The sequence below is a fragment of the Strix aluco genome, chromosome 26 (assembly GCF_031877795.1).
Source record: "Strix aluco isolate bStrAlu1 chromosome 26, bStrAlu1.hap1, whole genome shotgun sequence".
Taxonomy (NCBI): Eukaryota; Metazoa; Chordata; class Aves; order Strigiformes; family Strigidae; genus Strix; species Strix aluco.
This window is the reverse complement of record NC_133956.1, coordinates 4554246-4689323: the sequence shown is the minus strand read 5'-3', so window position 1 is coordinate 4689323 and position 135078 is coordinate 4554246. Positions and strand designations below refer to the sequence as shown.

At 55.1% G+C, this 135078-nt stretch overlaps 8 protein-coding genes across 22 annotated transcripts in view; 4 read left to right on the top strand and 4 right to left on the bottom strand.

The window, feature by feature from the left end:
- The window catches only part of AHDC1 (AT-hook DNA binding motif containing 1), a 51111-nt gene extending 48154 nt beyond the window's left edge, over window positions 1–2957 (top strand). For all 5 annotated transcript variants that reach the window (XM_074850741.1, XM_074850738.1, XM_074850742.1 and 2 more), the window contains 2 exons: window positions 1–317; window positions 1549–2957. The exon at window positions 1–317 is cut by the window's left edge and continues 334 nt beyond it. The gene's annotated coding sequence lies outside the window, so the exon portion shown is untranslated. The remainder of the gene's footprint in view (window positions 318–1548) is intronic.
- An 11227-nt stretch (window positions 2958–14184) lies between these two features.
- WASF2 (WASP family member 2) lies at window positions 14185–47506 on the top strand. Of its 2 annotated transcripts, none has more exons than XM_074850646.1 (9): window positions 14185–14317; window positions 31043–31196; window positions 35091–35225; window positions 35751–35904; window positions 37015–37132; window positions 38246–38376; window positions 39929–40084; window positions 41863–42383; window positions 42872–47506. In XM_074850646.1, exons 2-9 carry the CDS (start codon window positions 31067–31069, stop codon window positions 43027–43029), a joined length of 1503 nt encoding a protein of 500 aa, XP_074706747.1. In that variant the 5' UTR covers window positions 14185–14317; window positions 31043–31066; the 3' UTR covers window positions 43030–47506. The 2 variants fall into 2 exon arrangements, with proteins under 2 accessions (XP_074706747.1, XP_074706748.1); XM_074850647.1 differs by lacking the exon at window positions 14185–14317 and adding an exon at window positions 29191–30737.
- Window positions 47507–53404: 5898 nt separating this feature from the next.
- Window positions 53405–55042, bottom strand: GPR3 (G protein-coupled receptor 3). Its single transcript, XM_074850783.1, has one exon. The coding sequence runs from the start codon at window positions 54922–54924 to the stop codon at window positions 53938–53940; it is 987 nt and encodes a 328-aa protein (XP_074706884.1). The 5' UTR covers window positions 54925–55042; the 3' UTR covers window positions 53405–53937.
- Window positions 55043–58490: 3448 nt separating this feature from the next.
- Window positions 58491–64467, top strand: CD164L2 (CD164 molecule like 2). Of its 2 annotated transcripts, none has more exons than XM_074850884.1 (6): window positions 58491–58721; window positions 60355–60459; window positions 61165–61242; window positions 61422–61487; window positions 62200–62365; window positions 63954–64467. In XM_074850884.1, exons 1-6 carry the CDS (start codon window positions 58637–58639, stop codon window positions 63958–63960), a joined length of 507 nt encoding a protein of 168 aa, XP_074706985.1. In that variant the 5' UTR covers window positions 58491–58636; the 3' UTR covers window positions 63961–64467. The 2 variants fall into 2 exon arrangements, with proteins under 2 accessions (XP_074706985.1, XP_074706984.1); XM_074850883.1 differs by having other exon boundaries at window positions 61419–61487.
- Window positions 64468–66099: 1632 nt separating this feature from the next.
- MAP3K6 (mitogen-activated protein kinase kinase kinase 6) lies at window positions 66100–76088 on the top strand. The gene is made up of 28 exons (XM_074850837.1): window positions 66100–66534; window positions 67713–67852; window positions 68540–68563; window positions 68981–69168; window positions 69286–69454; window positions 69597–69703; window positions 69843–70013; window positions 70318–70430; window positions 70577–70736; window positions 70880–71030; window positions 71235–71342; window positions 71414–71463; window positions 71582–71677; window positions 71965–72049; window positions 72131–72264; window positions 72337–72464; window positions 72554–72690; window positions 72880–72985; window positions 73162–73319; window positions 73436–73616; window positions 73699–73861; window positions 74108–74264; window positions 74337–74522; window positions 74608–74713; window positions 74916–75150; window positions 75242–75497; window positions 75621–75697; window positions 75820–76088. Exons 1-28 carry the CDS (start codon window positions 66231–66233, stop codon window positions 76070–76072), a joined length of 4143 nt encoding a protein of 1380 aa, XP_074706938.1. The 5' UTR covers window positions 66100–66230; the 3' UTR covers window positions 76073–76088.
- SYTL1 (synaptotagmin like 1) lies at window positions 76085–82093 on the bottom strand. 3 transcript variants are annotated; one of them, XM_074850838.1, is made up of 16 exons: window positions 81967–82093; window positions 81161–81414; window positions 79873–80169; window positions 79379–79524; window positions 79196–79304; window positions 78827–78860; window positions 78422–78521; window positions 78123–78217; window positions 77772–77894; window positions 77516–77682; window positions 77339–77441; window positions 77070–77231; window positions 76914–76992; window positions 76740–76839; window positions 76445–76650; window positions 76085–76352 (listed from the first exon to the last, which is right to left on the bottom strand). In XM_074850838.1, the coding sequence occupies exons 3-16, from the start codon at window positions 80118–80120 to the stop codon at window positions 76213–76215; spliced, it is 1812 nt and encodes a 603-aa protein (XP_074706939.1). In that variant the 5' UTR covers window positions 80121–80169; window positions 81161–81414; window positions 81967–82093; the 3' UTR covers window positions 76085–76212. The 3 variants fall into 3 exon arrangements, with proteins under 3 accessions (XP_074706939.1, XP_074706941.1, XP_074706940.1); XM_074850840.1 differs by having other exon boundaries at window positions 81161–81228; XM_074850839.1 differs by lacking the exon at window positions 81967–82093 and having other exon boundaries at window positions 81161–81528.
- A 5244-nt stretch (window positions 82094–87337) lies between these two features.
- Window positions 87338–96432, bottom strand: TMEM222 (transmembrane protein 222). Of its 6 annotated transcripts, XM_074850881.1 has the most exons (6): window positions 95963–96109; window positions 93484–93568; window positions 92696–92727; window positions 91937–92033; window positions 91640–91770; window positions 87338–90639 (listed from the first exon to the last, which is right to left on the bottom strand). In XM_074850881.1, the coding sequence occupies exons 1-6, from the start codon at window positions 96073–96075 to the stop codon at window positions 90552–90554; spliced, it is 546 nt and encodes a 181-aa protein (XP_074706982.1). In that variant the 5' UTR covers window positions 96076–96109; the 3' UTR covers window positions 87338–90551. The 6 variants fall into 6 exon arrangements, 5 of the variants coding, with proteins under 5 accessions (XP_074706982.1, XP_074706981.1, XP_074706980.1 ...); XR_012626448.1 differs by lacking the exons at window positions 92696–92727; window positions 95963–96109 and having other exon boundaries at window positions 87338–90163; window positions 90299–90639; window positions 93484–94666; XM_074850880.1 differs by lacking the exon at window positions 92696–92727 and having other exon boundaries at window positions 93484–93674; window positions 95963–96432.
- Window positions 96433–101273: 4841 nt separating this feature from the next.
- Window positions 101274–128679, bottom strand: WDTC1 (WD and tetratricopeptide repeats 1). 2 transcript variants are annotated; one of them, XM_074850876.1, is made up of 16 exons: window positions 128476–128678; window positions 121020–121167; window positions 118825–118908; window positions 117910–117956; window positions 116600–116711; window positions 115977–116164; window positions 115112–115294; window positions 114708–114802; window positions 113536–113651; window positions 112349–112424; window positions 110499–110595; window positions 109137–109310; window positions 105684–105919; window positions 105146–105314; window positions 104531–104723; window positions 101274–104389 (listed from the first exon to the last, which is right to left on the bottom strand). In XM_074850876.1, the coding sequence occupies exons 2-16, from the start codon at window positions 121125–121127 to the stop codon at window positions 104192–104194; spliced, it is 2076 nt and encodes a 691-aa protein (XP_074706977.1). In that variant the 5' UTR covers window positions 121128–121167; window positions 128476–128678; the 3' UTR covers window positions 101274–104191. The 2 variants fall into 2 exon arrangements, with proteins under 2 accessions (XP_074706977.1, XP_074706978.1); XM_074850877.1 differs by lacking the exons at window positions 101274–104389; window positions 104531–104723 and adding an exon at window positions 104740–105012 and having other exon boundaries at window positions 128476–128679.
- Between the last annotated feature and the right edge of the window lie 6399 nt (window positions 128680–135078).

The following is a 135078-nucleotide window of genomic DNA, read 5'->3' as shown; positions in this document are numbered from 1 at the left end:
AGACGGACGCCGGCCCCCGCCGAGCCCAGGGGCAGGGGCGCAGGCAGGGAGGGCAGGCAGGCTGGGCAGGAGGCGGCCGCGGGGCCTGGGGGTCAGCGGCTGGGTGCCCCCTGCCCGCAGCCTGGCCGGGGGGCGAGGGCAGCCCCCTCGGCCGCCCCCAAGGGGGGGTCTATTTGGGGATTTTTTTTTTTTTTTTTTCTTTTCCCTCCCCGTCCGCTCACTTGCCGGGGGTGTTTTTCTTGCCGGATGGATGCTGAGGGGTGTTTGGGAGAGCTGACCCCCACCAGGCTCTGGCTCGGAGACGCCACCGTCACCCGGTAAGTGCCACCCAAGCCCCCTCGCTGCCCGATGCCCGTCCCCTGGGAGGGTGCTGTGGGGCTGGGGAGGGTGCAGCAGGGGTACACTGGGTGCTCCATGCTTTCTGGTGGGGTTTCTAACTCAAATGCAGCCAGTGAGGTTCACCCACTGGGTGCCCGCACCCACTTTTGGGCTGCAATCACTTGCCCCGGGTGTTGCCCCACGGCCAAGCAATAAACTGGGGACCCCGTCTGCCCCAGGGTCTGTGGGTGGCTGGAGCCTGGGGTGCGGGGTGCCAGAGCCCAGGGTGGGGGGGTGCTGGGTGCTGGACCTCAAGTGTGCCAGAGCTGGGGGAGTGTGGGGTGCCCCAGACCCCTGGGTATGTGGGTGCCAAACTCTTGGGTGCATGGGTGCCGGATGGGTGGGCAGGACCCCAAACCTCTGGGTGCATGGTTGCCAGACCCCTGGGTGTGTGGGTGCTAGATGGGGGGTGAGCAGGACCCCAAATCCCTGGATATGTGGGTGCTGGATGGGGGGTGAGCAGGACCCCAAACTCCAGGGTACGTGGGTGCGAGATGGGGGGTGAGCAGGACCCTGGACCTGTGGGTATGTGGGTGCCAGATGGGGGCTGAGCAGGATCCCAAACCCCTGGGTATGTGGGTGGTAGATGGGGGGTGAGCAGGATCCCGGACCTGTGGGTATGTGGGTGCCAGACCCCTGGGTATGTGGGTGCCAAATGGGTGGGCAGGACCCCAAACTCCTGGGTACATGGTTGCCAGATCCCCGGGTGCATGTGTGCTGAATGGGGGGTGAGCAGGGCCCCAAATCTCTGGGTATGTGGGTGCCAGATGGGGGGTGACCAGGACCCCAAAACTCCTGGGTACATGGGTGCCAGACCCCTGGGTACGTGGGTGCAAGATGGGGGGTGAGCAGGACCCCAGACCCCTGGGTATGTGGGTGCCAGACCCCGGGGTGCGTGGGTGCCAAATAGGGGGTGAGCAGGACCCCAAATCCCTGAGTATGTGGGTGCTGGATGGAGGGTGAGCAGGACCCCGGACGCTGGGGCGCAGCTCTGTCCCCCCACCACGGGAGCTGGGGCAGGGAGGGCTCCCTGCCACCTGGTTGCCACAAGCCACACCGAGTGGGTGCCCCGGCGCGGTGCTGAGCCCCAACCTGACTCCCGGCACCCCCAGCCGGGGCGAGGGGCCGCGGCGGGGGGACACTCACCCCTCTCTCGCCTCTCCCCCCCAGCCTGCCCGCCAGCCACAGCACCCTCGGCCCCGCGCCCCCCACCCGTCCCGGAGCAGAGAGGAGAGGAGGGGGCCGCCGCCGGCGGGGTACCCCGGCCCCGTCACCCCCCGCTTCGCCCGCCGGCCCCCGCCTCGGCCGTGGCGCCGGCGCCGCGTTCTCTCTCCTCCCGGCCAGAAGCAGAGGGACTCTTTAATTTTTATTTTTTATTTTATTAATTTTCATTTTCTGCACAAAACCAGCAATTGTAAATACTTTTGAAGAAAAGAAGTAAAAAAAAAAAAAAATGTTTAAGGAAAAAAAAAATTTTAAAAAGCTGAAAATTCACAAAAAAAAAAAAAAAGAAAAGAAAAGAGAGCCACGCACCGGAGGGAGAATCAAAAAGTGATGGAGAACAGAGACCTAAAGCGACCGAGAGGTGAATATGCAGGAGAGGAGAGCAAAAACCCACCAGTATGCACTGAGAAAAATTTATTTACAGATCGATCGACAAAAAAAAAAGAAAAGAAAAAAAAAAGTAACAATAACCTATTTATTGTATATAATGTTTTATTATAAATCGTGTCTTGTATATTGCATTCTGTACATCTGCTGTGGTTTTGTGGTGTGCAACTTCCGCATGGGTTCCTTGGGTTTCCGTTGCCTTTTTTTAATGACGATGACGATGATTTGAGTTTTATTTTTATTATTATTAAGAAGAACGAGGCGGGTTTTTTTTGGCAGTACACACCCAAAGATCCAAATTTGTATAAAAAAAGGAGTTTAAAAAAAAAAAAATTAAAAAAAAGAAAAAAAAAAACAACAAAAACAAAAAAGGAAGATAAATCAATCACACACCCTCTTGGTGGGGAGGGGGAAACGGGCGGGGGCCGGGGCGCGGGCTGGGGCAAAGGGGGGGCCACCGGCTTTCCCGTGGCCCCCCGGTGTGGCGGCGGTGATGAGCTCAGGGTGTGGGTGCGTGCGTGGGTGCCAGGGGGGGGCTTTGGGCTCCTCTCCTTCCCCCCCAGTCCCCTGTGTGTCCCCCCCTCCCAGGGTTTGGCAACTTCTGTACAGCTTTGTGGATTGTGCAAAAAAAAAAAAAAAAAAAAGCCAACAAAAAAAAAAGAAGAAAAAAACACCCTGAAACGAAAAAAAAAAAAAAGGCAAATTGCAAAAAAAAAAAAAAAAGGGAAAATAACCCCCCACCTGGACAAAATAGCCCCCCCCTTCCCCACCCCTCCTGTGCTGCCCCTCCCCAGCTGACCTGCACAGTGCTTGTGCTGCCCTGGCCGGAGCGGCCCCCCCCGGCGACCCCCCCCGCGCCCGGCCCCCCCGGCCCCCCCGCTCTTCCCCTCGACTGGTCTTTTTGTGTTATTTAGGAAGGAATTTTTAATAGGCACTTTTTTTATATTAAAAAGAAACCTATATATTGAGCGATGCCCGCTGCTTTCTTGCTTCTCTTTGGGGGTGGCACGGCCTGGCTGTGCCGGGGAGGGGGGCAGGGGCTGGAGGGAGGCTGACACCCCCCCCTGGATTTGGGGGGGCTGCCAGGATCCGGCCTATGGTGGGAATTGCAGTGAGAAAGCGGAATTTTGGTGCAGATGGGGGTGCGGTGTGGCACGGGGGGGGTCCCGCTGCTGCTCCCCCCGGGATGCGGTGCCAGCGGGGGTCCCGGGGGACATTGCCAGGGTGGCCGGTGGCACGAGTTATTGCTGGGGGGGGGGGGGGGTTCTTCGTGGGGTAGGATGGGTGCCCACCCCTCCCTGGCACCCATGGCGGGGGGGGGGGGCTGCAGGCAGCTTCACGGTGATGGATGGGGAAAGCGCCAACACTGTAAAGGAGCAAAAGGGGAAAAAATACCCCCCCCCCCAACAAAAAAAAATCAAAATAAAAAAATCCACCAACTTCCAGGACTGGGAAGATGAAGGCTGCAGCATCCTCCGGGCGAGGAGAGGGGGGGTTGTCGGGGACACACACACACACACCAGCTACCTGTGGGTGGGAGAGGTTAGTGATCCCGGCGGGGTCAGGGCTGCTGCAGCGAAGTGCTTGTGCAGCGCGGGGGGGGCCGGGGGGGGGAGGCAGGAGGTTGCTATGGAGAAGAGCACACGGTGCATACTGATGGCTGGGGGGGGGGAGCGGGGGGAGCGGGGCTGCCAGCGCCGCAGCCTGGGAAGATGTCGGTGTTGTGCGGGGAGAGCTGGAGGGGGGGGGGATGTTAGGGGACCCGCTTCTTGCTGGGCTGGGGGGACCAGCAAAGGGCCCCCCACGGTATGTGGCTGGCGCCAAGGGAGCTCGGTTCAATGCAGCCCCCCCCAAAGCCCTGTCACAGAGTGCGAGAGGGTCACCCTGAGCACCCAACCGGGCTCATGGGACACCCCCCCCCGCACTCCGGGGGTGCTGCCAGTGCCTGTGCCCCAGGTGAAGGCGGTTGGGCATTGGGAGGGGGCTGTATTTCCATCCCTCCCCACCCCAGGGCCCTGCAAGTGCCCCTGAGCGCTGCAGGGGGGGGCTCAGGTGGGGGGCTCTGGGTGCTGGTGGGTCACGGACCCTCCCCAAATCAGAGGGGGGGGAGTTTGGCAGTGGGGCCGCGTGTGTGTGTGCGTGGGGTGTCCCTGCTGGGGACGAGATGGGTCCCTCAGCGCAATCACAGCTCTGCAGAGGCTAAATGAGGGGAGGGGCATTGCCCCGGGTGCCCCCCCACATCAGGCAGGGCCCTCAGGGCAAGCTGGGGGCGATGCTGCAGGTGGAGGTGATGGAACGGGCTGGGGGGCGGCTCGCCTGGCATACAGGACCCTGCAGGGACCCACTCTGGGGTCCTGGGGGTGCCTGGGGAGCAGCCCCACTCCCCGCTGGTGCTGAGTGGTTTGGGGGGGGGCACTTGCCCCCCTAACGCCCCACACCGGTGCTTCCCCCAGTGACCTCCGCCTGCTCCCCATGGGCTGGTCCCTGCTGGGCACCCAGTGGCCTCATCCAGGCTGGGCTGGTGTAGGAACCCCACAGCCAGTGGGTGCCCCCCCTGCCCTGGCACCCCCCCCCACTGCTGACACCTGCACCCCAGGGTGGCCACAGCACTGGGAGGCTGCTGGTGGGGAGAGGACGGAGCTTGGAGCACCCCTTCCCACAGTCCTCGCACGCAGAGTGGCATGGGTGGGGGGAAAGGGGACCCTGCGGGGGGGCCACCCCGATGCTGCGCTCTCACCCTTGGTGGGCACCAAACATCCCCGGCCGTGACATCGCTCCGTGGGGAAACTGAGGCACAGCAGCAGGGTGGGGGAGTACGGCCTTCCCTGCACCCATCCTGCAGATTCTGGACCCCCCCGGGGGGTCTTTTGGGGGGTGCGTGACCATTCCCACCTTGGCTTTAACGCGATGCTTCCCACGAGCATCGAATTTGCTCTTTTCCCCCTGTTTTTCCTCTCTTTCATTTCAGGTCACAAAAAACAGCATCGAAGAAGGACAAAATCCACTGAGGCCTGATTAACGCCCGGGCAAGGCGGGTGCAAACAAACACGAGACCACCGACGGCGGCACCGGGGCGAGCCAGGAGGTAAATCCCCCCGGGAGGTAAATCCCACTGGGAGGCATCGCCTGGCACGGCCGCAGCCTCGCCGGGCATGGCCGGCTGCTTGGAGCACAGCTTGATTTTATTTATTTTATTTTTTATTTTTTTTTTTAAGACTCAATTAAATCTATCAAGCAGCGTGTGCCATTTCTGAGGCTGAAAAGCCTCGTGATTGGGCTGATTGCTGGGGGTTTATCAGCACAGCCCAGCATCGCCGCTGCGCCCGGCTCTCGCCTGGGTTTTGCCAGCAGAGGCTGCTTGGGGAGGGGTTGGGAAAGGAGAATAGACTTCAAAATTTGGTGCGGAAACGGTTGTTTTGCTACTTCTTTTGTGTGGCATGTGCTTATCGAAGGTTTCTGGGAGCTGCTTGTGGGGACACCCAGGGCATGGCTGCGGTGCCACGCAGCACCCAGGGTGATGTGGGGTGAACCGGGAGAGGAAAGCCAGGTCCCTGGTTGTACCTGCCCGGCCACGCCACCTCCTCGGGATGGAAATGATTATTTTAATTAAGCAGCTCTGCTGGGAGGAGGTTTCTGGCCTCTCGTCCTGCTAACGATGCCGGAGCAGGCAACGGTGCTCGGAACCCTGGGGATGCTGCAGCACAGTGGGACGAGGGATGCGCCATGTCCCGGGCGCTGGCAGAGGGGTGACCCCGGAGCCGCTGCGCCGTGGCGAGCCAGAGCTTTGCCCGCAGGTGCCATGGGGAGTGTGGCTGTAAGGAGGCTCGTTGCGCTGCTGCCAGGATCCGGCATGTGCCGGGGGGAAGGCAGCTTTGCCGCCATTTCGACTTTTTTCATCCCCTTGGAAACAAGGCAGGAATTTGCCCTCCTCCCCCTGCCCATGGCATGGGGATGGATCCAGTGGGGGGAGCGAGGTTGGGGAAATGCCCTGTTCTGGAGGGGAAAACAGGGGCGGAGGAGGGTGTGCACGGATGCACACATGTTGCACACCCAGTCCCGGCTGCACCATCACCCCGGCACGGGGAAGCACACGGGATGCCCGTGCCGAGCTCACCCCAGCGCCGGCACCCGGAGCGGGGCGAGGGCCGCGTCGCCCACCCCAGCGCTGGGGTTTGGCCCCAGGGGGGGCAGCGGTGGGACCCTGCCTTTGCCCCGCAGGACTGGGGCCAGCAGAGCCGCCTGGAGCTGCCCGGGAGGTTTGGACACCCCCTTCTCCTTCAAATTAATGGCTGTGCCGTGAAGAAAATTGAAGCCATTATTCTTAGCTCGCATCCTTTATACCCACCAACTTCAACCACTTGACATGCTAATCACAAGCTAACGAGGAAGGGAGGCGATTTCCCACGTCAGACCTGCAATCCAGTGCATCTGGCAGTTGGGGTGGGGGAGCATCTCGTGCTGGGGGGCTGCCGCCACCCCTGCCCCAACACCAGCACCCCTGCCCCAACACCGGCACCTCTGCTGCTGCACCGGCCCTTCCCACCAGCAGCAAACAGTCCCTTTAGCCCCGTGGAAGCCCCCCATGGCTGGTGTCACCCTTGTCCCCCACTCTGGGACAGCCAGGGAGGGGTCATGGGGCGATGGCGATGCCCCCCAGGACTGACCCGCCGCAGGCAGCCCGTGCCGTGCCGCGTCCCCGCCGTAGGAACAGCCTCTGTGCCGGCAGCGGGGGCGGCGCGGAGCCCAGCTGGAGGACCAGACCACCCCTGCTTTTCCCAGAGGAAGGGCCAGGCCCTTGGAAGATATTTCCACCACCCCCCCCTCCCCTCTGTGTCCCCCCCCCCCATCCTCCTTCCGCTCCGCCAGCAGCAGCTCAGGCTCCCCATGCGCTCCCCACTCCAGCTGAGCCCTGGCGCACTCGTTGCACCCGCCGCAGGGCTGCGTCTGCCCGTCCCCAGCTACCCCGGGCTGGATCCGGCCCAGCCATCGGCCGGGCAGAAAGCTCTGGAGTCCATTAACATTCCCCCGAGCGATCTAATCCCCCTCTCTGCCCTGGCTCTGGCTTTTACTTGGTTTTAATCAAGCCCAGCCTGGCGCCTTTTAAATAACCGGGGCGGATGGCACCCAGCTCCCTGCATGGCACATGGGTGCTGCCGTCCCCGGTGCGGGTGCTGGCGTGGAGGGGGAGGCAGGGGCAGCCAGGGGCAGAGTGTTTGCAGAGGTCTCCACTCTCCAGTAATTTTAAAAGGCGTTTTGGAGCCGGAGGAGCTGAGATCAGCAGAGCGGGGGCCAGGAAAGCGAGGGAATAAAAGCAAAGGCTATTGCAGGGGTTGTTATTAATATTTGCTGGCTGATGATGGCGGGGGGGAGCCGGCACCAGGGGGTGGGCTGCGTGCCACCCTGTGGGGAAAGAGCAGGCTGGGCTCCCCATGAAGGGAGGGGGATTTGGCCTGGGTCCCTTCCTGGCACCCAGTGATTGGGGGTGTGTGTGTGTGCAGGATCCACGCCAGCACCCCTGGGTCCTGCGTGGCCATCGGTGGGGCCTCGGTTGGGGTGAGAGGCGATGTTCTCTTCACTGACGCTCCTAAACCAAAGTGTTGGGGTACAGCTGGGGCGTGTCAGGGGGGCCCCACACCCCCCTGAGGTGGGGGCACCCAGTAGATCCCCTCTAAACCCACTGGGGACCAGAAGGGTGCAAGGAGAGGGCACCCACGGGGCTCAGTCTCTGGGAGCTTCACCCTGTCCCAGCTGCAAAGGGAACAGGAACCTGGAAGGAGCAACGTCCCCAGGGGGGTCCTGGATGAAACCCCCCTGAGGAGGGTGGAGCTGGGCCCCCCCCAGCTGGGAGCTCTGCGGGGTCATGGTGGCCTTGCCCAGCCATGTCCTGTGGGAAGGAGCCGGCAGCGATGCCAGTTCCCCCAGGCTGGCAGTGGGGTTGGGTGGGGGGTCTGGGGGTGCTGGAGGGGGAAGCCAAGGGGCAGCACACAGGGTTTTGGGGGGCAAAGCGTGAGCCAAAGCGTTTGTTTTTCTGGGGGCCCCGGCGGTGTGAGTTATCAGCGGCGGCAGAAGCGCGGTGCTTCCCGGCCGGGTGTGCATGCCGGCTCCTCGGGGAGGGATTAAGGGGATTATATTATTATTTGTTATCACTGAGGGGGGAGAAAAAAAGAAGAAACCTCCATTGCTGGGAACTCTGCCTAATCGGAGCAGAGATTAGCTCCCTGCCTCTGCCTGGCCGGGCTGGGACGGCTCCTGTGGGCACCGGGGCTGTGGCTGCCCCTGCCCAGGATGGGGGTCCACGGGGGGCTGTCCTGTGCCCATCCCGCTGGCAGCAGGAGCCCAGTGGGGTGACATGGGACTGCCAGGTCCCCAAGGAGCCACCTCGCCTGCGAGCCACATGTGGGACCAGATTTTGGAGGCGACAGTGACTGCCCAAAGCAGCTGGCAGAGGAAATGGCGGCTCCTCTTCCAGCCTCCCCCAGGGGACCACGGGGACTGTCACCCTCGCCAGGTGCGGTGGCACCCCAGCGCTGGCGTCACTGGCCCCGTGGTTCAGTGCAGGGCAAGCTGGAAGTGATGCTCTGCCCCGGGGATGGCAAGAGCTGTCTCAAAGGCTGCTGGCAAGGGCAAACTCATGGCCGTGGCCGTGATTTTTCATCTCCCCCAGCCACAGTGGGGGGGTCTTGGCAGGTTTGGGGGGAGCAGGAGCTCAGCTGGCAGCACAGGCAGGGGGTTTGTGTCTGCCCTGGCATCAGGACAAGGGTGAGTGTTCCCAGTGACACCCCAGCATAGAGGATGAGGACAAACTTGGCTGTGGTCACCGCCTCTTGCACCCCCCCTGAGCCACAGGGTGAGAAATGGAGCCCTGGGGGGAGCCAAAACCGATGCCCAGGCAGCCCTGTGGCTCCCACCGGGCGAATCTCTCCCTGCTGCGGCACTAGGACATGTCAGTCGCCCTTTCTCCCCCTTCTCTGCTGCCTTCATCCTCCTCCTGCAGCCACTGCGTGGTGGGTGGTGGGTGATGCCACTGCCAGCTCAGCCCTGCCTGGCTCCGACTCAGGGGGGGCCACTCCGGCCAGGGCTGTTGGGGAAGATGGGTGGCTCGGTGGGGTGACGTGCCATGGGGCAATGTGCCATGGGGTGACATGTCGTGGGACAAAGACCTGTGGGACATCCCAGGGGGTGCAGGGGGTGGAGGCTGGGCTGGGCCGGGGTGTTTTGGGGCATGCTGGCATGTGAGGGTGCAGGGGAGACCCTGGAAGTCAGTGTGGGCTCTGCCAGCCCCGCGCCTGCCCCCCGTAAGGCTGGCAGGGGAGCAGGAGGATGAGGAGGGTCCAGCTGAGCCAGGTACCCATGAACAGCAAAGTTTTGGGGTTCCCGCCTCGCAGCGGGGTCGTGTGCCCCATCCTATCCACTCGGGTGCCTGTCAGGGCTGCGCTGCACGGCGCAGCTGCCGGTGCCCATGGGCACTGTGGGTCCTGTGCCGCTCCCTGCCCGTCCCAAGCCCCCCAGGGCTGTGAGTACCCAGTGGGCTCCAGTGGGCTGGGGCTGGGGATGCCCCGGGACACCCGACACAGAGGGGCCACCTCTGCCCTGCTCCTGGCCGGCTCCACGGATGCCAGGGCCCACCACAGGGCAGAGCAGATGGAGCCGGAGCAGCCATCTCAGGAGATCAGGCTATTTTTTTCACCCTTTTTAAGCCCCTGGCTCTGTCTGCTGGGCCAGGAGTCCCCCAAGGACAGCCTCACTCATTACACTGCAGCTTACAAGTGCACATCTCGAATTTTTCTTTCAAAACCCCCAGTTTCCAGCAAGCGGAGGCCGAGCCAGGTTCAAACGTGGGGTGCAGGCACAGGGCAGCCCCTCTTCAATTTTGCCTTGCCTGTAGCAAGGCTGAAGCCACCACCACCACCGCAGAAAGCCCGTCATTAGAGCTGCTTCCGCACACCCTTTCCGCTGATGGACCACGCTATTTTCTTTAGTCTTTTATTTACACTTTATTGCTCTTGTTTTTGCACCGGCAAGCGCTGCTGGAGTGCACAGAAATCCTTCAGATCTCGGCTGGCAGCAGAGCTCTGCCTAATCATAGTCATTATCTGGAAGCAGGTAATGGGCATCTTTCCCATGTTAATTTGAAAACAGAATCGGTGAGAGCAGGACACTGGGGACAGAGCATGCTCCCGGCAGCTGCCGCTGCCTTTGGATGATTTTTGGGTGCTGGTGGCTTCGGTGGGTGCTGGTCGCTGGGCAGGGGGTGGGTTTCGGATGGGGGCACACACAAGCCTGGGCACAACAGCTTGTGTTGAGCCTCGTGGCTCAATAAATCAGCCGGGAAGGGGCTGCTGGCTGGCATCCCGCATGGCCAGAGCCTGTCCTTGCTGCCGCAGCAATAAAATCCCCCGGCCTTGTTTTTTTGGCGGCGAGGAGGATGGCAGCTCTCCCTCCTTCCCGCGCCGCCGTCAGAACTTGCCCCCGGCTCGGCCCAGCATGGCTGGGTCCTTCGTTAACAAGAACTCGTCCCTTTTATCCCCATCGGCGGGAGGGGACGGGGATGGAGGTGAGAGGCGAGGATTTCTCCCCGGGGCCGGGAGGGGAAGGCTGGGTGGCGTTGGAGTTTCGTTTGCTGAGATACCATTAACGAGTGAGCAAAGGTTGCGGAGTCTCCATGGAGACAAGACAGCAAGCGAGACGGAGCGGGTGTGCAGCTGAGGTTAGAGCTGATTAGTAAATGTCAACGGCGCAGCAACTGCCCGCCGCCACGCTGGCTCGGGGACCCGGCGGGCAGCGGGCACCACGGGCACCCCACGCGCCCCGGGCACCCTGTGTGCACTTGTGACCCAGGCACCCTGCGCACCCCATCCATCCCGTGTGCCCCTCTGCATCCCGGGTATCCCGGGCATCCCATGCGACCTGGGTACCCCATGTGGCCCGGACACCCCCAGTGTCCTGTGCAGCCTGGGTACCCCACGCATCCCACGCAACCCGGGCACCCCATGTGTCCTCTGTGTCCCGGGCACCCTGTGCACCCCGTCCATCCTGTGTGCCCCATTGCATTCCACGTGCCCCATGCGCCCTGGGTACCCTGTGCACCCCGAGCATCCCACATGCCCCACGCATCCCACACACCCCAGGCACCCCATGTGTCCTCTGCATCCCCAGCACCCCATGTGCCCCACTCACCCCACATGCCCCACTGCATCTTGTGTGCACCATGCATCCCACGCACCTCGGGCATCCCCTGCACCCTGGGCATCCCACATGCCCCACGCATCCCCGGGGCACATCCAGGTGCCCCATGCACCCTGTGCATCCCATGCACCCCATGCACACAGGCTCCCCAGCTCACAGCTGCGGCCCAGATTGATGCCCAAGCAGCATGGTCCATGGGAATCAGGGGTGCAGGAGAAACCTGGAGCACCCCGTTGGGTGCACATTTCCAGAGCTTCCTCACAGCTCCGGTGCTTACAGCCCTGGCTCCTTTCCCGCAGGGAGCAGGGATGCAGCCGGAGCCACTCTGCCCTTGTGCCACATTACCACACGCTGTGGCAGCTCCTCAGCCATTTTGTGAGACACAGGGGAAGTGGGACGGCAGGGCTGGGACAGGGGCACCCAGTTAGCCAGGGAAGGGGCACCCAAGGCTCGCCGGCTCAGGGTGGGTGATTCCAGAGAGCCGCTTGGCTGCCTTCCCTGGGCGAGGACATGGCCACGGCCTTGCGCGAGGCTGGGGCAGCACACGGGCTGCGATAAGCTGCTATCTCCTCCCTCCCGTGGAGGATGTCTGCTCCTCCATCCTTGGGTCACGCAGAAGAAGGATGAAGCTGGACCTGCTGGATCCCAGCTTGTTTTCAGCAGAAGCAAAGCCCGAGCTGAGGGAAGCGGGGCTGGGATGAAGCCAGAGGTGACAGCAATTTGTGCCAGGGTCTGTCTGGGGTTATCAGGGGCTTGGATGTGGCTGGAGCCCAGCCAGGAGGCAGGAGCAGCTCAGCTGCCCTTCCCTGTCCCCAGGAGCATCATTTACCTCCAGCAAAACGCAGGGAGGCACCTGGCAGGCGAGAGCATCCCTCTTGCAGAGAAACAAGTGTCAGGGGGTACCGCAGGGAGGGGGGGGGGGTTGGATCCTGCAATTTAGCAGGTATTATTTGGCAGCTATAAACAGAGCCTCTCACACAGCCGGGGAGAGATAAAGGTTGCAGTGCAGATACAGATTAGGTGGTTCCCTTGAGGCTGTGACACCTTGAGATAGAAGCAGATCTTCTTCAAGGGAACGGCTCGCTGGCAGCCTGGAAAACCTGGAGCCAAACGGCCTCCAGCAGCACCTCAGCCCTTGCCTCGCACCCTGCTGTGGCAAGACGGGGGCCAGTGGGTGCTGGGGGCACCGGGAGGTGCTGAGCATCACACCCAAGGCAGCCGTGCACGGTGGGGAGTGACGCAAAACGGGCAAGAAATGGCTGTTTGCAACATGTGCGTGTGCCCGTCTTGTCCAGGAGGAGCCAAACGAGATGGCGGCTGGGAGACCCCAGGAGCGGGCAAAGGCTGTGCCACGGGGGAGGATTTGTGGACAGAACGGGCAAGCACGGCCCGCACCGGAGCAACCCCCGGGCTGCTCCAGCCGGGGCTGCTGGCTCTGCCCGTTGCCGATGCCCGTGGCCGGGGTGCCCTCCCCGGCTGCCGTCGCAGCTCTCGCCAGCACCGACATGGATTTGTTTGCTTCCTGGTGGGAGTGCTGGTGATTTATTCCCTGCGGTTTGTTTTAAAGCACCAGCACTCTGAGCACCGAAGAGATAGATAGCTGCGCCCAGTGCCCTTCGTCCTGCCCCCGCCCGCTCCCTCTTCCCCCTTCTGTAGGTATAAACCAACCCGGCGCTTAATGTTGATAATCAGGCAAGAGAGGAAAGATTTAATATCCAGGTGCGCAGGCAGCAATGCGGCATGCCGCGTGCTGGTAATTTTTGATCAAGTCTTTGCTCCCGCAGTTTCTGAGGGGGCCGTTAGCATTGCCCCCGCTCTGCCAAGGACCGGGCTGAGCCGGAGGAGGCTGCCGAGGTCACTGGAGCTCAAGGCCGGGCAGGGATTGGGGTTTTTCCAAGCCCCGGTGTGCTCAGCCATGCTGCCCATCCCGGTGTGACCCCCGCCTGCCGCAACCACGCGCGATGTCCTTGTGGGACCGGGATGCATGGCCGTGTCCACTCAGCAGGACCCATCCTATGTCCCCCCCACACACCCCCTGCCAGCCCCGTTCGTTAAACCAGGCTCATTTAAGCCCTGACTCTGCTCCCCGCCTCATCAGCCCATGGGGAAAAACCCAGGCGGGAGCCAAAATCAGTGTCACTCGGCTGCTTCCAGCGGCCATCGCCCTTGCATGGCCAGCGAGGAGGGCAGCTGGTTGTCCCCGTGTCCCCCAGCTTCGCGTACCCCCGATTTGGGGACCCCCCACCCTGGTTTGGGGACTGGAGGCGGATGGGGGGCTGGAGGCGGATGGGGACCCTCTGGGTTTGAGGCAGGACAGGCAGCTGCCAGGCTGCGGTCCCGCTCGCCAGCCAGCACTGTCCCTGTCACCTGCACCCCCCTGCCTCAACGCCACCCCCCCCACCCCAAAACCCCCATCCCTCCAGCCCTTCCTCCTCCTGCCCCCCCCCGTCCCCTAACCCCCACCCCACACTCCTGCCCCACACGTTACTCCACAGTTCCTAGTCCGGACCCCACAGCCTTGTGTCCCCCCCCGGCTCTGCCCTCTGTCCCCCCCGCCCCGCCCTGGAGTGACACCCCCGCTCCCCCAGGTGGAACTTTCCTCGCAGGGCGTCAGACCATAGAGGCGAGAGGCAACACCAAAGGGCGAGTTCTGCGGAGGGGGGAGCGGAAGGGACAGAGACCCCTTCCCTCCAAAGCCACCCGGAAGAATATCGAGATTTGGCCCTCACAGACTCATTTTCGTATTTTTAAAATGTCGTGACTGTGCGTGGTGTCGCAGTTCAACCCCTTTCCCCCGGAATCTGTCCCAAAACCTTCTGGCACTCCCCCCATCTACCTCCCCTAATAGTACGTTCCTCTCTGTTTACTCTCTTTGCGCGGCCGGCTTGGGTGGGGTTCTTTCGCTGCTCCAGTTTCGTACGCAAGTGGCGTAGGGCGGCCTTGATAGACAGCCAGATGCAGCCACTAGCGTGGCAGTGTCTTTGACAGGCTAGCCAATGGCGCAGCGGACCGGCGGCCGGGAGGAGGCGGGGCGAGGCTCAGTCAGGGCAGGGAGGGGGAGCTGTGGAATGGCGGACGGCCGGGCTGGCCCGCCCTGGTGGTAACGAGCTGAGGGGGCCGGAGGGGACAGTCGCGGAGAGGGGTGAGTACGAGAGGGGCGAGCGGTGGTTCCTCGGGCCTCCCAGGCCGCCTCTTCCTGGGGGAGAGAGGCGGAGGCGCTGGGGTGGGCCGCTAGGCCCTTGCCAAATAGTGAGCTGTGGGGCCGAGCTGGGCACTGTTTCCTGCCACATAGTGAGTACCCGGTGGTGTGGGCCCTGGTGCCCGTGGGCTGGGAGGTTTGAGGCGGGCCTGGCCTCGGCCTGGGGACGGGGAGGAGGAAATGGCTTCATCCCCGGGCTGACATTTGCCCAGCCCCTCCCAGGGGCCATGGCTCAGTGCAGGGCGTGTGCCCTGGCCGGAGGAGCTGGGGTGTAGGGCGAGGGCTGGCCTGCCCGGGGGGGGTGGACAGAGCCCTGTGTTGGGTTAGGGAAATGCCGGTCTGCTGGGCAACTCCGAGGCCTCGCCGGTGTCTGCTGTCCTGGGGCTGTTACAGGGGTCTGACTTAGAGGGGAATGGTTTGGGGAAGCTGGGGAGAAGGCGGGGTGCTGCAGGGTCCCCTCTGAGGGAGAGGCAGTGGTGCTGTGCAGGAAGAGGGGAGGGGTCCCTCCCTTTCCAGGCTGGTTGTGGTCTTTGCTGTCTGGGTTTGACATCAGTGCTTGTGAAAACGTGTGCGTGTCCGTGTACAAAGTCTGTCTGGGTGTGAGCTGGCCGCCCTTGGTGCAAGTTCTGGCGATTGCACTCATGGAGTGTTGCTGTGAAAGCAACTTCTCCTTTGTGGCTGTTTTCCTGCCCCACAAGTGGGTGCATCCCTCAGTATGTCTGGGTGCACTTTAAGGATGTGTGTAAGCCCCTTGACTGTTAACTATGGGCACACAAAATATAAAACTACTTGGGGTGAGACTGTCTGGGTGCTGTAGTGTGCTTTGGAAAGTGTTTTCCCCAATATTAAATCCCTAGGCGCTCTCTGAAAGGAAGCTGCGAAGGGTGTAATGGGATATGGTTGTGTAGTTTGGTCAAACGCACTGACCTGCTGGTGACCTCAGACCATATTTCTTCCAGAGAAGTAGTAAATTGTTAGGGAATATCCTTGAGGTTGTGCCTTACCAGCATTTCGGTTTGTGTTGGGTTTACTTCTTTGGGATACAAATAGCCTGTGTCCCTTGGAGAAAGGTAAGAGATTGCAGCTCCTCTGTGTTAGCTGTTATTTGACCTCAAGGACCTTTCTGTGGTAGGATTTTTTTTTTTTTCTTGCCAGAAGTTTCACATTTGGCGTTACTCTTCTACTTTCATTAGTAGCAACAACAGAATTGGGCATCTCTACGTAGTTCAGACCACTGGTGGGACTGCATGATGTGTTAATGCCCGGAGTAGGCCTGTTTGATAAAGACACTAGAAAACACTGAAAGGCTAAGTATTTTAGCACTGTAGGTGTTGGTAGACATGAAATTATATTAAAAATGGTAAAAACCCTTTTATTAAGTACACCTGCTGCAGGCAGGGTCATGGAGCCTTCTGTAACCCTCATGCTTGTGTGTCCTTCCCAAAGACTTGTGAGATGGAAAAGTTGAAAGTAAAATATGTGAGAAGCTGGCAGGGTGTGTGTGCATGTGCTTCCCTGTGACAAAGCTGATGGATGCAAAATGTTACTTTATGGGAAGTACTAAAGTCTGTATGCTTGGTCACATGAAGAAGGAATAGTTATGTTTTCCACCCGTTTTAAACATCTGCAGAATCAGTTGCTACTAAATACTGCAGGAATTTAAAATGCTGCGTTGCGACACTTTTCATTCTGATTTGCCCCTTACTGACCTTGAGTAGGTTTTTGTCATAGAAACCGATACAGAGTTTAATCCAAAACTTAGTTAAAAACAAACCAAAGCTAACATCTACCCACTGAAAACACAGACAGCATGTTGATAGAGTGACTTTGAAAATCCACTTGCATTCACAGCCAAGGACGAGCTTTATCCAGGAAGTGGGGTGGAGTATGCCAGGCACTCCAGTTCTGTGTATTTTTGCCTTTTTTTTTTTAAGGTTTGTGCTTGAAAACATGAAGTTTGAGTGAGAGAGCTTGACCCAAGCTTTAAATACCCACCTAATGCTGATCTTTGGTCAAGCTACAGTTGTCAGTATTGTCCCCGGGTGGGTTGGTGATGGTGGGGATCCAGAATTTCTGCCTTCCAAAGCATCCATTGCTGCTCGTTCTGTTTGGGGTGAGGAGCAGGTTTACCAGCTCCCTGTGTAGCCCAGCTGAGAGAAGGTGAAGCTTTGCTCTACTTTATGGGTTGTAAGAGGATAAACTTCCAGGGCTGAACTGAACGTAAACTTTTCTCTAAACTGCGTATTTTCACTGCTTTTAAAAAGAAATGTGATATTTTTTTATCTGTCTGGTAACAAGTTCAAAAAGTAAATGCCCCACATCCCATTTTTTTTAGTTTAAAAAAACCACCTTCTGATGGCTCATGCCTGTCAGACTCCTTCCTCCTCACAGCTGTGAAGATAAAGCCTTTCCAAAGTGTCTGCTGCTGCTCAGGTTTTCCCAAGCGCTGCACGGTGATGTTAGCAAGACCCCTGCTTCATTTCGCCATTCCCACACCCCCATCCCGCAAAAAATCAGCAGTGCAGCAGTGTGATGCCACTGCCTGATCTCAGGCTGCGGGCTCACCCCTTTTTTCTCGCTTTAGCTTCTGTCTGGTTTACGTTCCTAACAAATCTTTCCAGCCCTGGTTTTACAAAACTATGCTGGGGGGGTGTGTAGGAGGACGCAGGCTAAGGTTGCAGGAAACAAAGAAGGAAATACGGTGTGTTTCTGGCTCCTTTATTTTGTACAAGTCCTGTTTGAAATGTGCTGTGAAGTGAGTGGCTTACTGAAGAAGGGTAGAGGCTGGAACTGCAGCCCTCATGGCTTTAGAGATATCACTGCTGGGGTTTGAAGTAATGAGTTAATAGTCAAGTTCTTTTAAGCAGAGTATAAAACTGGTTTCCCTGTGAATGATGTGACACACCAAACAGAAATGGTGTATTTTTAAGTTACAGCTCAGAAGGTATTTGTGAGCAGTGATTCATTAAAAAGAATACAACTTTTATGATAACTACCAACCCAGTTTCTCAGCATGCTTTGAATATATCTCATTCTTCAGGGCTGGTCTAGGAAAAGTTGATTTCATTCACAAAGCTTAGATAATCACATAGTGTGGGTGGAGGGGTTAAAACTTCAGTGATTGCCTCATATGCGTACAGTTACAGCAGCAAATCCATCTCCTGGTTTTCTGTATTTTTGTGGTGGTAGAAGAACAAAGAAGGTTGTTAGGATTAATGTTTCCACAAAATCAGGTTAGTTTTCTTTGACAGACTGTAATAAGGAAGATTTCAACAAGTGTTAAGACTCAGCTTTAATCCTTCTAGATAGTTTCTCTCTGTGGGCTTTCTAGACTCAGATGTTTAATAACTTTAAATGTAAGGTTTCTGTTTTGTCTCTGCTAGGTTTGGTTGATAATACTTAGCCCTTGGTCATTCAGCTGAGCAAAATAAGTTGCTGCGTGTGCCCTACGAGTCACAAACCAGGAAAAGGATTGAATAGCAATTGTGTTTACGTGCGGTGTGTATAAAGTTCCCGCCGTCCCCGTACAGAATGGGACACCAGCACCTGGCAAGAACACGCACTGCCAAAAAAACTCCTTCTGAAGGTTAAAATAGCCAGAAAAGGCCACTGTCTGAAGGCTCAGCGCTGGGTGTGCTCCTTTATATAGTCTCTAAAGTAATGCTGTGCGAAACGCACAGGAGGCAGACCAAAAGTGACGCTTTTACTGGGTGGAAATCTAGGAAAGCAAAATGCAACTATTTTCCCAGCCTATCTTATGGTGTGTTACTGCTTTCAGCAGCACTCTTGCTTCTAAGGGGATCTTTAGTAAGAAACTGTGTATTTGAGTATTTATTCTCACTGTGCAAGGATAAATATTTGTGAGATCGGGCCCTTAGTTACCACAGATTAACATTTATTTAAATATTTTAGGTATTTATAAACACTGGATTGAAAAAAAGGCATGTGGAAATGGCTTCTGGGTAATAAGCAAATGACTGCTCAGAACAGAACCTCCCTGGTGACATTTACTTCCTTTGTATTTTTGCAACTCTGTGTAATAAAAAGACTGTGTGTTTTCTTTTTTGAGGAGGGGAGGCTACCCGTGCTGCCAATCAGGCCTCGCTGCAAAGGGTGTGCTTGCTAACAGCAGCTTCTACACAAGGTTATCAGATTCAGACCTGATTCTGATTTACATAAGATTTGGTTTTTCCATCTGAAGGTCTGCAGGATATTTTATTTTTTCCTGCCTGGGAGGCAGTAGGGGGGAGGTCCCCTCCCAGAAGAACCAAAACGTGAACTTCCACGTTATTCTGTTGAGCGTGCAGCGCAGCACCAGTGCAAAGCGTGAATCACATTCTCCATCCCGAGCTCGCCTTCACTGCAGTGATGGGCCTGGGAAATAGTTCCTCTGGATCCTACCCTAATTCTTGAAATCACGGTAAAGCTCTCTGGTATTATGTTGCTATGGGAGAAGTGGTGGAGCACAGATATATCTTGAGTATGCATCTGCCAGGGGCTTTGAAGAAAATTTAAAGGACCGGGGATCTCAGTTGGGCTCCCACAAATGGGGTCAGTGGCGACCTGCTCTGTTCCTTCGACACCTTCTGTGTCGTCTCCTCTTACAGAGCAGTATCCCAGACCTGTTTTGGGGAGAAGAGGTGGTTTAAAGGATGATGTGATGCCAAGAGAGGAAGAAGGGAGATGCCTATGAAGCAGAAGCAGTTAGCATTTATTCTCGAGGGCTTAAAATTGTGCACGGGGGGCAGTTGTTGTGCCACCGCTTTAGAGGAGCTGCTCTGAGATCACTAATGACCTGTTGTCTTGGAGGTTTTGATTCTCCTGCGTAACTGTTGGAAGTGGTGCGCCGTCGAGAACGGGATGGACAACACGCAAAGAGCTGTCTGCTAAAAAGAATTTGTTCTTACTGCTGCCGTAAATCAAAGCTAAGCCATGAGTTTATTATTTTGTTTTTTGCTGAAAGTGCTCAATAAGAATTGAGAGCTTCTCTTGTGTTGTCTGATGCAGCCAGATAACCTTCTCTCGGAAGGTGCTTGTTTAATATGAATGGTGATGCATTTATTTGAACAACTCCTTTATGAAGCAAAGACATACATAGATTTGAGATTAAAATCTCCTGATTTAAAAATGAAAGGCATAAAAGGAAGCATCTTTTCACCTAGCGTCTGATAAATGTGGGACTTGCTGCCCCGGGATTTCATGGATGCCGACTGTTTAGATGAGTTCAGAAACCGATGACACCAGTTTATGGAAGAGAAATCCATAAAGGACAATTAAATTATAGCGTTTGTTTCGCCGTGGTCCTAAGGTGCGGTGGGTTACTGCAACGTGGAAAAGGACAGCAGGGAGAAATGTTGCTCTGTGCTTGCCTTGTTCTCGTGCTCTTTTCTTTATGCACCTGATATCTGGCCACGGATGGATGGAGGATGCTGGTTTGTCTGGAGACTGCATGACCTAGCATGGCTATTCTTAAGTCCTGTGGCTTAGGGTTTCTTTCTCTTGTTTGTTCGCTGACGTTTCTGATGATGTTACAGAGCAACCTGCCTCTTCCGAGCCTCCATTTCTCTCTGCTCATAAAACTGGGCTAATGACTCTGACCTTTTGTTTGTAAAGTAAAAGGAAAAGGATCAACAAAATACTGGAGCTTATTTACTATCATTACTGAAATGATGAGCAATGCCACTTTGTGGTACTTCAAAGAGGCTTCGCTTTTAAGATGCTGGAAATCCCTAGAGAGAGAAAATGTTTCAGATGGAAAAGGAGGAGGGGGAATATTCCTCCCATTCTCATCTCGTAAGTGTACTCTCCTGCAAGGCATGGAGGTAATATGTCCAGCCATCTCCCCTCCCAGCTGGGCTATTTAAAAGCACTGCTGAAAATCTTTGGGTTTTTTTCCGTAATAGCCAAGCGTGCTGGTGTCACTGATCGCATAGGAGCGAGTTCTGCATAAATTGTTCACATGCTGTGGAGTTTTGCGAAGTACTTTGTTGACCTATTGTATTACCGCTAATAAGATTGAATGTGGTTTTAATTTCTCATTTCCTCTTTCACTGGATGCCCTTTTCCTACTTCTTAAGAGTCTTACTTCAAGTCTCTGTATAGCAAAAGTCTTTTTCTGTTGCTCAAAGAATGAACGATGCTTTGCTTTCAGGCAGCTCCGCACTGGAGGGCTTTAAGTGGCATTCAGAGAAGGCTATCAGCCACAATATCTGATGTATTGGTGTAGCTGCGGTTCATGCATGGAGTGCAAAAAATGGGATTTAATTGGGAGGGAGGGGGAATAGCAGCCCTAGCTGAATGGATGGGTGAAAGTTCCCCGACCACCCCTTAGCCCAGCAAATAGTTGGTTGAGCGCTTGCCAGAGCGGAAGCGAGTTCCCTTTCAGGCACCCTGCTTTTGTGCACGGTAAGAAAAAGCACACACTCTTATGGTTTTGGCCTTGCAGCTGCAAAAAAAAAAAAAAAAAAGGCACGAGAGAACCGTGCACACACCCAGATCCTGTTCTTTCAATACCAACAGCTGCTGAGCCGGTCCTTTGCTGGAGGAAGGCATATAGCTATAAACACAGCTTGTGTAAAACCTTTACCTTCTGTCTAGGGCAGCATGAAATAACTGTCCACTTCCCTTTTGGAGGCTAAATTAAAAACTCGTGTAATTAACTTATACAAAATAGCCTTTTGGTTGCTATTGAGAATTCAATATTGTATCAAGGAGGTTACATCTAGGGTCTGGCTTCACATGAGAGGTTTCCATAAAGCAGCTTATTATAGACCTTGTGGTGAGCTTTGATAGAAAGACTTGCATCTTTAGCATCCCTAATACGGTCTAATCTCTCTTTTCCCGAAAAGATTGGTTCAGTAAAGTGATGGTTTCAAACTGAAATAGTTTTGGATGGTCCAGAGCCTGGAGTTTGCACTGTAGATTACATAAGGTGAGATCACTGCTGGGCTCAGAATGTACAAAATGGAAACAACTACAGCTTAAAAAGAATATTTTTCTGACTGTCCCAAGGAGATTACACAGGCATCTGTCACCACGTCCAAGCTGAAATTTGACCCTGCTCTGTCAGACCAGGGGGGGCTGATTGAAACAGTGGGGCCTTGCTGAAGTCTGCCTGGAAGGTTGTTTGGTCCCGCTGGCTGCATGGATGGAGAAAGTGAGTCCAAGGATTGTCATGCTGTTGAGCAAAACCAGAAGACTGCTACTCGCAGCTTCCTGCAGCTCTGCCTGCAAATCCCAAATGGCAGCCCGGGATCATGCGCCGTGCCCGTACGTTGCACAGATGGCTTGTGCACGCACAAAAAACCAGATTTGGTGATTCTGTGGGGTCGACTCGCTGGGTGCCTCTACGGAAGAGCTGGGTAATCCCAGACGTGGGGCAGGCCCCTTCCTCCCAGCCCTGGTTCCTCTTCCCAGCCTTGGACAGGACAAACTTTAGGTGTGGGGGAGGTGAACTGCCTGGAAAACCCCACTTACGTGGTGGCTTTTGGTACTGGGGGGGTGGGGGCCTGCCTGTTCTCCTGAGTTTGTACCCATCCCGCTTGACTCCAGAGAGCCAAAAAGCATATTTTGGGTCTTAAAGTGGCATCATGTGTAATTTTTTTTCTCCCTCCGCAATAGAAAACCCATGTGTTATTTTGACTTTATTAAGACGCTGTTCATAAACCATTTTAATTTAGATGCTCAAGGCTGTTCTGTTGTTTTTTTGTGACAGAAATCCCAGCAGATATAACACTTCTGGAAAATATAAAGGAGTCACTGTCTTTTTTTTTTTTTTCCTTGTGTCAAAGGTTAACTTAAAATATTAATGCTGCAAAGATTCATTTAAGATATTAAAACTGTTCAGGCAAGAATACATGTACATATTGTAATTACTTCCTTTTTCTTACAATTAAAGTAATTGGATTATATTTAATGAGCTATTTACATTTAATAATTAAGAAAAGACTTATCTTTCCAGTATTCCCCAAGTGCAGCAGAAGGGTGGGGGCACTCAGAGCTGTGATATAATTATCTAGGCGTGAGTTGAAACTGAAAGAGCAGTTGAGCTGTATAGAAAACACTTGGAACTGGTTTGTTCCTACTCTTTCATTAATCAAAATAGTTTAGTGTGTGTTAAAGAAGGGGAGGCTGAGCTTAGCTGCAAATGAGACAGAGTTTATCTGCTGAAAAGGAAGGTTAAAGTATGTTCAGACTTCAGGAATAAGTCATTTAGAAAAAAAACCACACCCTCTCTTTCCGTATTAATTACCGAGCGCTGCCCTAGAATGAAAATGTGCTGATGTATTGTGAGAGTTGTGCTTTGCACCGAGCGCTTTGTTAGTGCTAACAGGCACAAGCCTTCCCTCTTGCTGGAGGAGGCTGGTGTGAAGGAGAGGAAGAAAACATGCTATCCTCATTAGCAGTAATTCAGCCTGGGAATGAGCGATTCAGCGGCGTTTGCTTTAGCAGCCGCGCACCATTTGCAGAAGTTGGCCTGTGGTTCTGCGCAGGCATCCCCGGCGCGAGGCTCGGGTCCCTGCAGTCCCTCCCAGTGAGGCTGCTGGGAACGATGCTGCTCGTGTTGACACCTAAATTGCATCTCTTCTAGTCAAGACTTTTTGAAGTGAATTCAGTGCTGTTACAGACTTTGAGGCTTGGAAAATGAAATCTTGTGATTTTTTTTTTCCAGAGCTCATTTTGCCTGGATTGGGACAGAAGCAAATGGATGACGTTGCCAACAAAAGCTCCTCAACCTTCACCTTTAAGGACTGGCTTTTGGGGCAGGGTGGCAATCCCGTTTTAGTAGACATCTCTCTCCTGGGTTGCTGTGACTGCTAACCCCGGTGGTTCTTACTGCTCGGGGGACCCATCTCCTGGGACCGGTTCTTTGAACAGTCTCACTGACTTTGGGCGGTGGTTTGGGCTCAGACCAGGTGTTGTTGGAGACCACCTGCCGATGGACTGAAACCTACCCACTGATCCAGCCTCTCCCCACATACTCCTAAAATATTTGAGAACCTATAGTGGGTTTTCTGTACCCGAGTACGCCAAAGCTACCTGTTGATTGAAGCTCGTGATACTACTCGGTATCATCCCTGACCTTGTATCCTTGCCAAAATTAATCGTCGGTCTAACAGAAAGCATTCTGTTCCCTTTGCTGCTCCTGTTTCCTAGGAAGCAACAAAGCCAGAGCTCTTCTGGCGCTGAAGGAGCCCTGCCTCTCTCCTGATGTATATCCTCACGGCAAAGACCTTGAAACCTTTCTGTTTCAGAGCTTTAATTCCTGTTGAATCAATAGTTCTGTATTCTGAGAATCAAATCCCTGTGACAACTCTCTTTAATTGAGCTAAACTGCATTTCTCTTGTCACATCTCTTCTAAAGTTTTATTTAAATGCATTTGTTCTGCCTGTATCCTAGTCAGGCATTGATAGGAACACCAGGTGACCCTCTTTGTTTAACTTGTTTTTCAGCTAAATGAATGGAAACATTAATTAGGGCAATGGTGGGTTTTTTTAGGAATAAAAAAAAAAGTCTAGGTCAAACTGCTGGCTGTATTTGTACTCGCAACAGAAGCTAAGAGGATCTCTATGTTCCCCGTTAGTGACACCCCCATCCTTCCACCCCCAGCTTGATTTCTGCCAGCAGCTTCAAGCGAGTCCCTCTCCAGGAGAGCAGGCTGGCATTTATTCTAGCAAGATCATCTTCAGTAAAGCTGATAACAAAAGTTTAAAAGGAAGAGCCAAATTTTCAGTCACACCTGTGCAATCCCCTTGAGGGCAGTAAATGATGATGATAATGCACGAGCCAGACAAAAAACGCAGAAAATGGCTTTCTGAGCCTCTTTTGCATTTTTCAGAGCCAGCAGACTGGAGGGAGGCGGGAGGGGGGGGGGGGGGGGAATGGGAGGGAAAAAAAAAAAAAGGAGGAAAAAAAAAAAAGAGTATTTTTACTCCGGGAACTGAGCGGGCTGGATGTTTGTTGTCTCAAGGACTCCACAGTGCACTGTACAATGCTTCGTTATTCTGCGAGATCAGGGCTGACGCTTCCTAGTGTCAGAACATCGCTGTGGAAATGTGCAGCGCTGCTCTTGCCCCACGCTAGTGCCGAAACACCTCTTTCGTAATGCCGGCAGATCGTATCTGCGAAGTTCTCGAGTTGGTGATTGAAGTGGATTATTAATATACAGAGGGGTTGTGTGTGGTTTTTTTTGCGCTCGGCTAACTGTGTTCTCCTGAAGGCCCCGTGTTTTCGGTAGATCCTGCTTCAGGAAAGCTTTTTGTGCGATGGTGGGTGAAAACGCAGCCTGCGCTTTCCATCTTAGCGGCTGGTAAGAGATGGTGGGCAACGTTTTCCCCGGAGCCCGGGGGGTTTTACCCGTGTGTCTCCCCCGTGGCTTTTGGGGAGAATAGACCACTGTGAAAGGAAGCAGCCCTGCAGCTGCCCTTCACTGCTGACTCCTGCTCAGCTGCTGGCAGGCTGGGCTCTTAATGACAGATGAGCCTGTGACGCGTTTTTGGGAATGAATACTTGTTACAGCTGGCGGGATGGAGTAGTTTGTGGCATCACATGGCAGTTTGCTCTATAATTTCACTCCCTATTGCTCGGATGCAGCACTGATTGCTAGGTCTCTCTCCGAGTGTGGAACTGTAGCATTTCTGATTGCTGCATCCCACTTCTCTGTGGCTGCATTGTGAGCTTGGATATAGCCCTGAGCACTCAGCAGAGCCTTCTGCTGAATTTTTTTTATTTTTTTTTTTTCAGTTCTCCGTGTGTGTGTGGCTGCTGCTTCCCTTTCTGCTAGTCTTTTGGGGTTACATAAAAGCCAGTCTCTTTCTGGCCATTACAGCTACATGGGGGAGTAGTTACTGCTGAGAGAAGCTTGAAATTTGAAGCAGAGTTGTCACAGACATTAGAAAGAACAGTCAGTCTGCGTTGGCAAGCTACTGAGTTAAGTCTCATTTCATACTGATGGGAATTTCAGATCTGATTATCTCCTTTCTCCCTCATTCCCAAACCTGCTGGTGTGTCTAATCCCCCGATGGGTACTCCTAAAGGCTGCTCTCCAAGGCGCTTAGCTGAAGGCTTGGTCTCCTCGTCTCTGCTGCTTGTTTGTGTCCAGGCAGAGGATTTTGTAAGCCCTGCTGAGGGCAGGGTGATTGGTCACCCTGACGTACTTGAAAATCAAGCCTAATTTCCCTTCCTTTCCCCAAAAATGTGCTCTGTCCTCCTTAGGTGCTTTGTGCTACACCAGACACTATGACAGATGATATCACTGCTGGGGTCCAGATTTATTTGCAGATGGTCCCTGATCTAAGAGGTTGTGTGTCACATTGAGTGGGGAATTACCCAGGTGACTCCCAGTAATGCTATGCTAGCTGGTCAAATACCAGTGAGAAGAACCTTGCCAGATCTCTCCCTCCAACTCGCCTGTTATTTACAGCTCTTTGTGTGCATTGCATACACACATCTCACCTTGTAGTTCTGCCTGCCTTCTCCTCTGCACCGCGGTGTTGACTGTGCTATCTGCCTGCTGTACAAAAAAAAAAAAAAAGGCTGGTTCCTCTCTTGCTGTGCAGTGCTGTTTTCTGCTCTGCTCCAAACTGCTTGTTAAGGAGTATTTGCTCCGAGTTGCTGTTTTCAGTTGACAGAACTCGCATTGGAAAGCAAATACTCAATCCTAAAATGTCCCTGTATTGCTTCTCAATACTTGTAATCAAAGTCTGTCTCCTTTATTGTTCGTAACAATTGTCCAATTTTACTGTGCCAGCCCTATTTATTAAAAATAGTCAATAAGACGCAGCTTTGTGCGAAGGGTTTATAGACTGGCAGTTCTTGTTTGAAACAAACCAATTGTACTTGATTCTAATCCAGCACTGGGATTCCTGAGTGATCTGCTACAGCAGAGCTCATGGGGAGAGCAGTCGATGACTTGCTGATAAGAAATCTTAGAGCAGCACACTTATCTTGAGTTTACCTCGTGCTTTGCTCAAAGTGCTGGATTCGGAAAGGCAAAAATTGCAAGTTGCATTTTATGTTTTCCCCCCTCTTTATGGTCCTGTGTTGCGCCACGCTTGTTCCCCAGCACCCCAAGAGTATTTACAGAAATAGTTGCCAAAGTCAGAATCTGTTGAAAAACTGGTGAGCAAGGCATTCAAGGTGAGAGCTTGTTGTTGAGGGCGCGGGGTGTTGGATCGGCAGCCACGTGAAGAAGCACTACGCATGGATTCTGCTTTTTTGGAGAAATATGAGGTGTCTGAGACCACCGTGTGTGCAGCGCGCAAGCACAGGAAAGGAAGGGTGATGCCGAGCAAAAGCCCAGTGAATCCTGGAAAAGAGGTGCCAGTTGTGGCTGGAAGATTGATAGGAATGTAGGAGCGGTGAACTCAGCTTCCAGGGCTTTTGTCGTGCTCAGCAAACTTTTTCTGGGCCGGCGTGGGGCTGCGGAGCGGGCCAGGGCTTGGCAACGCATGCGTAAGCATTTTGGGAGAGGGGAAATTATGAGGAATTCTGGCAATGCCCGGCTGGAGGTGGGGCAGCGTACAGCTGCGGGGAGGCAAGGGGAAAAGAGCTACGGGGCGAAGCTGGGCTTTTCGGATGGTTTGGCTTTTAGTCACTGCCGTCATAACAAGGCTTGGAACCTCCTTTGATTCAAGCCGTGACTTGGAGACTTCAGAGAAAATGCTTGCCGTGAGCAGGTAGGAAGGTTCTGATTCAAGTGGGAGAGAAAAATCATTTGTTACTGTAACAAAAGCCCTTACTTCTTGTTTTTAAGAAGGTGTGAAGCACGGCGGTTGGGAGGATGAGTATTTTGAACGTCAATTGATGCAGCAGCGCTTGTGGATTTGGCATTCACTTCGGCCCATTTCCTTACCCCAACCAGCGTTATTCCACAACCAGCAAAGATCATTTAACTTCTTTCCTCACATAGCTAGCGCTGTGTTTCAATTTGCTGCCTTTCTTTGTTTTCCATATTCATTAGAAATCTGTTGCAGACAGTTTTCTGTTTCTTGAAGGCAGTTTCCTTTTCCTTTTAACATACACGATCTCTCCCGTTACCGTGGGATCAGGACAGGTCCTCTGTGCCCATGACGTGCCATTCTTGCAGCTTCTTAAAAAAGGTGTATGCACCCCAGACTCTACTACTGAAACAAATCTAATCTTCAACATTAATAAGCAAGTGGAAACGCTTATCTTTGCTTGAAAGATAAGGATTTTTGGCCTCACAATTCATTTAGCTTACTTCTGAATGGTAGGATTTAGTTATAATATATGGTCTGCGGTAGTTACGTGACAGTGACTAATGCCTGATGACCAGTCTGGCTAGCTGGGGTGGAAAACTGCTGTGCTGTTATGCCCTGACCACTGAAAGTAAAGCGGTTCTGGATGGCCCTTGCTTGGTAGCATGCTGTCAATCGGTTTCTTAATGACTCTCTTAATAGAAGAAAAGCAAGGGCCTCCTGGAAAGCTTTTTTTAGGGCTGTCGCTTCCTTGTTTCGTTTACTGTGTCTCTTCCCTGGCCCCAGCCGTGTGCCTTGTGCTGTCTCCAGTGTTTTGCTTCCTCCTTCTCTGCTCTCATACCTTGTCCCTTCTCCGCACTTGATTTTCTGCCCCACCTGGCTGCCGCTTTCGAAATACACCACTTATTTTCCAATCCAGACTATTAATCTTTGTCCCACCCACTCATGAGGCATGAAGGTTTTACAGGAGCCCATTAGCTGTTATCTCTATACCTACCCTCCAAAGGCTCACAGGGAAAAATGAGGTCTAACAGTGAAGTGCCTTCTTGTGGGTCGTGGCCTGCTCTTTTTGCTAACGTTGGCACCAGGCTCTGGTTGTAGGTCCCAGATTTCCTATCTGCCTGCCTCCACCCTACAAAAACATCTGAAACCTTGAAGCTCCTTGTCCTTCCGCTCAGAGGAGAGGAAATTTTGCTTTAAAATGCCTCTTATCCCAGAGGCTGCTGGGAGAGCCGAAGGGTGGTTGTCCACAGCCCATCCTGTCCTCTCTGCCTCGCTCATCTCCGGTGCTCCACGGGGTTAATCTCTTCTGTTAGTTGGACTGCTGCTTGCTGGATCCTGACTGGTTTTAGGAGCAGCAGCGGGGCAGCAGAGCCGTCCCTGTCGCCTTGGGAAGAAGCGGCGCTGCCGTACTCTTTGCGAGGAGGGCTGTCGTAGCGATCACGAGGGCGAAACTCTTGATTCTGCAGTGGAGTGTGGCAGGCTGTGCTGGGAGGGTGGGGGTGGCTGGCAGGATGAGCCAGGCTATAAAGGGAGTGTTTTTCTTAGCCCTTATCTCTGCTGTCTTGCACCGGTGCAAATTCATAATGTACATGTGCTGTACCATTGTTATTTAAAAAAAAAAAAGAAAAGCGACTTTCACCACTAGTACTTTATTTTCAAAACATGCTTTGAAGGCAAACACTTTCGGGGGAGCTGTATGTAGACCACATATTCTGAGCCTTTGTTTATTGGTGGGTATTTGGGGCGCTACCCCATTTTCTGCCCTGTTCTCCCCATACTTGCAGAGATTAGCGTTACCTGCATCTATCTGACCAGGCTACCTATCATCTTTGGGGGTTTTTTGTCTCTTTTTATACATGCATGCTCACATCTCTTCCCCCCCTTACAGGCTTATTTTTCCTCTTGCTGTTTTCCTTCTGTCTGTCCTGCACCTTGGAAGGTTTCCAGCCGGGCTTGGTGGATGGGCTGTCCACTCTGGCTCTGCAGATCCCACCGCCTGTGCTCCCTGGCCGAGCCCTGGGGAAGCACGAAGGGGGAGAAGCTGGATGCAGACAGCCTGCAAATGCTGCCTTGTTTATGAGAGCTGCTTGTTGGTGCAGACTGCAGTCTGGGGGGAGCTGGGAAAGTTTGTCTGGCATAAAGCGCTAAAGCTGACAAAAGATTGTAGGGCTTGGGCTGTAATCGATAAAACACGGGGTATTTAGAAGCGAAGGTCAGAGTCCTTCCTTAGTTCGCCCTGTTCTTTAAATATCCCAGTAGTTACTGATGGCTGCTGCAGTGCTTGGACACAGTGAAGAACAACACGGACTTTCAGTCCTCGGAGAGTCTCTGCTTTGATATTTTTGGATGCAGATCTCGCTCCTCTCTTCTATAAGGTGTACGGTTTTTGGGGACCCTTTTCTTGCGCAGGGACATGCAGGCGAAATCTCTCGTGGAGAGGCATTACAAAATGGCAACCTACATCTGCTTGTCTGGGAGATATCCGTGTGCCCGGTATGCTGCGGCTCTTGAACTCCTCTGCCTTAATGGGTCAAATTTAGCAATTCAAAATCTGGCTTGTGAGGTAATTAGGAGGGATAATGCCCACTTCTTCCTCTTAACACCCTGATAGAAAAGCATCCAGGAAGGACTCCTGGACCTCAAAGATAAGCTGCCAGCTGCCACAGAGACTATCAAAGGGTGGCTCAAAGTCAAGAGCAAACAGCTGATTTTTTATGGTTCTTGGGTTTTTGCTGTTGGTGACAGGAAGCCATGTTCCCCAAGCTGTTAGCTTCCTGTTTTATTTTTACACCCAGCCCGAGCAGATCAGCATGCCTATCACATGGGAGCTGGCTGCTTCTCTTGGGTTGTTCCTCAGCTGACCTAGAAAAGTGATTCTTTCCCCTTCTAAATTAATCAAGAAGTTGGGATGTATTTGCTTTCACTTAGTCTTAAAGATTTCAGGCGTGTATCATGCTCCTTGTTCTGAGCTGTTTACCCAAGTTTCTTCCTTTCTCTTGGAGGCGGACGGTCTTGAGAGGGGAGACACTGGTTGTTTCAACATTTTGGCCTGTTGGCAAAGGAGAGTTTTGTTAGTTCAAGGCACTGACCTGCACATAAAAGCGTTTTCTGTCCAAAGCATAACTTCCGGACACTTATTTTTTTCTTCTTTTTTTTATTTTATTATTTTTTTTAAAGAACTGGAAGTTTGTCCTGACTGTTGTACAATCAATCTTGACTTCTTTCTGAGCGCACTCTAGTCCTGCATCCTGATTAGAGCTCCCTCAACGTTTAACTGCTGTAGCATGAAAACAATGGTCCAGTGTAAACCTCGGCCCCGGGGGATTTCCCAAGGGAAGAGGGGTGCAGCCTGCAGGATAAGGAACAGTCACCAGAAAGTTTCCTGGTCAGCTGCAAGCGCTTCCTGTTGTTTCAGGAGAGCCCTGTCTGAGGGAGGCACCACGCATGCTTTGGTGTGCTGGAAGAAGCTGGGTTGTCTTTTTTTTTTTTTTTTAAAAACATCTCCCGTCTTCATCCTCTCGGTTTAAGCAAACCTATTGATTGCAAGTTTCAGATATTTCTGAAGAAGAGCTTGTAAGACTCGCCAAAGACGCTGTGCGTGAGCGCGGGAGGAAGGAGACTGCTCGGTGGCAGCGGATGGGTAGGAAGGGAACAACGGCTGCGGTGATGCCAGCAGCACCTTGCGTGTGGGCGAAGATGTGTAGTTTTCCATCTCTGCCTCTGTACCTGAGCTGGTGGGGCTTTGCTGTCACTGCAAGTCATAGAACAGCAGGATCTTTATTTCTGATGAACCAGTTTTATAAGGGTGGGGAGGGGGGGAAAGAAGGCTTATAAATAAAGCCATTTGAGAGCAGGAAAAACGAACACCATGGCTCTGGTGTGCCTGGAATTTGCGGTTGAGTAATCCTTTCCTGTTTCTTTTTTGGGTTGTTTTTCATCTTTCAGAACAGTGCCTGAAGCAGGTCCACCATGCCGTTAGTAACGAGGAACATTGAGCCAAGGCACCTGTGCCGTCAGACGTTGCCTAGCGTTCGAAGCGAGCTGGAATGCATGACCAACATCACCCTGGCAAATGTCATTCGACAGCTGGGCAGCCTGAGTGAGTACCATGGCGAGCCTGTGCGTTGCCCTCAGGAGTCGCTAGTGCTCTTTATTTAGCTCCCTTTCTACTCTCGTGTTCCTATTTCTCCCCCATCTGCCTTCCCTGGGTAATGCTAAAATGTTTTCCTAAAGAAATCTGATGCTAATTTCATATCCCTGGTCCCACTGCCTTCCTATCTAAGAGAAAATGGGGGGTGTGGGGTGTGTATGTGTGCGTGCGTGTGTGAGAGGCTGCAGCGAAACTGCAGATGGAAGGATGGAGCACAACTCAGGCTTGTAAAATGGGAGGCTCTCCCAGCAGCCAGGATCTTGTGTCAGAGAATGTGCCTGTAATTGCACGCGCTACTAAATGGAGCTTGACTGTGTTGAATCTACAGTGTGTCAGTAGTCTTATTTTTAATGAAAGATAATTAAAGCGCGCACGCAGGAGCTGCCTGTTTGCCCCTGCTGTTTGTTGCGTTGCAAGACCCAAAGTCCCCAGTCTGAGCCAAGCGTTGCCTCCGGAGTATTGGGGGTTTGGGGCCGCTCGTGCAAATGGCAGCACGAGCCGTAGCGATGCCTAGCTCAGCTCTCCGGTGGGCTCACCAATAGCCTTGTAAAGGCTGGAGGGAAAACGTGGGCCTACATGCGCTAGGAGAAACAAAGTTAATTGTGGTCTCTCCAGGATGATTCTTCCCTCTGCTGAAATGCTCTGGATTCTGATTAGCCACCTCTGCCCTTGAAGCAAGACTCTGGTAATCGAATTCGTATATTGTTTAGCTTCTCTCTGGTGTCTGCGGGCGCTTCTGCTTGCTCTGCAAAGCAAGCCCCTCGTCTTCGGCCATAGCGTGAATGTGGCAGGGAAAGTTTGGGTGCAGCCTCTTTGCAGCAGTGAAAACCATGGCTGTCGCTAAAATCTGGGCCTGTGTTTGCTGCCAGGCGATATCACATTCTGTTGGGTTGTAGAAATGTCACTGCACAGGCAAGACCAGTCTCTCTGCTCGCGTTCAACTGGCCCTTGTTCATTTGTTAGGTCTTGTAGCCAAGATGGTTGTGGAGTGTGAGTAAAATCCATCTCGTGCATGTGAAATGATGAGGAAGAAGGCAGGAAAGCTGTGCAGATCCCAGCCGCGGAGAAAGCTAATCCCAGTCCAACGGCACGCAGTGGGTTAGTGTGACAGAGCCGTGGCGAGAGCCTTCAGGTTTAGACCTTCTTTGCGTAGCTCCGAGATTCAAAGCTTCTCTGCTTCTGCCTCGTCAGAGAAGGTGAAGTGCTGGAAGCCAAATTGCAGCCCGGTTTCTTGGTCGGGAAGGCACCCTGGGAGCCTCGCTCGGCGATGTGGGGAGGGAGGTGCGTGCTGCTGGACCAATCGCAGATACCTCGAGGAGAGCGCTGGAGGGAGAACTCGGGAGAGGTGGCTCTTGCTGACACTCGCGTGCTTGTCTGTAGGAGGGGAGCAAGGCAGGTGGGGAGGAAATGCTGAGCACTGTCTCTTATCCGCTTCCCTAGGGTCAGCAGTATTTTAAATGAAGCAATATTTAGACTAACTGCTACAGAACGCTCGCACCCAAATGACCAAACTCCTGCCCCCTCGCTCCTTTTCTCTTCTGAAAAATAAATCTGCTCCTTCCTCGTACATTGAATATTACAGGAACGTAAAGCAGGTTCAGTAGGCTGTGACAGCCCTGTCAAGTGAATAATCAGCCATGCCTAGTGCACCACAGTCTCTTTACAAAGATGCAAACATAAATCTTGTCAAACTTTCATATTCCAGTGAGTTTACCCTTCGTTACTATCACAGCTGGTAGCACTTTGTATAAGTCGACTGTGCGTTTGTGTGATTTTATAGAATCCACAAGCTAAAGATGGAAAGACCTATTAAATCATGCCGTCTGTCTTCCTGCCAGTGCATGACAAAGATAATTCTGATCGTAAGCTGCACTTTTGCAGTCAAAATAACTAAACCAAAAAATTAATCTCTGCCTTACCCCATCTAAGAGTGTACATGAAACACGGAACGATATGCGAGATGCTGGATGATAACTCTGTACAGGCAGGGGAATACGGACTATCCCTTCTCTCCCTCCAGGGTCAAACCTGGGATATATAATGCTGTTTATGTATTGTTTTATGCTTGAAACATCCTACTCAGCATTGCGAACCAAAGACTTTCTTTTTTTCCCTATGCTTGTTACAGTTCCTTGTGAAATTCAGAAACGATTTTCTGTTCCCATTAAAGTAGAAACCAAATTACAACTTTCCTTTTTTGAACTGTTGCTGGGAGATAAACGTTCAGGCTCTTTGGTCAAATAGGAGAGCTGGTCTTGTGCTGATGTTGAACATGGAGAGTGCTTTGTGAAACCTGGCTATAGCCAGAGCTACCTGGCCCTTAGGTTTCCAGAAATAAAATCCCTCTCATGAGTTTGGGGAAAGCTCTTTGGGCTTGTTAATGGAGCGTGTGTGGAGTCTGTAGCGTCTAGGGGAGTGGAAGGAGGAGGTCAGTTGAAGTTAACTTCCAGCATTTGCTTTCTGCAAACACTTCAAGCTGGCATTGCCACCAAAAGGGGTGGAGGAGGTTGATTTTTAACCTGGCTGGTTCCTCGTGCTTAGCAGTGTGAGGAGAACTGCACAGGAGTACGACAAGTAGCTGATATGTCACTTTAGATAGCTAAAAGTATTTGTGCAGCTGGGCTTTGGGGGATGTCCTCGCGTTGCCTTGTGGAAGGGGTGCTTGTCTTTCTGATGTGACTCATTGCAGACAACCAGATTTTCCAAAAATTGCAGTTAAAGTTAGGCTTCCAACTGGTTATCCTTTCCTGAATGTCGGAGAGGATCTTTAGGAGTAACAGATTCCAGAACAAACTGTTGACCATATGATGATGCACTTCAAAACCAGACTGCTTATTGGGAGCAGCCTTGTACTCAACAGCCGTGGCTGGAAATGTTTCCCATCAGTGGGAACTCCATGGGCCTGTGTCTGCTGTCAGTGCCAAGTCTGTTCTGATCAGTGTTGTCCTCAGCGTGGTTAGGGCTCCCTGGCTTGGGTTATGCCTGAGAGCAGAACAAAAAGACAGTACTCATTGTAAGTTCTTGGTTTTCTTCCAGTTCTCCCATCTCTGTCTACCTGTGGTCATTTCTTGTTGCATGCGTAGATTTTTAAACTCTTAAGGACAGGGGACATCTTTTTGTTACGCTTGTAAGTGGTGCAGTGAGCTCCTGATCCAAGCCCCTAGGCGCTCTCGCAGTCCAAACGATGGATGGTGTTTGTCATAGCAGCCCACTGGGCAATCCAAGCTGTTACAGAGAGAATATCCCTGTTTGAGAAGTTCCCCTTTGGTTTTGATTTAGAATAAACGTGAATGCATCAGTTTTTCAGACACTGCCACCTGAAGGAACAAAAGGGTCAGTGCTTTCGTCTGTGGTTACGGCTCAGGCTTTAGGATCAAGGACTGGGTCTGCTCTCTAGTTCCAGAGTACTTTGAGCTTGTAAATATGTGCCAGTTACCCTGGAGGCAGGCCTGCTGGAGACTGGGAGCCTTTGAGATTCTCCAGAGCAATAAAAATCTAACTGTACTTGCTTGTCTAATAAACAGAACAGCAGAGAATCTTAAAGGACCTACAGACCCATCCAGATTGAGACCCGTATAGTGCTGTCAGCCCTCTTTATTTTGTTACTTTAATAATGACTTGAAAGTATGTCTCGATTGTTTCTTTATTGCTTGAAGATTCCTTGAAAATGTCAGGTTTTGGTGGAACAGAGCGTTTTCTTCCTCGATGTTAAACTCAACCCTGGCAAACTTGAAAAGAATCATGGTTCGTTCTTTCTTTCTCCTTTCTTCAAGAAAAAAGCTGGGAGACTGAATAGGGTCTGATGTGGTTCACGAGGGTAATGTGGATGCTTTCATATTCCAGGTAAATTTGCAGAAGACATATTTGGAGAGTTGTTTACTCAAGCCAACACCTTTGCCTCTCGGGTGAGCATTCTAGTCGAAAGAGTTGACCGCTTGCAAGTCAAAGTCACTCAGCTGGATCCCAAAGAGGAAGAAGGTAATGGAGTGGAGCACAGTCCTTGCAGACCAAGCGTGGTAAAGATTCTCATTGCGTCAGCATGGTTGGTTCACGGCCATAAAACGAGCACGATGCTGCGATGGGTGTTGGAACGTCTTCTCTGGGACTAAGAGGGACTGTTTCTTCCCCTCCTGAAAAAACACCGTGCTGCTCATGTGGGTAGCCTTTCTGGCAGAGTCTAGATTTGCTTGTTAGCAAGTCTCCATGTGGAAACTCGCTTTTTGACAGTCCGATAGCGGTGCTTTTCTTGAGTCTTGGTCACGGGGGTTCAAAACCGCATTGGCAACTCTCAAGAGAGCCGTGTCTGTACAGCAGTGGATCTTGGCACGGTGTGATCGGAGATTTGCTGGGTTTCCCAAGAGATCTGTGGGAAAAGGAACCTGACCTTAAGAAGTGCTAAGCATGCCAAGAACTCCAACTGAAATCAGATGTTCACTACTTGATCTTCAGTGTCATTGGCCTGGGTCAAGCTGTTCTTCACTTGCTCTCTCCTCTTTCTTATAGTCTCCCTGCAAGGCATTAACACCAGGAAGGCCTTCAAAAGCTCCACTACTCAGGACCAGAAGCTCTTTGACAGAGATTCCCTCCCCGTGCCTGTCCTTGAAACCTATAGGACCTGCAATACTCCTCCACCTCTCAACATTCTCTCACCTTACAGGTACGGCTACAATACTTTCTTGGCCCCGTGCTCTCTTGCAGAGGAGTACTTCATCCTCCCAACCCACCAAGGAGGTCATTTCCCATCCCGTGCTGTATTGAAGTAGCCATTTCCAATGGGAAATTGAGTTGCTAAACTGAGATCCACCAGGAAATCTCCATCCTCTGGATTACATGAAACTTTGCTTTTGGGGCTGTACAAATGAGCGTAGCTAGAAAATTATATATTTGGTTACCTGCTGTCACTTTTGTGACTGCCTTGGGGCAAGGCTTGGCTGGCACTGCATAAACATGCTAGGTGTTGTGCAGATGATGCATTTTTCTTGTGCTTCTCTGTAGCCCTGTGGCTCCTTTCCAGAAAGCCGCAGTGCAAACTGCAGAGCATATATCTGTAAATGGCTCTCACCCAGGTGGGTGCAGCAGACTCCTGTAGATCTGGAGATGTTTTCTGTGGCCTTCTGTGCCTGGTCTGAGACATCTGATGTGACCTACGTTGTCTGTGTAACCAGTTCTCCTGAGCAGTCCTGCTCCGATTTCATCTTGTAGGTGGTAGAGTAAAGGGGGTCAGAATACAGAGACTTAGCCCACATCCATAAATATCTTTTGAACAGGTAAAAAGTAATTACAGATAGCTGGAGGCAGCTGCCTTCTGCCAGACGCGGCTGCACTGCAAAGTAGGAGGAGAGTGTGTGTGTGTGTGTGTGTGCTCGCTCATGAGTTTCAAGGACGCTGCTGGTCTGATTTAGGGTTCCTGAGCTGGAGAAGGTTTTTTTCACACCAAAAATACAACACAAACAAGTGGGAGTTGAAGTGAGAGACCTGCTGCTGTCTTGGTGATTGTTCAGAGCAGTTTGAGCTCTTCAGGTGCTGAGTAATGGAGAGTTTGTGTAAAGGCAAAAGCGATGGCAAGTGGGAGAGCCAGGACAAGGGAAGGTGTGGGTCCGTTGCCTGTTCTGAAATGGGGGACAGAGGAGAGAGCAGCGTGTTTGACCTTCTCGCTGCAGACTTTTAAACTGTCATCTGGGGTTGTGCCTTGTGTTTTCTTTGGGCTTCAAACAAGTGTGTGACTTGGTCCTTGTGTGTTTTTTTCCCCCCCCCCTCCCTGTTCTAGGGATGATGGCAAAGAGGCACTTAAATTCTACACAGATCCTTCATATTTCTTTGACCTTTGGAAAGAGAAAATGCTTCAAGACACCAAGGATATTATGAAAGAGAAGCGGAAACATAGGGTGAGGAAATGGGAGATCTCTGCCAGCAGAGGCATGTCAGGGAAGAATAGGAGGTGGGAAGTGTTAATAAATCTTGGACTCCAAAGTTGCTCTCCGAAATTCAGGTTTGCTCTCTTAAATTCTTTAGGGATCAATTCAGTGAAGTCTTTATCTGGTTTACTCTCTTCCTTCTTAATTAAAAAAAGAAAACAAGGATACCCTTAATCTGTTTTTCCAAATGCCATCATCTTTGTATGGTTATAATGGGTTAATTTGTGGTCCTCAAACATCAAAAGTTGTGTTGGAGTTTTTTCTGCGCTTCTGGTGCTGGAGAGGGGTCTGTTCAGTGTTGAAGTGGTGTAAATCCCACTGCCCCAACACCTCGGTGTGGTGAGTGCTGTAATGAATTCTACCGTGGAAGAATACGGAAAGGAGAAAATGACCCTTCAGGAGTGCAAAACCAGGCCCTAATGTTAAATTAGGGTCAAGCGGGAGGCTTAACAAAACCATTTAAGCTGACAATGCCAGGTAGAGTTCCTGGTTTGGTTGCCTGGGGATTTGGACCCATGTTTACCAACACTGAAACTTGCACCATAAATGATTCACTCTGTGCGTACTTTATTTAGTTTTTAAGCAACTGAAGTATTAAATATCAAAACAGATCATGATTTCTTTTCAGTCAAAATAACAAAGGAGAGATTTAGGGTATATTAGAATAGAGTGAGGCTAGCTAAAGCCCAGTTCTTTGTGGGCGAGTATCCATATTGCACCCCAAAGCACTTAACACCAGCAAGGTGAGATTTGGCAGTCCTGATACAGAGGCCAAGAATTGAATTGATGTGGGAAACTGAGCTTTCACTCCGCCCCCAAGGTGGTCATGCCAGGGAGCAGCGATGGCATCGTGTCTGGGCTACACTGGGGAAATCTGATGTTGCCTGTCTCTTTATGCTATCTGCTCCAGCTTCTTTGTATGGGAGATCTTTGGAGCTTGCAGCAATCAGGAAAGTAAATTAAAAATCCTGGCCCTCTTTGAGAATGTATCTTCCTGAAACTGCTACAGGTCTGTCCTATCCCTCCTTATTCCCAGTGAGTTCAAAGCAAAATAAGGCTTCTGTTTGATTCCTCCTCCCTTAGAAAGAGAAAAAGGAGAATCCGAACCGAGGAAATGTGAATCCGCGGAAAATCAAAACCCGGAAAGAAGAGTGGGAGAAGCTGAAAATGGGACAAGAATTTGTTGAGTCAAAGGACAAACACGGTCCTGCTGGGTAAGCAAGTCTGGGGCTCTCTGTTCAGCTCCCTGGCGAGGGGGAGCGGGCGGGCGTTGTTGATTGTAATGCAGTTCACCCTGCTCTGCAGCTTCTCCAGATCCGCGGCACAGTGCGGATCGATACTGCCACTAATCAGATTCTCCAAAGTAAATCCATCTGCTGATTTAAAATTTGCTAAATAAATCAGGGAGCTACACGGTTTGAACAAGGTGGCAGGAACAGCTTCAGTAGCAAGTCTGCTCTCGGCTGCCTGTCTTGTGGGCACAGAAGTGTTGAGAGCTTTGGCTCCCTACCCCATCGCGGTGCCCTTCCCCTCACACCTAGCCTCTGGGCCTTACGCTGAGGAGCGGGGTGGCATCGCGGTGCTATTGTGCGATTGCTTTGTTACATTTCACAAATGGCTCTTCACACCCTAAAGTTGAAGCGGGGGCTGTCCCCATCCAAGTATTTCAAGCTACAGATCTCTCTTTAGCGCTTCTGGCTTGGGAATTCATTTAACTTTTGACACCAGCGAGGCTGGAAGCAGACCGAATTCCCCACAATGCACTTCTTGCTTGCTCGCTCCTTGCAGCTTCCTTTCATATAAGAAAAATCTCTCTTTAAATCACACTCTCCAGCTAAAAATAAAACTTGCTTTTAGTTTAATAGGAGAGCAGGTTTGGTTTCTAGCAGAGGAATTGAGCAGCACAACAGCACCATTTTCTTGCTCCTCTCTTTTCTTGTGTAAGCATGTTCATGCATTTGAATTTCCTTGAAGTCCAGAGCCCCCAAGAATGGGGTGGTTCCACCACCCCACAGTGAGATGAGCTCATGGAAAGTTGAGAGTGATCTCTTCCTTCAGTACTATTTCAGCTCTGGATGCTTGCTTTTAATGGCATCGCTGTTTCTTGGGTGATTCTTGATATTTTATTCTCAAGCTTATTTTTTTGGCATCTTTAAGCACCTCTTTTTTTTTTTTTTTTTCTTTTTTGTCACTGATGATAGCCAATGTAACTGGGAGTCTTTCAAGGCCAAACTGGTCAAAATACACTCTTATAAATGTGGCTTTCTATAATCAAATGTTAAGAAACCTATTTTTTATTTTGGTGTTTTCTTCTTCATTAAAACATATACCCATGCTGTTCTGGTGTGCGGTAGCAATAAACAAACATGGGAGCATCTGGGCAAATTCTAGCCAAAGAATTATGCAGAGCAAATTAATACAGCTGTACGTGATTCTTCATCCAGGATGCTTTGAGAAATGGAGACCTTTTTCTTTTTTTCTTTTTTTAAAAAAAAAATGTTGCTTTAAGGTTTAGTTCTGTGTGTCCTGTTGTGGTGGTTGATAAGGTCCCACCTAAAGGCAGGTCCCACTGTGCTGGGAAAAGCCATTCCTGCTAGAAAACCTCATTTCTAAATCTTGCAGGTTGATCTATTGGTGGTTGAACTGCTGCACAGTTGTTTGTTGTAACCCTTCCAGGAGGCAAAGCTCTCGTGAGTGAGGGGAAAAATGAGCTTTAGACATTGCCTTGAACTCTTTAAATAAATTGCTTGTCTTGCTTTCACTCAGGTACCCCTCTAACATGGTGTATCAGAATGGCAGCATCGGTTCAAACGAAAGCATGGACGTGAACTGCTACCCGCCACCGCCGCAGACTGACTCTATTGTGCCACCACCTCCTTCATTCCCAGATGACAGCCTGCCTCCACCCCCGGTGGAATTTAGGTAAGCCTACGGGATCCCTTCTGTCACCAAGGAGTAGTAGGTGGTGTAAAAGGATGACATGAGACAGGCTGAGATAGTTCAGCATAACTTCCTGACGGGTGTTGTATGGGAACCAGAATGCTCCTGTCTGGAGGGGAAGTGCAACTGCAGGCAGGGACAGAGGCACAGGCAGCGCAGCTCTCCGTAAATCCCAGCCACCGTCGTTGTTCCCCTCCGGAAGGGGAGAAGGGGCTTGGGCGAGAACTAGAGCAGGCTTGTCTCACCTTCTAGAGGAGTGGGGTCCCAGTTAATGGTCTGGCTCCACTGCATGGGTTTTCCAGTGCAGTTTTTCCAGAGCATGTAGACTTACGTTCCTGGTGGAGCTGTGCAGTGAACGGCTTCTTTCACCTCTGTTTTTTGTTACCCTTTTCCCTGTGATCTCTGACAAATGCACAACGTGAGTGCTGAAGATGCAGATGTAGTTAAATTTAAAGGACTTGAGCACACCAGCTGACTTCTTCCCCAAGACTTCAGCACAAGTTCAGGGCAGCTGCTTTGTACTGGATGAAATGGTGACTTCCAGTCACCTCTAGAGATGAGAACTATGGTCTAGCAGTGGCTCAAGACACGAAGGGGGAAACAAGAGACTAGCTCTTTTTTTTTTTTTTTTGTTGAAGGCAGTAAAACAGATTCAAGAGTAACAGGAGGAAGTATGTCTGATACAGGACTGCGTTAGCTTGTCTCCCATCTTATCCAAAGACAGCAATGCTGCAGAAAAGGCTCTTCTGATGTGTCAAAGAAACCAAGCACTCCACTCTGCAGCATGTTCCTCTAGGGCAGAGCGGAAACGAGCTTTCAGATGGAGCTTACACTGCCTTATGCAGCTGCTCAGATCTCTGCCTAGCCACAGAGATCTCCCCTCTCTGCTTTTGTTTGGTGGTTGTTTTTTAAAGAACCCTGGGAGCCAAGTTTGATCTCCAGTAGTCTGTCTTGGATCAGCACTGTGCACTGTTAAAAATTGTGATGTTTTTGTGGCAAATGTGCCTTATATTTCTGTCTTACTGTGGAAGGAGATGTCAGTTTAGGGCTTCCTTTACACGTACGTAGGATATTAACGGTATCTTATGGGCAGTAGTGTTTTCTGGTATAAACACAGCTTCCATAAATGGGAGATTTGGTCGCTCCTAGATTGGTGTTTTCCTTAAGAGCGTGTTGGGTTTCCACGTCTTCCTCTTCACTCCCCACGGCGAGCTGAGACATGGCTGCTGCGCTCCAGCTCTGCGCCGTGGAATCCGGTGAAGAGATCTGCTCCTAGCAGGTGCTCAGAACATATGCTTTCCTGGCGCACCCACCAGTCCTTGTGCGATTTATCACGGTAGACATCCCTGCTTGGCATGTCATGAGTCTGACCTCAGCGTGGAGGGGTAGTGGCTTGTGTTGCTGCAGGAGCTCTTAAGCCAGGAGGCTGCTCTGAGCTCAGACGTGCCTGGCCTCTGGTGGAGAGGTGAGATGGCTCATGTTCTTGTCAGCCTGGGAGATGGGACAGATGATAGCATTTCTGCCAGTCCCCAGAAGCTTTCCTTTGTTCTGGTGGGGTAGGCCAAAAGAAACACTGCGAGGGAACTAGAACCGAGGAGTCGGTCTCATGGAAACACCAGTTAAAGCTGGAACTTAGATGTTTGTCTGGACTGCAACACACACATGATTTGCATTAACGTTGAGATTGTACAGTCTGCTCTGGCCTCACAGCTTTACTTCTTTCTCTCTCTCTCTCTCTCTCTCTCCTTCTGTTGCAACAGCTACCCTGTAGACAACCAAAGAGGTTCTGGTTCTGGAGGGACCAAACGATCCAGCCTGGTTAGCCCGAGTCACCCGCCACCAGCTCCTCCGATCGGCTCCCCCTCAGCAGCCAGGCCGGGCTTTGCTCCCCCTCCGGCACCTCCTCCGCCACCCCCGCTGATGGGAGGCACCCCCCCTCCACCACCTCCCATGGGCTTCCCTTCCCCGGGAACCCCCCCACCGCCCTCGCCCCCTTCTTTCCCTCCTCACCCCGAGTTTGCTGCCCCACCGCCACCCCCGCCGCCTCCAGCAGTCGAATATGCCAGCGTGCTCCCACCTCCGCTGCCGCAGCCAGGCGGTGGGAGTGCTCCACCTCCCCCTCCGCCACCACCGCCTCCGGGCCCACCGCCGCTGTCTTCCAGTGGCCTGGATGGTCCCCCACCCCCTCCTCCACCCTCAGACACCTCCGCCTCCAAGCCCAAGTCATCCTTGCCTGCCGTTAGCGATGCCAGGAGTGATCTGCTTTCAGCTATTCGTCAAGGTAAGGTTTTGTTTCAATACCAACTTTGCCTCTGGAAAAAACCCGCGGTATCCAAGCGAGAGCACGTGGGAGCCGTCTCATGAGCAGTGGTGTGACTGCCTCGCTGCTTGAGACCTGTCCCTTGTGGTCCCTCCTTGTCTGCACACCCTGATGACAACTTCACGTGGTTTTATGGCTCCGCCTGCACCTTTGGAGAGACACGGCAGTGCTGGAATTGCCGTGGTCCAGGTTTTGCGAGTGGATTGAACAGCAGTGGTGTGTTAACCCCTCGGAGGAGCACGGAAACGATTCGCTTCCCATTCCACCTGCCCACCCAGCCTGTCTTGGCTGTCATTCACCATCAGTGTTATCCCACAGCGTGTCCAATACTCGCTGGCAGAGGACAGGCTGCCTTGTTCAGAGGATTGTGTCAAAGGGATGGCTGCTCGGGAGATTTCAGTGTGACCAAAGCCTTTGCATGATCCCCTCCGTTGCCTTCTTCCCAACAGGCTTCCAGCTCCGCAAGGTGGAGGAGCAGCGGGAACAGGAGAAGCGGGACGTTGTGGGCAATGATGTGGCAACGATCCTGTCACGCCGCATCGCTGTGGAGTACAGCGACTCTGAGGACGACTCTTCGGAGTTCGATGAGGACGAATGGTCGGATTAACCACCGTCCCATCTCCTTCTTCCCCTTCTCTCCTGGGTTAACATCTTAAAGAATCGTGTGGCCAAACCTTCCACCACTTCCTTTTTCATCCCGTAACCAAAGATGTGCCAAGGGTTTTCAGACAACCAGCAGCATATCTCCCCTCTCCCTACCCCTCCGGCTTTGGCAGGACTTTGTGCTCTGCCTTTCCAAAAGGTCTCCTCACGGACGCTGAGGATGTGGTGTTGGGATTTAGCTGGAGGGGCTGTAACGGTTGCTTATTTAAAAGAGAGCTAAACCTCCAGATTCTTGATGCCACCAGGCAGAGCACATATAAACCCTCCATCCTGAGGGATTTTTAAAGTAAAGATGGATGATCCTGTTGTGGCCGCGTGGCCTTTCAGATGAAGGACATTTTCAGCTAGTTTTCTCATTGCAAAAGCAGACGGTTGATCTGATGGCTCTTCCTTTCCAGTGAATACTGGTAGTGCTGCAAGAAAATGGGCTTTAAATGTCAGTTCTCTGCTGCATCCCACTGTCAAATAATCAGTTTTTGGCAACAGTGCACAATTCTTTCCCCTCTGACCCCCTAGTGTTATTTCCAGACTACCCTGCATGGGATGCGCTTCCTGGCTCTAGGGCTGTGGAGTGCATTGGGTGCAATGTGAGGAGGGACTTATTTTATGTTAAAAGCTGCCTTTACCTTCCTCAGATCTCCTGGACTGCTTTGCCAAGTCTGCTAAAGGAGACTTGCACAAAGGGGTGCAAAGCCAGGGTAGAACGGTTGCTCGCTCTCCTGCTTCTGGGAGAGCAGAGCCACTGCCCCACTGAGACACATCTGTGTGGTCAGCCCTGAGCAGTGGCGAAACTCTGCTTTGCTGATTTCTCCAATTCATGCTGAGAGTGTGTTTAAAAAAGAAACAAAACAAAAAAAAAAAAGTGCCTAGAGCAGGGAGATGGTGTGGGGAGGGGTTCTCTGAACATCAGGCACTTCGATCTTTGGCCTGTTCGGGGCAATGCTGCAGTCAGTTTGAAGAGGTGCTTTTTCTAGCAGGGTGACCGTACTTTTTTGCACAGGGACTTGAGTAGCAAAAAATGCTGGTATTACCTTTGCTTCCTCCTCCCCTCCACCTGTGGAGGGGAGTCTGTGTGCCTAAACATCTTGTGTGTGAACTGAGTTGCCCATCAGTTACATCAGACCTAACCTATGTTGTTTCTATGATTTTGTTGTTATAATTCATTAGTTAATTTTAAGAAAACGTTTCTTCTCCTCACTAACCTATGAAATCCCAGGCTGCTCGCTATGGATACAGTACTGGCAGGGGGAGAAAATGGTGAACTTGAACTAGATGACCTAGGTTTTATTGCTTTTTTTTTTTTTATATTACCTTACATAGAACATAAGCATATCTTGGAAATCTAGAAACAAACACCCCCAGTGCTACAGATGTGCTTTCGGTATTTTAATTGGGACATGGCTCTCTGTCAGGGTCACGCAGGAAAGCAATTCCAAAGCCTTTTGGAGACTGTGGGTCCAGCTGTTGCAGGGTGGGACCAGCTGCATGTCCCATTAAGACCAACTCTCCAACCTCTTTGCCTTTCTATTGTAAAGTATTTTGCCAGCCTGTGCCTGTTCTTTCTTCTCTGGCTTGCCTCGTTTAATGATGTTGCTGATACCTGGAACGCCAGGCCCAGCCCGAGGCTGCCAGGTTGCTGAAAATCCTTCTCGGGGTTTGATTGATGGCTTCAGTTTGTGCTATTGAGTTCTTACTGATTTCTTGTGTGTGTGTGTGCGTGTGCATTTTTGATCTCGGACAGAGCAGATGATGGCCTGGAGGATGGGCTTTTCAGGGGTGCGGATCAAGCTGAGATCCAGTGCGACCCTGAGAGATTTCCTGGACCGCTGCACCATCAGATTTTTGTCTGCAAATCAGCTGCTAGGCAGGATGCAAAGGGCGTAGACGGTGAGGCATCCCGATGGGCTGGGAACGTCTGAGCCGTGCTTCTTCCAGGTTCTGGAAGAGGGAACAAACCCCTCGAGTGCCAGTGAGCCATCGTGCAGTGGAGGGACTTGGAAATGCAAACTGATTATTGCTGCAAGCTGGGTAAGGGGGGCTAGAGGAGAATCGCTGCCTCTTGTTTTTCTGCTCTTTCTGTAAGCATCCTCCTCTGGCTTCTCTCGGAGACAGGTTCCTGGGGACAACAGACCTTTAAGCTAACCCGGGTTGACAGCATTATCACACAGGGAAGCGAGGAGCTCGCAAATGCCAAACCTGGGTTAATTTTAAATTGCCTTAACTAGACTTGGCCCCTGTTGGGAAAGGGGAGCGAGTATTCCTGTCGTGTAAAATACAGAAAAGTGCCATATTCCCCGTGCCCCAGCTGGATGGGCTGTCAGGCAGGGCCGTGCCTCGGGGTGTTAGGGACACGGTTGCCCCACCGCTGCCTGTTGCACAAGGATGCTGTGTGGGCGATCTGGCATGGCCACGGGTGGAGTCGACTCCTCCGACTGCCTCGCCTGCTTGCAAGGCCCTCCTGGCAGCGGGAGGGACGCTGCTTTGTCCGTGCAAGCCTGCTGTAACCACCCTCTGCTTTCAAACTCGCATCCCGAGGTAAGAAAACTGCTGGATCCTAAACAGAAGGGTTGTGGACAGGTAGGGAAGGCTGGTTGTTTTCTTTTTAAATCTCCTTTGATTGCAAAAAGGAGTGGTATGCGCCTGGCGTGGAGATCCCTGAGAAACAACTGGTGTAAAGCGACCGTCTTAAGAGTATCGTTGCAAAATCGCAGAGCACTGGGCCACCAAGTAAGCTTAATATTTCTTAAACCAGTAGGGGAAGAGGAGAGGTGCCAAAAACAACCTTTGCAAGACAGAGCAGCTGTGCTGTAACTGCAGGGCTGCTGCCCCATGTAGACCGAGGGCCTGTGCTGGACTCCCCTGCCATCTTTGTCGTTTTTGTCTTAACTTACTCCTTCCTCCCCTTTTTCCACACGAGGCTGGGTTGAACAGCACGGCGGGCGAACCTCAAGCATTTCAGAAAGCCAAAAGCGAGAGCTGGCAGCTGGGGTCCTACCCGGGAGGAGCCCCCGTCTTTCCATTCCAGCCCGACTCGTGTCCGTATGGAGACGCAGAGCCGGAGCAGCCATTTCACCCGGCCTGGGAAGCCGTTTGCTCGGGGCGTGCAAGTTTGGGCAGGCCGCCGCTGCCTTCCCCTTCCCGGCGCCGCGCTCCTGGTTAAACATTCTCCCGGTGTCCTCGCCCGCAGTGCTTGGCTGCTGCTCCCGGCAGCCTCTCCCCCGCCACCCCCCTTCCCGCGCTCGCAGGGAAAGCCTCGTCCCGGCTCCCCGGGCTCAGCCTGGAGCCTCAGCCGCAGTCGGTGACCTTCACTGCTTTCTCCTCTCCTTATCAGGCCCAAAGCACCAGACCAGATCCAGGGAAAGGGGTTCCTGGAGGTCCCACATGGCATAGAAACTGTGCGGAGTGTCGATTCAGGGAAAGGATATATTATTTTTACTTTTTTTTTTTTGGTTTTCAGTCCATGAACTTATTTAACGTGCCTCTTTTGAAAGTACCTGCCCTTGACGGGCTTCGGCGGGGAGCGGGCTGGCAGGGCCTCGCGCGGGGCAGATACAGCTGCCCTGGGTCAGGTTTCATTGCTGTTGGATTTCGGGGGGTGCTTTCTTCTCTTCCTTTTTAAACAAAGCCTTGAAGTGGGAAGTGGATCCGATGGTTTTTATTACTGTATTAACATTCATTTTAATTCATTTCAGAAACTAACCCATTTTTCTTCCTGATTAGAATGTCATAGAATTAGACGAGCTGTAACCCTCCTAAAGTGCCTTATTTTCCTACATGATATAAATATATTTATAAGAATAATTATTCCACTTGTATCTTAGGGGTTTATTGCTGAGCAGAAGATGTGGTGGGAGGAGAGAGGGGAAGTGCCCTCGGAGGACCCAGCCCCGCTGGGGGTCAGAAGGGTGATGTTTGACGGTTACTCTCAGGGTGCAGGGGGTTACTCACTTCAGACCAAAGGAGTTTCAGCAGTGAAACTCTGCTTAGATTTAAAAAAAAAAAACAAAACACACACAAAAAACCCCCAACTCATGAGCAAAATACTGTAGACTTGTTTGGTTGTTCTCACCCCTGCAAAATAAACACTGATGGCCAGACTCTGCCGCCTCGTGTGTGCGGCTGCAGCGGGTATAAAGCTGCTGCTGCCGGGGGAGCGGGACCGGGGCCGTGTCTGTACCGGTGCAGACTCTCTGCCTTCCCCGTTCCCCTGTAACGTCTGTCTGTGCTTTGCCCTGTCAGTCGCTGTGTAAGCCAGGCTTTCCTGCTGCTTTCTTTTTGTTTTATAATCAGCTCCGTAACCCCTGGATGAAGATCCCAGTTGCGAATTTTTTTTGTAATGTACATGTAAAAAAAAAAAAATTTGAGATAATTTTTTGGATCCTTTTTTAAAACGGTAAACTTGATAAAACCTTTCTATCCAATCGGTGCCTGCGTGTGTTACTCCGGGCGTGTGTTGGGGGGCTGCGGTGTGGTCCTTCGCACACGGAAGGTGGGCGGAGGGGCTGCGGCCGCTTCGTGTTCAGGAGCACGGGATGGTGCTGGGCTATGTGAGCGGCTCATGCCTGTGCAACTTGTAGTAGCGCATCTCAGGGGGCTGCTGGGGTGTCACTTGGGGAGCCTGGCTCTGTTCGGTGTTTTGTTGAGGCCCCCTGAGCTGTGTCCTGTCTGCAGGTGCTGGGGCAGAGGGATGGAGGAAGCCAGCGGGTCCCAAACCGTCTGGCAAACACCATCCGCGCCAAAGCCTCTTCCAGTACCAAAGTGCAGCCGTGCCCGGGTGGGTTGAGGATTATCGATGGTGGTGGCTAGTGCTGCCTGCGGTGGGCAACGGCGCCAAGGAAGCGCCTTCCAGGAGGAGCCACCGGCCTCCGGTGTGTGCTCCCTGCCATACGAAATGAGCCTGTGCTCCATCTTGCAAGAGCAGAGCCGCTGCAGCTGGGGTGGGAGGGGGCTGCTTCTGCTTTTTTGCCTCCATTTCAGCTGCTCAAGGTCCCTTCTGCAGTTAATCTGCCTGCCCCCAGCCGCAGCAGCGATGGCTCCTGGCCCTGTTCTCAGGTGCCTTGTCTGGGCTTGGTACGTGAGCCTGTTGTGCTGGTGTATTTTCGTGCCGGTCGGTGGAGAGCAACAAAAGGATCCGTCCCTGCTGCTCCTCGTCCCTGCTTTTACTGCGAGCTTTGCTCTGCCAAATTCCCTTGGCTTCTTGGAGACACCCGTGCGCTCGCTCTGCAGCGCTGTGCCTTTCTTGGCTGACAATAGTCCCTGGCTGCAAAACCTCATTAGATTAATTGGCCTTGCCAGCTTCTGAACAAGCAAGCCCTTTAGTCGTGCTGGGGCACGGAGGGCAGGGGAAGGAGGGATCTCTTGGGCTTCCACACTCCCCGCTGCTGCGTGTCCCGGCTCTTGGCTCCAGCGTGAATCCGGGATGTCTGGATGGGTGCGGCTGTGGCTAGGACTGACTTGGTGCCTCTGCTTTTTTGGGGTACCAGCCCTTGAAAGTCATCTTTGGGAAGGGGGGGGGTGGTGTATGGGTGAGTGTCGTGCTGGTTTACTCCCCTAAAAGACAGGGAAATCTCAGTCCCAGATCTGCTTTCCCGGGCAGCTTGCCTGCCCCCAGCGAGGAGACCACAGGCCCCTGCGCTTTGTCCTCCGCCAGCAACCCACGGAGCCGGGGGAGCTCCTGGAGGGCAAGGACGCCCCCCTCCGCTGCAGGTCCCTAGCCCGGGGTTTAGCTCAGTGTGGGGAGGAGAAGCCCAGCAGCAGGCTCAATCCTGTGCTGGTGCTGCCGCAGCCGCAGCCCTTTCCGTGAGCAGCAGTTTCCAATGGAGGAGCTGCTGCAGCTGGGGCAGTCTCTGGGGCTCGGCTGTGCCTCTGCGCTCTGGCCTTGGCCCCAGCCTTTGATGTGTTTGCCTGTCTGTCTCCTCCATGGGGCTCGGCACCAGATCACAGCTGGCCGGGCTCCGGCTTCACAGGAGCCCCTGTCTCCAAAGACCTATTTAATTTTCTCCTTCAAGGTGGTGTTAGCAACACCCAGAAGATGCTGCCGGCTGCCTTGGACGAGTGGGCTGCGTGTCCTTTCCACCACTGACGTCAGCTTCTCTCCCTTAATTCCCCCTCTGGGACCCAAGCGAGTGCAGGCGCTGCCAGCTCTGATCAGCGTTAACAGCCTGCTCTCCCAGTGTGTGGCAGCGCTCTGCCGTGCCAATGTCACCCCCGACTCGCGCTGCCTGCCTTAGCCAAGCAGCCATGGGTGGTGGGAGAGCACTACCCTCTTCCAACTCCCCGGGAAGGGCCCGCTGCCAGCAGAGAGTCCCCATTTCTTGCACGTAGGTGTGCTGAGATGGCAGCTCAGCCCCTGTAGAAATGGCTGACTCCTTCTCTCTCGCTCTCTTTCTGCCTTTTTTTTTTTTTTTTTTTTTTTTCCCTCCTCCCTGCCTTTGCTGTTGCCTACGCGGTTGTGTGGGGAAGGCAATCGGCTCCCGTGCTGCGGATGGCTTTATCTGTAACTCTTCCATCTGCTCACAGCAGCTCACAAATAACCACGGGGTGCCAGAGGAATTATGTATTTGGAGCTCAAGTTTCTGCAGTCTGGCAGGGCAGCAGCTCTGCGCTGGGCTCATCCGCTCCCGCAAAGGCCAGCGCCTGCATGTGGAGGGCTTAAGGCAGCCGGCGCGGAGCTGGGGCTGCGGCCAGGGCCAAATTACTCTCCCCAGCGCTGTCTCTAGGCCAGGTTGAGTTAGACAAAGCCCCAGCCCTGAGCCAGCGTGGGAGCCCGCTCCTCTGCGAGCTGCCGTGGGGGAGCAGAGGGTGCTGCCACCCGGGGGTCCCTACACCCCGGCCAGGCACCCAAAGGGGCGTGAAGCTGCTTTCTGCATTGGCTGTTGCTGAGCTGGGAGGCTGCAGGGAGACAGACCCACTTTCCACCCTCCCGCTTGCTGTGTCCCACCCAGAGCAGCACCTTGGGACAGGCTCTCTTCCCTGGGGAGCACCAGCCGATGCCTCCCGGAGCCGCAGCTCCTGTGGTGGCCGGAGCCGATGCTCCGCAGCCCGAGCCATACCGGGAAATGCCTCCTGCTGCCTTCGGCATTTGGTAAAACGCTTACGAGCAAGGCCGTGTTTTCTTCATTTCCTGCCTGCTCCTGCTTCCAAGGAAACAAAATCCCCCAAGCCAGGGCTGAGGTTTCTCATTTTAAATGTAACCCAGGCCAATAACCAGAGCTGCTCAGCCCTCCCCATGGCCCGATGTTCCCAGCCCGCCCACCCCCCCCCCACGATGGTGCAGGGAGGATGTTGGGGCTTGTGCTCCCCGCTGGGATGGACCCATCATGGGCACCCCAGTAAACCACTGGGAGCAGAGACCCGGCCCTGGGGTGTGGTGTGGGCAATGGGCAGCTCTTGGCTCTGCCCCAGGCAGGTCAGTCGGTGTTCCGGGCGCTGCTGGGAGGCTTTTGGGGTAGCATTGACCTCCCTCCGTCCTCCAAGCTGGCAAAGCCCCCCTGGTTTTGGCACCAGGGTGAGGGGAGGGAGGGCTCTTGCCTGGCAGGGCCCAGCCCTGGCTTTGCCGAGGCTGCTGCCAGCGCTCTCGCCCGGTGTCCCTGCTCCCGGCAAGGTGGCAAAGGGCTTGGAGCCGTAACCGAGCCCGGCTGCTGCCAACGGGGCAGGGGCTGCTCACAGGGAGCAAAACCTGCCCGCAGCCCCATGCCCTCACTGCAGCGCAGCCAGGCTTCAGAGGCAAGAGGCTGCCTGTGGCTTTCAGCATCTGCTGGGAGCCTCAGTGCCGGGCAGGGGGTGCCTGGGGAGGGCTGGGCCTGCCAGATGTGTGTGCACAGCTGGGGCGATGCTGTGCCCACGCCTTTATCCCACTCACAGCCTCTTAGCTCATATTTTAACCCCAAAGCTGGGCCCTCAGTCCCCCCCGAGCCTCTCCTGCACATCGGCGGCGTGGGGGTGGCTGCTCGGCACTCGGGCGCCTTCTTGGACGGATTTGACTATTTTTTATACCTCCGCTTTCTGCATCTTTCTCCACCAAAAAAGGGAGCAGGCTGGGCCCTGCTGCGGGCTGTTTATCTCCCCCCTCAGTGCCGCCTGCTCCGTCCCCCAGAGGCCTGGAGCAGCCGGGAACGTCTCCGGACTCGCTGGTGTGCCGAGAGAGCAACCAGCACGGCGGCAGGGTTGGGGTCCCGGCTTCCTCCAGCCCCTCTGCTCTCCTCATCCATCCTGGCAGGAGGAAATCGGACACAGGTAGGAGCCGGAGGGTGCGTTTCCCAGTTGGGAAGCTGCACGCTGAGCCATGGCCACCGTGGTGTCTGGTGACAGCAGGGGACGGGACTGCGAGGGGTGACGTTCTCAGGGGACCCACGGTGGTGGGTATGAGGGCTCAGCGCAGCCTCCAGCTCTGAGGGCTCCCCAAGTTGCTGCTCGTGGGGGGAGCCAGGCGCAAGCAGCCCCTTGGCCTCACGTGGTGTGATGCGGATGGGTTGGGGTGAGCCCACAGCGACAGCCCAGCATCAAATCCCACCACAACCCCCCTGCCAGGAGCTGGGGGCTGCAGCCTTGTGCCCACCCCTCCCTGAGGGGGGTCCCAGCACACCTGCATGGTGCTGCCTTTATGCCACATGCTTGCACACCCTGCAACAACCCCCACCGTGTCACCCTGCCCCCCGGGGAAGGGACAGGGACCCCAGGGAGCAGGAGGGACCGACTGGGCTTGCCCACCATGGAGAACCAAAGGGGCTGTAGCTGCTCCCTCTGAAGACATCAGCAGGGGAAACACAAGGGAGAGAAAAGCTATTTAAGCTGCTGTACGATGTTGACATAAGAACAACCAGGTATAAACTCCCCCTGAATAAAGCAGGGCTGGGAATTACAGGATTTTTCACTGCTGAGGGAGGTGGGCTCAGGAATTATTCCCTGACTGAGGGATGGAGGGACCTGAGCTCAGCCCTGGGCCATGACAGATGTCTCCAACCCCCCCAGCTTTGCTCCTTTCCCCCTGGCTTAACAGGGGGAGCCCCAAATTCCCCAACCCCCTCCCCAGCGCTGAGCCCAGCCCCTGGAGAGCAGGATACGTCACTCTGTGAGTCCTTCAGCCTCTCCCCAGCCCCATCTCCCCTCGACGCTTGCTGCCATAACCCCTTTCCAGCGCTCAGCTCGGCCTAGAAGTGGAAGGAAAATGTTTTATTTCCTTTGCAATAAACAGCACCGACCCTCCAGGCTGCCACCAGGTCCCCGAGCCCAAGGTGAAGCCAAGCCTTGGGGGCCGGCACGCATTCTGCACCGCCCGCGCCGCAGCACCCAGCCAGGCTCCGGCTGCTCTTCAGCCCTGGGCTCTGCCACATCCCGGCGTGTCTGCGGATGCACAAATGCCTGTAAGAAACCTGCTGCTCCCTGACTGGGGTGGGCAGGGGCACGGGGGGTTCTCGGGGCGCAGAGCCCTGCTACCGGAGGGGACGAGCTGCCCTAATTAGCTTTTGCCATCGTTAACCCTGCCTTCCCTGGGACGAGCGCTGCATGCAAACAGCAACAGTGGCCATCCCAGACTCTATTTGTGGGGTGGCTCTTGCAGCACGAGCACCTCAGTGCGGGGGGGCCTGGGCAGAGCCCTGAGCCCCCCCTGTGCCACCTTCCCCCGGAGAGGAACTGGGGTGCAGGCAGCTTGCCCGTGACCTTGCTGCAATGGAGGCAGCAATAACAGCACAAGGCTGGATGCAGCCCCTCTGCCTGCTGGGTGCAGGGAGGATGAGGATGAGGATGGCCGGGGCCTTCGGTGCTGCTCCCCCCGGGGCCGGCTCCTGCTAACAGGATGTGATGGGTGGGGGCAGCGCTGTCGCTTGGGATTTCTTACCCGGGCGCAGGGAAACGGAGCGGGGAGAAGGCCCTGCCTGGACTCGGGGTGACCTCAACCTGCTCCCCCCCCGGCCCCAGGAGGCACCATCCCAACCCATCCCCTCCCCAGCATCAAACAGCCTCACCTCGTATCACAAATTACTTTTATTCCCCCCCTCCACGGTTGTAAACAAGAAGCAGCCCCCCCTGCCCCAACCCCTGCTCTGCCGCACCCCACCGAGGGGTCCCCTTCCCAAGGGCCCTCTTCGCAACCATCTCCCCCCCCAAAAAATGTGCAAATCCAGTCCCTGTGCAAAGAAAGGCGTTGGGGGGTGGGGCGACACAGCCCTGGGTGCCATAGTGAGGGGGGGGCAGCACCCAGGGGACCCCCAAGCTGTTGGGTTTGGGGGCACAGAACCTCTGGCAGCACCCTCTGCCCGAAGGCAGCGAGCACTAGAGGGCAGCAAGCCCCAGCGCTGGGCTGGCGGGAGGGCGGCATTAAAATCATATTAAATAATAATTAAAAAGTAATAAATAAATGGATGGACGGCTGGGAGAAGGGGGTGGGTTTGAGTCCCTCCTCCTCCGGCACACGAGTCTCCCCTCCCCTTCCCCAAACGTACAAAATATATTTTAACTATCTGAGGTAAATAACGAGGCTGTAAAAAAAGCAAAAGGGGAGCGAATGTTCCCGGTATCAGCCTCCCTTAAAAAAATAAAGCATCATAAATAGTTTTAAAGAAAATACGAGGATCTCCCCCCTCTCTTTCTCGTGCAGACACATAAATATAGATTATATTATGGATAAAAAATATGTTTTTCTCTCCTGTAAATTCAAAAAGTGGAAAAATAGATGAAGAGAAGGGGTTGTACCCAAAAGGACGGGGCTGGGAAGAGCTGCTTGTTTCCGAGAGCTCCTGTGATGTGTCTCTGGCAATGAAAAGGGGAGAGGAAAAAAAAAGAAAAAAAAGAAAATCCCCCAACTACAATCGGTAAGTGAAAGGTGCAGAGAGTCTGGGGAGGGGAGGACGTGTCAGACGTCACTGGGGGAGCGGGACCGGAAAGGCATGGTGGCGGAGAAGCACCCGCAGCACACGGTCCACAGCACTTTCTGGATCTCCTGGTTCCTGAAGGCGTAAATGACGGGGTTGATCATGGAGTTGTAGGTGGCGGGGAGGAGGGTGACGTAGGTGTAGAGGGCCGGGTAGCTGTAATCCCCCAGGAGACAGTAAATGGCGAAGGGCAGCCAGCACGAAGCGAAGGTGCCCAGGATGACGGCCAAGGTGGCGATGCCTTTTCGGGTGGTGACGTAGTGGGAACTGGCCAGGAAATGTCTCTGGACGGCGATCTGGTGGGCGTGCCGGCAGATGATCTTACAGATCTGCACGTAGAGCTGGAGCATCACCGCAAAGACCATGAAGAAGGAGACGGAGAGGATGATGAGGTGGTTCTTCATCAGGGGCTTGACGATGCTGCAGGCGGAGGGCTCCTTCAGGCAGTTCCAGCCCATGATGGGCAGGAGCCCGTAGCAGATGGAGGCTCCCCAGGTGAGGATCAACATGATGTAAGTCCTGGTGACCGTCCTCTCCGAGTAGTAGGTGAGGGCGTTGTAGAGGGACAGGTAGCGGTCGATGGTGATGGTCAGCAAGCTGCTGACGCTGGCCGTGAAGGAGGTGACCAGGAGCCCCACCGTGAGCAAACTGATCGCCTCCGACGGGATGAAGTAGACAAAGGCAAAATGCAGGACCAACCCCAAACCGGCCAGGAGGTCGGCCGTGGCCAAGCTGCCGATGAGGAGGAACATAGGAGCCCGGAAAGCTGGGGCGTAGAAGATGACCACCACCACCACGGCGTTCTCACAGGAGATAATGGTCCCGGAGATGCAGAGGACGACGTCCCACGGGTTCAAGGCGAGGGGTTGCACCACCGATTCCAGGTCCAAGGAGTCGCCGCTGCCATTCTTGGCCGCAAACCAGCCCTGCTGGCCTTCGCTGGAGTTGGGGGGCCCTTCCTCCATCATGCTGCCAGAGGCTGACCTGCCGCAGCCGAAAGCAAGAGCAGCCCCCCTCAGCACCCGCTGCCCGCAACGGGCACCCACCCGAGCTGTCCCTGTGCCCCCCAGCCAGGGACAGCCCTGCCTCCCCCCCCCAAAAGTTGTCTCTGGGAGCGGGGGCAGAGCGGGGTGTGTTGAGGGGGTGCTTGATCTTTGCTCCGAGGGGATTTTTCTGGATAAGGTGGTTTGGTTTTAATTCTTCCGCAAGCAAAGAAAAATAAATAAAATAAATATGGGAATAAAGGGGGGGGGGGGGGGGGAACCCCAGCTCAGCCTGCTCCTGCCTGCCTCAGCTGCTGGGGTTGGCACCCTGCATGATTTTGGTGGGTAAATACCGGGGAGCGGGACCGGCCCTGGCTCCCCCCACGCCCCCACCCTCCAAGGGCCAAACTGACGGGCTCCCCAAGCAGAAGGTGATGGGGGTGGCCCTGCTCCCCCGGGACCAGCACCCCGGCGGGGAGAGGCGCCCTCCCAGCCCCACCATGCACCCCCCAACCAGGGGGATCCCCCCCTTGCCTTGGGGGTGGGGGTGTGTGTGCGTCTTCCCCTCCCGCGCCACAAACCCCGGAGCTGAGGTGGGTGGGGGGGGGGGGATGCCCGGCTGCCCCTCACCCCTTTTCCCCCAGCGCTGTGCTTTGCCCGAGCGGGTTCACCCCCCACCCCGGTGTCCGTGTCCCCCTCCCGGTGCCGCTGTCCCCCCCCCCGCCCCCCCCCGCGGTGTCAGACACTCACCTGCCGGGATGCTCGGCCCGGGCTGCGCTGGGGGCCCGCAGCCATGGGCGCCGCCGAGTTATAGTGACCGAGCCCCGTCGGGGGGGGGGGGGGGGGGGGGCGGGGGATGGGGGGTGTGTGTGTGTGGGGTGTGTATGTGTAGGGTGGGGGGGGGTGACTCACCATCGCTCCCCCCCCCCCCCCCCCCCCCCCGTAGCACCGTTCTCCCCGCCGTGACGTCAATACGCGCCGGAGCCAATCAGCGCCCCGCGGAGGCGCGCGCCGCATAGTAATCACGGTGGGGATGGAGCAGCCCATTCATAAAAACAGACACACACACACCCCCCCCCCCAAAAACACGCCGCCCCCGGGACACCCCCCCCTCAGCCCGGGTCCCCCCCGCCCCGTCCTTGCAGGGCCGTGATGCAGAGGAGGGGGGTCCCCCGCCCCCCATTGCAGAGGTTTGGGGGCTCCGCTGGGTGGGGGGTGTGGAGGGGGCGGCCTGAAGGGGGGAAAAGGGCGGGGGGGAGTGGGTGAAGCTGGATCCTCCCCCGCACAGGCGGGGGTGCGCGGCTCCCCCCCCCCCCCCCCGGCGTCCCCGGTGGGTCCGGCTTTCCCACGCGGGGCTGAATAATTCATCGCCCGGAGAAGCGGGAAGGCCTGGCCCGGGGGGGGGGGGGGCTGCGGGAAGGGCGGCTGGACGGGAGCCTTCCTCCCCGGGAGGGGGAGGAGGAGGAGGGAGAAGGCGTGCGCACCCCCGGGGCCCTCCCCCGCCCCGGTTCCTCGCAGCCCGGTGCAATTCCAACCTGCCCCCGCCGCGGCGGGGGGGGGGGTGGGGGGGGGTGGTTGGGCAGTCCCGGCCCCGCTGTCACAGCGCGGGGGGGACCGGGGGGACCCGGGTCCGGCTGCGGCGCTGCCGGGACCGGGCGGGGGTCGGGGGATCGCGGTGCCCCTGGGCACGGCTGCAGCCGCCCCGCCCCGGAGCCCGGCCGGGGGGGGTTCGGCTCGGTTTAGCCCGGCCCGGCTTAGCCCGGCCCGGCTTAGCCCGGCCCGGCCCGGCCCGGCCCAGCGGGAGCTGTTCGCGGTGCTGAACCCCGGCGCGGCCCCGGGTCCCGGGCGGGGGGTCATGGGGGGCCGGGACCGGCGGAGGGACCCGCGCAGCCCCCGGGAGGGTCACGGTGCCCCGGGCACGGGGCTGGGAGCTGGGGGGGGGGCGTGTGCAGCGTGTGTGCAGTGTGCGGGGGGTTCAACCGGCTGTGTGTATGCGGGGTGCGGGGGTGCAGTGCACAGGCAGGGAGTGCAGGGTGTGCAGAGAGTGCAGGGTGTGCAGTGAGTGCAGGCAGTGCAGTGTGTGCAGTGTGCAGTGCTCAGGCAGTGTGCAGTGTGTGCAGTGTGGAGTGCAGTGTGTGCAGTGCTCTGGCAGTGTGTGCAGCGAGTGCAGGCAGTGCAGTGTGTGCAGTGAGTGCAGTGCTCAGGCAGTGTGCAGGGTGTGCAGTGAGTTCAGGGAGTGCAGTGTGTGCAGGGTGTGCAGTGCTCTGGCAGTGTGTGCAGTGTGTGCAGTGTGTGCAGTATGTGCAGTGCTCTGGCAGTGTGTGCAGCGAGTGCAGGCAGTGCAGGGAGTGCAGTGAGTGCAGTGAGTGCAGTGCTCAGGCAGTGTGCAGGGTGTGCAGTGAGTTCAGGGAGTGCAGTGTGTGCAGGGAGTGCAGTGTGTGCAGTGTGTGCAGTGCTCTGGCAGTGTGTGCAGTGTGTGCAGTGTGTGCAGTGTGTGCAGTGCTCTGGCAGTGTGTGCAGTGTGTGCAGTGTGTGCAGTATGTGCAGTGCTCTGGCAGTGTGTGCAGCGAGTGCAGGCAGTGCAGGGAGTGCAGTGAGTGCAGTGAGTGCAGTGAGTGCAGTGTGTGCAGGGAGTGCAGTGTGTGCAGTGTGTGCAGTGCTCTGGCAGTGTGTGCAGTGTGTGCAGTGTGTGCAGTGTGTGCAGTGCTCTGGCAGTGTGTGCAGTGTGTGCAGTATGTGCAGTGCTCTGGCAGTGTGTGCAGCGAGTGCAGGCAGTGCAGGCAGTGCAGGGAGTGCAGTGAGTGCAGTGCACAGGCAGTGTGCAGGGTGTGCAGCTCGTGCACAGTGTGTGCAGTGCGTGCGGTGTGCGGTGCGCAGGCAGCGCGCGCAGTGAGTACACCATGTGCACTGCACGGTGTGCAGTGCGTGCAGCGTGTGCGGCATGTGCAGTGCACAGGCAGCGTGCAGGGTGTGTGCAGAGTGTGTGCAGCGCGCAGGGTGCGCACTGTGCACAGCCAGTGTGTGCAGTGTGTGCAGTGTGCAGGCAGCGTGCGCAGTGTGTGCACAGTGTGTGTGCAGTGTGCAGGCAGTGCGCGCAGTGTGCACAGTGGGTGTGCAGGGGTGTGCAGCGTGCAGTGCACAGGGTGTGCAGTGTGCGTGCAGTGGCTGTGCAGTGTGTCCGGTGTGTGCAGTGAGCGCAGTGTCTGTGCAGGGGGTGTGCAGTGCGCAGGGTGTGCAGTGTGTCCGGTGTGCGCAGTGTGTCCGGTGTGTGCAGTGTGTGCAGTGCATGTGCAGTGTGTGCAGTGTGCGCAGCGCACCCTGTGTGTCCGTGCGCGCTGGGGGGGGGGCAGCTCCCGCCGCTCCGGACCCCCCGAGCCCGGGGCAGCCCCGGCTCTTCCCCACGGCCCCGGCAGCGGGCAGGAGGCGGGGGGGGGCGGTGCGGATGCACCTCCGGAGCGGGGCGCCCCCAAGGGCCGGGCCCCCCGGGGCGGGGCGGTACGAGGCGGGGCCACCCCTGCCCGCCCCCCCCCGCCGCCGCCGCCGGGGCCGCCTCCCGCGGGCGCGCATGTGCCCGCGGCTCCGCTCTCCCGGGAGCTCCGCGGTGCCGCAGCCCGACGCCTCCCGCTGGGACCGGGCCGAGCAGAGCCGGGTCGAGCTGAGCTGAGCCTGGCTAAGCCGAGCGTAACCGGGCCGGGCCATGGCCCCGCCGTGCGCCGGGGCGCTGCGCTGGGCGCTGCTTTGCGCGTTGCTGTGCGCGCAGGGGCCCGCTCCCACCCGCGCAGGTACGGCCGGGGAGCGGTGGGGGGGGTGTCGAGGGGAGTTTGCAGCTTTGGGGCAACCGAACTTTTTTTTTTTTTTTTTGGGGGGGGTGGGTTGTTCCCCTCACCCCCGGCCCCCGCGGGACCCCCCCGCCCGTGATGAGGCTGGGACAACCCCCCCCCCCCCGCTTCCCTTGGCTGGCCCCACTTTGGGGGGAGACGGGCCCCAGCTCCTGCTCTCAACCGGGGGGGCTGGGACCCCCAGGGCCAGGAGGGGTGCTCTGAGCCGCTGCGGGACAAGCGGGGTGCAGGGTTTGGCCTGGGGGGGGGGGAGGGATCTGGTGGTTCGTGGCAGTTTCCCGGGGCGGGGGGGAGCGGGGAGCGGAGCCGTCCCCCTCCTGCCCGGGGTTCCTGCAACTCCGGGCATTCATTATGCAAACCCCAGGCTTGTTTCTGCTCCCCATCTCCCATCCCCCCCTCTGCTCACCGGAGACATTTCCCCCCCTGACTTGTCCCCCCGGGACCCACGCGTGTTCCCAGAGCACCCACAGCGATGGGGCTGCCCCCCTTTTATTTCCCTCTCCCTCCCCACACCTGACGACAGGAGCGGGAGTTGACAACGTCGGGCTCAAACGTCTGTTCCTGTGCTTGCCGCGATAAAAATAACTTAAATTATAAACCTGCCTGAAACCCTTGTGAACAAAGTCCTACTTTCCCATTGGTTCCCGGCAGGTCTCTAAATGCTGGGGGGGGGGCCTAGCGGCGAGCCCACCACGCCGTAGCCATGGCAATAGGCATCCCACTTCGTGCCTTACGCCACCAGTTACCCCCTTTGCTTTGGCACTGGGAGAAGGAAAGAGCCTCTTCCATCAGCCAAACACAGGACCCGAAAAACTGGGGGGGGTTGGAGTGCCAGCCTAAGGGGTGCCACCCCCCAGCACCCTCCTGAGAGTCCGGGGGGGGGGGTTGTTTGTCCCCCAAGAGCCTGGGAACGTGTCCCAGGGTGGGGAATGGCGCCCGGCTCTTTCCCGGAAGGGTGCAAACGCGGGTGTGGGGCGCAGCGGGGTGCAGGCAGGGCCCGGGCGCAGCTCCCCGTTGCAGCCTCCCTCGCTGCCAGTCATCGCTGTAAATTAATGATGAGCCTGCGTGTGTGGGGGAAGATCTCGTGGCAGAGCAGCTCCGTGAACACCCAAGTGACTCACCGCCATTACCGGGGCGATGGGGAGCTGGGGGGGGGGGTGTCCTGCGGGACAGTTTGGGGGGGGGGGGCAGAGGGGTGAAGCGGCTCAGGTAACCCCAAGCAGGCTGCCGGGAGCAGTGGGGCTGGTGCTGCTGCCTCGTCTCTTTTAAACTCCACCAAAAGATCCCGGGCTGGGGTGGGCTCATCCTGCGCGGGCCATGGGGTGAGCTCCGTGTGTCCTGGGTGGCTGTGGGGTGTGGGATGTCCCCGCTCTGGAGAGCTGGTGATGCTCCAACCCCCCCTGCAGCCTGGCGGGACGGGTCTGTTAGTGGGTTTGGTGCTGCGAGAGGTGCCTTCATCCCCCCCACTGCATCCTGAAAAACCTCCTCCCTGGAGCAGAGGGTCCAGCCCCGACCCCAGCTGATGGGGGGACAGATGCTGGTCCTGCCCTCACCCCTTTTCCCCCCATTTTGGCAGGAGGCTGCGGCGAGTTGAGGTCCTGCGAGACATGCACGGCCGGCACCGCCTCGCACAACAGCACCGGCTGCGTCTGGATGGGCTGTGGGACCCCTGAGGAGCCAGGTGAGGGGGGGGCTCAGCTGTGTATGATGGGGCCCCCCACCAGCCTTCCCCAGCCACAGCTGCTGGGTTGGGGCCATGCTGGGATGGTGTCACCCATCACCCCCGGAGTCAGCAGCGGGTGCTGCCCCGGGGTGTTTTGGTTGAAAAGGGACGTGGCTGTATCCTGGCCACAGGTTGATGGGTGGCCCTGAGTGACTCCAGTCCTCCCAGTGACCAGGGGAGGGGAACCAGTATGGGGAGGGGACATGCCATGCTGGAGGATGCAGCAACAGGACATGGTCCCCTCCTGTCCCGGGGGGCTCACCCTGTGATGTCCAGCTCTGTGGGGCACCCCCTTGCCTGGCCCTGGGGGGCTGCTGCAGCGGCCGGAGGGACTTGGGGGCATTGCTGGGCTGGGGTCCCCAGCTTGGGGTGAGCCTGGGCCAGCCCAGGGGCGGCTCAGGGGGAACCTCTGTGGCCACATCCAGCCCTGGCTAAGGCCCCTCACCCCCCGGGGGTGGCGATGAGGAGGGAGGAGGCCGGGCAGGGTGTGTGCCACAGCTCGCAGCCCCTCAGATGGATGCCCACCCCTGGGAACCAGTCCTTGCCATCCCAAACCCTCGGGTGCCCAGGGCAGCCCTGAGCCCAGATGCCATCGGCTGCACTGGGTGCCCCTATGGGCTGGTTTGTCTGGGGGGGTTCCCTGGGAAAACCCTGTTCCCGCAGAGACGGGGAGCTGCGTGCAGAGAGGGGCAGCAGCGCGGGAGACCTGTGCGCTCTACAACACCAGCACCCTGTGTCGAGGTAACCCCGCTCCGCCCTCATGAGAGTGGGTCCCCCGCACCCAGCAGCCTCCAGGACAGAGGTGCTGCCGTGGGTACAGGGGCCGTGGGGATGAAATCCCACCCCTGGGACAGGGACATGGGGTGGGGGGTGCACGGTGATGGCCCTTGACAACCCTTTTTCTCCCCTTCCTTCAGCAGCACTGAAGTCCCCCACCGAAGAGCCTCCACGGTCCCATAGCAAGGAGCCGGTGACACACTCCCCACGTGAGCGGGTCTGGAGGGAGGGCAGAAGGTGGTGGGATGGGGTGGGGGAGTCCAGGTGCCCCAGGGGACAGTGGTCAGTGGGATGGGACAAGCCGCTTCCCTCCATGTTTCGCATCCCTGGGGAGGGACGAGCAGAGCTGCCCTCGGGGTTGCATCCGTGGAGCTTCACCCTTGGCTGTGCCCCAGGAGGTGCCAGCGCTGTCCCCGGGGTCACAGCTCTGTCCCCGTCACCCCTCCCTGCCCTAAGCAATACTGCCATGGGCTGCAGCGATGCCAGGATGGGGCTGGGGTGGGGTCATAACACCCTGCAGCCCCCCCAAGAAGCAGCCCTGCTGCCATCCTTGCTGGGAAATGCCATCTCCGGCCAGGTTGGAGCAGGGGCTGGGAACGGAGAAGGAGCCTCTTCCAGGAAGCGGGAACTGGAGAGCACTGGGCTAATTACGGCGGGTAACCGGAGCCCGGAGCCCTCTGAATTATTTATTCCACTGGGATCTTTTTGCCACTGGCTCCTCTCCCACGCGGTGCCGGCTGCTCCGGTATGGGAAGGGGCCGAGCCCGTCCCGGCATCTGCGTGTTGGTGGGGACACCCCAGCCCTGGGCTGGGAAACAGCCATTCCTCCCTGTGCAGCCCCCCCAGATCCGCTCTCCTTGGCGGGAGCATCAGTACTCAGAGATGCCAGCAGCACCCATAACCCCCTCACCCCATTTTTAGGGACCACCACCACCAGCGCCCCATTGACGGGCAGCCCCGAATTTCACCCTCCCGGCTTTGACACGGCCAGCTTCATCGGCGGCATCGTGCTGGTGCTGAGCGTCCAAGCCGTGGTCTTCTTCATCATCAAGTTCATCAAGTCGAAGGACAGCACCTACCAAACGCTGTAAGGCTCCTGCACCCCCGGCCGGGATTGGAGGGGGGGGGACACCCGCGCTGGCTCACGCTTGAGCCAAACCCACCCTTGAAGCCAAAAATGGGGGTCAGCCCCGGTGTGTGGGGCTCCGTGGCCTGTCTGGCCGTGTCCTGTCCTGCAGCTGAGTGTTGTCTCCCGTGGCTGTTTGTGCCGGTCCGTCCTCGCCCGGCGGGGGGAGGATTTGGGAGATGGAGGGGCTCGTCCTCCCCTGCCTGTCCCCTTGCCAGTGTCCGGCTGTCCTGCCGCCACCTCCGTCTGTTGCTGCCCGGCCGGATCCTGGCTCCAAGCCCCGTGGGGAGCATGGGGGCCCCCCAAATCCATCCCTCTGAGGCTGAGCCAAGGGGGGGCTCGTGCTCTTCTCGTGCCCATGTGCCGTGGGGCTCGCCGTGTCTAATGTGGGGGGCCGTGCCCCGTCTCTCTTTCCTTGCACGCTGCCAGAGAGGACAACCAGTAGGTTCTGGGTGCCGGCGGCGATGGGGAGGGGGCTGCCCCCCTGCACCCTGAGAGCTTCACCCTTCCCTCGCCCCTCCCTGGGGGGGATGGCGTGGTTCTTCTCTCCTGGCTTGCATGAAGGGGGTTTCCCGGCTGGTTTGCTGTTTTCCTGGGAGTTGTTAGCGGTGGAAGGGAAGGGGGTGCCCCCCCGAGCCCCCCTTTCCTGCAGGGAGCCCTTGGCAGGATGCAGCTGATGCACAGCCCCTTCTGCCACCTGGGCGAGGTGCCCCCGACCCCCCCCCCCACCCCCCCAGCCCCACGGCAGCAGGGTGCAGCCCCCCCCCTTCCCCTGAGCACCCCAGCAGGATGGGAGCTGCAGGGCCCAGTTTGGCCCCGGTTAGAGAGCACCCAGCCCCCCCTCCCCACCCTGGGCACTCCCTGCCCCATTGCCTCCCTACAGCCTCGGGGTGTGCTGGGGGGGAGGACTTGGGGTCCCCTCTTCCCCCAGCGGGCTCTTAGGTGATTTTTCTTTCAGCATTTTGGCTGGAGCACCCAGCCCCCTGCTCCGACCCCCCCCAGCCCCTGCCCACCCCGGCCCCCCAGCCCCTCTGTGCCCACCAGAGGAGCAGAGCCAGGGCCTTGCTGTGTGCTTTTGCTGTGCCTCTGTGTTGCTGTGGGGGTGTAAAGGGGGGGGTCCCCAGCACCCCCCCCCCCCCGCACCTTTCTGTGTGTTGTTTTGGGGAGCGGGGTGCGTGTTGTGTGCCGTGGGGTGAGACTTGTACCTCGGGCTGCCCCAATTAAACTCTGCGAGGTGGTGTCTGTCTCATGTCCGCGGGTGGGGGGGGCTGTTCTGGGGTGGGGGTGCAAGGGGGGGCACGGCTGCAGAAAGCCTGTGCCCCCCATCCCTCCCCTGCAGTAGCTCCCACCCAATTCCCAAATGCAGGGTCAACCCTTCCCTGTGGCACTGCCACCCACACGGGTGCAACGGGGTGGGGTGGGGGGGGCACTGGGGACACCCTCCCTGCACCCCACTCCCTGGGGGCTGCGAGGGGCTGGACCCCCCATACCCAGGGCAAAGCTGCCTGGGCCCTTTCTGCTACGCACTCTTCTCTGTCCGCTGCACCAGGATCTGAGGCCACCGCGCGCCCCGGGCTGGGGAGATGCTGCCCTCGACCTCCCCGGGGCAGGCGGAGAAGAGGCCAGTGCTGCCGGTGTCCCTGCCCGCTGCCAGACTGTCCCCCCACCTCCGTGGCTGCAGGGGCCCCACACCACAACTATGCAAAGCTGGCTCTGCCCCGGGCTGTCCCTCTCTGCCCCAGGGGACACCAGGGAGGGACACGTCACCCAGGCCTGACCCCTGTCCCCAGTGCAGCTGGGGATGCTCCGGGGCGGGGGGGGGCGTTGCACCCAGCGTGGCCGCGGTCGCACCCTCCTGCTGCTCCCCGAGGGGGGGGTCCAGAGCAGGGTGGAGGGGTGCAGCTGGGCAAGGGGGTCCTATTCAGCCCTGAATCCCAGCCTTGGGGTCCCCTCACCCCAGAGGATCAGGGGACACGTGGCCAGGGCTGGCAGTGGGGGTGCCCCTTTGCTGTGCCTGAGCCGGTGCAGGGGGGACAGAGACCCAATAAAGGATTTTCCTCTTATTCCTGTGTCTGTGTGATTGTCACCCATCACCCCCGGAGCCCGAGCAGCGGGTGCTTCCCCGGGGTGTTTTGGTTGAAAAGGGACGTGGCTGTATCCTGGCCACAGGTTGGTGGGTGGCCCTGAGTGACTCCAGTCCTCCCAGTGACCAGGGAAGGGGAACCAGTATGGGGAGGGGACATGCCATGCTGGAGGATGCAGCAACAGGACATGGTCCCCTCCTGTCCCGGGGGGCTCACCCCGTGATGTCCAGCTCTGTGGGGAACCCCCTGGGGGGCTGCAGCAGGGGCTGGAGGGACTGGGGGCAGTGCTGGGCTGGGGTCCCCAGCTTATGGTGAGCATGGGCCAGCCCAGGGGCGGCTCAGGGGGAACCTCTGTGGCCACATCCAGCCCTGGTTAAGGCCCCTCACCCCCCGGGGGTGGCAATGAGGAGGAGGGAGGAGGCCGGGCAGGGTGTGTGCCACAGCCACTGCACCCCACTGCAGCCCCGCTCCTCCCTCCGGCCCCGGGCTGGCCCAGCCCTGCCGTGGGAACAGCCCTGGGATGGCTCGTCTGCCTGCGTGGTGGCTCATCTGCCTGCGTGGTGGCTTGTTTTGCTGGTGTGGTGGCTTGTTTGCCTTCATAGTGACTTGCTGCCTGCACCGTGGCTCATCTGTCTGCGTGGTGGCTTCTCTGCCTGCACAGTGGCTTGTCTGCCTTTATAGTGGCTTGCTGCCTGCATATGGTGGCTTGTCTGCCTGCACAGTGGCTTGTTTGCCTTTACAGTGACTCGTCTGCCTGTGCGATGGCTTGTTTTGCTGGTGTGGTGGCTTGTTTGCCTTCATAGTGGCTCGTCTGCCTGCGTGGTGGCTCGTCTGCCTGCACAGTGACTTGTCTGTCTGTGTGGTGGCTTGTCGGCCCTCACAGTGGCTTCCCTGCCTGCGCGGCAGCCCAGCCCAGGGTGTGTGCCAGCCTGTCCCCTGCATCTCACCACAGACCCAGACTTTCCCAGCCGGGGACGCTGCACTCAGAGCCCCGGGTGACAGCCCTGCCCGCAGCCCTGCCCGCACAGCTCCCCGCTCCCCAGCCAGGCTCGCCAGCCGTTTCCATCCCACCTCTGTCCCCCGGGGACCTTCCCCGGCCCCTCGCCCCGGCCAGGGGGATGCGATGGGGATACGGAGGGGGCTGCCCGGCCCTTTGCCCCCCCCCCCCATGAACCCCGGCTTCACTTCACCGCCACTCCCACCACCCAGGCGACTTCGGGACCGTTATTTTGGCTGTGACACGTGCAGGGAAGGGGAACCAGCCCCGGGCCCCCCCCACCCCCCATCTCCGGGTCCCCCCCTCCCACTTCCCCTTCCCCTTGTTCCCATTTTGCAACGGCCCTTTGCAACCGGTGCCCGTCGGGGGTCAGGATCCGGCCGGGGGGGTCCGTCCCGGGACGGCGGCGGGGGGGGGGGGGGGTGCGGGCGGAGCCGCCGTTGACTCACGGTCGGGCCAGGCGGAAGCAGCGCCCGGTGCCCGGGGCGGAGCGGGGCGGAGCGGAGCGGAGCCCGGTGCGGGGCAGCCAGGGAGGAGCCCGCGGAGCGGGACGGACCCTCCCGGTGCGAGCCGGCCCCGGTAAGGACCGGGACAGCCCGGTGCGGGGTCTCCCGGGGACGAGGTGGGGGGAACCGGGGCAGGACAGCCCGGGACAGGCTCTCCCGGAGGCGGGGGTTAGGGCATCCCGGTGTGGGGTCTCCCGGTAAGGACCGGTGCTGGATACCGGCTCAAGCCCCCCCCCTCCATGGATCAGCCTGCCCCAACCCCGGAGGTACCCAGGCCCCCCCCAGTCACCGGGAGCTGCTGGCAGGACCCGCTGGTGGTGGCGGGGACGACGAGTCGCCCGGTGTGCGGGACCCGGGGCCGGGCGAGCGGGCGGCGGGCGCTGAGCGTCGTCTTGGTGCTGGGCCGGGAGGAACCGGCCGCCTGCCCCGCGCTGCCCTGCCTGCGCCAGGCCTGCCGCCACCTGCGGGCACGCCTGCACACCCTGCGCTTCGACACCCTGGCGCTGGGCGACGCCGGCACCCTCGACCGCTTCTACAACGCAGGTGAGGACGCGACCTGCTCCGACGAGTCTTTTTTTATTATTGGGTTTTTTTTTTCCCTTTTTCTGCTGCTATAAGGCCAAACGCCGGGTTCTGCACTTTGGTCACAACAACCCCCAGCAGGGCTACAGGCGTGGGGAGGAGTGGCTGGAGAGCTGCCAGTCAGAGAGGGACCTGGGGGTGGTTGATAATAAGCCAGCAGTGTGCCCAGGTGGCCAAGAAGGCCAGTGGCATCCTGGCTTGTATCAGCACTAGCGTGGCCAGCAGGGACAGGGAAGGGATCTGACCCCTGTGCTCGGCACTGGTGAGGCCGCCCCTCAATGAGTGGGTTCAGTTTTGGGCCCCTCACTCCAAAAAGGCCATTGAATGACTCGAGCGTGTCCAGAGAAGGGCAACGGAGCTGGTGCAGGGTCTGGAGCACAGGTCTGATGGGGAGCGGCTGAGGGAACTGGGGGGGTTTAGTCTGGAGAAGAGGAGGCTGAGGGGAGACCTCATGGCCCTCTACAACTCCCTGAAAGGAGGGTGCAGAGAGGGGGGATGAGTCTCCTGAGCCAAGGAACCAGTGTCAGGACAAGAGGGAATGGCCTCAAGCTGCGCCAGGGCAGGGTCAGACTGGCTCTTAGGAAGGATTTCTTTGCAGAAGGGGTTGTTGGGCGTTGGAATGGGCTGCCCAGGGCAGGGGGGGAGTCCCCATCCCTGGAGGGGTTGAAGAGTTGCGTTGACCCAGCGCTGAGGGATCTGGTGCAGTTGGGAACGGTCAGGGTGAGGTTCATGGTGGGACTGGAGGAGCTTCAAGGGCTTTTCCAACCGAGGTGATGCTGTGATTCTGCTCTCCCTGGTTATCCCAGTTATCCAGGATTGTCTGGGCTGAGGCTTTCTCTCAGCCCCGGGTGGCTCCTGCTGTGTGCTCGGGTGCTGTTTGCTTTTCTGCCTTCCTCCTGTTTACTTTCCAGGGTGGTTGGCTGTTTGCCGGGATGTCTTCCTCCCTGGCGTTAAACCCGCGCGTGGGATTTCGGGAAGGGTGGGTTTTGTGGAGGGTTTGCTCAGGGACAAGCGGGCGCCCCTCTCTGTGGCCTCACTGTGATGGCAATAGGGATACAGACCCCCCCAAACCCGGTGGGGGGGCTGGTTCCTCTACCCCATGAATTTGGGGTCTGGAAAATTCTGGGTCCTGCCCACAGACGTGGCTGTGGTGGAGCTGAGCGACGCCGTCTGCCAGCCCTCCCTCTTCTACCACCTGGGCGTCCGCGAGAGCTTCAACATGTCCCACAACATCCTGCTGTGCTGCCAGGCCGAGCTGCCCCCCCTCCAGGCCCTGCAGGTCAGCGGGGATGGGGACAGGGACACCCTGGCCCCCCTGGGTGCTGCTGCTCCGGGGTGGGAATAGCCCCAAGCGCCTGGAGCATCAGCACCAGCAAGTGGGGGATCTCCATCCCCCCCCTCCGAGTTCCCACGGCTGCATCCTGCTCTGGCAGAGATTTCCCCACGCCTGGATGGGATGAGGAGGGGGTGGCTGGGGACCCCGCTGAGCCCCAGAGCTGGGTGCGGGGTGCTGGGTGCTCCCCTGGCCCCAACCGGCCGGGAATTTGGGAACGGGCGCTTTTCCCTGAGGAAAGCCGATTCCTTGGAATCGAAACCTTCCGCATGGAGGGGGCCGGCAGGAAGGATTCTCGCCGCTCGGAGGGAAAAAAAATATGGCTGGGAGCTCATCCAAATTGTCCCCAAACATTGCCCTGACTCGGGGGAGCCCCAGGCGCCCGTTCAGAGACCCCTTTCCTGTGCCGGCTGTGGGGGAGAAGCCGGCTGTGTTTGCAGCCCTGCCCAGGGTGGGGGGGTCTGCACGCGGCGCTCGCGGTGTGGGGGGGACCAGCCGCCCTCGCGGCTCGGCCCCGGCATCCCTCGCTGTCCCTGGCTGTTTTCCAGGTATCTCCGATCCTTGAGCCTGAAATCAGCTGATTTCTTTTGCCGGGGACTCTCATTAATCCCTCCTCCTCCCCTCTCTCCCCAGGAAGACATCTGCCAGAAGAACTCGGTGCGTCTCTTTTTCCTGCACTCGTTGCCACGGTGCTGGGGGGGTTTGAGCCCCCCTCTCCCCCTGAGCTGCCTCTCTTCAGCCTCAGAGGGTGGACATTGCAGACAGGGAGCGAGACCTCTCCCCAAATCTGAGTTGGGGGGGGATGCCACTCACTCAGAGCACAGCAGCATGGAGAGGAGTACCTGGTCTTGAAAGAACCAGGAGTGTTCACTCTGGAGCGTAATGATGGCACTCAGAGATAAAGCTGGTTTGTCTTTCCTTGCTAATGTCTTAGGGAAGGTGGTTGTGTTAGCACGGTCTGTGTGGTCCGGGCAGCGTGGACAGGCCTGGGGAGGGGGGGGCTGGTGTGTGACACGAGTAGAGGGGCTCTCAGCTTGGCTGGCACAGCCACTCACCCCTTCTCCCCTCCCTCAGGACCTCTGCGGCAGCTACACCTTCATCCCCTATGCGGTCACCCCCCAGAACAAGGTCATCTGCTGCGACACCGGGGCCATGAAGGGCCTGACGGAGCTTTTCCAGCCCAGCTTCGAGCCGGAGGCTGCCTTCACCCCGCTGGCAGCCCGCCTCGTCCAACTGCTGGAGGGGATCCCCACCAACTCCTGGTACTGCTGCCCACCCCTCCGGCTGCCGGCAAACCCCCGCGCCCAGCTGGGATGGCAGGGCTTGGCGGAAAATCACCACCACCCCAAAAGCCCCAAACCTCTGCCCCCCATCCCCAGCGGGTATTTCCGGGAGATGATCCGGCGGGATATCCGGCGGGCACGGGAGATGTACCGGGGGGAGCAGCTGAGCCGGGAGCTGGCCCGCATCCAGCAGCGCCTGGACAGCGTGGAGCTGCTCAGCCTGGACATCGTGGTGAACCTCCTCCTCTCCTACCGCGACGTGCAGGTGAGGGCTGGGGGGTCAGGGGGGGGTCCTGGGGGCCATATCAGCATCCCAGGGGAGCTTGTGACCCTCAGGGCTTGTCCGATCCGGGGACAACATCACCCCACAGAGCTGAGGATGGGCAACCCCGCCGTTGTCCCTGCAGGATTACGATGCCATCGTCTCGCTGGTGGAGACCCTCCAGGCGCTGCCGGCCTGTGCCGTGGCCGAGCAGCACAACGTCCGCTTCCACTACGCCTTTGCCCTCAGCCGGTGAGCGGTGACGGGCCGGGGTGGGGACACACACACGCACCCCGGGACATCCCGATGGGATGGAGCTGAGCGGGGGGTCAGGGGATCGAGGGGCCATGCTGGCGGTGCCGTTTGCCGAGCGCCGGACGCGTGTGCGCAGGCGTAACCGTGCCGGGGACCGGGAGAAGGCCCTGTCGGTGCTGCTGCCCGTGGTGGAGCGCGGGGAGGGGGCTGCGCCCGACCTCCTCTGCTTGTGTGGCCGCATCTACAAGGACATGTTCATCGGCTCCGGCCTCACTGACACCGAGACGAGGGACCGGGCTTTGTACTGGTGAGGCTGGGGACAGGGTTGGGGGCCACCTGCCTGCCCATGCCCCCATCCGGGGGGGGTTTGCAGGGGCTCTGGGGGGGTTTCTGACAGCACAGCCCCACGCTCAACCCCCTCCACCAGCAACGCAGAGGCAGGTGATGCCAATTGCTGTCGGGCTTTTATTTTTTTCACTTCTTTTGGGTTTTTTTCTGTTTTGGGAGCGCTCCTCCATCATAAGGGGCAGCTCTAGGACACCGACGCAGCCGCGTTTTGGCTGGCGGGGGGGTGGCAGCGGCTGTGCCCTCCACCCGGCATCTCTGCCCAGGTACAACAAAGCCTTCGAGGTGGAGCCCAGCCTCCACGCAGGCATCAACGCCGCCGTCCTCCTCGTGGCTGCTGGTCACCAGTTTGAAACCTCCGTGCAGCTGCGGCAAATCGGTGGGTCCCCACTCACGGGTCGGGGACAAGGACCCACCGGGGATGGGGACCAGGCACTGGGGTCCACTGGCATCGGGGCACCCCCGGAGCAGCTGTACCCCATTGCTGGTGGAGGGGTGATGGATTCCTCCTGCTCCCATGTCCAGGGGTGAAGCTGAGCTGCCTCCAGGGTCGCAAGGGCAGCCCGGGGGAGCTGCGCTACTACTGGGACGTGGGGTTTTGCCTCGGAGCCGGCATCTTGGCCAACGACCTCAGCAAAGTCATCCAAGCCTCTGAGAAGCTCTACAAGCTCAACGCGCCAGGCTGGTATGGCACGGCACGGCACGCGCCCACCCGGGCAAGATTGTGTCTCCAGTCCCTGGTGTCTGTGCCCCAGGAGGGGGTTTGGGGGGTTGTAGGGGGTTCTGGGGACATCTCTCTCTCCTCTCTCACCCCCCACGTCCCTGCAGGTACCTGGTCTCGGTCATGGAGACCTTCCTGCTCTACAAACACTTCCAGAGGAGCCCGCAGGTCCCCTCCGCCCGGCAGGAGCTGGCTGATTTCTGGCTGGGCTTCCTCCTTGAGGCGTGCCAGCCCTTCGTTGCCACGTCGCACTGCCCGGTGAGGGGCCCCTTGGAGCCCACCCCCTCCTGTCCAGACCCCTGGCCATCCCTGGGGACCAGCTGGTGGTCCAGGCTCACCGGGAGGCACCAAGCAGCCCACTGGTGCCAACCCAGGCGGGAGGATGGGGGTGCAGGGATGCGGTGCTGGGGACTTGGCGGATGGGGTGGGGGGCTCACCCCACAGCCCCCCCCGCTGTCACAGGTCCTGGTCCTGGAGCTCAGCAAGGTCCTGCGGCCGGCCCGACTGGCACTGCATGGTGGCACAGAGGAGCCCACCCTGACGCTTGCCCTCCTCTGCCCCACGGAGGAGGTAGGGATAGGGCTGGGGGGGGCTGGAGGGTCCCCACCAACCTTGGTCCCCACCAACCCACTTTTCTGCAGAAAGTGGCATCGAGCTGGACCTTCACGGCCACAGACATCCGGGGTGTCAGGTGAGCGTGTCCCCGGTTCCCTGGTCAGCAGGACCAAGGGTGCCCCCCGGGTGCCTGCAGCCCCTCTGCCCACCCCACCAGCCCCGGTGCTGACGGGGAGGGGGTCCTCTCCCTCCAGCATCTGCAAGTCCGACGAACGGGGCTGCTTCCTCTACGTGATGCACGCGGAGGAAGATTTCCAGCTCTACTTCCCCTCCCAGCAGCACTGCCAGTGGTGAGTGGAGGGCTGGGGGCCACAGGGACCCCCACATTGCTGATGGGGGCATGGGGGAGTGAGCAGGGAGGGATGGGAACATGCAATTTCTTCCTACCTTAATTTTGGGGGGAAGGGGTGTCCTAGGGACCCAACCCCTGCAGCTGAGTCCCACAAAGCACAGGCCCCCCTTGTGCCGCTGGTGGGGGACAGACTGGGAGGGGGAGGAGGATCCCCTCTGTGCAGGGGTGTCAGTGGGTCCCCAGCACCCTCCGTGGGACTCAGGACCATCATCCTTCCACCGGCAGGTTCTGCGACAAGATCCAGTCCCTCCTGGCCGAGCAGGCAGCGGGCAGCGAGGAGGTGCCCAGCCCCACGCAGCCCATCCTGGAGGTAAGATGGGGACACGGGGTGACATGGGGTGACAGAGGACAGCGGGTGGCACAGGCTGCCACCCCGCATCTCTGCCCACAGTACAGCTACGAGTACTCGGAGGCGGGCGAGCGAGTGGTCCTGGGCAGGGGGACGTACGGGGTCGTCTACGCCGGGCGCTGCCTCAGCAACCAAGTGCGCATCGCTATCAAGGAGATCCCAGAGCGGGACAGCCGGTAGGTGCCATATGGGGGGGTCCCGGGGGGGCCCTGGGCAGCCCCTCACCCTGGTGTCCCCCCACCACGCAGGTACTCGCAGCCTTTGCACGAGGAGATCGCCTTGCACAAGCACCTGCGGCACAGGAACATCGTGCAGTACCTGGGCTCCATCAGCCAGGACGGCTTCATCAAGATCTTCATGGAGGAGGTGCCGGGAGGTGGGCAGCGCTGGGGATGGGATTTGGGGGTCAAAGGGGGACACGTGGCTGTATGTGTAGCCTAAACGGGGGTGCTGCCCCCTCTCCAGGGAGCCTCTCGTCCCTGCTGCGCTCCAAGTGGGGACCCTTGAAGGACAACGAACCCACCATCGTCTTCTACACCCGCCAGATCCTCGACGGGCTCAGCTACCTCCACGATAACCACATCGTGCACCGCGACATCAAGGTGAGGGGGTGGGGGCTATCACCCATCCTGGGGGCAGGAGGCCTGACCCCCCCCATCTTGGGGGGCACCGGGGAGCCAGGAGCTGCCACTCTGTACCCAAAACCCCTGGGGTGATGCCCAACAGCCCTGCTTGAGCTCCAGGAGCTTTTTGTGGCTTGGTTTTATTTTGGGGTGCCCTTCCCGCACCAGGGAGACAACGTCCTCATCAACACGTACAGCGGGGTGCTGAAGATCTCCGACTTCGGTACTTCCAAGCGGCTGGCGGGCATCAGCCCCAGCGCCGAGACCTTCACGGGTAAGGGCAGCCCGGGGCTGGGGGGTGGGTTCTCCCCCAGCTTGGAGGCGGTGGGATGCTGAGGACCAGGAGATGTTGGGATCTGCATCCTGGCATGGGGAGGAGGAGCACCCACCCTGGGGAGAGTTTGGGTGATGGATACAGGCTCCTGTCACCCCTCCTCATCCTCTCCCCAGGCACCCTGCAGTACATGGCCCCAGAAATCATCAACCAGGGGCCGTGGGGCTATGGGAAGCCTGCGGATATCTGGTCCTTGGGCTGCACCGTCATCGAGATGGCCACGGGCAAGCCCCCCTTCTATGAGCTGGGCAGCCCCCAGGCCGCGATGTTCAAGGTACCCATGAGGTTGGGCAGCAGATGGGGTGGGGTGGGGGGTGTTCCCCAACCTTGAAATTGCCCCTCTTTGGGGTGGCTGGTCCCTTTGCAGCCCCACGAGTGCCTCCCCTCCAGGTGGGCATGTTCAAGATGCACCCGGAGGTGCCCGAGTCCATGTCGGACAAAGCCAAGGCGTTCATCCTGCGCTGCTTCCAGGCCGACCCGGCCGAGCGGGCGACGGCCGCCGCGCTGCTGCAGGAGCCCTTCCTCGCTGGTGCCAGGAGGGCCCGGAGCCAGCCCGTGCCCCCGGCGGGGGGTGAGTCCTGGGGGGTGGCAGCATGTGGGGAGCCTGACATGAGCTGCTAAAATAACCATCTCCACCTCCATCATCTCCCCAGCAGATCTCCCCCACTTCGGGCAGCAGGATGGGGATGTGGAGGGCAGCAATGGGAGCAGGGGAGGCTCCTTGGCCAGGCAGGACGCCCCAGTGAGGGGCACAGCAGGCAGCCCCCTGCTCCCAGGCCACCACAGCGAGGCAGCCTCCAGCCGCAGCTCCTTGGGGTAGGACATCCCGGGCGCTGCGGGGGGATGGAGGGACCCCGGAGTGGGGGGGTGGCTTTCTGCCTCCCATGGTATCCAGCACTGCACCCCACGATGCCCCCTCGTCGTGCCAGGGCATCACATCCCTCCCCGTTACAGCTTGGGGGGTTTGCAGGAGGTCCCCCATTGGCACCCCGAGGCCACACTCCTACATGCCCAAGGTTTGGGGGGGGGGGGGCAGTGCCAACCCTGCCCGTCTCCCCCCAGCACTGCCCACAGCTCCGACCACAGCCTGCGTTCGTCCTCCCCCGAGGAGAGCGGGGCCGGGTTCCTCCTGCGGAAGGACAGCAAACGCCGGGCCACGCTGCACCGCGTCCTCACCGCCGAGGCGCCGGGCATCATCGCCGCCTTGGAGGAGAGCCAGGTGGGTGCTGGGTGCCCGGGGGTGGAGGGTGGGCACGGTGGCACCTCCTGAGCATCTCCCTTGCCCACCCAGAGCACGGCGGGGGCGAGGTTGGGCTCGCAGCATCTCGCCCAGCTGCTGAGCTGCCTGCGGAGCTACATCCAGTGCCCCAGCCAGCACCAGCTGTGCCAGGACCTCCTGGCACTGCAGAGCCAGCTGCGGGCAGAGGGGCTGAGCCTCCCCCACCTCCAGGCTCCCCTCTTCGCCTTCCAGGCAGCGGTGAGTGCCCAGGCTGGCGCGGTAGGGTGCTGTGTGGGTGATGCCCTGGCATGGCGATGCCCTGGCACGGCTCTGCCTCTTCCAGGTGAGACGGGTGCTGCGCCAGCACCACATCAAACCCCACTGGGTGTTTGCGCTGGATGATGCCGTGAGCCAGGCGGTGCAGGCGGCTGTCCCCATGCTGGTGAGAGGTGGGTGGCACTGGGGGATGGCCAGGACGTGGGTCCGGGTCCCATCACCCCGTCAGGGTGGGCTGGGGGAATTTGGGGTGCTGGGAAAGGGATGTGAGGGGGGCGCCCGCACTGGGCCCAGCTCCCTGTTTTGTCACCGATGCTCTGGGGTCCGAGGCCGTTGCGCACCTCCCCGTGCCCAGCACTGCCTCTGCCCCTGCAGACCTGGGACCAAAGGCTGGCTGCCTGGCAGGGGACAGCCCCAAGGACACGAGTGACGAGGATGACCCCGTGCCGCCGAGGCTGTCCATCCCCATGAGCCGACCCCAGCGGGGCAGCCCCAATTCGGGGCTCAGCACCAATTCGGGGCTCAGCACCTGGGCAGACCCCCTGCCCTCCCTGCAGGCATCCTCGGCGCTGGTGGCACAGCTCTGCCACCTCCGCATGGAGACGGGCAGGTAGGGCTCCACTGCTCCTTGTGCCTCCATCTCCCCGGGTGCCAATCTGTGCCCCCCCCCGGGTGCCACTCGGTGCTCCGCTCTCCCCCAGGCTGCTCCAGGAGCTGGCTGAGAAGGAGCAGGAGTGGCAGCAGCTGATGCAGCAGGTGCTTCTCTCCGGGGACGGTGACACCGCCATCCCCAGCCGGCCCCAGTGCGGTGGGGAGCATGGGGAGGCCCCCCTGGGGTGCTTCACCCCAGGGCAGCATTGCTCATCCCCAAGCCCCCAGCCCCCCCCGAGACGGGCTGACCCCCTCCTCCTTGAGTGGCTGCAGCAGCATGGCACAGATGCGGCCACCACGGCCACGGTGAGGCCCATGGCCACTGGCCACACGGAGCTACATGGGGGCTGGGGGCAGGCCCCACTGGCCTGAGTGGGGCAGCACCCCCCCCCCAGCATTGCCCCCCAACACACCTTCCACCTCCCACAGCTCCTTTCCCACAACTTCACCCTCCGGGACCTGCTGGGCTGTGCCACCCGTGACGACCTCTTCTACGTGGGCATCAGGTACCCCCAGGCTGCGTTGCCCCTGCCTGGCCTGGCTGGGGTGGGGAGAGTGGGGTGGCAGCACTGGGAGTGGGGGGTCACAGCTTGGTCCCCTCCCTCCAACGCCCTCCTTGTCCCAGCAGGCGCGGGCCGGCGTACCGCCTCTGGGCAGCCATCCTGGAGCATCGCCGGACCCTCACCCAGCGGGAGGGGGGGACACCCCCACCCCAAGGCTGTGACACACCCCCGGGGGACCCAGCCAGCAGAGCCCCGGGGCTGCCACCACAGCGGGGCTGGCAGGACAGTGACAGAGGGGACATCCCGGGAGCAGGTGGCTGCAGCGGCTCCAGCGCCACACCGGAGGAAGAAGTTGGGGTACAGCACCCAGAGCAATAAACAGCCGCCAAATGTGCCCTCCGGTGCCACTTCATTGCTGCCAAAAGGGGGGGGGGGGCACAGACCCCAGCCCCGCACAGTGATGCTCTGGGCTCAGCTCCGTCCCTGCCGGGGTCCCGCTGGCACCAAGGCGGGGGGGGCTATGCCCGGGGGACGAGGTTTGTCCGCAGGGGCAGCAGCGCTTCCACCCACTGTCCGGGCTGCTGGAGGAGTCGCCCCCACACCCCCCGCTCCTCCGCCGTTGAGTCCATCCAGCCCACTGGCAGCCCGTAGCTACTCCCTGCCGAGACACCACCGCTGTCACCCCCCCGGCCACCCCACTGCCACCACAGCAGGGTGGGGGGGTGCCCTGGGGTCCCCCCACCCCCTCACCTGTGCCTAGGCTGAGCCGGATGCCGCCCAGCTGGCGCTTGGAAAAGGCTTCGTGGTGCCAGAGGGTGAACTCGGCGCAGGCCTCGGCCAGGTCCTTGGCCTGGAAGCCGTCGTAGACCATGGTGTGGTTAAAAAGGGGGTTGAGGCTCCGCTTCACCACCCGCGTCTTCTGCCGGCTCGCCTTGCTGTCGTCCGGCAGCACGTAGCTGGGGGTGACAGCAGGGTGAAGGGAGCGGGACACACACACGAGTCCCTCTGGGTGCCCCCCTGGGTGCCCCCCCCCCCTGCTCCTTACCACTGCACAAAGGCGTCCACGGTGCCGCTCTGCAGGGGGATGAGGCTCTGAGCATCCTTCACCCAGATGTGCAGCTCGCCCGTGGGTGGCAGCCCCCCGCCTGCGGGCGAGAGGGGTCAGGGGCACCCTGCCATGCCAAACCCCCCGCTCTGTGTGCCCATGGGCACCTCTCACCTTCCGAGCCGGCGGGGATGAACTTCAATGCCAAGTTGAGGTTGCCCCGGCTGGCGAGGCCGTCCGAGGAGATGGGCATCTGGGGAGGACGGTGGGGGGGTTATGGGGGGCTGTGGATGGTGGGGCGAGTGGGCTGTGGGGGGGCCGGGGACTCACCCGGGGCTGGAGGCTGAACCACTCGGGGCTCGTGTTGGCCCAGTCCCAGGTGCCCAGCGCGATCTCCACCTCCCCTAAGAAAAGGTTCCTGCCCAGGCTGTCGTGGTGCCACACGGAGAGGTTCAGGGTCCGGCCCTGCAGGTCCCTCTTCTCCAGCTTGTACTGGCAGGGAGGGGACACAGACAGGGTGAGGGTATCTGCCCCGGCTCATCTATCCCCCCTTGAACCATAGGAACCCCCCAAAACCACCCCAAAGCAGGGTTAGAAACCTTGAGGGTCTCATTGAAGACGGGATCCAAGCTCCTCTTCCGCACCGTGGTCTTGCGCTTGCTGCGGTTGGACTTATCCGGCAGCAGGTACGTCTTGATGTACCTGGAGCCAAAAAATGAGGGTGGCTGCAACGTGGGCATCGCCCAGGCATCGCTGCTCGGGGCTGGGCCACTCACGGGTCCGACCGCTGCTTCTTGGCCTCGGCCAGCTCTCGGCACCGCAGCACGTGGACCTGCAGCTCCTTCTTGGCCGGGTCGTAGCGGAGGGAGAACTGGACGCAGCCCCGCACGGCCACGCTGCCCAGCTCCCCTTCGCTGTACAGGCTCATCAGGCTGCCGCTCAGCTGGGGGCGGGGGTGGTGGGACAGGGTCAGAGGGAGCCGGAGAGGTGACACCCCCACACACACCCCCCCACCAGCCCCCAGCCCCGTACCGTGGAGGAGCTGAGGCTGGACACAGAGGAGCTGGTGGTCAGCAGGCTGCGTGGGGGTACGTGGCCGTTCTGTGGGGACACTCGGCCCAGCGACGCCTGATCCATCTGGGGGGTCCCCGGCCCCTGGAAATGCAAAGCACAGAGGGGTCAGTACCCCCCCCCCGGACCCCCACCCCCAGCACAGGCTCCTGAGGGCACCCAGCTCCCAGCAAGTGCCCAGAGCTCGGGCACAGCCTGTGCCGTGCTGGCTTTGCACACCCCAGACAGCCCCATAACACCGCACTGAGCCCCATAACACCCCCCCCATGCCCATACAGCCCCACACGGCCCCCCCAGACCCCCCCATCCCACCTGCCCAGCATTGGGGCCGCTGTGTGAAGAGTCAGGCTCCTCCTCATCTTCCTCTGTGCTGGATGTGCCGAAGGGGTTCCCACCTACTGTGTCACCTGCAAGGGCGCGGTGTGGGCAGGGGGGGGCCTGATGCAGCAAGGGGGGGGGCCCTTTTATCAGCAAGAGGAGCGAGCAGGCAAGCGAGGGATGGGGGGGCCATGATGGGGGCCCAGGAGGAGGTAGGAGGCTGGTAAGTGGTGCTGGGGGGGCTCCAACCCCCCCCAAATCTCAACAACACTGTCCCCCCCCATCACAGTTACCTGACTGGGCTGGGGTGTCCTGCTCCCTCGCCGGGATGTCACCGTGCCACAGGGGCTGTGACACTGGGGTCCCCTCCAGAGCCGGGGCTGCGGGGCTGGGCTGCAAGGTGCCACATGGGGAAAGGGTGAAAACGGGCACCCCCTGCACCCTCCTCTCCCCCCTCCCCTGCTCCCCCTCCATCCAGTCCCTCTAGGTCCCCACGGGGGGGTTCAGGATCAGACATTGCAAAACCACGCACAAGGCTGGCCCCAACAGCAGCACCCCCCTGGAGTGACACTGCGGCTCCGGGGCCAGGGCATTTGGGGTGACCCAGACTGCAGGGTGCTCCCCCCCCCCGCCACCCGAGCCCATCACCGGGGCATCGGGTACCGGCTGCCAGCTCAACCCCCCCACCAGGCACCGACCTGGGGCTCTGCGGTCGCCTCCTCCGTAGGGGGGCTGCGAGAAAAGATGGTAATTAGTTTCTCTCAACTAATTCTGCCTTCATTAGGCTAATGAGCACTTTTTCACCCCTCTCCCCACATCCGTGCAGCTATTTATAGAGCCGAGGTCCGGCAGGGCTGCAGAACCCCCCCGGGGTGTTGGACAGACAGACACGGGGATGGTGGACAGATGCAGGATGGTGGAGCTCTGGCTGTGCCACCCCCTTCACCACGGGCTCTGCTCCCACTTCCCCACGTCCAGCTCCCCCCCGGGGCATCCCAGGGCCGTGCCACCCCCAGCGGGGTACCAACGAGATGCCACCAGCCCTGGGGCACCCACTCCCCCCTCACCTCTGCTCTGCCTCAGCCACACCATCCTCATCCTCCTTCTCTTCCACCAGCGGCTCACCGATGGCCTCCAGCTCGCCCAGGCTGGGGCCACGCTCCGGGTCCCCCACTCCTGGGGACATCGGGGACCTCAGCGGGCTGAGCCCCGGCCCCCGGTGTCACCCCACGTCCCCGTCCCTCGCCTACCCCGGGGCCGCCTCCTGCGGCGGATGGAGGCGCGGACGAGGTCGGAGCCCAAGTGGTGCCGGTGACGCTGGGCGCGGGCGTCGCAGAACCAGTCCCCGGTGAGGGTCCGCAGCCGCGCCGGGTCCGACACCGATTTGCGGAGCTTGCTGGGGGCGGGAGGGAGGTGTTGGCTCCCCCCCCGGCCACCCCGGTGCTGCCATCGGCCCCCCTGTGTCACCATTCCCAGGCGGCGAGGTGTGGAGCCACCACAACTCGCCCTGGGGACACCAGCCACCGTCTCCCAGGGGGTTTGGGACACCCCGATGCCAGTGTCACCCACCACGGGGGCTTCACCCTGGCTGGGCTCAATGGGTGCCCCCCACCCCAATGGGAAAGGAGACCCGCCCCCAGCCTGGCTGCTCTGTCCCAGGGGTGATAGATCACAGGCTGGCTGCTCTTGGGGGGTTCATGCTGTCCCCCGGGGTGACGCTGAGGAAGGGACCCCCCCACCTCACCTGATGCGCCCCTCCTCACGCCGGCGGAGCTGCCAGTCACGGCGCAGGACCTCGGCGATGGCGTGCCGCTCCTCCTCCGTCAGGAAGCTCAGGTCCAGCAGCGCCTCAGCCCCCAGCTCCAGCGCCATGGCGGGGTGAGGGGACACGGCGGGGGCACCCCTGGGCGCTGGCCTAGGTGGGTGCTGAGAAGTGGGGGGCTGCGGCCAGGGGGGCTCAGCGTGCCGGGCATGCACCAGCGATGCCAGCATCTGGAGAGGGACCTCGGGGCTGCTTTGGGGTGGGAATCATCCTGACCCTCTGCAAAGAGATGGAGTGGAAGCTCAGCATGCACACAGCCTCCCCCATTGCACCCCAAAACACCCCCGGGACCCCCAATGGGAACAAACCGAGGGGTAGGATGATGCCAATGCCGAGGGGCAAGCCCATGGGCAGGCTGCAGGCAGGCTCAGGGAAGCCCTATCGCTCCTCCTGCTGCCAGGCCCCGCTGCCGGCCCTGTGCCAGGGCCAGCCCTGCCTGCCCGCTGCCGGGATCCTGCCCGCAGCCTGTGTTTGCAAAGGGTGTTTGCTCAGGGCCAGCTCTGCCCCTGCCTGCTTTCCCACGGGTTTCATCGGGTGCCACAACACCGAGACAGGTGGCAAAAGGTAGCCTGGCTGCACCCACGACGGGCTGAGACCAAACCAGGCTGAGACCGTACTCAGCTCATCACAGCTCCCGGGGCAGAGGGTGCAGCAGGGGCTCTTGCCCCACTGCCCGGTGTTGCCTCACCGCTGCCCTTCCTGGCCCCAGCGTTGGGAAAGTGCTGCCCAGCGCAGGATGCTGAGGGCAGGAAATTGCAGCAGCGGTGGGGCAGGATCAGTCCTGCTGCCCCCCCGCCCCTGCCCCGTCCCCAGCCCCCTGCCACCCCGGGCACCCCCCGGCACCAGAGCACCGGCACGGCTGCACCCCGGCACGGCTGCACCCCAGCACGGCTGTGGGGGTCCCACCTCCACCGTGGGGCTTGGACACTGGTGGCCTCGTCCCCAATCCCACGGCTGACCCTGTCCCACACCCAGGGTGGGGTCTCACACATCCCCCAGCCTTGGGGACCCCACCCCAGCACCCAGAGCAGGATCTGAGCACACCTCCCCCCCCCCAGGCCCCCCTCGGCCCACCCCATCATATACCAGGGTCCTCCCACACCACCTGGACCCCCCCTCCCCAGCACCCCCCTCCCCACGCTAGGCAGGGGGAGCCGGCGACACCCCCTGCACCGGGGTTGGGTTGGGGGGTCTCGTGGGGGACACGTACCGGTTGTCACCGCGGCTGGGACGATGCTGCCGCTGCCTCCCCGCCGCAGCCCGCTCGTATCCTGTTTACTGGCGGCAGACGGGGGTGTCCCCCCACCCCGGAAAAGTCACCCAGGTCTGGCCCAGGCGCTGCCGCCGTTCCCAGGCCCCCGTGGGGACCCCCGCGGGTGGGCGCAGCTCTGGGGTGGGTAAACAAGCCCCCACGTCCCGCACCCGCCGACGTGCAGAGGGGTGCTGGGCACCCGGCCCCTCACCCTGCACGGGAGACCAGTCAAACCAGTTAAACCTCCCCAGTAAGCCACAATTGTTGGGGGGGGGTGGGGGGGTGTACGTCTCCCTCTTTTTCTTTGCAAGCAGCTCGCCGCGATGGGGGGTGGGGGGCGATGGACGGCATGAAACGCTCCCCCCCCCCCCCTCCAATTCACCCAGGCTCAGGGTCAGCCCCCCCTCAGCCCCCCCCTCAGCCCCCTGGGGACTGGCAAGCCCCAGCTCCCCCCCACCCACAGCCCAGGGCCCCCCCAGCACCCCCCACTCCTTCCAGCCCTGCAGCCCATCCCCGTGGCCTCAGACCCCGTCCAGCCCCACCGGCCGGGCCAGGCCTCTGGCACAGCGGGGGCACGATAAAAGCCACCACAGAAATTCGGGTCCTGGAGCCCCCACCCCAACCCTCCTCGGTGGGGTGCAGAGCTGCAGCCCCCCCAAAACAGAGCAAGAGGAGCCAGACTCCCCCAAACCCCCCCCCCCCAGGGTGCTGGTGCAGCCCCACCATGGGGCAAGCAGTGGCATCAGCTCCACGGCCGCCCTTACCTGCCCAGGACTGGGGGTCACGGTGGCCTGTGTCCCCCCTAGCACCCCACAGGGACCCTCGTGGCTGTGGGTGGCCCCCGGTCCCCACCCTCGGCTGGGTGCTGGCGGCCTAGAGCTGACTCAACCGCAGGCGAGCAAGCGCCTCCTCACCCCGGCGGCACGAAAGCAGGGACTGGAGCCAGCAACACCCGCCGGACGGGACTGAACTGGGCTGAACTGGGTTTAACTGGGAGGTGTCAGGCAGCCTGGGAAGGGGTGGTGCAGAGGGGAAGCACCCCAGGGTAGTGGGACCCCTCAAACTCGGTGGAGGCTCGAAACCAAAGGTGTGGGCACGGGGATGGGGTGGGGGAAAAAACACACACACACACACACACACACACACACACACACACACACACACCCACCCACCCACCCCCCCCACCCACCCACCCCCCCCACCCCCCCACCCCCACCCCCCCCACCCCCGGCCTTACCCAGGGGGTTCTGGGGGGCGCACAGGGGGCAGGATGTGGCCTCGGGGTGCCTTATCCAGAGCGGCTCTGGGAGAGCTAGTGGGGAGACTGGGCAGACTGGTCTGCCCCCCCCCCCCGCGACTCTCTGCAGCCCCCCCCTCCCCCAAAAGCCCAGTGTGGGGTGGTGCGGGGTCCCTGGGGCTTTGCAGGGCCCCCCCACCCCCCCCATCCCCTATCCCATGGGTACCCCCAGCCCCCCCAGCTGCCATCCTGCCCAGCACAATCCCATCTTGCTCCAAAGGGCCAGGGGTCCCACCCAGGACAAACCTGGGTGCTCAGCCCCACGCAGGATGAGGCCAGCAGTGCCTGGCATCGGCAAACCCCAGCCCCCAGGGCAGGCGCATCCTTCCCTGGCACAGCAGGGCCCTGTGCCTCAGTTTCCCTCAATCACAGCGGGAGGGTGAGTGGCTGGGGGGGGGTGTCAGGCTCCAGCCATCACCCTTTACGGGGAGACAGCAGCGCTGCTGGGGGAGGCGTTGCAGTGGGGTGCAGCGGCAGCAGCCTGGCAGCACACACACCGAGCACAGAACCGCAAGAAAAGGGGATTATTTTTAGCATGGTTTCTAAGGAAATGAGACTTTAGCAACAGCTCTGTCTGTCTGTCCGTCTGTCGGCCACCCTCCCCTTCCTCCCCTTGCAGAGCTCAGCTCCCGTGGGGCGATGCCCCGGGTGGACGAGGTCCCAGCTATGGATGCTCTGGAAATGCAGTGAGTGTGGCCAGGTCTCTGCAGCACGGGGGGGATGATGGCTTGAGGACTGTCGTGTCCCCACAGGGGTGCTTGTGGGCTGGTGGCTCAGCTCTGGGTCACCCAGGGTGGGCACTGAGCCCTTTCTGTGCATCCCGGACCCTTCGAACCAGCAACGTCAAGAGTGAGAAATATTTATCACATGAGGCCAGGATGAGAAAGGACATGGCAGGATCCATCCCCTGCCCTTGGATCTCTGGAGATGGATGGATGGATGGATGGATGGATGGATGGATGGATGGATGGATGGATGGGTGGATGGATGGATGGATGGACGGACAGTACCCAACACCCTGGTGATGGGCTTGCTCGGTGGGGCAGAGCCCCTCAGGGCCACGGGCAGGCAGCTCAGGGTAGCCTTGAGCACAGACAGAGCCAAACCCCGCGGCCGGTGGTGTGGGGGAGCAGTGGGTCACATCCTGCCGTGTGCGTCCCCACCCCATCCCTGCTGACTCGGAGGGGCAGTGAGTTTGCTGGGTCTCAGCCGCAGCAGCACTGCAGTGCCCGTGGAGCCGAGACTCCCGTGGTGTCTCTCTCAGCCTGGGGTGGCCGGAGGCTGCGTCAGCCCCGGTGACACCCAGGAACACCCTGGCCACCAGCACAAGGTGCTGGGTCAGCCCTGGGGGATGGTTTTCCTTGCAGAGACCGTGGAGTGAGGCAGGCAGCCGCCACGGCCTGCAGACTGGATCCAGACACCTCCAAAGCAGCATCCGAGGGAGAAAACCTCCCGTTTTGTCCCCTGGGTGCGGGGTGCTGGCAGCATCCTGTGGGTGCACAGAACAGGTTCTGCCTCATTTCTGTGCTGGGCGTTTGGGCAGCGGGGAGGGAGCGGGGGCGAGAAGCAAGTCCTGTCCTGCTCCCCAACCCGGCTTCCCCCCACCAAGGACTCGTTCTTCAGGAGGTGCAGGCAAGTCTGGCTCTCCGGGGCAGGGGCGGGGGGCGCGGAAACTGAGGCAGGGAGCATGCAGAATCACAGAATCATCTCGGTGGGAAAAGCCCTTGAAGCTCCTCCAGTCCAACCATGAACCTCACCCTGACCGTTCCCAACTCCACCAGATCCCTCAGCGCTGGGTCAACGCGACTCTTCAACCCCTCCAGGGATGGGGACTCCCCCCCTGCCCTGGGCAGCCCATTCCAACGCCCAACAGCCCCTTCTGCAAAGAAATCCTTCCTAAGAGCCAGTCTGACCCTGCCCTGGCGCAGCTTGAGGCCATTCCCTCTTGTCCTGGCGCTGGTTCCTTGGCTCAAGAGACTCATCCCCCCTCTCTGCACCCTCCTTTCAGGGAGCTGTAGAGGGCCATGAGGTCTCCCCTCAGCCTCCTCTTCTCCAGACTAAACCCCCCCAGTTCCCTCAGCCGCTCCCCATCAGACCTGTGCTCCAGACCCTTCAACGCGCCAGAGCATCAGCAGCATCTTGCCCATCAGTGGGTTTGTAGGTGGGGGAGTGGGGCTGGATGAGCGCCCTGGCTGGGTGGGCAGCACCCATGGGACCACAGGCCGAGAGCACCCAGGGTGGGCTGCCAGGCTGGGGGGGCATCGAGGGAAACGGAGGCTGTGAAGGCTCCTGTGGGAGTTGAGCTCCGCGGCCGCCAGCTGCCAAGAGCATCTCTGGAGGGACTGGGGTCTTGGAGTAGCCCCAGCCCACATCCCCCCAGCCAGGAGGTGCTGACCCCCCCCACAGTGGTGGGGAGAAGGCTGGGAGGGGTGGGGGTCCCTCCCCTGGGAACGCTGAAGGGAAGGGCAAGGCTTTGTCCTGGCGCATGGAGCCCGTGAGGGCAGGAGATGCAGGAGATGCCAAATCCCCCCACAGGCTGCAGAACACAAACATCTCTGCTAAACTGAGGGGGGGCTTTCACAGGCACACCCCCAGTCCCAACCTCCCCCCCCTGCCCTTTCTGCCATCACTTTTACACCGCCACGTGTCCCCCCCTCAGCAATGGGGCCATCTGGCCGTGTCCCCCCTCCCAGGGTCTCAGCTCCCCGTGCCCTCTGCCCTCCCGGTGCCTTTGATGTGCTGCTCGAGCGCTCCACAGGCACGCAGGGAGGGACCCCCCCCCCTCTTCATTTTTAATTTTTTAAAAATTTTTAATAGAGACCTCGTGGCATTTCCATCTTCGGCTCTGGATGGGGATGATGTGCAAGGTCTGCCCGGGAAGACACGGGCATCAAGACCCCCAGTGTTGGGTCTTTCACGCCCTTCCCCTCCCCTGCCTGGGAAAAACATGGAAGACAGGGTGGCCGAGGATGAGGAGGGAGCTGCAGCCTCGGAGGGAGCTTCAAAAGCTTCCACCGTGCAAATGCTCAAGTGCAATTTGATATCGCTCCCCAGGGAGCCCTTTGATGTGCCCCCCCCCTGCCCCCCCCCCGCTAAGGGGATGAGAAACGGGGGCCCCTTCCCCTCCGGCCAGCTGCAGCAAAGTGACCCCGCTTCAAAGGCGGCTCCACGCCAGCCCTGCACCCGCTCCCTCCTCTCCACGGGGAGGTCGAGGACCCCCAGCCCCGCTCCCTGCGCTGAAGAAGCCCCCACACCGTGGCCGGAGGGGGGGGGGTGGGTCGGTCACACTCGGCCATCCCCGGTGAGGGCAGAGGGGCAGGAGGCAGCGAGGTCCCTCTGATGATTCAGTTCAGGCCCTTTGCCAGGTTGGGACGGATCCTGCCACTCTGCTTTGCAGCCTCTCTGGCTTCCAGCAGCCTCCGACCCTCCCGGGGCTGGGCTGGCCACGCTGAGAGGAGAAAAAATGAGCAGAGCAAAGCTTGTACAGTCCAGCCTCCTGCCACAGCCGGAGGGCTGTGATCACCCCGGGCACCCGAGTGTGACTATCTTGGCACATTCAGACCAGCTGCTTCCATCTAATCCCCAAATACCATGACCCGAATCGTGCGGCTCAGCTCCCACACACCTCCCGCCAGATTCCCTGCAGCTCCCCGGGCAGCAGAAGTGGGTTAGAAAAACCCTGCCATGCTCAGGAGGCGAGGAGGGAGCCAGCGGGATGGTTACAGCCACACAGAGCCATGCAGGCTGCGCAGGGCATGTTCCTGGGAGGGTTCTGCATCCTCACCTCGTGTTTCAGCGACAGAGGGGTGCAGGACAAACCCCTCGGAGGCTGCTCGCCAGCCCCAGCGCTGCTGATTCGCAGCCCCGGAGCCAAAGCAGGGGCTGGAGTTAACGCAGCCGCAGGAGCAGCGTGGTTTGGCTCGAGGGGCTGCGCAGGAGAGGATCCAGGTGGTGTTTTTTGTAAGATGGCTGCGCCGTTAAATCCCCGAGCCTTGTACACAAGCTAATTTTAAGGCTGATCTACCTCCCCCACCGTGCAGCTTTGGCCTCTGGATATGGGATGTAACAGAAAATCGGCCGCTGCATTAGCAATGGTGACAGCGCTCAGAGCGCCAGCTTCCCTCGCTCCCAGTTCAGGCAGTGGTAACCTGCTGGGAGAGGGGAAAATGAGGCCAACTCTTCACATCCCACCCCGCTCCCCACATCCCACGCTGTTCCCTGCTCCTCCGTAGCTCCCGGCAGCCCCAGGCCCAGCACACACATCCCCTCCCCAAGAGCCTGCAGGGAAATGGAAGATGGGGGGCTCCGTGCTGGCAGGGGAAAGGAGCTGGGCCAGTGCCCCCAGCCTCCAAGAAAACAGACATCAGAGACTTAAAGGAAAGGGAAGCTATTCACAGCTAAAGGGGATCAACATGCAAGAGGGGGCTGAGCATCTAAAAAAGCATCCTCCTCCCCAAAGCAGGCTCTGGCTGCCCAGGCAGAGGCTGAGGATCAGCAAAGAGCAAGAGCAGGCAGAGCCCCTTCTCCCCCCAAACACAACAAAGGCCGGTGGTGGGTCCCTGGCTTTGAGACCCTGCAAATGCTTCCCACACTGTGGCAACTGGGTTCCTCCTACCCCCAAAACCCTCCTTCCCAGCAGCAGGTCTGAAAACAGGGCTGTGAGTTTTGCCCTGGAGCAGAGCAAAGGGCAAATTCATAAAGTAAAAAGCGTGGGAGCTTTGGGCTCCGGCTCCTGCGGGCAGGCAGACACACTGCCTGGGGGCAGGAGAGGGGCCAGAGCGAATACCAACCCCGCTCCTGGCTGGAAGGAGGAAAGAAAGAGTCTTGACTATAAGAGATGCTGCTGTGCTTGGAGACATCCACAGAAATAAGTTTATTTCCCCTACCGTCAGGATTATGAAACCACAGAAGCAGAGTTTAAATATTTACAAAGTAATCCAGCGCCCCACAGAGATGAAGAGAACAAAGGATGAGGGTACGGAGGGCTCGCCCTCGCCGGGGAGCAGCAGCAAAGCCAGGGAGCTCTGCAGCACAAGCACGTGCAAAGGGGAAAGGAGGGGAGCACAAAACTGGCATCTGGAAGGTGAAGGATGGGGTGAACCTTTGATGTGGCCAGTCAAAGGGGGCACTGCGAAGAAGCCGGTATTGAGATGAAGGAAGCTGCAAGGAGAGGACATTCCTTCCCCACCCACCCCTTCTGCCACCTCCCATGCCAAGAGGAAGCAGCCCACTCCCCACACAACCGCAGCCGCTGGCTGCAGCGCCGCTGGGACCCCACGCCGGGGCTCCCCCGCAGTGCTGGCCTGACGCTCCCGCAGCGTAGGAAAACCGTAAATCCGACCAGGCCACTCGCCTCTCCCAGCATCCGACCTCTGCGGGCAGCGTCCCGCGTTGTGGGAGGACAGGCAGCCTGCTGTGGCCAGCAGGGACACGGGGGCTGGCCCGGCGGTACCTCAGCTTTGGGCCTTGCTCTCCCCTTGGCCACGTTCCCTTCGGAAGCCGGGAGCCACCCCCTGTCCCCGTCGGTGGAGGCGGGTGGGCTGTTCAGCCAGCACTCCGACCCACTACAAATCTCGTTTGCTGCTCACAATAAGTCTCCATTTGAAACCCGGATCCGGTCAAAAGCATTAGGAGCAAACGACGAGGATTTTCACGGTGGGAAATGGCACTCAACATGTGTTCAGAAGTCCCAGGAGCAGGGACTGTGGCCAGCAGCCCCACTCCCGGCCTCTCCCGACAACTTGAAGTCTCAGCTTTGGCAACGCTTGTATAGCTTGTCGATAAAACACTGAATCAACGTGTGAGACAGGCCTAAGAGTCTCTAGGTTATTGCTACTGTGTAAGACAGGTTGGCTTCAGCCCTGGGGCCAGGGACTCCCAGCGCATCCTTGGCGGGTCACTCCGAGAAATCATACTTAAATTAAAAACAGAGGCAAAGGATTAATCTCTCCTGTTCAGCTGGCTTGTCCTAGGGCACGTTAGCCAGCAGGCTAGCTGGGTGGAGACTGCAGCAACACAGGGTAGCTCGGTAAGACACCATCCTTTCATGGTAAGGTTCTCTTTGATCAAGATTGTGGCTTTCTAATCAGCCCCAGGCCCAGCAGCCTCCAGCCCGCTCTCCACGCAGGCTCGAGATGACTGTACAGAGCAGACACCGACTATTTCATCCCAGGTAGATGGGGAAGGGCACTGAGGTCTGTGCACCTCCACCCCCCCTCCCCCAGAAAGGAGAAAACCAGATGATAGAGACAACTGGACACTAGGGAAAAGGGAGAGGTTAAAGGGGTTATTTAAAAGTGACTGAGGAAAAGGAGGAACCACAGAAATCGAGAGCCCAAGAGGAGTCCCCAAGCCTCCCACATGGCTAGAGGAGTTGGAGAGATGGAAGCGGATGGAAGGGCACATGGGGACAGGCCTGAGAGCCAGTGGGGTGACAGCGAAAGGGCTTCCCAGTCAGAGGGAGCCACAGAGACAGCAGGTCGTTGAGAAGAGCTTTCTTGCTGGCCACGAGCACTCCTCGAGGTTGAAATCCATCAGGTTGTGGAGTAAAGAGCTGGTCTTTCAAGGCATGAGTGGAAAAGCTACTCTCACCTTCCGCTGCAGTCAGAGGGGGTCTGCTCAACTGCACACAACCCTTCAGCCACACTTTTTAAAGAAGCCCCTGGCTCAGAGCCCCACAGAAAGCAGCATCTGGAGGCCAGAGCCTCAGCAAACACAGACCTGGACCTCTCGCCCTGGAAGAGACTCTGGGTCACGTCCAAATTCACTTCCTGCCTAGACTCAAGAACACCCTACCGCCTACTACCCGTCCTGCCCGATTCAGGGCTCAGAAGGGCCACCAAGCCCACCAACACTGCCAGACCAGCATTTCTCACACCTAAACCAGTCCTGCAAAGCGCTTTTACCCCAGCTGTGCTCTTCAAAGCACACCAAAGAAATAAACAGACCTTGTGCACCATCCCAGAACCAGCTTCAAGAAAGCCAGCGACCATTTGCTGCTGCAAAGCCCAACCAGAACATGGATGCTTTCCAGTCCCTTCACCTTTTCTTTTAGTCTCTGATGGCCCTACTAAACTCAGGTCTCAGGAGCTGGTCTCGTGGATGCTTTCAAACCCCTACGTTAAGCCTTCTGCCCCAGAAACATGTACCTGCTGCTGCTGCCACCTCTGCAGGCTCACGTACGCTGCGACACACACAGTATTAGGGATCAAAGGAAAGTAAGTGGCTCGTGAGAAGTGTAACGACAGTTTTAGATATTCAGAGCACAGGGAGAAGCAGGGAAGCTATATTTTTTCTGGCACAAGCTAAAAGGGACTTAGCAGTAGACTCCCAACTCTGCAACAGACTGTTGAAAGTGTGCAGGCTGCCATGAGCCATCCCCAAGCCAGTCGATGGCCTTTCCTGCCTTTCTGGGCTCACCAGCAGGACCAGATGAATTTGCCCTGCCACGGAGCGTTCCTCTTTGTGTCTCCTCAAGGGAGTGTTGCGCTGTCAACACCTTTCCGTCGCTACTGGGGAGACCGTCAGGGAGTGCTGCGGCACTCCACGTCCCCAGGAGGAACCCCACACCTCCACTGTGAAACATGTGCTACGGGAGAGTCGTCCAACGGGGAAAGAACAACTTCTTGGAGACTCAGGAAATCTGAGGAAGCATCTGATGAAGTCTGCCAAGAGGAAGAAACCAGGTGATCAGAGAGAACCTTACAAGGTGTTATCTGCTTGTGCTCCTTGAGGCTTTTTACTCGGCACTGAAAGCAAAGGTGCGACACCTCTCGTTTCCTGACCGCGCATCTACCTACCAAACTGCAGAGAGGGAGCATATTCAGGGAGAGAGCAGGAGGCTTCAAGACCCCTGACACTGGGAGACACCACCGACAGAACAAAAACAGAAGGAAAAGAAGCCAGTTCCAGGAAACAAAGATGAGCTGTTACAATGGAGTGGAGTTGCCACCTTCCCTGGAAAACGCCTCCCAGAGTCCCATGCCTCCATCTCGCTGGATCAGTCACAGTTTCCTCCTTCGTGTGCCCAGAATGGGGAGTTCACAGCTGCCATCACCGCAAATGAAGTGTGAGGACAACGGTCACGATCAGCCCCAAGAAGAGGACAAAAGGAAGCCAGGTCTTCACAAATCCCCCTATGCTGCAAAACGGAAAAAAAGGGGAAGGGTTTAAAGAAATCAGCAGAGAAAGACAAAAGGGAGAGAAGGATGTGAGAATCACTGGAGAAATCAGAGGGAGACAGATGCCCTTCTGACTTTCTTATCCATTGCTGGCACTGCCACACATCACTTTCTGGAGATTCAGGGAGTGATAAAAATTGAGACTAAATCAGGTCCATGAATAACTCTATCACAAACAACAGGGCTGGATTCTCCTTCCAGCTTAAATTCAGGTCAAAGACTAGCACGTTTCAGACCTGCACAGACAGGAGTGGTGACAGACCACAAAAAAATGAAACTCTGTTACTGCAGGCCTCATTATTCAGACTGCTGCTGCATTTAACCAAGATGGCAGGGACTAAACCTGTCTAAAAGCTGGTAGAGAGTTGTTTTCCAGAACAGGGAAGACCCAACAGAAGTGGAGCAACTCAGAAGCTTTATGCAGGGCATTCCTCACAGAATCTCCTCTTCAGGCACAAGGAGCTGAAATGGAGATTAAGTGCCCTTTCTAGTAAGGAAAGCTCAGGGTTTCCCTCTCCACTCAAACTGGAAGCTCCACAGCAGTGGGAAATCTGATTAGTTTGTCTTGCATGTAAACAAGATTCAAGAGAGGGAAGAGAAACCAGTAATCCTTGGAGACAAGCCATTCCGTGACCTTATGTTCCGACCTAACCCAGCCACAAGACAACACAGAGCACGATTTGCTTTAGCTAGCATTTCCCAAATTCCAGGCACCCTAAATTAGCTGCCAGATACAGTATTTTGGGAGCAGCATCTAGGGCAACCCAACAAGCACTCTCGGTTCTTTTCTTAAGAACAGGCAGCAGGCAGTGACAATACCACCTACCAGCAACATACACCCACATGTTGTGGGAGAGATGTTTCTCCCTTCTCCACGGGACAGGCTGAAGCTTTAGAGGGCTAGGAAGAATGAACGAACAGCCCCTTTTCCTGCTGAATCTAGACTGCTCCTCAGCTCACCTTACATACTTCCCATACAGGAGTGAGAAGAAGCAGAGCTTCACCATGTTCCAGGAGGTGCTGTTATCATATTTCATCAAGTTTAAGGCCAGAGCCACGTGAGAATGGCAGTTATCACAGCAAAGGTTGTGCTGGAACAGAAAAAGGGGCAGGGGATTAGGAATCTTGGTCTTGAGGCTCCCCAGTTCTGCACCCTGTGCTGGTGCAGAGCCACAGGTTTCACTCCTGCAGCAAGGACACGAACTCTGGGGAAATATTCCTCCCCACACAGACAGGACATCATCATCCGAGCCCTACCATTCGGTGCTTGTACTCCTCCGAGGCATCATGTACGGCCGTGTCCCAAGCATTGGGACTGGTGGAGTACACTTTGCTGGGATCCAGTTTCCAGTACCTGGAAGGATGAGAACAGATCCCTTTGCATTACTGCTGCACCTTCACAGCTTCTTGCTCTTCCCAGCAGGAAGATGCTTAAAGGCCTTAGAGAAATCCACTACCTCTGGAGTCCACGGAGCTGAGCTCTTCAAGACAAGTATGTGCTGCAGAGGGCAGCAGGAGCTACTGCTCAGCACCCCAGAGAGAGAAACCGCAGACCTCAGGGGCACAGACAAAACTCTGAACTGTTTTCACGTCCCATGATATGAAACCTTCCGGCCATTCAAAACATAAACTTGATCTGACAGATACACAAAACCCAGACACCTCTCCTCCTTCCCCCAGAAAATCATTAGCAGGATGCGAGTGAAGACAGTTCATTAGTACAGCACAGGCAGTATTTACTTGGAGCACTTGTTGTTAACATTATCTTAAAATGTTTTAGCCTTTTCTTTTTTTTAATAAAGGTTCTAGTTATTAATACCATTACATTGCTGTCACACTTCTAAAAAGATTTAATTTAACGTGGTTTCTTGAAAAGCAGAGACACAGTAGCCATCCACTTGAATTAGGGCATCTGAACAACAAGAAAAGCAATATTACAGCACGTCTGTCTCCGTGAATTAAACTAACCAACTGACCTGCAGATGTCCTTTAATAAAAACTAACAAGAGCACTTACTTCACTGGCTTCCCGAATGCCATGTTGTCTTCCTACAAAAAAGGAAAAACGTCTCAAGAGGATAAACCCACGCAATATTCATGACATGCCTCTTGCTGGAAGGCCTCACAGCCCGCGATCACTTAGTGATAAAACTGTCACGTTGCCTCAGCAGTCTCAAGACACCAATCTTATTTGTGTGTCTGGATTTAGATTTCAATTGTTTTCATATTCCTGTTCTGGGCATGACTATATTTATACTCTATACACAGTGCAATCATCTAGCTGTATGGTGTAAGTACCTTGTTACCCCTCCTTTTTTTTTTTAACTGTTAATACCTTGTTAACTCAAAGTTGTAAATGTTCCACTCTATTAAGAGCATTAATTATCCCAACTTAAAACTCCCTTGACTATAAAGCAGTTTAGAAGACTGGCACATACCTGACGCTAAGCAGCATCACAGTAACAGGCATGCTGAGGAAGTTGGAAGGCAACTTCTGCTGCTCAGAATTTGACTACTGTAAGAGAATTTAGGTCCAAAATTCCTAATTAAGAGCCTGGACTACAAGATTTTTTTCCCTTCTGCTCACCAAACCAAGCTAGCCACTACCTATCATATCCCCCAGATGACCTCCACTGGACAGCAGCCCACAGAGTAATAGCCAAGATCTTCAGAAACATCTAAAGCCATTACTTTGCAGAAATTTGAGCCACAGAAGACAAGGGATGGCTCAAAAGTCACCGCTGAAGGTGAGAACCAGACCAAGAACAGATTTTGCTTCAGCACCCGGATCCATCATCTACTTACCGAGACAAAGTACGGCCCCGCGAAGTCCCGAATGACTCCGGTCGACGTGCAGATACCCATGTGGCCAATGATCGGGAAGAGCCATCTACCGAGGCAACAAGCCAAGCGTCAGGCTGAGCTATTTGCCCCCCGCTCACACCGAGCGCGTGCAACATGCTGCCGGGAGACTGCTGGAGCGGCCGTACAACCAACTGCGTAGCATGGGATAGACAGGCACAGTTAGCGCGTTCTACGCGGCTGCGGGATGAAAGCAGGTGAACCAAAGCCAGGCAAAGACGGGTAGAGACGCGGAAGAGGTACGAGCAAAAGAAAAACACACAGGGAATAGCTAGAGCCAGCTCATCCGTGGGGCAGTCAGGCTCTGGGATTTTACTGTGAGCGGCGGCAGTTACGGAGAGTGCAAGACTCTGAAGGCCTGCACGACACACGTCCCCGGCCAGGGAAGGGCGAGCCCCGCTCTCCCAGAACAAACCCATTTGTTTATCCAAGCAAAAAGGTCAGATTCAGGAGAAACTGCCTTCAGATAAAAACAGACTTTCCACTTCAACAGCTGAAAATTCAACGGTTGGACTAGATGATCTTCAAGGTCCTTTCCAACCTAGATGATTCTCTGAAATAAGGTCACCCTGCCCATCTCCCCATCCACGCTGCAGCAAACTAGATTTAAGCACCCCAGACAGAAAACGGGGCTCCTGACTCCAGGAAGCATTGCCTCCCCTAAATGATCCCATTGTTTCAAAGATCTTCTCCTCCACATGGGATATTTACAGCCCCAGGGAGCAGCAGATCTATATCCCAACCCCCTTCCATCATCATCACTCAGAAGTAAATACTTCAGGCCAAGTTACAGCTCTCTCCCACATCCTCCGGTATTCTCAGGTTTGCTGACCTCTCTCCGATTTCTCACTCCTCTCTCCCTGAGGGACTGCGTGCAGCGACTAATATTTCAGAAGAGATTACAGCAACGCTAAACAGAAACAGATTCACAAGTTACGGCTCAATCAGAGAAATTCTAAAACTACCAAAATACAAAGGGACCAAGGTGGTCGGATGTTACGAGGAAAGCCAAGCTCTACACGCTGATAAGCGCAGCTGGGGTTATAAACAGCACATGGCTCCCGTTGATAACATAACTCTATGACGTAGAAAAAGGACTCTGCAAGGTTTATGTTCTGCACTTGCATCACTTACCCTCTCCATGTTCCTATCTGGTGCGATGCAAAGCAGCCAGTTTGGCTACCTGGGCAGTGTTTTATCAGCCAGAAGGTACAGCTGAATATAACGCTGTCACAGCGTTGCCACCTTCAAAGGTCTGGACGCTTGTTCCTTTTTTTTAATTCTCTCAGCACTGACTAGCATTTAAGCCTCCAAATCCAAGGATGACAGGAAACGTCAGAGGGAGAAAACAGAGCTAATATGCAGTCTAATGAGGAATTTTACCAAACAACAACACTAAAATTTCTGCTCCAAAACAAAATCAACAAGAGCATGTCACTACTCATCAGGGAACGAACCCTCAAACAAATATGGATGCCCAGTGACTTTGGGAGCAGGACAGCTCTCTTCATCAGTCCCAGTGTGGGACAAGAAGGTTAAAAGCTTTGAAAAATCCTCCAGGAAAAGGCTAAGGTGGAAATTTGAAGCAATCAGAAAAGAAAAGAGGTAAAAACAGAAGCCGGTTTGTAGCTGTACGCGAGACAGCAGAAGGAAAGTTGCAGCTTGCCCTCGCCGAGGAGTTGTGGTGCCATTCCCGATCCTGGCACAGACCACACCACGTCTTCTACCTGACTTTCAGCTCTGGCTCAGTAAACATTATCACCTGATTTGAACCGGAGGGGAAGAGGAAGGCATAAAAATAAGCCTTTGTGTTCCCAGACTACCCCCAGAGCCACATTTTACAGTTTTTCATTTTCCCACGACCAGAGAGAAACTCAAAAGTTCTCCTCGGAGCCTCCTTACACTTGGCCGACAAGACTGGGAAGGCAAATCAACTTCTAACTCATTAAAAGCAAAGCGCAGAGACTCTCCTCAAGGCATACGATGGTCTAAGATCCCCGCAGCCAAACCTTTCCTCCCAAACCATGAAAGGCTTCCCACGTTTCTCTGGATCCCCTCCACTCCCGCTCCTGCGGAGACAAGCCCGCTCACCGCAGAGCTCTCCCCTGCTGCGGGGAGAGGAGAGCCCTCCCCCGCGGACTGACTGCTGCACGGGCCCCGAAGCACCTGGCACCCCGGCACCCCAAAGCGGGCCGGGCAGCCTGCCCGCCCCCGGAGCAGGCCAGGCAGCCGGTTCCGCCGGTCCGCCCGCCCCGAAGCGGGCCAGCCCCCGGTTGCCCCCGAGCAGGCCGGGCTCCCTGCCAGCTCCGCAGCAGGCTGAGCACCCCCGGAGCGGGCCCTGGGAGCGGCGAGGGGTGCCCCGGGCCGGGCCCTTCCCCGGCAGCCTCGGCTGGGCCGCCCGGCGCGCAGGGCCCGCACTCACGTCAGGACGGGGATGGGGGTCCACACCACGCAGTAGGGAAAGCGGCCGCGCTCGGCGTCCAGCCCGGCGCCGCCGCCATTGAACTGCTTCATCTTGGCCTCCGCTTCCGCCATCACCGGGGCCCGCCCCCTGCGCCGCCGCCTTTGCGTCACTTCCTGGAGACCGCGCCCGCTTCCGGGTACGGCCGGTAACCAGGAAGCGGCACAGCGGGCAAGGCTCCCCCCGGCCTGCCGGGCCCAGCGCCCCCCCCTTTGCCCCCTGCCCCATTTGGGGAGGGGGGACCCGGCGGGAAGGGCCGCGGGGCTCACCCAGCCCCGGCCGAGAGCCCGCAGCTCCGCGGGGGGTTGGCTCGCTGCTCCCCACTGCCCCGCGGAGCTGAGCTTCCCGCTTCCCCAGGGCCTCAGCGGCTTCGCGGGGTGCACAAGGCCCGGGGGTTGTTCCACAGCGGGGCCTTCCGCTGTGGTGAAGCTCCCCCCCTCGCACCTACCTTGTGCAGATCCGCCCCACGAACCTCGGCAGCGAACTTCTCCCTGTTGCCCTCGCAAAGATCGGAAGCTGGACGAGTCATCCCCAGGAGCTGGCGGGTAGAACCCCTCAGGAAAGTGCAAAAGCAGAAATAAACACCACACCAAGCCCCCCGCCAGAGAGGAGGAGGTCAAGGTACTGCAAGGGGCACAACAGCATTTACAAATGGAGAATCAGATTAGAAAAATAACAATTGCTTTATTAGGAAGTTTAATTCAAACTACACGAGAAAGCTGAAGAAGAAATATGTTTATTCCAGATTTCCACCCACCACAACACGCTCGGCAAAATACAGAGTGACAACGCACTGAACAAGTGGGAAGAACAGGGAGGACATCGTTTGCCCCAGCCCAGCAGACCCAGGATGTGCAGGAGAGCTGCCAAGCGTCCAGCCCCCGCTCTCCTCTTCACATCCTTCCACACTTTCCTTGGAAGCCGCTCATTTCCTCCTCGCACCGAGACCTTGAGCTGCATTTCCCTTCGAGGCCCACAGGGCTCTCCAGCACTTTGTGGTGGTACACAACACGCTGCCAAGGGGTTTTGCTAATAAAACAGTCTTGGCCCCTTCCTGCACGTGGTTGGGTTCCAGCACACCGCGGTGCCGGCTTTTGTTGTTAGCAAACCCCGTTGATGGCGAGAGCCACGTTCCCAATGGTCATCACAAACTCAGAGCTTCCACATCACGGCCCCGCTTCTTACTGAAATTTCTCTCCTTCATCAAAGACTTATCTCCATGCATTCTGCTTGCCGTTACCTGCCTTTGCTCAATAATTAAGCTGAGTCCAGCCTTCCACATTTATCAATGCATTCTCTGTTCTGGGGACAGAACAGCACTTACACGCTCACTGAATTTTAGACTAGTGAAGCTTTCAGCTTGAAAGCCCAGGAGATCTGTAACCTCTGCCCACAGCAGAGACGTGTCAGAGGGGACACAAATTTGGAGTTGGCGCTACGGCAGTAGAAAGCATCGGCTAACAGTCTAGTGTAGAGGTGTCCTACCCGCCCTCGATACACGCTAACTTGCCATACGAGTACTTGGGCTTCAACACAACTAGCTTAGTACTGCACTGAAGACTACATTTCCTTACCTCTACCAAGCCCTCAAGAGATTATCTAACATCCCACCGTGTTTCCTAGTCTAGAGCATGTTTTAGGACAGCCTCAAGAAGAGGGAGGGCTGCTTCCAAGGCATCTGGATGGAAGCAGAGCCATCGACCGAGGCGCTCGCTCGAGCTGAGCGTGGGCATCGTCTCAGCACGTGTCACTGCGTCAAGAGTTGATCAAGAGCCTGAAATTGTGCTCCTCGGAATCTGATGGTGAGGGAATTCACAAAATAGTCTGGTTCCAAAAGAGAGAGAAAGCCGAGGAAATACAGACACTCTTGAGAGCAAAGCCATGCCTGGTGCTTTGGTTTCCAACAGACATTTCCTATTTTGGCACTTCGATGGAAGATGTGCACAAAGGTTGTATGTGTTTCAGTGAACACTTTTTGTTTGATGAAGAAAAATACTTGCATTGATTTGCTCCAGGCTAACATAAATATCAGAGATTGTTAAAAATCTATGAATAGGGGCCAATGTTCACATCAGCTAACGTGGTCCTGGCACGTTTGTCGGATTAGGCCATGGATTTGCTCTTCCTGCTTGTGTCTCGGGGGCTGCTAAGCAGCGTATCACCAGGGACCAGGTCCCTTGGCAGAGCCACGCAGCAAGGACGGCGGCGGCAGCCTCAGCAGGACGCGACTCCCCGCAGCGCTGCCTCACACCCTCCCCTCCTGCGTGCGCAGGGGCATTGCAGACAGCCCAGTTTATTCCCTCTTAAACCAAGTGCAGGAAGGCAAACCCAGCTGCTGAAGCATGGGAAGAACGCTGATTTCCCCAGGCTGGATTTAAACAAAATAAAATAAAAATAATCAATACAGCGCTCCTGTACGGCACAGCTTTCTTTTGTGTTTGTCAGGCAAGCAGAAGGGCTCTCCATCCCCAGTACCGCACTGGCAGAAAATGGGTGAGCTGTAGCTGACAGCAGAGTCTTCCTAGTGACAACTGGAAAGCTGCTGCTGTTCTACTGCTATTGATCTAAGCAGAATACAAAACACCTGAAGTCAGCAGGGAAAAATAGCTGCAGTTGGAAAAGAAACTGCAGAGGGGGGGAAATCAGGGAGGGGATAGCAGGTAAGAAGTTCTCCATGCATAAAATTAAAGGCCGGGCTTTTTATTGCAGCTATCTTGCCTGACTACAATACTGGATCGATGTACAGAGCAGGAATACTGCCATCATTGTTTTTGCAATCTCTCCTTTGACGAGAAACAAAAGGTTTCGCTCCCACTTCTGCCAGCGCCTTGCCACCGGTGGCTCCTCTCCCCTGTTGTCAGCAAGGAAGCAGCTCTACCTCCCGTCACCGGCCCAAAATGTCCTCAGGACAACGCTCTTTGCCTGCTCGCTGCGGGTGGTGCCTCACTCGCACCCTGGAGCCGCGGACCCTTCCGAGAGGAGAGCCTGGCCACTGCGGGGAGTGGCAGCTCAGTTTGGGTTTGTCCAAGCGCTCGCCACCATGGCTATAGCTGGAGCTCGGCCTGGAAGGGATTCGGTTACCTCCCCTTTCTACCCCGGCTCATCTCTGAGCCTGAAAGAAGCAGGCACCCAGCCAGCTCTTGTTCAGTAAGCGGCTTCCTTGGGAACCTTCCCTGTTGTGACAGCTCAAACATTACAGGGACTGCCAGAACCAAACCACTCAAGGAAGAGATCCCCTCCCCCTTCTGACATTGACAACCGAGGCAGCAGCAGGCAACACCGCATGCAGGAGTCTATTTAAAATGTCACCGAGGCACAGGCTGATGGAGGACACCAAGGCGTCCTTCCCCCGCCCTGGAGGTGATGCTGGGGTGGGTTGCTTTGCGTTTTCTGTTGTTCCCCTTCCTGTGGTCTGTGCCTGCTGCAATGTGACAGCCTCTAATCGCTCAGCGTGAACCAGAAACGTCACTCTCATCTGTATTGATGATGGTGCTACTCACAAGCGCAAGAACATACGCAGGCTCAGCCACCCACCCCAAAAGCATGCCCCTAAGCCAGCTCACCCCTCAGCTCTAACCTTCAGGTCTTCTCTGCTTCCTCTGTCACTTGAAAGCTGCATTTCCTTCTCTCTCCCTCTCCAACTGACACAGCCAACCCACAGGGCAACTTTTATGTTTAAAGGAAAAGCCACCAGTTTCTCGGGGACAAGGGGCACAAGGTGGAAGTGCTCAAGGAGCCAAGTGCAGGTCACGACGATTTCTCAGCTACGAAACCCACAAAAAGGCCCACCGGAGGGGGCCTGATCAGTCTCCTCTCCTGCAGCAGCAAGGCCTGAACGAGCTACGAGGAGCATAACAGGCAGAGGACTGAATTCCTCACTGCAACAACAGCAGGCAGTTTTCTGACATCCTGCTCCCATTTTGCTCAGAGACAGGAGCCATCTTGAGCCCTTTGCCGATTCGTTCCTGGCACCGTGAACAGTTACATCAGAGAAAAGTGAACTCATCACTAGGGCTGCGATCGTTCCTCTCCCCACACCCCAGAGCATTATCGCTCCTCTCCCTCCTCAACCCATTTCCCTCACCCAAATTACAAATAAAACTCAATTTCTGGGTCCTTCTAGCCATTTCCACCCACAATTCAACCACTCAGCTTCCCCTTCCACGCTTCCTCTTTGTCCAACCATTCAGTCCAAGATCTGACCTAATTAGTTGACTGCCAATTCCAGCTGTGGATGCACATTGCTTTGTTAGAGCAGAGCTGTCTTTTAAAGCAATAATTTATATCAGACAGGATTTGAAATGAAGAGGCCTCAAAAGGCCTTCAGCTGAAATGTGTCTAACGGGAATTTTTAAGAGAAGAGTTCAAATGGATTCTGAAAATAGCAAACCGGTTTTCTAACTCTTACTTAAGGCCTGGCATTCTGCAGCTTGGAGGGCAGGAAAGTATTTGGGAGGTTTTGCAGCAGGAGCCCAGAGGAGAAAGTGAGTTTGTGATATTCTTTAGCACAGGATCATCTCTGGGTCTACGTGGTGCTGTCCTGCACACCACGCGGAGTGCAAGACACTTTAAGGCAATAAATGCACTGCTTCTGACAGCGGAAACAACTCAGAAGATCAGTCAGTAATGTGGTGACTCAGGCAGGTGACCTTGGGTCTGCCCCACCGACTAAGCCACCTCAGGGCAAGAGGCTATTTAAAAAGAGCTTAAAAGGCAAGGATGGACTGTTCTCTCTACTCAGATTTTTGCCTCCCCCTCACTCGCCCGAACCTCCAAGGTTCAGCAGGGACTCAGCAAGGATTTTATCGATTTTAACCCCCACCCTGACAAAACATGATTCAGAGACACTAACTCCATTACAGCACCATTTATCTTTCCCTAAGATGTGTGCATCACTCCCCCAGCAAGCCGTTCTCACCCTCACCCCAACGTTTGCAGCTTTAGCTCTAAAGCAAGCCAGAGGTGGACTCTGCTCCCAAACACAGCCCTGGCCCTTGCTCCACCGACAGATCTGAGCTCCCACACCTGGATAAACTTAACAGCAGCACTAACTCATCAGCCACCACAGCTTTACAGGCCGTGTTTTGGGCTCCCCAGCCCCCTTCCCACTCAAGTTTACCGAAGCCTCTATTCTCCATGAAGCAGCACTGTTGAACAGACAACATCCAGCCCAACCAGGCCACCCTCCACCCACCCCTGTCCACCTCCATAGAGGAGAAAGGTAGAACAAAGCCAGAACAATTCCCCAAACAAAACGACACCAAGAAAGAACTAGAACAAAGAATTGTTTAATTGCTTAACCCTTTCTCTTCCAGGGACCAGAGAAACAAGTTTTCTGCTCCTTCTAATGAGGGCAGTAAGGCTTGTGTGTTACCTCTACAACTGCAGGGGCAAAGTTTACGAGATGATCATCTTTAGTACTTGAAAAAGCGAGAAGCAATGGTCATTGCAACACTAAGAGAACCCTAGAGTCTCCTAACAGAGAGCCCATTGCTAGAATACAAAAATAAAGGAGGCATCCCTGCATATCCCAGGCTAGAAAGAGTTAACCAGAAAGAGCAGGAAGAAGCTTTCCCAAAGAGGGGGTTGAAGTAAACAGCAGAGGTCAATAAAGCAACATCTTCTCCCTACTTCCCCAGCAGGTTTTTTCCTTCACCAATAAATACAAATTCCTCATTAAGAAGTGACAAAGCAGGTAATCTGCCCACAACAAGGGGAAAAGGGGCTAGAGGCAGAAAGATTTTTCTCTCCCATTATTATTTCTCTTTTTTAACCAAAGCAGCCATTAAAAAAAGCACTCCACTGCAGAGGCAGGGAATCCTGTAGCTTTCACACTGCAACTGGCAGGTAAAAGAGCTGCACTGTCTCACAAGGGTAAAAACAACAAAAAATAGCTGCCACAGCAAAAGGTGAATGGGGAGGGAGAGGTCTGTTCTCTTCAGAGCTTTCCGTCTCAGTCTCTCAGTTTAAAAAATCAAAGTCTGCAGACATTGTCTACTGAAAGCTGAAAAAAAAGTTTGAGTGGGAGGAGAAGAGGGGAAAAAAAAGAGGATGCGTCTAGTAGGAAAGCCTTAAGCAAAAAAAGAAAAGGCCAGACCATGTCAAAAAGCCACCCAAGTGAGAATAATTTTCTGCTGTCTCTGGGTTTTGAAGAGCGTTGAGTGCCAGGGTACACTAGGGTGGGGGAGCTTGTACACAACCGAACAGGTAAACTGAGCAAGCAGCCACATCTACCACGCTGGTACTGCAGGAAAACGAGCAAACGTGCCCTCAGCAGCCAAGTGACAATCTGTCCCAGGAGAGCTCTGCTTCAGCTGAAGATGGAGGGCGAGTCTGCCATCACAGCTCAGCACAGCACAAGTAGCCAGTCGTTTCTGGGCGGCGAGGGACACGTTCCCACAAGACCAGGGTTTGCTAAGGCTCGGTTTCACCCACGTGTGAAAGAGCAGATGGATGTCTTTGTCTGAGGGGCAGAGATCAGGTCCCAGTTAGCTCCGCTGCGATTACAAGGGGGGGATCTCACTACGCAGGGAACAGTGTCCTTGGAGAGATGCTGCCAGCTAGGAGACTCTGTGACCTCTCCCTCCTGTACGAGGCTCACTCATCTCAAAGACTGTTCTGGAAGGGAGAGGAAGCCAGTTACCTTGATCAGCCAGCACTGCGCAGTCTCTCTCATCAACGCCTGGCAGCCAGAAGCAGCCAGAGAAGGAAAGGGAGGCCTCTCATCTTTCCACAGCAGGAACAGGAAGACCAGGGATTGCACCACATGGAAGAAGAGCCCTAATGCAGCACACACACATGCGCACACACTCCCAGACACACATCTCACACCCCTGGGACCAAGGCTAGCATGTTCAGACCTTCAGCAGTAAGAGATACGAGACAGCGCAGAGCAGTTAAGATCTCCAGGGGCTCTTTGGTCTTAGTTGATAGTCCTAGAAAAAAACAACCTCTTCGGATTCGGTTGTAGCACAGCTGTGTAAGATCTATTTGATATTTAGTGTTTGGCAACTGCAAGAGGAAAAACCAGAGCTGCGTGTTACATGAGAGGGGAAGGAATGGAAGTACAATGCTGCATTTCTAGGTGTACTCCTGGCTTTGCAGCCAGAGTCAGTGTGTGGAGAGTGGGAAGAGGAAGGAGGGTTCCTGAGAGGACCACTAATCCATCCGATGTTACACCAACCACAAGAGAAGGCCCACTTTGGCCAGGACAGAGCAGCTGTCTGCGCAAAAATGCTGCTGTCTAAGAGCTCAAAACTTTAGTCGCAACATATACGCGGTGGCAACGTTCTCAGCTCCAGCACAGGTGACATGGAGAGGAGAAGGTGAATACAGCTACACACATTTTGGGCAATGGAGAGGGAAGCTCTGGAAGAGTGCTGTTACCAGCCCCTTTCCTCAGCAGCTTTAGCTACATGAGTCCTCAGTCTCTGACCAAACCTGCTCCCATTGCTGTCACTTTTCTCCATGGGTTCACAGACCACAGAAGAAAGTATCAGAGCTGGGCAAGCACATCCTGCCCTGTTGAGCTGCACATACTCAGGGCCTTCACTGTTTCATCAACTAAGACAGATGCCCAGGGACAAGACAGGCAATATCCAGTCCTTAATACAACACAGCTACATCTGGTGACAACGTGTTAGAGATGGAAGGCAGAAGAAAGATGTTATGGGATAAAACAGGTGTTTCATGGCCAACAACTCTAAACCAGGGGCCTCTAGACAGGCTGGTAGCACGAAAGCAGAGTCAAGCTTTCAAGACCAAGATCACTGCAGTAAATTCATTCCATAACCCTGCCCTAGGTTTGTATTTTATTCAGGAATTTAACATCCCCCTCTGCAAATGCATGAATGCAGGCAACATCCCCCTGTACCAGATCATACAGCAGCTCTGGAAAAAAAAAAAACTCACCAGCTTACACTGCTTACAGACAACTCAAAGACCCCTGTTGGGACTAAATTCCACTAAAGGCAAACCCCGGACTGCACTGCCATGCTGCTCAGTAGCGTGACGGGAGAAGGAGGAGGTGGTGGCGATGGTTTAAAGAGACGGCCGCTCCTGCCCCTGCCAGCTTGTCCTACTCTGTGCATAGTGCGAAACAGTGCAGTCATTCATCAGAGAAAGTTCAGGACCAAGGAAACTAGGTTCCCTTTCAGCCAAACAATTAGAGGAAGGAGAGGCAGTTCTGTTTTAGCTGGGCCGGCACTGGACTTGCCCCTCTGAGCTGTCTTCATCGTCTGAGCCTCCAGCCCCACCACTGGTCAGTCCTGTAATCCGGTACCCCATGTTCAGCAACATCACCTCCAGCGGGTCTGCATTCATTCGTCTCTGGTTAGCTTGGGAAGCACCTTCCATGTCTACTACCACGCGGCCATTAAGGGTTTCACTCTGCAAGACAAGAAGGGAGAGAACTCAGCCAGGCAGCACTAGCACCAAAAAGGGGCTGCAACTATCAAGAGATCCCGGTAGGAAAGACAAGGATGTGCTGCATCTCACGACAAGAAGACAGCCTTTCACTGCAGCTCTTACCTCTGGCCTAGGGTTCCAGAGTCGTACAACTGGGTCAATGCCACTGGTAGCCAGGAAGCAGTAACTGGGATGAGGCTGGAGACAATTCACAATCGACTCGTCTCCCTGCAGCACTCTAACAAGGTTGGTGGTTTCTTTCTCCCAGATGAAGAAGGAGCCGTCATCTGACCCACTGACTATGTACTGTGCATTGCTAGGGTGAGAGGAGCAGAGACTGGAGATCACAGCTCAGAGCCAAAGCTAGTCTCTAGCAGAGATCAGAATCTCAGTTGGCTTCTATAATCAGCAGGCTGCCACCCCTCACGCTTATGGATCCAGATAAAGCTTTCTGTGTTGGTTCCCTCCATCCCCAGGGTTCATGTTTTCAATCCCAAATGGCTTTTCTGAAACGCTAGCCCAACCGGGTCCTCTGTGGATCTGCTACTGAACCAGCTATTCATGCAGCCACACAAGGAGGATGGTTTCTGTCATCTTTTTCAACCCTGCAAACCAGTGTCAGCGTCATTTTATGAACAGTCACATGGGGCTACGCATGAGGCTTTATCCGACGGAAGAGAGCATTCTGCTGCTGCTCACACTCCTGTCCTGCATCCCTATTACGCTCTGCCAACATACCTGCCAAAGAAATTGGCCTCTTTGATGTCTGTAGTAGTGTTACAGTGGCCACAATATCGGAATTTGTAGTCGTAGCTGCGCTCCCTCAGCACCATCTCATCCTCTGAGATGGAGTCCTTGCGGCCTGTGGCTCGCAGCCGGATGGGGCCACCCCCTTTCTTGTCTTCAGCTGGAAAGACAACAGATTTCCCTCATCACAATCTGGGCACCCCAGCAAACAGCTCTCTAGGGTACCCCAATAGCTATAGAGAAGAGTTAAGGACAATTCCAGCAGGAAGCAGGGTTTAGAAGCACAAGCTTCCTTCCAGATTATCTCCTGGATACATCAGACTCCTTTTATCATACTCTCGCTCACAAACAAACCAGGACCAGATGCAAGGAAAGAACAGGCTCAGGCCAGTTTTTATGCACAGTAACAATCAATCTCTCTCAGAAGTTGGAGCTTTACTTCAGAGGGGCAGTTTAAGGAGAACACTCCTTGTCCGATCATTAGGTTTTAGTACAACCTTGAAGAACCACACTGAACGCCGGCACTCACCGTTATCACTCTTGGAGAAGAGGGCTGCATTGATGTCTCTGTCCAGCGCATCGCAGGCACTGCTGTGTGCTTGTTCTGGGAACTTCCCTTTAAAGTCATCCAGACACTCCAGTGCTTCTGCCACGTACTTGAGTTCAAAGAGACAGCGGGCAAGACGGAAATGGGCCTTCAGGTGGCATGGATTCAAGGATATGGCCTTCAAGCAGTCTCTTAAAGCATCATAATGGTCCCCATCCCTGAAGAAAAGGCAGGGGTGGATTAGATAGCCCAAGCAGAAACAGCATACATTCGCCACTGCTGTTTCCCAGCCCTCATTTCACTCCACAGCTTGTTGTTTCCAGCTCTCTCTGTGCAAGCAGACATCCCACCAGCTCACGTACTAATAGCATTTGCTGTTTCCCAGGGGCACCATCTGACCAAGCCCAGCTTCTTGAACGCACCTCCACACGCACACAGGCAGCCCTGTAAAGCGACCACACAGGGAAGCCCAGCAAGTCTTGACCTGCCATTTTAAATCCGACAGAGCAGAGCTCACCGATAGAACACATTTAGGGAAGTCCTTTGAAGATGGAGGATGCACAAGCCCTCTGGCCAAGCAGACACAAGGCCTCTCCTGCAAGGCGAGCGGGGCCTCCTCGGAGCACGGCAGCTCACGCGTGCCCCTTGGTGGACGCACAGCGTGGCAGCATGTTTCCCTGCCCACAGTCACAGCCACTTGTAGCCCTCAGGAAGGAGCTACAGAACCACCACACTTCATAGCCCTGATGGACAAATATCTAAAGCAGCAGTCTTTTCTCACCTTTAGAGGAAAAACCTTCACGTTTTAGAAATAAGCGTTATAGCAGACTGGTATCATAATGGATATTTATATCCTGTTTACAGCTACTGGAGACTACGCTTGATTTCCCTGAGCTCCATGGCTGCGGGAATAAGAATGTCTCTGCTTGTGCTCTGGAAGCAGGAGAGACTTGATGAGCCTCGCACACTGGCATTCAGTTCAGACTGACAGAGGCTGAGAAGTCAGCCAGGGCTGACACGCCTGGTGTACCAGCATCGAGCCTGAACTGTTCAGAGGCACCACAATCTGTCTTAAGTGTGTGCCAAGTCTCCATACCATGGCTAATAATAATAATACTAAAAATAATAACCAGTTTCACACCTGTAACCTATGTGCACTGCACCTACCAAACAGTCCCAAGGGGAAGGGGGTGAATTGCCCTCTACCTTCCACAGGGTGACAACTTTAGATCACGTGGAGCCTTTGTCAGGGAAGAGGAGCTCCTGTGTCTCTACTCATTAAAGGCAGCTCCAAATCTTTGGGTTACATGTTAAGCAGCACTTATTCAGTGTCACAAGCATGTTCTGCAAACCATTCACCCTCCTGCTGCCTCCCGTCTAGGTGGATATTGGCCACATATTACAGCTTGCTAGCACAGTACAGGAGGTGGAGTGCCTTGTCCATGAGATCTGCAGTGGAGCAGAATTTCTTCTCGAGGTTCTTGAGGGCAGTCTTTGCAGCACTGTCTCTGGGTTAATCCAGGAGGCTGGATGCACAGCATCAGGCCACTTTTATTCAAAGAAAGAGGGAATGCAAGTTACCTGTTATGATGACAAGGAGTGTCTTACATTTTCAGAGCTGATTGGGCTATTAGCCGCTCTGTCACCCTCAAAAAATCCTTCAATCTCAACTACCTGTGTCAGACAGCCTGACAGACTGGTCTGAAAACGTACACATTGAGATGTAAAGCAGGCACTGACTTCTCCCATTGTTACAGGTTTGACTCAGCTTCTGCAAAAATGCTCTAACTAGAAATCAGCTAAGTACTGTCAACATAGAGTGCTAAAAGCAATCTGGAGAGTGATGCAGTTGGCTCTTCTGACCAAATTTTAAAAGGCCAGCCTTAGAAGTGCTGCAGAGTATGAGTAGCATCTTAAGGGAGATGAGCAAGGGGAGGTTAGGAAATTACAGACCTTCCTTTTTTCTAGATCTCTCCATTATTCAGAGAACGAGGCCAAAGCAAGACCTGCAGTGTTCTGCAGGGTGGCCTGTAGCTGTTCCTGCTCCGAACATGAAGGGTGGTTCAGCGTGGGTCACTGTCCAGCTGCTTCACCCTCCTTCCCCGTGACATCCCAGCCACCTCCTGCCATACACCAGTAGCTGTTCCTAGCAGAAGAGTGTTTTCTGCACCTGAGAAGATACCAGCTCAGTACTATTTAAATTCTAATCATTGCATGCCACAGAAACCCATTGTGCATATATTTTCACATCATCCTGCCACGGAAAACTGTAGCAAAGCACTAGCTGACACACAGAAAGGTTCAGATCTGCCAATATCCTTCGGGAAAAATGATTCCTGTAAGAAAAATGTCATTCATGAGATCAGCACTCAGCTTCTGTCTTCCATTCCTTAATCTCAACCTATTGTTCTTCTCCCTCTGAACACTGAGGTCTTTTTGAGGCAGCTCCCAAATCTCTGCTATTGCAAAACAGCCAGTAGGCCAGTTACCAACAGTCACAACAACTGCTGGCTGCTCTTTATCTTGGCAAGAAGATAGGAGAATTCATACTGGGGATTTCAGCAGGGAGAAGAGAAGGATATCCTCACAAAGCAAATGTAGATGAAGGACCACAGCTATTTTAAATATGTTAATGGCAAGTCATGCTACTCAGTCTTACTCTGCTCAAGGGGACAGATACTAAAATAACTCAGCTGTATCTTGCAGATGCAGCTCTGGCTATTGGTCAGAGAAGACATTACCTACTGGAGAGGCTAACAGCCTATTTTGCAACAATCAAGACAGAACCTCCCCCAGACTCTGAGGCACCAGTTGCCGCCTCCCCAGATCCCTCAGAGAGGTTTGTTTCCAGTCAAGGGGATGTGGGTTAGCTGGGGTAACACAGGAACCACCAGGTCATGCCTGACTATCTGCAGTACTAGTTACTTGGATAAAGCAGCAACCAAAGCAACTCCAGGCAGTCCTACAACAACCTTATATCATGAGATACGAAGTTATAAAGTATAGTAACCATTACCTCATCTGTTGACAGCAGATTTAGAGCCATACTCTAATGCAGATCAGAACTATCCAAAGAAACACAAACACCCTTGGAGACACACATAATGCTGATACTCAGAAACAGATTTTTGGTTTCTTTTTAAACAGAAAAGGAACAGAACATTACTCAGCATGCCAGTAGGCAAAACGATGAGCTACTACCAGCTGTGCCTGCCTGCATGGTACCCGTGGCCGTAATTTCTCCAACACATGCTGCTGTGCAATCCCCTTGTCCTGTGCCAGAGATGACCCACTGACAGCTTGACCCAGCAACCCCATCCCTGCTCCGTGGAGCCCGGTGCTTCGCAGTGGACAACAAGGTACTCGTGGTACTCAGAAGTCAGGCACCAGCAGCGCCTGTGACACTGAACTCTCCGAGATTCTCTGCTTCCTTACCACTTGCGCTTCATGTAGGCAGCAGCTCTGTTGCCATACAGCATGGCGTTGTTGGGGGCTTTCTGGACCGCTTTGCTGTATAGCTGGATGGCTTGAGTCCACAGCTGGCAAGCAAAGGCCTCGTTGGCTTGCTGCTTGATTCTCTCCAGATATGGAGGTAACTCCACTTGGGGACTGAAGGGGAAGAAGAAAGGAGCACAGGTAAGTCTCACATGCTAATGCTCTATTGACTCCAGTTAAATGTCTGCAGTGCTTCATTCTAGTTTAGTCAGTCCCAGCAAGCATTAGCTAATATCAAAAGTTTCATAAAAAGGCAGAAAGAGACCCTGAACAACCTGAATTTAGGAGGAAGGTTTCTTTTTGACCATCATTTGACTGTTTCCATTTTTTTCTTTATATACAGACCCATACTCAAAACTGAACAGCGAGTATTTCAAGCATCCAATCCCTCAGACATCACCGATACATCTTTGCTTTGATTGCATAAACACTTCCAATCCTCTTTTAGCAATGTATAACAGAATGCAAATTCAGAAGGAAACCAAGCATCCGAGTCCACAGGGCTGCACAAGGCCCATCCTCAGCAACCACAAAATTCCAGCCACATCTCTGCTGCCGTGGTGGAGGGGCCATCTAGAGGAAACAAGCTGAAAACATTCAACAAAGTGACTTTGGTGGAACCTAGACTACCCATATATGGTATTAAGCAACTGTGTCTTGACTTTTAACCATGTCTCATCAGCTGGAGGAAAAACAGTCGGCAAGATGTGCTTCAAGTCTGCTTCTGCTTCGCCCCAACTGCATTTTGCTCTTAAAGAAAGCAAGCAGCAGGAACAATAGAAGAGGGCTCTCCATCCATTCCTAGCTCACATGCAGACTGCAGGAGTAATGACACCAGTGTCATTGCCTTAAAGCAATTTTGGCCGCTTCAGTTCAGTCTGCAGCAGGCAGGTGCCCAAAAAAATGTCAAAGGGAAGCAAAGCTGTTTCGACCCAACAGCCTCTCCCATCTACAAAGACACAGTTTCTGCAGGTCAGGAAGTAACCACCACTGAGGACAACTAAGAACACCCTGCTTCCAGGTCTGAAAAGTCATCTCTTGGTTTTGTCTGCAGTAATTCATCAGAAGAAGGGAAAAATCCTCATGGACAACATTTCTCCCAGGATGTTCCTGCCTGATCTGACTCTCGTTCAAGCACCAGAAGCAAATGCAGCTCCTAGGACAGAGGCCACTTGACAATCAAGTCAACACGCCAAGTGGATTTGCACGTCACACCTTGTTTAGCAGCACCTGACCCTGGCAAGAGGAAGAGGACAGGAACAGAGCTGTAAGGCTTTCATGCAGGTAGAGCTGTCCCCTTACCTCACATGTGCTCTTCCTTCAGACAAGCGGAAGCCGTTGCTGTGGAGATGGATGCCATTCGACACTCCATTGGTAGAGGTTTTTCCATTCTGCACTTCTGAAGGTTACGAAAAAAAAATAAAAATACAGCCATGCTAAGTATCAATGTAGATTATACAAACTATTATCTGAAGCTTCAGGGATTTATTTTACAGCAGAGCCAAGCCAATACCACAGTCCCATCCGGAACAGAAATAAAAACTTCCATGATTCCACATGCCCCACCTCCTCCAGCCACTTGGATTTGATTTGCCTTCTTACATTTACTACAAAATCTCTGCAGTATCCTTTGTAGTACAACTCTAGAACAGAAAACTAGATACACGAGGAACTAAGTACGCACACACAAAGAGAGGGCAGCTTGAACTGAACTGCCTTCAGACCGAGTCGAGGCCATAATCAGAGTACCTGACTGATCAACAGAAGCCTGACATTTAAAACTGCAGAAGTATTTAGTAACAGTAGTAACTTCGTGTTTTAGATTCACTCAGATAAAGAATCATAAAGCGATGTTGTCAAACATTTAATAGAACAAGGAGGATCAGTAGAACCACTGGAAGAATCCAGTAAAAGAAATTCCAGATGCTTTATTCCTTTTCTTCTTTTCTTACCCTACTGCTCAAGGAGCCATTACAAGCTGAAGTAATCCTCTGAAGGTCATGCAGCCACATCATCAGCCATTTCTATAGAAAATATTTAGCTTCAATTTTTACAAACTGCATTTATGTTGCAGCTGGGAGTGCTCCTGCAGCCATTTCACAGGTTGGAAAACTGGGGACACCGTCCAACCAGGCTCCTGAACTGCTCAGAGATTTCAGTGTGCAGAGACATGCGTGCACACGAAGTTCAGCCTTTGCACAGCCTTTGCCTGAACTTTCTGTGCCCAACGGGGTGGAGCATTTGCTGCAGCTGCAGCTGCACCACTGTGAGCCTGTTCAAACCCTGTCCTGCCATTTAAAGCATGACCTCACCAGATACCACAGTACAAATCACCCACATGCATTCAGGACAGAAGAGAAAGGCAGGCAGGGCCTGCTACCAGGATGTGAGTGTTAGATTAAGGCCTAAGGCGCGCTGAGTACACAGATCAAACCATGCCAGGGTGCTCTGAGAGGAGGGAAGGGGCTGAGCAGGGAACACTCCCTGATAAGAGTCAGCCTCTGCCCGGGGAATAGTGTTACAGCCTTTCATTGCGCACTGCCTGCAATATCTGTGTACGAACAGGCCCTGTAAGAAACACAGCCAGGTATAAAAAGGCTTTTGGAAATATTTACTCATAAAATAAATGACTTTTTGATTCAACTCTCTCACCACCAGGAGGGATATTAGTGCCAGGGTAGATTCTTAGACTAGGAAAGAGATTGTTCTGTCTCCTTCCTAATGGGTGTAAAAGGGGATAGCAGATGTATTCTACATTTCACTAATAAGTTTAAAAAAAATAAAAACAATATATCATTTCTATGCCTGTCCACAGTTTTCCCCGCTTTAGCTGAAGGCAGGATACCAGGACCTCAACCACTCTACAAAACCTACTTTACCCTTGGTGCACAGCTTTAAGCATTCTCCTTAGTTCACACACGCATTCACCTCTCAACAGCTCACTTCTCCCCTCAAGACACACGTTTTGTCACTCTGTAGAAGGGTTTTAGAACTCAGGGTATGAACTGCACTGCAGAAACAGCCCAGCAACAGCCATGCCCTACTTCATTTTCCTAGTTCTTGCCCAGACTGGGCTGCACCCTGAAGAAGAGGTGTGTAGTATGTGATTTCACCCTGCCTTCCACTCACTTTCATGATAGCATGATACTTACCCCCTGAAGTATGGCACTTCTTTGGAAGGAGAAAGGTGTATGGTCGCTGTTTGTACGTTAGATCAAACAAATAGACCTAAGGAACGAAGAAAGAGAATGAGACAAAAGAAGTCAGTGGAACATTGATACTCAAGTCACAGAAATAAAACAGGGTTGGATGGCTGTATGGTTCCACATTTGTGTTTTGCCATTTCCAGTTTTCTAACTGGGAATCTTGTTTATAGATGGGTACACAGAGGATGACAGCAGTACCAGTGGCGTGTTCCATTCCAGCACCGAGTTCAGAAAGAGTAACGCTGAGAAGTAGGGGCTTTGTCTTACTGAGGATGTAAGAAAGCCCTCTCCACACCTACAGAAGTTAAAAGATGCCCTGAGCACAAACCAACCTGCTCAAAAAGCTTCAACTCCAAAAAGATATTTTAACTGTTGAATTAACACAGTGATCATGAAGAAATCAAACATTTATTGACAGAAAAGAGGCAGTACACTAAACAAGCAAAAGTCCCTCTAAGATGAAACCAAGATTTCCTGACAAACTTCGGAAGCAGCCCTGCAAAGCCCTAATTTAAAACTGTACTGGTATAGGAACGGACAGCCCAAATCAGACCTACAATCTAACTCAGCACCTTCTCTTAAAGGGAGTGAGTGCATCTGTAAGAAAGAGATCTGTAGAGGACAACCACAGAGTAACCTGCCCACAAGCGAAGGTCCTGCTTAATCCATGCTGATTAATGCTGTCAGGAGGATTTTCTCATTTCACTGATAGGCTTTACAAAAGATCCATGAATATCACCCAGCGCTTAAAATTAAAGCAATCAATACTCCAGGTGAAGGCCTTTGCTTCTGTAAGTTCCTTATTCACTAGATTCTATTATATTAGCAGTTTGATGTTTCAAGAATGAGTTATGAAATCTTTTCTAGGTCAGCAAAGGTCAGTTCCAGAACTGGTTTTTTACCTCTTCCGGAAAAGTGAAATGTGAATTGGAAAACCAGAACAGAACGCGGTTCAAGTTTGATCAGTGGTAGCATAACAAATAAATCCCTAATACCAAGCATTTAGTCTGAATGAGTCAGAAAGCAGTTTAAAATCAATCCTATTACCCACAGAGAAGTTGCTGTACCCGTTTTCAAGAACGCACAACAACGTACATGTGAAGCTTTCTGTCAAACTCTAGCTGCCTTCTTACCTGCTCCCCTCCCATGTTGACCAAGAGCTCAGTGCCGTCAGGACTGAAGGTGACGTATGTGGCCACCAGAACTCTCAGCCGGTTGTTGTAGTCCGGAAGCTTCACTGGAAGGTGCCCTGTGGGGAGAAGAGGCCCCTACATATTAGTGTAACGAGTAACCGTTGTCTTTGTCCGACCCCAGCTCCTCCCTTTTACAAGAGGTTGTTAGGAGAGCAGTGCCACGAAGCGCATGCACCTAAGTGATCTTCCATTTCCTACTGCTGTTTATTGAAACCTTCCATCAGCCACCAAAACACGTAGATGTGCACAGCTGCCTTTTCACAAGTTCTAGATACCAATTCTGCGAGGCCAGCTCTGTATGGAAGACCAGATTATAACGAGCTTGCCAACAATGAAGTCTGCAGAACCCAGCAAATCTCAGTTTTAGGGATTCACTACGGATTTGGCTTCTGCGATTTGTGGCCATCTGCAAACAAATACCTCCATCTTCAACCCTCTAACTGGGTTTCCTTAATAAAGCCCTTAGCACAACCAAACCAAGGCTCCTAAATATTCAGCTCACACACAGGTTCTTTTGCTTCAGACAGTAGATGTGTTGCATGACCAATTCAGGGGACCTAAGAAATCCTCTAGTGGGACTCATCAGAAGCAAGACTGTCAAAACTGGTCTGCTGAGCATGCTGGACCAAGATACTTAAAAAAACCCAAGCATTTGGGGGAAAAAAAGATAGTAAATAATGAGCACTGGAGAACATCATCCAGACTGGCCAGATACTGCATCGCTGATGCTTCATCTGCAGGATGAGGACAAGGCACTTCTCTTCCGTGCCAAAAAGATTCTGAACAGCAGCCTTGCTGGGACCAGTTCCAGGAGAAAACCTGTAGTGTCCAGGTTATCCAATCTTTGACTTTCCAATAAAAGTGACAAAAAGACATTTACGCTAGACAAGAAGTAAGGCCAGCTCACCAACACACCAAATCAGGGAAAGTGGGCAGGTAACATAAGCAAGAATTCACAGCATAGAAGTGAAATAAACTGCAATTCCACGGAAGACCCCTGCATCAGAGGAGAACTCTTCCAGGCAGTGGTTTCTTCTGTGATGGGTAGAACTCCACTTCTTCAGGCATCAACTTAAAGTCCCACCAGTCACCCCCAGCACAGGTCCCAATACCTGCCACGTAGTACTGTGCCGCACCATCGGGAAGCGGTTTCTGTCGGTCGCAGAACGTGTGTACTCCAGCTGAAGGACTCTGCTTCATGCTTTTTCTAGCCAGAAAGAACAACAGTCTTATAATCACAGCATTCAACTGCTGAAAGCCTGATCTACGCTGGCACTTCTTGTTCACACACGAGGGCAAGGCCTCATGCTTATACAGCTGTGCAGTCACGAGCCTGTCTCACACCACCCCAGTGTACTCACACAGATGGGAAAGACTGGGGGTGATAGAAAAGCCTGGGTAAAACTGCACGGTGAGACAGGCGAGTACCACATCACTGCAATTCCCCCTTCCCACCAGTGCCTTGAACAGCTTTCTGTACCACTCAGGTCTGCCCAGAAAAGCCAGTTGCCATTACCTGTGGTTGTGGATCATGCGTATGTCATAAAGCCGCACAAAGGGTCCACTTGCCCCTACTGCTAAGTAATTGTTATCCTGGGGGTTGACCGTCAGGCATTTGGCCTCCACCAGCTGCCCGCAGTACTCTGTCAGGTCTATCAGGACTTCTGAACGTTTGCTGTTCTCTCGCAGATCGTACTGTCTGCAAAGGGAAGAGAGAGTCAGGCAATCCGTGTCACTGGGTAACAGAAGCAGCAGTAAGAGAGAGGTTAGCATTCCATAGTGTCCAAACTGAAGACCACCCCGAGCAGCACATTTATACTGCTCAGTAGTGACCTACACTTAATTATCCAGTTTGCACATGAAGAGATGACACTAACAACATTAACAGTCCTTTGTGCCACAGGTTACTGGAAGCATCTCAGTTCCATATACACTAGGCCTCAATATCATTGAGGATAACCATTAAAACCAGCTCTATAATGTGCACAGATTTATTCAAGTCCCAGATTAAACTCCAAGTTGTGATCTCACAAACAGTAGCTCGTATGAAAAGCAGAACAGACTCTTGTAGTAACATTACTCATTTAAGAGTCTCAGAGACTCTGGGGGGAAACATCGCTCAGTGTTGTATCTCCCTTCCATTTGACGTGGCTGTTCCTTACATGGCCTTTCCTTTTCAGTGGAGGAAAACAGAGGAGCTGAGGAGAGTATTTATCGGAGGAGTCTACATTTCAAGATGAATCCTTCCAGTTTCAGGAAAGGGAGAGATTAACTTAAGCTCTTTAGTACAGAGACGGTCTCTCTTCAGATCTGTGCATAGTACATACTGCAATGGATCCTAATCCAATTAATATTGGGGCAGAACAACTAGAGTTCTGTACCTGATTAGCCCGTCCTCTGCTGCACTCCAGAAGGTGTTAGGCCACATGGGAGCTGTGGCAATCCGCTTAACTCTGTTGGTGTGATCTCCAAACATGTGGATCGTCTCCTTGACAGTCAAGTCATGGACATGCACCTTGGAATCTGCAGCTCCCGTGATGAGGATCCGATCCCCTGAATGCGGCAGGAACTGGGGGAGACAGATTTGACACTCAGACTGTGCTGAGGCTGTTTGCACAGACATTGCTGAGCTGTCCTGGCAGGTCACAGAGCAGCTTGCTTTAGGAACACGGGACGACCCATGTTACTACCTACATTACACATATGTAGGTACTCAAGAGTCACCAGCTACAGTAGCACACAAAATAGCCTCTTTGTCACACACCCCAATTTGCTACAACCATTTCCTTTGAATTTCCAGAGAGAATGAGATAAGTCTGAGCGCTGCATAAACTAAGAAGTGCACGTATTAGATTTAATGCAATTTTTTTCCTAATATTAGAAATATTATTTTGAGGGGGTGGTGTGGAATTGCTTGCAGGAAAAAGTTTCCCAGCAAGGATCTATTCTCTTGCTACTTAGCTTACTGGTTTTGTTAAGCTGTTTATTCCTTCCAATCATATACCTTGACAGAAAAGATGTTTGCAGTATGTCCTGTGTGCATAGAAAGGAGTTTCTTGTGGTGCAGAGGATCCCAGACAATGGTATGCTGGTCATCAGAGCCAGAGGCCAACAAGCTAAAAGAAACAGAAGAGAAGTATGCATCATGTATTCTTCTGTTCTAAGCTGTGACCAATTTCTTGGAGTGGTTTGACCACAGACAGCCATTAAGTTAATTCAGCTCTAAGAAGCCCACTTCCTCTCTCTTTTCTCAGCTATGTGTTCTTGTTGCTCCCCATGCGCCAACCCATTCAGTCAGCTTAAGGAGCTAAACCAGCCAAATATCAACTCCATGCAAAATAAAGTGCGTGTTTTTCATTGGTTTAGCTCATTGAACCAGCTCACCACAGATTCAGATGGCACAGGGGAAAACAATAGGAGCATTTGGTCAACAACAAAATGCAGAGCCTCCATCTTCCTTATTAGCCTGGCTGCATTAATTGCTCCACATCATCCCCGAACCCAAGCCAAGGCATTCATTCCTGGACTTCGGATGTGCCCAAGCAGTCCCAAGCCAGGGCTCATTTAGTGATTCACAGACTATTTTTTAAGTGCAGGGTGTGGCAGCGGCACTGCAAGGCACTGTTTGCCTTGTACATCTATCTTCATCTGAAGCAAAAGAATGACATCTGCAACTATCAGCAGTTTTAAACTTATTTCCTTGTAGCTGTATCTCTTTCAAGTACACTAAATTTTCACTGGTAAATAATTCTGAAGAGTATCAGACAGCAGACTCCGGATCTTTTAAGAGGCATGTCAAGAAATATGCGCTCTTTCTTCCAGTCATTTCTCACATAGATATTCTTTATTCCACTTGGTTAACGGAAATGCTCTTACATTTAGTTTCCCTCTAAAATAGCAGGGGGGTAAATGCTCTATCTCCCTCTCTGATATATTTGTCCCCCAGCAGAAGCTTTTAACGGCATGGTGAAGGGGGTGGGGAAACGTCACTACCAGTTGGGCAAATCCTAAAGATCCATTATAATCCATAATACCACTTAAGAGGAGAGAAGCGGTCTTCAATCTCCACTTGTTAGTCTGACCATTTCCCTTCTGAACTCACTAAAGGGGCGTTTCTAATAATATCCAGATATATTTAACAAAATAAAGCTTCTTTTGAAGCGTGAGCTCTACTACAGTTCAAAACTTTGAGCTTGAGCTCCACGATACTAGGGATGGGAAGCAGCTGCTTATGATAAGATGACCTACATCCTCCTCTTGGGAGAACCTGGCGTTATCAGTTTGTTGATCCCCCGAATCAAGCCACATACTTACTCTCCTTTTTCATTCCATTCTAGGCAGTTGACACACCCAGAATGACCCTGAGATAAAAAAAAAAAAGGGAAGATGGTAAGATGGTATTACACAAAGTTCAGACTTATCAAACAGAGCTGTTCTAAGACAAGGACACAGAGAGCTCCCCACACATAACAACTTGTTCCCAATACAAGCAGGTTTTTTTATTACAACCCTGCAAAAAAACCACCCACATGGCAGATAAGCACCTCTGAAAAAGACAGACATGCTATAGCGGTTGGGGTAGAAAAGGCAAAATGAAACAAATTAAAAAAAAAAAAAAAAAAGTAGTGTTGAATAAAATGGCAGCTTAGTCTCAGAGGCTACAGATGAAATCCTGTACATGTGGAAAGGTGACTTTGCTTCAAAAGCCCTTGGCTAGGCTGACAAATTACATGTACAGGTTCTCTGGGAACACAGGGAAAACGCACTTTTGGTAACTGTTTTAGAAGCACCTTGCTGCTGGGTGGCTACATCATCCATCTTCATCCAAATTAACTAACAACTGTACCAGGAAAGACTAGGGGAGCACTGAGTAGCGTTTGATATGGGAGACGCAATTGAAAAGGGGCACAAAAGAACCTTTTCCTCCCCCAAACCAAGATACTCTTAAAATCTTTCTAAGCTGTGTCAGACTGCTATACAACAACCTGTTCTTTAGGCAACACATCACACTCTTCAGCATTAGAGCTGAGTTGACAGTTGACCATCGCCTTCTTCAGGCACCACTGTTGGGGTTAGCTGATACGTGCCCTCTTGTAGGTGCGTTAGGTAACGCAGAAAGCTCACACAAGATCTCGCTGAGCTATTCCTGGCTCTAATGCAGTTCTGTCCTTTCTGCAGCGAGTCGTACAAGCAGCAGCTCAGTTTGCTCTTTAAACACTGCTCGCTTACCTGCAATTCTGCCTCTAGGCCCAGGCGTCGAATGAATGGATCGGTGACATGATAGTGTCGTTCGAAGCCCAGCGCACCCCTCTCCTGCACGAAACAAACAAGTGCCACACTGACTACAGCAAACAAAACACTCCTTTTTCTCTTTAAGATTCAAGAACTTTAAAGATCACTCAGAGACCTTGCCAGGTATTGGGGTGTCCACAGCATCGGGTAGGTACCTGTCTTGTTGTAGGGAGACATCATTTGCATCATCTCCAGGTAGGCAGTTTGTAATCCTTGCCCCTGAATTGGTTTAAAATGATGTTTATCTAATTGCCAGGCTCCAGCTGGGTAGCCAAGACAAGGTCTGAGAGGCCCACACTAAGACAGAATAAGTTGCCTATATGGAAGACAGAGCAGAGCTTGGGAACGCCTGTTGTTATCCCTTGGCAAGGATTTCAGAAGCCACTCGCTCCTGAGGACGGCAGTGCTAGACCACAGCTGCTCAGAGCTCTGCCATTACACAGACCCTGTCCTGAAGCACCACCACCACGGGGCAAAGTATTGGGGAACGCAATGGACAGCATCCTTTAGAGGAGGCTTATTTCATGAGAAAGGGAGTAGGAGCTTGTAGTTGCAGTACCACAGCACAGCCTGTTCTACAGGGAAGAGAACAGCTGCCACCAAACTGCGTCAGTACAAATGAAGGTGAAGAAAAGCAGGACAGTTGTTTCCCCTGTGATCTCGCAGGGTTCACAGATGCATTAGCAGATGGCTTCAATGAAAGAAGGCCAACTGCAGAGGCAGGCATGAAGAAAAGGGAATGCAAGTCATATTTGGGATGGAACATCTAACATCCGAGGAGATTCCTTTCAAGGACCCGAGCCAGCCCCGGTCCCGTCCCATGCCATGCTACAGCCAGGCGAAGACAACGTAAGCATTCGCTATCACCATTTACAGAGGAGAACACTAATGTCAAAAATGACACCGATGGTACTAGGAACACGTTAGTAGTCCCAGAGCAGACACAAGGAACTAGTGTACCACGTACAGCTCCACACAACAAAAGCTATTTGAAAACAAAATGGAGACAGATATAAGAGGATTGGAGGAAACACAAAAACCAAAACAGGCGTTTTGTAGTAACTTCCATTACAAACTTCAAACCCGTTGACATATTTTTAGGGAGAGCATTCCCAAAACACTGCTAGGCCCAGTGCAAGGTGCTGCACTTATAACTGCCTTGCTATTGCAACCTCAGTGGCTTTGCGAGGTCTGTGCAGCAGGATATTGCTTTTCCTACAAGGAACTGTCAGACTTAGTAATCTTCCAAGGTCACACATGAAAGTCTGACAGAGCAGACAGTGTGAAAAAGTCCCAGGCTAACGCTCTAACCACAGAACCATCCCCTCCTTGTTACAGCAGCAAAATAAATCTTTGCACATGGATTAAATTACAAAGTTTGGTACCAAACTGCAAAGTGAAGGGAGCACTCAAGCTCCTAGTTCCTTATTCTGGCCGCTAACAGACCTCTTTCGTGAATGCTGATTACCAGCAAAGCTGCAAATGATTTAAGGCCTCTGAGTCCAAGTAATAATTGCCTATTGTGTCTGCTGGAGCTAGTCCTTTCACGTTAAGAGATATTTCACAAATGCAGCCATCAGATGACTGATCTGACCACCACAGAAGTTTTTTCCTACACAAAGAAAGGAACACACCACTCTTTAAAGAAAAAGAGACAGAAAGAGCCTGAGACAGAGATCATTAGCTTTACTACAGTCAGAAAATACCTTTGATGGCAAGATCACACAAAGAGAACACATAAAGAAGCAGACAGAAAAACTCATGAGGGAAGCTAGCTAAGGGTCCTTTATGGTGCCCAAACACAAGTAGCCATATTTCTCTCTTCAACATTGTACTCAAAAGGAACAGAGCTGCTGATGTCAAACTAGCACGGTGTGCTCCTGCTAGGGAGAAGAACTGTATTCCTGTCGTGCCAAACTTCACCCCAGCTCTTCATTAAGGATAGTGATAGGTCCTATGTGTTTGTTCTCTTAACAAACCGGGATGGCTTCTTATACAGCTTATCAATATGTAAGTAGCAGAGATCTTTTCAGAAGTAAAGGCAACAACATGAGTATCTCCCAACCCAGCGTGAACACCAATTCTCTATCTGCTCTCCACCCAACACAAGCAAATATTTGGCTAACACATACCTTGATCTGTCTGTGGATGATGTCTCTGGTAATGTTTGCTTTTGCCATCTTCTTGCAATGGGGCAGACGAAAAGAAGCTATCGGAAGAGCTGCTGTGCATCCAAGCATGCCAACAGAGAAAAGATCCACACTAAGGGCATTTAATTACCTGCAGGACAGAACCAGAGGGAACAAAGGCAGGCATACAAACATATTAGGCCATTCATACACAATGTCAAGTACTTTATTTTCAAAAAACAGCGGTGGGTAAGAACTGAAAAGTTTTGTATAAAGGCTCCTTGAAGAAACTCAAGGATGGGAAGGAACAGCATAAGACTGAAGAACATCTGACTTAAGAGGCCATCCCCAATTTGCAGAGAAATTCACAACTCCAGGACGACATCAGCCTAGAAAAGCCTCTTTCTTTGTTTCTGTGCCAGCAAAGACCCTGCAAGTCCGGGCTACCATCCTGTTTCACAGCTTGCCTCCCACCACTACGTGTCCACCCATGTCCAATTTCACATTTCCCAAACTCTACAATCAGCAAGACTTATTACACTGTGAACAAACGAGGTGGTTTTGGTCACCTCTTCTCTCTCATTTACTACATTTGATTATCAGCCAAAAAAAACCCAACCAAAAGGACATAAATGTTCCTTAGAAATCACAACAGCCAACCATCAGGTGACACTATCATCAGAACAGCCAATTACATTAGCAATAGAAAAGGGGCGATCATTTTAATTTCTTCTGGAAATGCAACTTTGAGTTTTTCACATTCTTAATGGAGTTCCATATTTAATACACTACCTAAATAATTTAAACCCCGTAGAATTAGCTACATCTGCTAAAAAATATTCAAATTGCAGAGTGATCGTCACAACCCTGCTCCGGACAGGCTGCCTAGAAAGGACCAGTTAATCTCTGAGAAATGATGTAATTCACCTCATTTACATACCACAGGCCCTGCGCTGTCTCACTTTGCTATTTCTACAGTTCTCTTTAAAAGAAAATAATAAAATTTTAAACACCCAGTTCGTCCTACGTAACCCAATAGTTTTAAATTCTCTTTAAAAGCAATCACAAGCAGAACAAGCCAAAATTTTCAAATGAGTCCTCTTTTGAATGAGGAAATGCTGATTCATTGAAACAAGAACATTTCACAGAAACGCAGCAACAAATAACTCCGCTGAGGTCAGGCAGAAGTTTTGACAAACCCTGCCTGGTTCATCTGTCGGGTTGCTGCAAAGCGAGGGCTTCCACCCTGAGCGACTTCAGGGCCGTGCAGCCGTTCTGCAGCTTCCCCTGCACGGCAAAACCACGAGGCTCCTGCATCCCAGGATCCCCAAAGCCCTGCGCTTCAGCCACAATTTGCTTTCAAAACACTGTTAGCGTGCATACACGGGCATTTCCCCATGGGGAGGAAGCACCAAGAATTCATGTTTCCTCGCAGAAAGCAGAGTTCATCCGAAGTGGAGGTTCAGATCGCTTTCCTAACACAGCCGGCTCCTCCGTGCAGCTCCGCGGTGAGCACAGAAACATCATTAGACCTACAGATAGCAAGAAAAGTCACACAAACAAACTGAAAATCGGATTTTCTTGCAGTGGGCTCCTAAACAGGATTTTTAGGGTAGCCATAGGATCTCTCCAACACAACCACAGAGAAAAGGCACAGCTGTGTGTAGTCTCTGAAGATGAACGTCCCTACAGCAGACGGCAGAAGACAAGCAACCCTCGCAGTTGTACTCCAGTCCTATTTTGTACGTATGATGAGAACAAAATTGATAAAATTCCCACAGTGAGAGCGCAGGCCTTGAACGCAAGGCGAGTCAGGACGATGGGAGGACTCTGCACAGCAAGCCTGCTCCCAGCCCACGCCCAGCGAGGGCTAACGGGGCCGCACTTTCACCAGGACCGATTCAAACCCCAGATGCACACGTAGCAGCCCAAACTCACCACCGTCCAAGTCTAGTTTCTGCAGCAGATGTGTCCAGTAAGCCAGCGGCCTCTGCCACACATCTCAAGTTCAGCATGGCAGAAGCAGCTCAACTCACATCCCAAGATGTTGCAGCAATCAGCTGAGATTTTTTGGACCTCAGCATCTGTTTTAGTGCGTAAGTTGGGGCTCCTCTAGAATCCACTGGCCAGCCTGAAACTGAGCAAGTCTGTATGAATTTGTCCATCACGTACGTATTTAATCCACACTCCTTTTACTCCAGAAGTAGCACCAGGAAAGCTAGCACGCACACCCAGGAAGACACCTCATGTTTTAAGCATCTTTTACCTCACTTATTCTCCTGTTAAGCAATAGTTGCTTCACTCCCAGGCTTAACAGCAAGAGGCAGCACTGTGACTGCATTTGGTCATCGCTGTTTCACACTAATTCCTGTAGTAGGATGATTAAGCTGTCAGATTTTGATAGCTATCCCCTGGCTTTCCACATGAGCTTAGCGTAGGTATTGTTTTGCCTGTTTATGGAGGCAGAGTCTATAACTGTCCTGATGAAGAGCTTACGAGCATGGGAAGGAGAGGAAGCGGGCACCTGCAGCAAAGCGCCTCGGCACCAGGGCAGGGGGATCCTCCCGACTCTGCAGCTCAGAGGTGAACACAGGAAACCAGGCCAGACCCATCGCTCCTTGTGTCCAAGGCCAGATCTACATAAACATGCCAGCAGGGCTAAGTAAGCTACATCGCTGGAGACATCCACGAGGACGTGGTTTCCAGACATGCTTTTCTGCGAAGTTCTGCGAGCGAGAGGACTGCTAACTCAAAAAGCAGCTTCAAGTTTGGAGAGACTAAACGTGCCGGGATGAACGGTATCTGTGATCTCTCTCCTCCAGTTTCTCCAGACACCCTTTCCAGCTAACAAGCCTCCACCTGCCCTTCTCCTGGGCTGGATCCCCACAGACTGGCCTCCTTAAACAAACCCTCCAGGATACACAAGTGTTTTCTCCATTTATAGCTGCAACAGGGCAGAGAGACCCTCCATCGTTCTGCGACGCCTCAGCAGCTCACCCCTCAGGCGAGGGACTCTGGTACTCACTGTACAAAACCCAAGATCTTCTTACCTCTAAGATTATATCCCAAGGCTCCCCTCCTCCTCCTCCTTCATGTATCCCTATTAAACACACCAGCTGCCTGACCTCACACAGCACTTTTCTGCAGGAACCTGTGACCAGTGACTGATGACAGTTAAACAACTTTTTCCAGAGAAGTGAATAATCCATTAACCCAAAGTACATCATAAGGAGACACGAGGAACAATATTCCAGCAGATCTCAGCATCTCAGCCTTGTCTGCAGCTTTCCATTCCTCTTAGTGCTTCCCTACAGATTCTGTTCATAGTCCCCTCTCTCCAAGCAGAATCCAGCTAACTCTTCTTCTTCCCTGCCAGGCAGGGACTGCTTGCCTTCCTCTCCAAGAGCAGTTTAGTTTTCGTTTGATCTTAGGACCCCGAAGAGACCTAACACCACGCCAAAGCCAAGCAGGCCGTCACCTCCCGACTGACAAATGCCCCACTGCTCTCTTAAGACCCCTAGAAGTATTTTTGTCAGATTTCCTACCTCTAGTCATGGCTAATTTCTAAACAGCTCATTTTTATTCAACTCCTATCTAGCAAGAAAAGCACCAAATAACCTGAAGGACACACATGGAGAAATGCACTTCATGGATACAGACCTCCCATACTCTACAGACAGAAATAACCCATACCAAGAAGACAGTTTACTGCTGAATAAGTTACTGCAAAACCACTAATACACTATAAATCCACTCTTTGACTGTATGAACAGGATGCTCAGACGGAACGAACATCCCCAAAACCTACCACTCCTTAACACAGACTCAAATTCTCTTGCTCTCCGACAAAGCGTCCTCTGCCACCACATTTTACACCTTTCGGAACTCCAAAACACACACTGGCCGGGAGAGCGCAGCAAGACACAGGACTTGTTATTTCTGTGAGTGTTTTTAGGATTACAGATGCGCTGTGGAGCTTCCCAACTCTCTGTACAGGTCATGGTCAGCTGCGATAAATCAGAGGTGTTCTCAGCAGATTGTCGTTCAGCAGGTCTCAACAAGAGATCAACACAACTTTATTTCTTAAAAGATGCGGGTCAAGAAAATCATCCATGAAATCAGCCCTTTGGTTGACAAAGCTGAATAAGCCAGAGTTTAAAAGAAAACATCTGATGCATAACTGACTTTAAACATACTAATACAAGCATCCAAGGCTATGCTAGTAAATTGTTCAGTGTCCACCATACCTGAGATACTGATGCATGCTTTTTAGCATTTGATCATTAAAAAAAAAAAAGGACAGGCTTGGAAAAAAAACAGTCAAACAGGAATGCACGAGCCTAAGGTGTCTCTCTTGCCCAGACAGGGCTTGGTTTGGCGACTAAATGCTGCAAAATGCTTAAAGGTCTCCCAGAATATGTGTATATGCTTGGCCAAGAAGACTTTAAGAGCTTTTCTTGCTTTCACGATGCTATTTTTTGTTGCTCAACAGGTATTCCAGCGCTGCAAAGGTTTTGGCAACCTTTGGAATCACAGACAAAGAATTAAGCAGTCCCAAATTCTCATTCCAAGTCAGACTTTATCCATTAGCCATCCCAGACTCCCATTCACCATGACTATGATAGTTACCCAGTTCTCGAGTTAATACGTGTAGAGCTCCTACTACAGCATTAAGTGCTCTTCATGCTAAAGACTATATATATGACCACACCACTGTACATGTAGATCAACAATCTCCAACTACGTTAGAAACAGACCCTTGCATAAAGCATAAAATCTCCTAAGATTTGTAGGTCTCCTGGAAAATATATATAAATAATCAGAGAAGAAGAAACTGTGCCTCCAATTTCTCAGACACATACAGGCTTCCAATCGTGAAGCCCCTTCCAAGAGTCTCTCTATTACCACTAAAGGCACGTAAATTGGTGTAGGATGTTCCTCTTTCAGCAAAACCTCTGGGTTTGGTTTCAGCAAAACTGCTGTGCAAATTCTGTTCACTTTTAGATAAAGTGTTTCCTAAACCATTCATGCAGTTCTCTGGCTTTTAACTAAACCTGCACAACCAACTCATGATGAAACGAGAGGATTAAGTCCCAGTGACAAGGAACAATGTAGGATAAATCTGCATTATTGCTACCAGTGATGACCCCACAAGCAGCTTCACTTTGGCTACATGTAGGAGATCATCATGACCTTTTCTGGCAATTTTTTAGATGACACTGGAGCACATTTCTTCATCACTCTTCAAGAGCATCTCTGCGCTCAATTCCAAGCGAGGACAAACCTCCCTCATCCCTCACTGGTCCAAACCTGCCTGGAATACCCCAGACAGGCCTAAAAACCTGAGATCTAGTTAAAGCTGCTACCTCATCCACAGTAACAGCCTCTTCTCAAACTACACCCTGAAGCACAAAGTGGTGTAGTTTGGAACCTGCAGTTAGCTGTCGTTGGCTCACTGGACTCCTGCTTCTGCAGTGCAAAGCTCCAGAGGCTGATATAGAACTTTTGCAACACTTGGCCTTTAAATCTGCAGTCAAAAATTAACAAATCACAGATTTCTGCAGGCTGTGAGCTCAAAATCTGTCAGGCTGTATTTACACTGACAGTAACCTAGGAGCCCCTTAAGCTCCTGGAAAAGTACGCTTTCAAAGGGTGCTTCGGGGTATGGGGAGGAAGGGAAGTAACGAGATTCTCTGGTTTTCCCCAGCTGGCTCTTCTAATTTTCCTGAAACACTTGCTCTGAGTCTGGAAACAAAGCCTCGACATTGGTAACACAAACAATTTAGTCACTTTAATACTGAACGGTCCCAATGCGGCTAGAATTTGGGGGGCTGCTCCTTTGCTTGAACGGATTTTCCCCTCGCAGAACCACCTGCATACACCCCACTACTTCACCTACACGCACAGCAGCGCACTGACACAGAGAAGTGTCCTGCAGATGTGGGCTTGAGTTCAAACCTGGGGATCACCGCCCCTCAGAAGAGCTCCATCGACACGAGGAAATTCCACAAAACAGCAGGACTCATTCTTAAATTAGCAATCTTAAATAAGCAATCTGATTCCTAAGTGTTTGGATGCGCCCAAGTTTCTCAGTCTCCAAACTCAAGGTCATTGAAAAAAGCAGCACTGCACACTACAAGCCTTGCGGATACGCGACTCATCCCAAAGAAAGATTCCTATGACCCTTCCCTTAAGCATCTATAAATTACTTCATGCATCCAAATACCACCTAGGACCCAACTCAGCGGGCTTCTTCAGCCTCACGACTTACTTTCCTCTTTACCTTGACTTTCCGAGAGGTCATGGATCAAATTATAGATAGGTTTGGGGTTTTTTTTTAACAAACCTAGAGAAGCAAGAGGAAATGACCTGGTTAGCAGCAAACACCCAGTAAAAAGAAGGTTTTGCTACAGCTGAAGGAGTTGCCAGGAGCAGCAGTCACTCCCCAGGACAGATGGCTCAGAACACGGAGCCAGCCAACAACAGAGGAAGGAGTTGCTTACAACAGTGGTGGACAGGAGCAGAGGTAGGATCTGAGACCTGACAGACCCAGCACAAGAGGACAGCAGTGCCAAGGAAACTCTGATATGCCCAGAGACGCTGGCCCCCAAGGTGGTTACAACCCCCTAAGCTGACACCCCACCTCTACCCTTCATCCTCCAGCTGACACAGTCATCCACAGGAAGAAAGGGAAGACGCAAGACACCACCTCAGCCCAGCACAAGTAACAGCCTGATGCCAAGACCCACATGGCCCAGTAGCTCCCGGAAAGAGTTCAGCCAGCAGATGCTGGCAGCGGGGGAAAGGTTGATCTCCTCTCCAAGGAAAGGCTGATCTGCTCTCCAAGGAAAGGGGTTGCAGGACACCCACTGGGGCAGGAGAAACTTTCCCTTTAGTGAGGCTTTAGTAAGGGAAAGGTGAGCAGGGGAGGGAACAGGGCCCTTAGGAAAGGGGAGAAGAAAGCGAGGACAGGGCAGTGCCAGCTAAGAGAGGGGGAAAAGAGAAGTCAAAAGGCAGGGGCTGAACCTGGCAGGGGGGGAGGTACCAGCCAGAGGATGCAGGTATCGACAGGGCTGGGGGGAGAGAGGTCCTTGGTTAGAGGGGGAGGGTGTGCAGAAGGGATGAGGAAAATGGGGGATGAGGGGCTCGGGGGAGGCAGGGGGTGGACTGGATGAAGGAGGGCTTCTTAAGAGAGATGGGGTCAGGCTCCTGGCAAAGGGGGGGTGGGAAGCCTGGCAGGGAGATAAGGGGGACACACACACACATCTGACAGGGACTGGGGCAGGGGTGGCTGGCAGGAAAGAGGGGGATAGCGGGGGGGTGTGGGGGAACTGTCAGGAGAGGGAGGTAAGGGGCGGGGGAGGGGCGGCTGACAGGGAAGGGGGCCCGGGGGGGATAGCTGACAGGGAGGAGGGGCTGCAGGGGCGGGCGGGGCCCGGCCGGCCGGCGGGACCGTTACCTGTCAGGCCTCCCGGGTGCGGGCGCAGCGGGCACTGGAAGTTGCGAGGCTCCATCCATGCGGGGGGAGAGCGGGACCGAGCGGAGGGGGGAACCAGAAGGACCCCGCAGGTACCGGGCGCCGTCCCCGGGGCGCGGGGAGGGCCCTCAGGCGCAGCCCGGCCTAGGCCCCGGCCGTGCCCCCCCGCCCCCTCCCCTGTTTACCCCCTCCAGCTGTCCGGGGCTCAGCAGCACCCCCCGCCGCCGCTCTCGCCGCGCAGCTCTGCGCATGCGCCACGCCAACTGCGCCACCACCCCCCGCGCACCCGCAGCAACCCCGATTCCACGCAAACGGCGTAAGTGGCTTTCGAGAATCCTTCTTCGTCCTGCCCTCCCGGCCACCGCCACCCTGTGATTGACAGCTCCCCGAGCCAACGGGAAGGGGAGAACGCGCCGTGCAGACTCAGCCAATCGGCGTGGAGGGGGGCGGGGGCGCGGCCCCGCGAAAGGGACTGCTGGGAGTTGTAGTCGGCGGGGGGTGGGATGGCCGCCGGCTTGAGGCCTCCGCCCGCGGCGCTGGAGCCTCAGAGACCGGCCACATCCCTCTGCCCCTCCGGCCAGGCCTTTTCCCGGCTCCCTGCCTCCCTCCCCAGACCCGAGGGCTGCTTAAAGCCAGCCCTCGCTGGGCCTGGATCCCCTCAGCCCGCAGGCCGCTGCAGGGCGTGGGCCCCAGCAGCCTCACACACTCGCCCCAGACCTCCAACACGGCCTCGATGGGGGGCTTGGGCTTCGCGGCCCCTTCTCCATCCCCCTGCGGTCCTCCCCTCGCCGTGGCCAGGAGCCATCCTGCACAGCTCACCCTGCCACGGGGGAAGCCACCAAGCCGGTGCGTTTGCAGGCAGCTCATGGCACAAGCTCCCCACAGGCAGCGGGTTGTGCCCGAGTCCCTGCAGAAGAACTCCTCCCTGCCCACCAAGGTTTGGCCTTTCCACCAGCAATTTGGAGAAGTGAAGTGCACAGCTCCCCCAGGCAGCAAAAAGTTATAGAGTTTGGGGCGGGGGGGGGGACAAAAATAACTCTGTGGAAAGAGCCAGGGGGTGGCAGTGTTTGCAAAAACCTTCCCTTTGCCTTGTCCTTCCAGCCGCCCGAACCAGGCCGCTGGCCCTGGGGACGCTGCCAACCGGGCCTTGGGGCGAAGGCAAGGCTGGCATCTCCGCTAGTCCTAATTATCTTAACGCACCCTCCCGAAAAGGAGGTGTGCATAAAATAAAAAGTTATGAATTCCTCTCTCTATAATTTATTTCCACAATTAAACATTGCGAAGTCTATTAATAAAGTGTAATGAATAGTTTAAATTTTCATTTAGAACTTAATTCCATGGCTCCTAGATAATCCCAGCTGCACAACAGAAGAAAATTGCTACTTGCCTCTTCTGTCTTAACAGAAGGAGCAAAAAGCCCCTTAAATCAGCCATTAGATGGAAGTGTGAGGACTCTCCCATACACCTCCAGACTCATAAATGACAGACCAACCATTAGCTGTAATGATTTGTCTTCATCTCATCACCCCTTCACTTATTCAGCTGTTGTCAAAGTTCTTTACGGAAGATAATTGTTAATTGTTGCTTCTGCATCTGTCCAGACTCTTTCAATTAAACAAATAATAATCGGGATCCATCACTATCATCCTTACAACAGAGTTTTATCTTCTTTTCTCAGGTGCCGTCCTCATGGGGATCTAAAGCTCTACACAGAAAATCAGGCTGGCTTCGGATGCCCTTGACATACAAGTTTTACTTGCTGACGGAGAGAAAATTGGGGCACAGGAGCTTGATTTTTTTTCCAAGCTGGTGACAGACAGACACAACAGCGGCTGAAGCCAGGGAGGGCCAGGGGTACTTGCTGGTTTGGACTGTCAGAGGTGACGTTTCCCACTGCAGTCTCAAAGGGAACTGGAGGCACGTTGAGGAATGTAAACAAGATGTCCTCCTCCCAGCGCCCTGCCTCCTGCAGGATAAACACCACCTTGAAGTATCCTTCTGACAGAGGGCTGCAGGATTTTCAGTCCAAAGAAAGGTACAGGGAGCAAGGAATACAACTGCCTGAGAGCTGGCCTTGACCTTTTTACAACATTTGAGAGAAAACAATTTAAGTCATACAGAAGGCATTTTTTAATGCTTTCAGTAAATACCTATCTCCTATTCTGTCCTCAGTCTATGCTACACACATTTAAAAAAGACAATTCAGTGTAAAAAACCCACAACATCTACACAAAAGTTAAATTTCACACCCCATGCCATAGTTAGGAAGTCACAATGCACATGTACACAGGTTCATAGACATGGATCTTGCTCTGTGAGAGAGAAGCAACATGGTTTGCCCTGCAGACACCTGGCCAGTGAGTGCTGGGGCTGGACTAGGTTTTGTTTGTAGGTGCAAATGGTTAGGCTAGAGCAGTTGAAATAAAATTTAGAGTCATGCATCCTTTACTTTCCACTTCCTGTGCTGTTTATTGGGGCAGACCAGAGAAAAAGAAAATTATTTAACTGAGAGAGAAAGCCTGACCTGCAGCCACTTTGCTCAGGCAATTGTGAGTTGCAGATGGGGATGAAGGAACAGGAGCAAAGTGTAAACAGAGAGAGCGGTAGCAGTGCCATGTTCACTTTTGAATGCACATTTGAATCCAAATGAATGCACAGAGGATGAGAAATAAAGAGCTGGGTCTAACATAGAAATGGACTAGAAACGTATAGAGACGTTCTTGTAGCCAGTGTGGGCTGCAGCCAGGATGCACGGCAGGGTCTGCACTCCTGGTTTCTTTGAGCAAATCTGCTGCTGATTCCTTGCACGACTTCAGAAAACACTTCCCTTCTTCTGGTGCCTCTGCCTGGATATTTAGACTTTAGACTGGCTCTTAGGAAGGATTTCTTTGCAGAAGGGGTTGTTGGGCGTTGGAATGGGCTGCCCAGGGCAGGGGGGGAGTCCCCATCCCTGGAGGGGTTGAAGAGTCGGGTTGACCCAGCGCTGAGGGATCTGGTGGAGTTGGGAACAGTCAGGGTGAGGTTCATGGTTGGACTGGAGGAGCTTCAAGGGCTTTTCCAACCTTGATGATTCTGTGATTCTGTGATTCTGTGCCTGGCTTTACCTCCCTGTGCAGTGTAAATGATGTTTACATTTTGATGATTAACATCTGCTGGAAAATATTTAGACCCTCTGATCAAAGGAATAGCAAAGCTTTGTGGAGGATTCTCTCAATATGAGGGCTGAATTTTGCATGATTTACCTGTGAACACAACTCTGGGCATTTGCTGGGTACTGTATTAGCGTGTGCTGGGTTATGAAGCTCCGCGTGCTTGGATGGCCCGTAGGACCCGGGGAACGCCGGTGTCTGGGTCAGAGACGGGGCCCAGCTGCACGGCTGCTCAAAGGCAGGAGCTGTGAAGTGTTTCCAGGGGCCAAGGAAGACAATTATGAACTTAGGTACATACACAGTGTCTGATTTTGCTCTTCGAGATACAACAGGATAAGCTCTGGTGTATTATAACTTATGTAATTTGCTTGATGGGACATTTTTAAAGCTCCCTGTGCCTGTTCATGCAGTTGTATTGCTCTCCCTTTGCAGGCTAAGAAGCTTACTCCTAATTATGTTCCCTCCTGGGGCGAGGACGGTGCAAGTTCCAAGAATCACAGCTAGCATCTCGGCTGGACCATGAAAAGCTGGAGGTGACTGCACTACTACCCTAACACAGGAGACACAAATAACTGAAAAAAGCTCCAAGGCAGCTCAAGTCCCAAGGCCCTGATGGGGGTGTTTGCCACTGTCAGAGTGCTGCGGTGCTCATGGATTAATTTGGGAACACAGATTTAATTGCATGTCTCCAGGTCTTCATCTCCTGATCTGGAGAAAGTCAGAGTATCTTTCTACTTTGTCAAGAATTTGCACTGAGCGAAATCTTTTGCAGAGGTCAAGAGGTTGAAAGGCCCTTGTCCAGCCAGTAGCATTCAGCCAAGCAGGTTGGGAACGCACGCTACCAAGGTAGCAAGAACTTAATTTGATGCTGCATCCCCCACGGCAAATGTACAATAGCCAGGTACTAACAGCCCTACCCACCACGGCTGCTGATTGATCCAGGCACGAGGAGGTAGAAAAATCTGACCCAGTTATTTCCCGGGAACATTGTACCGGTTTTAGCTTCTAGGAACTGTTTCAGAAAGAAAACCAGCCCCCGTGTTTTCTCCTGAGCAAGTCTCTAGTTGTCTGCATGCTGCCAGTGCACGGTCCTGCTTCAACCGAAACGCGTACCACCATCGTCTAGGATTAGACTTCTCACCCAGATATGACTAAGCCCTTTTAAAACGAGAAAGACTCAGGATTTCTTGCTTAATTGCTAAAACAGATTAATTTGACTATCGAGAACATAACCAAGCGGAAGAGAGGAATTGACACACCTAGCTGGTTCCTGCTCAGGCTGATGATTCACTTTAATTGATGGGTCACGTTTGTTGATGATTTCCATCAAATTAGCTGCACGAGGCTGCTGTGCTCCCCTCCTGCCTGCCAGGAAGGCGAAGGGCCACATTCCCTGCAGCCTTCCCCGAGTGAGTCCAGCTGCCGGCGCTTTGGGAGCTGATGCCATCTTAAAACAAGAATGTAACCGATGCAAACCAGCAAGTGCAACCAAAGCTCGAGTTTTAGCTGCTGTGTGTCATGGCAAGGGCTCATGCCTTCCCCACCCCGAGTGCTGCCACAGATTAGGGGCTGCATCTTTACCAAAAGGCTCCTTTGCCCCTAAGGTTTAGCTAATAAATCAGTTTAAGACTCCCGCCAGTTTTCAGCGCTCCGGTCACACACACGTGACACTCGGGAAGTTGGCAGCAGAGCCAAAAAATGAGGGTGGCTGAGCCCAGTCACACAGTGCCAAGCAACCCCCTCCCCTCCACGCTACTCTAGGAGTTTTATTAGAGCCTTATCAGATTTCTTGGTGACTCAGGCTACGCTGGTGACCAGGGCAAAGGGCACAGCGGCACCAACCACGCCAAGGCCCAGCAGACCACGGCTGTCCCGCTCCGAGCAGCAAACGCGGAGGAGGCCGGTGGCTGCTCTGCTCTCCCCGGCCGGCCCAGGGTGCTCTGCTGGCCCTGTGAGCCCCAGCTGCCTCCTCATGGGTGCCTGGGCCGTGCACCCGCCGTCTCCCTGCCACCCCCACGCTGCTGGGCACGGTGTAGTGCTGCGTCACCCCACTGCGCTCCTCCGGCAGTGGGCACCCGCCAGGCCAGTCCGCAGATCCCGTTTCCCTCTTCTGCACCTCCCTGCCCTGGCATTAGGGCCTCTTTGACTCCTCGCACCACCCTCGCCTCTGTGCACCCCTCCCTGCATCTTCACCCCCTCAATTCTCTGCGTCCAGCCTCACATTAACACCCCCTGCCTCTACGTACCTCCCCTTTGCATTGCACCCCCTTGTCTCCTTGCACCCCACCTCACATTGCACCTCCCTCCGAGGCTTGCACGCTTGTCCGTTCCTTGCCTCTCCTCCGTGCACCCCCTTTACAGTTCGATCCCACCTTGCCTTAGCACCCTCCCAGTTCTCTGCTCCCCCCTTTGCGCTGCACCGCACTTTGCACAGCACTCCCTCACCTCCAGGCACCCCCTTTGCAATACCACCCACCTTGCGTTGTACCCTCCTCCCCTCTTTGCACCCCTCCTTGCATCGCATCTTCCTCCTCCACACACCCCCTCTGCACTGCACCCCCTCTTGCAGCTCCTGCGCTCCCCCTTTTCTGCTCCAACCCCGCTTTGCAGTTGCACCTTGCTTTGTACTGCACCTCCTTTTCCACTAGCACCCCACACTCCTGTGCTGCCCCCTTTGCCCTACACCCCTTCTTGCACTAGCACCCCCACTCCCACGCTCCCCCCTTCCTGCTCCCCCCTGCTCTGCAGCAGCACCTGGCTTTGTAGGGCACCCCTTCTTCCACTAGCACCCCCCCACTCCCGTGCTCCCCCCATTGCTCTGCACCCCTCCTTGTATTACACCCCCTCCTCCACGCACCCCCTTTGCCCTGCACCCCCTCATGCACTAGCACCCCCAGCTCCTCCCGCCCGCTCCACAGCAGCACCTGGCTTTGTAGGGCACCCCCTCTTCCACTAGCGCCCCCCGTTCTCATGCTTCCCCCTTTGCCTCGCACCCCCTCTTCCACTAGCACCCCTCCCGTGCTCCCCCTTTCCTGCCCCCCTCCCTGCAGCAGCACCCGGCTTTGTAGGGCACCCCTCTTCCACTAGCACCGCCCCCCCTTGCTCCCCGCTTTGCCCCGCACCCCTTCTTCCACTACCACCCCCCGCATGCTCCCCGCTTTGTCCTGCATCCCCTGTTGCCCCGCACCCCCTCTTCCACTAGCACCCCCCGCGCTCCCCCCTTCCCCCCGCACCCCCTCTTCCACTAGCACCCCCCGCGCTCCCCCCTTCTCCCCGCACCCCCTCTTCCACTAACACCCCCCGTGCTCCCCCCTTCCCCCCGCACCCCCTCTTCCACTAGCACCCCCCGCGCTCCCCCTTCCCCCCGCACCCCCTCTTCCACTAGCACCCCCCGCGCTCCCCGCTTCCCCCCGCACCCCCTCTTCCACTAGCACCC

Coding starts and splice junctions, on each gene's coding strand:
- WASF2 (XM_074850646.1), top strand. CDS start 31,067: ATGCCGTTAGTAACGAGGAACATTGAGCCAAGGCACCTGTGCCGTCAG. Junction 35,905..37,014: donor AACATTCTCTCACCTTACAG/GTACGGCTACAA, acceptor TCCCTGTTCTAG/GGATGATGGCAAAGAGGCAC. Junction 42,384..42,871: donor GCTTTCAGCTATTCGTCAAG/GTAAGGTTTTGT, acceptor TCTTCCCAACAG/GCTTCCAGCTCCGCAAGGTG.
- GPR3 (XM_074850783.1), bottom strand. CDS start 54,924: ATGATGGAGGAAGGGCCCCCCAACTCCAGCGAAGGCCAGCAGGGCTGG.
- CD164L2 (XM_074850883.1), top strand. CDS start 58,637: ATGGCCCCGCCGTGCGCCGGGGCGCTGCGCTGGGCGCTGCTTTGCGCG. Junction 60,460..61,164: donor TGGGACCCCTGAGGAGCCAG/GTGAGGGGGGGG, acceptor CTGTTCCCGCAG/AGACGGGGAGCTGCGTGCAG. Junction 61,243..61,418: donor CACCAGCACCCTGTGTCGAG/GTAACCCCGCTC, acceptor CCCTTCCTTCAG/CAGCACTGAAGTCCCCCACC.
- MAP3K6 (XM_074850837.1), top strand. CDS start 66,231: ATGGATCAGCCTGCCCCAACCCCGGAGGTACCCAGGCCCCCCCCAGTC. Junction 72,265..72,336: donor ATCCCAGAGCGGGACAGCCG/GTAGGTGCCATA, acceptor CCCACCACGCAG/GTACTCGCAGCCTTTGCACG. Junction 73,862..74,107: donor TCCAGCCGCAGCTCCTTGGG/GTAGGACATCCC, acceptor GTCTCCCCCCAG/CACTGCCCACAGCTCCGACC.
- SYTL1 (XM_074850838.1), bottom strand. CDS start 80,120: ATGCTGGCATCGCTGGTGCATGCCCGGCACGCTGAGCCCCCCTGGCCG. Junction 77,683..77,771: donor CCAGCCTCAGCTCCTCCACG/GTACGGGGCTGG, acceptor CCCCGCCCCCAG/CTGAGCGGCAGCCTGATGAG. Junction 76,651..76,739: donor GTGGACGCCTTTGTGCAGTG/GTAAGGAGCAGG, acceptor TGTCACCCCCAG/CTACGTGCTGCCGGACGACA.
- TMEM222 (XM_074850879.1), bottom strand. CDS start 93,959: ATGGGTTTGTTCTGGGAGAGCGGGGCTCGCCCTTCCCTGGCCGGGGAC. Junction 92,034..93,483: donor CGGGGCCGTACTTTGTCTCG/GTAAGTAGATGA, acceptor TCATCCTTCCAG/GTACTGGAAACTGGATCCCA. Junction 91,771..91,936: donor AGGAGTACAAGCACCGAATG/GTAGGGCTCGGA, acceptor TTTCTGTTCCAG/CACAACCTTTGCTGTGATAA.
- WDTC1 (XM_074850876.1), bottom strand. CDS start 121,127: ATGCTTGGATGCACAGCAGCTCTTCCGATAGCTTCTTTTCGTCTGCCC. Junction 116,165..116,599: donor CAAACATCTTTTCTGTCAAG/GTATATGATTGG, acceptor TGTCTCCCCCAG/TTCCTGCCGCATTCAGGGGA. Junction 109,311..110,498: donor GAAGGAAGAGCACATGTGAG/GTAAGGGGACAG, acceptor CTTCCCCTTCAG/TCCCCAAGTGGAGTTACCTC.